Here is a 144,179-nt window from a genome sequence, read left to right as displayed (position 1 = left end):
TTTCCTATTTGGAACACCTACAAGGGAATGCTTTAGTTGTGCATTCAGAGTGCAAATGATTATATAGGATATTGTTGTTATCAGCATACAAAGAAGATTTAAAAGACTTTCCTACTCAGTTTAACTTTAATGACTAGGTAAAACCTATTTCTGTCCTTGTGAATTCTGTGCTTATTGATATACTTTTCAGGAAATAATCAGGAGAAAATGTCGCCTTCCCTCCTTCTAATTGCAGCATTATTGCTAATTCCATTATAGAAGGATTGCTGTAGTTAGTATCCAGAGTGGCCCCCCAGTGGACCACGCCTCTGATAGTCACACTGCTGCGTGTCCCTCCCCACCCCGGCACCGGGGTTGTATTTGGGCTGGCCCTGCGTAACAGATGAAATACAGTGAAACTGACTTCTGAGGCAAAGGCATAAGAAGTCCTAGTTTCTGCCTGGGTGTCTTGGAAAGTTTATTGGGTAAAGCTGGTGGGTTTCTATGAAGTTTGGCTGTTCTGAACTGTCATTCTGTGAGGAAGCCCAAACTAGTCATGTGGAGAGGCAGTATGGAAAGAAAAAGATGCCAGCCAGTCTCCAGCTTTTCCACACATTCCTGCTTAAGTGCCAGGCATGTGAGTAAAGAGCCATCCGGACTCATGGGCCAATTGTACATTCAGATGACTCCAGCAGAAGCTTGTGGTTTCTGACTAAAACCACGTGTGAACCCTGAATGAGAACTAGCCAGGTAGGTCCAGGCAACTCACAGAACAGTAAGAAGTAGTAATGTATATTTTTAAGCCGGTGTTTTCTCAGGTAGTCTGTTATATAGCAATACAAATAGGAATCATTTTCTATGCTTAATTTGAAAAAAATGGAAAAGAATATACCCTTTATTGGATATAGCATGTAGTTATAACTTATATACACTTTGGCCTGAATTGTCCGAAAACGTTTAAGAATGTGACAAAATCTGACACAAGCCAAAATAATAATAATAATAATAAATCCATACATAGATCAAAAATCCTACCCAGGACTTTGGGTCTTATGATAGATAGTATCATGCTCTGAATGCATCCTCCCTGCCTCCCCAGCCTCCCACCAATTTGTATGTTGAAACTCTCATTACCCCAGAATGTAAGGACTTTTAAAGAGGTGATTAAGTTGAAATGAAGAAGTTAGGGTGGGTCCCAATTCAATCTGACTAGTGTCCTTTTAAGAGGAAATCTGGACAAACTGAAAGACACTAGAGGTGCCCACACACAAAAGAGAGACCATGTGAGGACATGGTGAGAAGGTAGCCCTCTATAGGCCAAGAAGTGAGAGACCTCGAAAGAAACCAGTCCTGCCAACACCTTGATCTTGAACTTCCAGCCTCCAGAACTATGAGAAAATGAATTTCTGTTATTCAAGCCACCTAGTCTGTGGCATTGTGTTATGGCAGCCCCAGCTGACTAACACAAACACGAAGTAAGAGCTAAGAGTCAGAGTGTTTCCACTGCTGATTAGAGGGGTGCACTGGCTGACGTCTCCAGGGTTGGCTGGCGTCCTGCTCCTGACCTGTATCAACCTGCATATCTCAGACCTATAGTGGAACCGGGTTATGCCTAGTGATTCTGGCTTGAGATGTTCCATCAGTTCTTTAGACTCTTTGAAATACTCTGAATGAATCCCTTTTTCTGTTTTAGTTAATCTGATTTGGTTTCTGTCATTTGTAAGCAAAAACACTAACTATAAAAGATCTCTCCTTCAATACTGATGTTTAGATGAGTCACAATAAACCATACAATGTAAGGAATTCTCCACAAAATGCCTGCAGGTGCTCTTACCGTGGGAGGTACACACATTTACAAAAAAATCACTGGTGGAAGAAGAAAAGTGTTATTACATTTAGTAATAATATAGGAGGATGCAAAGTTTGCTTAGTGAGATATTTAGATAGTGCTACAAAATAATGACAATAATCATACTAATAATAACTTGTTACTATTATGTTAAACAAGAAGGGGTTGTCAAGTGCTTATGAACGGCTGTTTTAATAATGGACTGTATGAAAGAGCTCAACAATGTCATTGCTTTAGAATTAAACTGGTAAGTTGTGACATTTCTAAGGGCTGCTTTTAGAGAAAGACAAATCTGTGCTTGAATTCTGACTGTGTTATCTAATAGACGTGGCCTTCAGTAAGTTATTTTCATCATCTCCAAAATAAGGATAATGTCTCACGTAGAATTATTCTAAATATTTAAAGAGAAAATGTATGCCAGATATTAACATTAGGATACAACAAAGCCCATATTTTCTTATTTTAAAGTCCACATCTCTTTCAGAAGTAGAAGGAGGATATGGTTAACTTGCCAAGAAAACTAACTTTAGTCTCTTCTTAAAGTAAACAGTCTACCTCAATGTAACACAATCTCTTTGGGGCAAATATTCAGTTAATTGGAAGTTAACTACTTAACAAGGGTAATTCTGTCCTCTCAAGTGATGACCTTTCTTCTACCCACTTACCTGAGAAGATTCCTTGATGTTAGCAAACACATAGGTGACTTTGTGGCAGCAAGAATAAGGCAATTTGTTCTCGTGCTGGCACTTAAGTTCTGCAGTTCTCAAATCTTGATTCCCCAAGAAATGTATCGTCTCCTAAGTCATTGTGCACATTCATTGCAGCTGATCTTTGCTGAGAGTTTCCCCTTGGTGGAACTTCAGACAACAGTTCTCTGTTAATTATAAGGGCCTATTGTCTGCCCTTCACATCACTGATTGTGGTCTCCACAGAGCTGGCACTCTACTGTGTCCTCTATCCCACTCCTGGCTAAACTGTCATCTCCATGGTGTCACCTTCCCCTCATCACAACAATCCTACAGCAAGCAGGCTGCTGCCAGCCTACTTGTCTGGTTCCTCTCCTAAGAGCATGAGAGGAAACTCCATACCTTGCATGCAATAAGGAGCCAAGAGGAAGCAGTGGAGGCCAAGAGATGGTGGAGTACTAATGTGGAGACTCTCTGTGATTGGACACAGCATGCTTCCTTTTCATGCTCATCATGCCCATGGCGGAGCGAACACACCCTCAGAAGTGGTCTACACACTCTGAGTTCCAAATAGGCAAAGTCAAAAAAAGTAAACACATTTTCTGCTTTCATCTCTCTTCCACTCTCAACTCATCTGTGTTCTTTCTATCGTTTCTCTGGAAGTTCAACTCCAAAGTGGAGAGAAGGGGAGGAATCAAGGACTCTGTCATCTGACTGCTTGCCCGCTCCTGTCTATCTCGTCTTCTTCGCTCAGTGTCACAAAGTGCTCTTTCTTTTCTCCTTCAGTGGGTATGAATTCTCTTCTGTCTCATCTTCAGTCCTCTCTTCACTGAGGCTTATATAGTCCTAGAGACCTGACTTTTGATATAAAAATGAAAATGCCTTTGCAACTTGAAAATCCTTTGTTTCTCTAAACAAAACCTGTCGTTCAAGGTTATTATCTTTCTCTACACACACACACACACACACACACGCACTTTATTTCTTACAAGCTAACAGCCTTTCACTGTTTTCCTCCTCTCCTGTGCATTTCTACTAAGAAAATTCTAGTTGTCCTTCAGTCACTGGGGGCCTCTGGTGAAACAGAAGCAAGATCTTCATGTGGAAAATAGAAAAGGAAAAGCATATTAACATAATTTTAAAGATGGCATTCTATTTATGAATAGAGGAAATACTTGTAATTGAAGCTATAACTTCAATTCATACTTCCATTCAGTCAGTAAAACAGTATCTCTTGAGCTCCTATGCTGCACAATCAGTATGTTAAAAGTTAGAGAATGCAACAGGGAGCAAAATGAAAGTAGTCCCTGGCCTCGTGAGCAAGACAGTCTCAGAACAGGAGTTACAAGTGTGAGGAGGAGGAATTTAGGGTTCTGTGGAACATTTCACAGAGGGTTGCTCAAAAATTCTCCTAAGTGACTTTTTTTAAGACTCAGGTAAAACTACCTAAAAAGTAAATTTATGAGTATAAATTAATTTTGAAATAGAACAGTTCTTTTAGGATTCTGTTGAAATCTAGACATTTTATTTATTATATTAGCAAAGTCAATTATAAGAATGATACCACATAAACATTTATCTCCCAAACTAGCAAGTTTTTCTGTTAATGAAAAATATTTCATTACCTGAAGAAAACTCTGAAATAAAATATACTTTTCTTAATTTAGTTGAACAGAAATAAAGGACAAAACTATTTAAGCAATGATTTTGCTGAATCAAACAAGTCACATTCATATGGATTGAACAAGTTTGTTATGGAGAATGTCTATATTTGCATTTTTATTAAGATTGCCATTTAGAGTGGTGATAATTACTCTCTACCCATTAAGAAATAGCTGTTTTACAGATTTATAGCCCATTAACTATGTGACTTCTGATGTTTAGACAAAAAAATCTGGTTGCATGGCAAAAGTGTTCTCCAAGGACAAAAAGAGACAGAAAAATGAGAGGGCAAACTAATCTTTCATCTTTCTGAACATGAAAGCACTGTGTTCTAAGCTGTCCTTTGCCTAAACCATGAAAATGGATCAAACATGCAAGGATGAGATAGGTTATAAGACCACAGTCTGGCACATTTCATCACCTCTACTTGACTGAGAATGAAACAGTAGGATAAATAATATCAAAGGACAGAAATAATTTTATGCATCATTGGTCTGATTATAGGATTCTGAGTCCCAAATGTGCCCTAGCTCTTCAACACACAGAGGATTTCTGGTTTAACTTTGAAGTAATATTTAAAATACATGGGTCTTAGTGATATTAAAAGATCATTTCTATCAAGTTGGAATACATATATGTGTGTATATATATGTACACATTTCTCCAGAAGAATAATAATCCCAGCTACCATTTCCTGAGTGCTCGCACCATGCCAGGCTTTATGCTAAACATATTACATCTATTATTTCATGGCAACATCACAAAACGCTACCAGGAATGATCATTGCCACTTTTCTAATGAAGGAAGTGAGTTTTGAACGGTTAAAGAAATTGCTGAATATCACAAATAATTTAAGAAGTAGTAGAGTCTGTCTGATTTCCAAGTACACACACTCAACTACTGAGTTTCCTACATTTGGTTATCAAGGCCATACTTCATTTGAAATGTACTTTGTTTTCTCAGATACCTTTTGTGTTCACCATCATATTAAACTGTCATAAAACTAAGTAAGTTTGGGACAGCAGGTATTTTATTATTATTTATGTATACGTGAGAAACTTCAGAATCAAAATTTATATATGTATAAATTGTATACACACACACAAAATCCAAAACTATGCAATTTATTAAGTAGTAGCTAGCTAGACAAACCTTAGTCTCCTAGTTCAAAATTTAGTGTTCCTTTTTTTTTTTTTTTTTTGACTTTGCCTCACACAAGCCCTCTTTGGTAAAAGGAGAAAACTTCCTCAGTCTTAAGGCAGTCCCTGAGGCAGACTTTCAGGTTTTGAGCCAGGAGACTTGGGTATTCATGCTCTTTGAACAAATTCGAAGAGTAATAAGCACACCACATGCAAATGAGAGAAAAATCATTTTTAACATCCATGCTCCCTATCTGAACATCTCTGACACTACTTTCCCCAGAACTGTAATCCAATTTCCTGGTGCATCATCCAGATTTTCTCAAACACCTGCAATGTCAGTATTACCAAGACCTAAATCTTTGATGTTTTTATAGGTGAGAATACCACAGTTTTCCCTCTTTTATTCTTTTTGGTATGATGGTCCTACTAATTACTGTAAACATTTTAGGCTGTTACAAATACACTAGAAATAAGAAAGCATTTAAAAGAAATTATAAAGGCAAAACATCACCTTAGAGATGTCTCTAAAGAAAAGCTTTTTCCTCAGACTGTAGGAGCCTTTGTTGGGACTTTATCTCTCTTTGTAGGGTCAGGGTGATCTGGTCACCTTAGTCTAAATGAAAAGGGTCTTTGAATGGGTAGCAACACTGACAGAGCTCTCGGCAAGTACCTGAGACTTTCTGATTCAGCACTGCACACCCAGTTCTACCACAGTTCCTGGCACAAAGTAGGATCTTGACTGAGTGACAAATAGCAAAATAGGTAACAGGGCTGCCACTAGGCTGAAGAGCAAACTTGAATGAGTTCAATGCATTGGAAGATGACCGGACACAGAAGCTTCATATTCATGGTGATCACCCAAGAGGTTTTATTTACCCAGTAGGGTTCACCGAGTGTAACCCTACCCACCAACCCCATCACCCCAGCTGGTGATTTCCTTCTTGGCCACATCTCAGGGAGAAACTTTTAGGAAAAATAACTGAAATAGGAAAACAAATAGAGGAAGATGCTCCTGACTCAGGGAACACAGTCTTCTTATTTTTTTTTTTTTAACCTGGAGTTGTTTATTGGAATAGCTAGTTGTGAGGAGGCACATGATTCAAGATCTTTCCCCACTTAAGGTGACTTCATCTGGCTTAGAACTCACCTTTTCAGGAAGGAGTAGTAAGAGTGAGCAGCCTCAAAATCTGGACAATAGAGAGCCTATACTGAATAGATACTAGGATGAGCAGACAGGCAGACACTGCACACAAGTCAGAAGAGTTAATGAAGAACTGAAGGGATCTTTAGTGGCAGCTGATACATCACTGAGAGGTAAAGGAGGTTTCACGGGTACAGTAAATATCCATTACTTTCACTCCACAAGGAGTAAAACTGGCCATTCTCTTTAGCAAATTGATGCTGACGGTGGTGATAAAAGAAAGACACTTAAAACCGTCTTACTATTAGTATTTTTATTAATATTTGTTCCTGCAATTCTAGATATGAATATGAGAATTGCAACTGCCTGTGAATAATCAATGCTATAAGCAGTCACAGTGCCATATTGTGGTTTTGCCCTGGTTACATGCACAACTTTATTTTAGTGGCTGAACATAAAAATGTGTCTTCATTGAGTTTTCATTCTTAACTGTTTAGATTTGTAATAGAAGTAAATGAGTGAAATATTAAAAATTATTAAATTGGCTTTTGATCTTATTTATGAAGTATTGATAGTCTCTTTTGGTGAATTTTTAAACTATAAATATATATTTTATTTAAAAATTAAAACCAAAAAGAAAGTAAAAGGTGAAATAGTCTGGCTAAAAGAATTTTCATTTACATTGGAGTGGTTCTGTATTCATGAGGCACCCTGAAAAATTAAACTGAAATTTTGTAGTTTGCTTAAAAAAAAACTTGACTAAAATATTTTACTTGATTTTGACTAAATATAACTTTGTCAAACTATATTAGTATTAAAATGTTCTTGATTAATTTAATTTTAAATTATATAGTTCTTGATTAATCATATGTTCTTGATTAATTTAATTTTAAATTATATAGTAAATCTACTGATTCTATTTATGTTACTCAAGTCACCAAGATGCCCTAGCCTTTAATGTAGCTAATAAAACTTTTTATTATTTTTTTTAACCTGCAGATGTTTGTTGGAATAGTTAGTTGTGAGGAGGCAGATGATTCAAGATCTTTTCCCACTTAATGGTGACTTAATAACTTATTAGAAATTAAAGTTCTCTTCCTTCTGTAAATGGGCTTAGGTAATATTTTTAAAATTCTTGTTACTGTTCTGGTTGTGGTTATACACATACACATACAATAAAACCTTTAGGTCTTTGAAACAGATACATTTAATTGAGAAAAAACACTCTTAATGAATTTAATACAATTTTGCTGTATAACGTAGAAGTTTTGATGTCCCAACAGTATTACTCTGTTGATGTTATGATCCAGAGGCCATCAAGAGGCAGACTTTTATTTCTGAATATACAATGAATAGATATTTTAAATAAACATTCCCCTTTTCTGTAGTAGGAGGACTGTAGGCTAATACGAATGTTGGAAACGTATAAGAATTAGATGTAAATATATGTAAACAGAATCATCCACTTCTAAAGAGGAAAGAAGTGTCCTTTACTGTCTTAACTGCAAATCAGTGCTTTTAAGAAAATATCTGAGCCAGACCTGAGTTTCAATCCTGGCTTTTCTATTGATTTTTTTTTTTATTTAAAAATATACTTAATCTTTCTATGACAATTTTCTTAAGTGTAAAACAGCAATACTTAACTCCTACAATTGTTATGAGAGCTACATAAATTGATAATTAAAAAAGTCCTAGATCAGTGAATAGCATATGCTAGGTTAGGTTAAACCATGAGAAACTGCCATTTTTATAACTGAAAAATCATTGCATAATAACAATTTTATTCTTCTCAACATAATGTTACTATTATCTCCCTAGCTAACTACTGCTCATTAGGGAAGATTCAGAGCAATGATCACTTCCTCCCAGAGCCTCTCCTATCCCCTTACCTTCTCCTTTTTGTGACTAAATTCAGTTTCACATCTCTCTTTCCTGCTACAGTGTATATATCTCTATTAAGCCTTAATCATGTGTATTCGCTGTTTATTTCCAGTCTTTGAAACACCTTTTTCAAGCTCATGCTCTTTATTTCTGTAATTCTAGCATTTATCACTTATTTCATTATGCTAACATATCAAAATTATATTAAAAGTGTCAGTAGCAATAGCAACACAGAAATTTTCTTCTCCCATTGCCATCTGTTTCACATCCACCCTGGGAGTCTACCCATTAACAATCTCCAGCTCAGTTTGTAGGCTTCTCACTCTGCACTGAGGGACTGCCTGTCGAGCCACTTGGGATGCAGGGACATGGCAAGGAGCAGCCCAGGCACCTGCACTAAATGAAGAGAAAGGGACAATGAAAAGAATATTGACCCTGCCCTTAGAGCTGTCTGCACGGCAATCCTCCAGAATGGATTTGCTATTTTCAAAAAGTAATTTTCCAGAAGTAATGCAAGCAGAGGGAGCTCAACATTTCTCATATAGTAGTGCCGTACTGCCGTATGGCGTGAGGCAAACCCCGCAACCCTGCATGGATTTCATTCTTAAAAGAAGAAAACGTGAAAGAAAGAACTCAAGAACACAAGAAAAGAAGGGAAAGAAGGAAGAAGGAAGGAAAGAAGGAAGAAAGAAAAAAGTAGGGGGGAGGGAGAAAGAATAAAGAAAGCAAGAGAAAGAGAGAAAAATACATTTCAAATTAACAGAATAAAAAAGGACTTTTTAAATCATGTGTGCATTTATCTCACCACCAACACAAATGTAGTATCATGGCCAGAGACTAGGCTCTTGAATCATTAAATCTTGGTTTGAATCTCAGACATTTGTTGTCTATGTGACTTTTAGCAAGTTACCTTCCTCGCTATACCTCAGTTTCTTCACCATAAAATTGAGATTTAAGTATAGTGTCTATTTTATAGAATTGTGAAGAGTTAAAGTAATGCACATAATTATTTGACATATGTTAATCGTAGAATGTAGTAAATGAAGGTACATTACTAAATGAAAGGGACAATGTTAAGTTCAGAATTAGGTGTGTTATGTATATTTATTTAAAAAAATAAGCATCTTGGATGAGAATCTCTTCAGAGATCATTACTCAAAGGAGATTTCAAAATAATGATTTTTAACAGTCCTAACAATTATTATTTTAACTTATTATGTACAATTGTAATTCTTATTTTAGAAAATGTAAACATCAAAGCATTTAAATTCAAATTTGGTAAATGACTCTTTGGCTACTGTGGAACATCATATATAAGGCCATAAGTTTAGAAGTTTAAATGGGAAAGGTGTTTCTTTCTCTCTTAACTAACTCTGTTAGGGTTCCAAAAGTGATGTGAAAACATCACAGTGCTGGAGATCCAGGTTCTCTCAACTTTGTGTTCTGTCTTTCATAGGATATTGCCTCTATTCAGTCATTAGTCAGGAGACAAGCTATTATATATTAACAAACTGTCCCTTAACTCCCAGGGGCTAAATGTAAGAAAAGGTTATTTTCTACTTGCTCTGTAGCATATCATCAGCAGGAAGCTCTGCTCCACAAAGTCACTCGGGGACATGGGATGATGAAGACTCAAGGATCTTATAGCATCAACAAAGGGAGTATGGAGCTTTGCTGGTCACCATTGCAGAGGAAGAGAGACTGCAGATTAGCACCTGGTCTTTTCCCTGCCTGAGCCAGGAAGTGTTAGAGGTCACTTCCACTCACAATTCTCTGAACAGAAGTAGTCATTTGGCCTTACCTAGGTACATGGGTTGGGGATATGTTGAAAATATGTAGGACGTCTGGTGAGCATTACTATCTCTGTTGCAGCCTACATTTTCTACACTTACCACCAGAGCTTCTTTCAGCCAGAAGAAGGAGATAAAGAGGCAAGTGAAGGGTATTCTCCTTTCCACCAAAGACAGGATCTGAGAAGTGTGCACTCACTTCTATTCTCAAGCTGTGGGCCAAACTTAGTGAGGTGGCTCTACCTTCCAGCAAGGAAGCCTAGGGATTATGGTCTTTATTATGACAATCATGTACCTTGCTAATATTTAGGGGTTCTATTACTAAATAGGGAGTAAACAAATATTGAGAGAAGAACTACAGCCTCAGCCACATTTGTGGACAAAATTAATAATATAAGGATCATTTCATATTTAGGGAAAATGTTTGAATTCTGGATTCTGATATAAATGAAGATTCAGAATTCAAAGGAATCTTGAAGCACTTACTCTGTGTCACCAAAATATACTTTTTAAATTAATAAGCAGTCTACCAATCTATTGAAATCTCATTGATCCTTCTACACACAAGGAATTTTTTTCTGAATTACCTAGGCAGCTTGCAGGCTTCTAATGACAAGAAAACTTATAGGATATTGGTGAACTAAGGTTGAATACAAATTAAAGAAAGGTGAAATACAGATTTTATGATTCATGGTTTATCTTTCTGTGCAGTTACATGAGGAGAAACAAGTCATCCATTAACATTGTTCAGCAGAGTTTTCATGGCTTCTTTTCTCTTTCAAGAAAGGCTCAGTTCTTTGAAAGACAGACTTTTGACATTTCCAAGAACTAATTTTCCAGTCTTGTAATCATATAAAAATCAAGTTAAGAGATACAGTTGCTAGTTATTATTTTTCCTTTTTGATGTTTTTTTTTTAAAAACACAAAACAACCATTGCCAATCTTATGCCCAGTTGAAACTCATCCTTAGATGTCATTTAAAAATAATCTTTACCATTGGCCACCTAAGGGTTGCATAAAAGCTAATTGGTGGAAATTATAGTATCATGCTGACCTTTACAACCTGAAATAATACTTCAGGCAATGAATGTTTTCTTCAGTAAATCCACCTGACTATCAAACAGCTATTTTTTTCCAGTTATAAATGACTTCCTTGCAGATTGATTTTCAGTATACTGGCTTTCTTCAGAATATCACCTATCTTCAGATCATGAATACATTAGAAATGTGTGCTGATTAACAAAAGTATTATTATATAATAATTATAAGGCAAAGTACAGAAATAGGGAATTATTGCATCCAGGTGTTGGACCCAGTTTATGTAATTCTGCAGGTTTGCTCACATGTCAGTTTCTGCTCTATGTTTGTGATGAATCTCCAAGAAGATCATCTAGAATTATCTTCATTCTAGTAGGTTTAGTCTTATTAAAAGGAAGTCTTTTTGAGCCCTGATGCCACGTCGTGGTGCTCAGAGTAATCTCCCTCCTTGAGTAGCAGACTCTCAGGCTGGGGCTCCTGATCTGCCATCTTGTTCATTGACATGAGTAGGCAGTGCTTCACCTCATACCTTTACCTACACCAGTTGCCTTCTACCATGGGTTCTTCTATTGTCACTGAGTCACAAGGTGCCACGGGATCTTTTGGAGGCTGCCTCTGAACTTTGAGACCAGCTTCCCTTGAAGATGTCCCATTAGAATGAACTGAAAATCCTGGAACTCCAGCTGTAAGAGCCCCATGGAGAAATCTGGCCAGTGGGAGATTAAAAAAACAAAGAAACTTTCTACAACACGATGGGTCTTTCAGATACCACTCACACTAAGCAGCTGGCTGTGCTTGTTACTTGGCTTTAGCCAGCTCAGAAATGTACCCTTTTATATGGGGGTCTTCTTCCATCCTTAGCTCACTTTCCATTATTCCTTGTTTTTTTCTGAGATCTCAATTTCACTCACCCTTAAAATGTTCTAAGGTTTTGCTTGTACAGTCCTGATTTTTAGAGAATCTGGGCTAAGACATCTGTAAGTTAAATATTCTGAAGGGGTCAAGAGCAATTATATTTATCTTCCATTCTTCTTACATCGCTTCCTCTTTCCTTTTAATTCTTCCTTTTTTTTTCTTGTTAAGATTTTGTAAGTAATTTTTAGGCCATTCTATGGAATTATCAAGAGCCAAAACAAGTTGACATACATTTGGAAGAAATGTAAATTATGCTATGTTTCCTCTAAATAGAGGTAATATCTTTAATGACCTTCAAAGTAATATATTTTATTACCCTCAATAGAGAAAAGCATATAAAGATCACTTAGGAAAGTTCAGACATATTTTAGAGTATTACTCATGGGGCAACACTGGTTACATGGTCTTGGCAGACATAAGAAGTTATAATTAATATATTTAACACACTAATCTGCATTGGGACTTTTAAAATTTGATTTTAGCTATAGGAATTTGGCTGCAAAAGTATGAAATGTAATTTTAAAGACTGAACAAGCATCAGCATTTACCTAATTCTAACTTTAATTATTATATAAGGCACGTAGGTCTCAGAAAGATGAAGGGAGTTTTGAAGACACCTTGTCTCTTAAGTTCAGAGACTTGACTAAGACAAAGACCAAAGACTTTAAGTCACTTATAGCTGGTTTGCTATGTGCCTCAGATTAATATTCTTTCTAACTTGAGGTTTTCTGAACCAGAACTAGAAGGGGGAAATTTAGAAATAAACAATAAAAAATCTAAGGAACTGAACACTAGACTTTGACAAATCACTTTAAAATGACAGATTTTATTTATTTCTCTTTTTACAGAAAAGGCCCACACACTGTTTTTTAACTATGTACTACAGAAGAGAAGGTTGTGGATTCTAAATTATTTACATTCATGTCTTTCTAGAGGGAATAGTTTTAACTTTTAGAGAATGAGGTTAGTGGCAGTACTTGAGATTTTCTGACTTATGCTACTCTGGGATATTTTGGGAAAGTACGATTTTTAACCCATACTTGTACTCTGAGTGAGAGATGGTTTTCAGCAAATATGCCATGTGTAGATACTAAATCAAGCAATTAGAAACAACAGATTTCTGTTTGTGTTTGTGTGTTCTCTAGCTGTGATGAATATGTGCAACATTAGCAATATTTTAATTTAATTTTGCTCATTTTTCTTTATAACACTAATGTTTTATTTGAAAAGCAGATCATAGAAATAAATGAAAAACAGACAACATAATTAAGTAAAAAGGTAGAAATAATACTAGTTTCTCACAACCCAGAATTAAACAATATTAAAATTTTGGAGTTTTATCTTTCCAGACATTTTTATTCATTTTTACAAATAAGAGGTCTTTCCATAAACACAATTGTTATCTTGATTATATTCTTTACAATATCTAGAGTACATATCTCCAAGTCTGAATATTCTTCCATAAACTCATTCTAAATGTTTCAGAAATATTTCATTATATACACTATACTAAAATAAGAGTAGAAACAGAAAAATAAAATATAAATAATTTTAAAAATTAGAAATTTATCACAAGGCTCAGAAAATTCCTGTTAAACTGGCAGATTTTATTTATTTCCACTGTATATACAAAAAAAAATTAACTGATTTGCTTTTTTGATAAGTCAATAAAAGGATGTATACATATGCAAGACTTGTAATATATCAATCTCTATAAAATTGATAGTGACAATAAAAGACATTAATATTGATTTCATGCTTATCAAGGGCCACTTATAACACCCATCAAAGATAGATGTTTTCATTTCACTTTACAGAAAAAGAATAGAGAATCTTCCATTGAAGAAACTAGCTATCTAGTACAAAGGTGGTTTATTGTGCCTTAAAATTTTTATGTAAAGTCAGGTTTAATTACATACACTTCTGTATGTAATATATATATATCCCCAAAATCCACTTGTTTTAAGTATATAATTTGAGAAGATTTTATAAATGTATACAAGTTGTATAAACACCACCATATCAGTATATAGAGCATTTCCATCACCCCTAAATGTTCCACTGTCCCACTTTAAAGTGAATCCCATCTCCAGCAACAACTGATAGGCAGAGTCCACACATAGTTTTACACTTTCAGAATGCCATGTAAATAGAATTGCACGGTGTGCAGTTTTTTGTGTGTTTGGACTCTTTACTTAGCATAATGCAATCAAACCCTCCATGTTGTTACACATATCAGTAGTTCATTACTTTACATTACATGAGACTCAATTTACTTATCCGTTTAACATTTGATTATTTGATGGAGTTTGTTTACAGCTTTTGATGATTATTAACAAAGTTGACATTTTTGTAGTCTACCTTAAAGTAGTAGTATACTATTTTCTGTATAGAATAGAAAGCTTGCAGCAGTATATTTACACTTACTCCTTCCCATCCTTTATACTATTATTCTTGTACATTTTATTTGTAAAATGCTATAAACCTCATGATACTGTGTTAATATGTTTCTACAACTATAAATTACATTTAAAGAAATTAAGAAAAATAAAAAATCTTTATATTTACACTTACTTTCAGTATTTTCAGTGCTCTTTAGTTTTTGTGTAGATCCAAATTTCCATCCAGCCTCCTTTTCTTCTGCCTGAAGTACTTCCTTTAATATTTCCTTGAGTAAAGGTATGCAGGCAATAGATTCTCTTAGTATTTATTCTGTCTTGATTTTTGAACTTAATCTCACTCATTATTGACTTCTGTGTGGAGAGTGTACTTTTATCCTACTATTTTAAATACCTTTCACCATTATCTTCTGGCTTTCATAGTTTCTGAAGTCTCCTGTAACTCATTATTTCTCTCTCTCTAATGTTTCTTCCTTTTTCTGGCCTTATTCAACATTTTCTCTTTATCTTTGGTGTTAAGTACTTGGATTATGACATGTCTAAGTGTCTTTTTGTGTTTTTCTGTCTTGGATTTCTCTGAGGTCTAATAATTGTGGTTTCTTTCTTCTTATTAATTTAAAAAATGGTCATTGTCTTTTCAAGTAGTTATTCTGACTGGCGGTTTTCACGCTCCTCAGACTCCGATGACTGTTTTATGTTAAAACATTGGTTCTGACAGACCTCTTTTCAAGCTCGCTTATTTTACCGCTTCTGCTGTGTCCAGTCTCTCATATGCCCATTGAAGAAATTCTTACTCTGATAACAACACAAATTAACGGGCTCCATAATACTCTTAGAAAAGATTTGTTCATAAGATGAAATCAAGCAAAATATTAACACCTTTAAACATGAAGAAAATATAGCTTTTGTCGTGTTTAAGCTTGTCCCAGCGTTTTTGGTAGATTTGTTTTTATGAATGATAAAATTCTCTATGTCAGTTTCATTTTTTAAAGCCCCTTTAGAGGAAGTATACTATATTGAGAAAGCAAGTCTTCTAAACTCTCTTTTTAGACCAAACCAAAAGCCTTATAAATTATATTCTATTGGAATACAAATTCTAAAATAGTAATAGATATACAAGGTATTTGAAAATTTATAAATTTTTGAAAAAATATATAATATGAAGCAAGGTAGCAAAGTATACTTACTTCGTGTTATATTTTCGAAAGAAAGTAACTATTTATTGGACAATCATGTGGTTATAGAGATTATAGCAGGTATAACCAAAAATAGCCTCGTAAGAAATAGACGATCAAGCTGAGATGATCTTTAAATAGGAATATATATTGACCCAAATCTACATCTAGTAATTCTGTAAAGCACAATATACAAGCACATATTTCATTAATCATCAGCGATGATGTCACTACATTACATATTTGTAGAAAAACTCCACTCGAGGACCAGAGTAGGACTTAAAAAAGTAAAGTATGCTTTAGTATTATTATAATTTTTATTAACATGACAGAGCCCACAAAACAGTCTTGGTGATCCCCAGGGGTCTATGGACCACACTTTGAACACCACTGCCTTAGTGTTCCGTTTTTGCTATTTTACAATATTATCACTTTTAAAAACCAATTCCTAGTTGCAATAATCCATATTACATTTTCTCAGCTAAAATAACTGATAGGATTCTTCCTGATTTACACAAGTCCATGAGAGCGCTCTGAAGGGCAGATGCTGTTTTACTTGTTTCCTCAGAATAAAGCCATTGTCTACGGCTGTAGCCTCAACATCCTAGATATCAAATTTGGTTGGATTTAGATCATACAGAAATCTCCTGCACAGGCTTGTCAAGAGCTTAATCTGCAAATTTTCCTTCACTCAGTTTCTATCATAGACCCCATGAGTGAGTATTTCAAAGTAGTAACATTTGTTCAGAGAAAGTGGAGTTAAGCAGCAGACTAAGTATCTGACTACAACTTAATGTATTTTATTTCTATCAGCCTCAGTGTACTAATTTGTGATGTGGGAATAGTACTGTCACATCTTGACCATAAATATTTTGAGTTAAATGTGCTAATATATTGAAACAGTTTCATAATTTTCAGAACTTCACAATGCTACAGTGGTTAGTTATGATTTTTGCCCATTTTTTACTACTAATAATTGCACCAATGTAATTAATGTAATTCATGAATGTAAAAGAAATGGAATATTCATTAAAAGTTAAATATTTATTCAAATATGTCATACAGATAAATCAAATAGTTGATTGGTTAAAAATAAATGTTCACGCCTTTTTGATGTCACATTAGCCCACCTTCACAGTGAAGCAGCATCCATTAACTCAGTGATTAACTTCCCATGCACCTCCTAAAAGTCTACCACACATCTGAATTTGATCACTGTGCTTACAGCACTGAGAACCTCTCCAGAGATATGGGATAATGTCAAATATTTTATTTTTGGCTATCTAGGCTTTTTACTTATTGAGTTTAAGAGATATTTTTGAGAAAAAACAGTGTATGTAACAAATGTGAATAAATGATTTCCCCCTTGAAAGTAATAGAAATTGCTAATTTTAAACTTTTACTATATGGCCAACATTGTGCTAAGAATTTGAAATGAATTATCTCACTTATTCCTCAGATGAGGTAATTATATAAATACATAATTCTCATTTTATAGATAAGGCTATTCAGTCTCAGAAAAGCTATTTTTTTTTCCAAAAATCAAACAAGTAGCTAGAATCTGTCAGAATTTGTATACATTTCCAGAACCTGTATCACTCTATAATTCAAACTCTTAGTTATACACTGCTTTTAATTAATAATAATAATGGTAATAATAACATTATCTCTTTTCAGTGAGGGTGTTCTAACTTCAGAATTAATTATACTACCCCTTCCTCTCTCAACATTTATAAATAGTAATTGATAGTATAATACTTAAAGTATTGTATATACAGTATATAAATCCTTGGGTTATTTTAGGGCAAAATTAACTAAGATCATTTGTACTGCACTATTGTATTAACTTTACAACCTGGTTTTACTGCCAAAGACAAAATTTTTATCAGCAGAAAAATGGTATTTCAGAGAAAGCCTTTTATCTTTGGATAGAAAAATTTATAAAAACAGCTAAAAATGGCAATGTCCTCTTCTCTACTTTTAAATACATAATCCTAAAATTTGAGTATACTGAATGGTTTCAAGTAGTTTTCCATTGTTGAGAAAAAATGGACTCAATACTCCTTACATTATATCAATTGAAAAATGTATTTCAATTTCCTCTACTAATAAGGAAATAGTTCATTATTCTTTGGAGAATGTGAACCAATCTGGCATAAGCAAAAAGAGGAATTGTCTGGCTCAGGTATCTAAGTCCAGAGGCAGGGCTGCCTTCAGGCACAGCTTGATACACTGGCGTAAATGAAAGCCTTAGCATCTGTTTTCTCCCTCCACTTGGCTCAACTTGACTCAATGTTTTGGCTTTACTCTCCACCAGGCTCAGAAAAACTAGCTGTAGGAGATCAAAACTTTATATTCTCTCAGCTTCAGTTTCCTTAAGACGAGGCAGTGATTGCTCCCACAGGATTCCCAGGGAAATCTTATTCTACCTTGTTGGTTTAAATTGAATATCAACTCTAAGCACAAATCCATGGCAGGAGAATGTGAGTCACCAGCTGGCATAAGGTCATGTCGCAGGATGCACCTCTGTCTTAGGCCAGGTTCCCCAGGTTCCCTTGTAGGTGAGTAACGCAGTATTCCTAGGAGAAAGCAGAAAGGAAGACAGGAAAGGGAAGGAAACCAAGCAAGGATGTGATTTCAGGCAGAGTCCAGAAAAGGGGGTATGTTTCAAGATCTGTCCAAAAAGAGATGTCTTCAACCTTTTCCTACTTTTCAACTTTACTCCTACGCTTTTCCATTACTGGTCTTGGATAAACATAAACTCTAGACCTCCTGTGCATGAGGGATCCAGAGTGGGTCCAGGGTCCTGAGGGCAGTCTTCTGAAGAGAAGTCTAAATACAGGCCACTGGAAGCAAAGGCACATGGAAACCGGGCAGGGGCACACAGGAATTCAGAAGGATTGGAGCGACAGTGTTCCCTGCAATCCCTAAGGTCAGTGACAGCTAGGGCTCTAACCGTCGTGAAAACCAGGGTGCAGCTACCAGAGTACAGATGAAACAAATGCTGTGCAGCACACAAAAAAGAGATGTCCACGACATTCTCCAGATTAGATTTTTGAAATGAATCAAAATGCTTTTTAGTAAAATACTGGTTCATTGTTTAATATTAAAAATCTTGGTTTTATGTTTTAAAGGCAGTTTTAGTAAATTAAGCAGCTGGAGTGGAATGAGCATAAGATTTAGGGAGAAGTTCTGGTTTCAGCCTCTCATTTAGAGTGTAAATTTGGACAAATTGATTAACCTTTTTGAGCCCCAATTTACTTACCTGCAATGTGAGAATTAAAATGAGACATCCGTCACTTGCTGCAATGAAGACCAAATGAGGTAATAGATGAAAAAGAGGTTTTGTAACTCTACCAGTTCTTGGAATGGTAATGAGTCCACCTTCCTCATTAGTTTGTAAATTTCTGAAGGCCAGAACCTTGTCCTCTTCAACTATTCTGAGTGTTTAGCCTAAATCCTACACTTAATTTTCACTCCTTGGAGATTTAATAAGAAAACATATATTTGGCAGGCAAGATTTTTCCTTTGGTAGCTGTATACTCATAGGCACTGTTGTCTTATACAAATAGACCTTGCTTTAAAAGAAATATAATAAGCTATTTCAGATTTTAAAAGGCCATGCTGTATACTTTATAATGAGAAGAAACAATGACTATGAGGCAAGCTGTTTTTTGTCTTTTGTCTCCCCTGTCTTAATGCTCTGTAAATTTTTGTTTTATTAAGCAGAAATTAACTAGGCACAAATTCTAAACATCTGAAATAAATATCTGCCTTTTGCTGTCAGAGTAGTCTGGTTCCTTCAGAAAATTTTTCTCATGTATCTGGAAAGAAACTATTAGTGCTTTTCAGAATTAAATGTGTCATCAAAATTTTCTTAAGAAGAGGTGGTAGATATGAGAAGGTTGGGGCAGAGAAAGAGAAAATTTTAGGTAAAAGGGATTCCAGGATACAAGCGTGGCTAATTGCCTAGACTTCAGAACCAGACTACTTTGAGTTATTATTTCAGTTCTGTGCCTCAGTTGCCTCATCTGTAAAAGGGGACAATAATAGTATTGCACTCATAGGTTGTGGTGAGTACTAATTGTTTCAATACATATAAATGTTTTATCAACACACATGCCTTGTTTTACCCTATTAGATTTATCGTTTCCCTACGATTGCCAATGGATAAAAGACAATCCGGACACTGTAGAGTATACAGGAGTATAAACTGCAGAATTAGGGCAATTAATAATTAAAAATAGGAGTTTTAATTTTCCACATTGAAAATAAAAGAAAAGAATTCCCTCCACTCCCTTTTCTTAGACCATTTGGTTTAGAAAGTTTGGAAATTCTTTCTCTGTCTCTTTGAAACTCATGTAAAACTTCTAAAAAGCTAAAGAAGTCTTTTGTTGGCTGTATAAATACCCAAAAATGGCTTTCTCAAGGACGTGGAAACCATCTCATTGGAATGTAAGCATCCAAGGAAGATAGGGCCCTATCTCCCAGTTTCCATGGGAGGATAGGAGCCTAATTTGCTAGCTTCAAGTTGCAAAACTATCTTCTGTCATAAAGATATGAAAAGTTTATCTTTCCTTGGAATAAAGCTACTTAACTAACACAGATGGTCACCTCAATTGCCAGGTGATCACAGGTGACACTCTACATGTGATCAATAATGTCATGTCCTCCTACTTGAGGACTAGTTATTGTTTATCCTGTGAACATATATGCAATGGGTTGTATTTACTTGGCTATAAAAAAAGTTGACATTTCTTTCTGCCTTTGAAACCTCTTAGCAGATTGCCTGTGATACACATCCCATTCTGATAATTCTTACACAGAAATAAACTATTTTCTTTCTCTACTTCATTTATGAGGTTTGCTGGATTGATAGAAGATTTTTGTTTTCAGTTATATTTTGCTAAAACACCTTTCTCTTTATATGTGGACTGAGAGATACTTGGGCATTTTTATCTATAGAGAAAAGAAGGGTGACACGGCCAGAGAAGTTCTTGATTCCCTCCTTACTCATGCTTTGATAATTTTTTCTTCCCTGCACATAGAGCAGTTGTCATAAAGTCTGACAAATGTAGGGTTTAGATAGACAGTCTTTCTTAAGTGCTGACAAAGAACTAAATCCATCAGAATCACTTGTTCTGCTGGTAAAAATGAAGATTTGGAACCCACTATATCATACTTTACCCCAAGTACCATTGCCCTTCACTTATCAATCGTATGGATAGGTAACTTAACTGTCGTGAGTTCCAGTTTAATCGTCATTAAAACAGGGATGACAATACTTACTTCAGTGAGTTGCTATGCTTAGTAAACCTTCTGATGTAGTGTTAGTTTTTTTTCACTAGCATTCCATGTGAATTTGCTGTCCTTGTCATTATTCTTTTTGTTTCAGTCTCCGTAATCTGTGAGTATCACCCAATTTCTTGGTTCTGTTAAAGATATGTGTTTGCAATTTCTGATTGTGACTACTCTAGGTAACACCAAAACTATCAATTAAAAAAAAAGAATTTTAAAATTAAAAAATATATTTCTATATGAATATAAAAATATCTAAGAAACTACTTAAAAATCAACAAGAAAACAAACCCATTAAGAATAGACAAAGATTATGAACAACTAATTTACAAAAAAAAAAAAGAAACCCCAATGGCTAACTATATGAAAAGACAATTAACTCCTCTAGTCCTAGAAATGGCAAATTACAACCACAGTGATATGCCTTCGATCAGACTGGGAAACATGGATAAATATCAGGGGTTGTGTATTATGTGATAAAATAGTAACCTGCATGCATTTTGCTTGGAATGAGAACTGGTACAACAATTTTGGAGAGTACTTTATTTAACATGATGTAATAAAATGTAATGTGCGTGTATAGCATGACCCAAAAATTCCACTCCACATCCAAACACAAATGGGCTCAAAAGGGAATTTTACAGAATGCTTACTGCAACAGGAACAATTCAAAGCAATGAATAATATTTTTACACTAATATTGACTGATCTTTAAAATACAGCATCTTAATTTTTCATTAAGATATAGAAAAAGGATTTACAACACAATGCAACATATATAGAGGCAGCATACATAGAGATGGATTAAAACTTCTCGTTTCTGAAGCCAAATAATCTGAGTATGACTTCTTGTTAGCTGTGTAACCTAGGGCAAATCACATAACCTCTCTGTGCTTCAGTTACCTAAAAATGGAAAAAATAATAGTACGTACCCTATGTAATTATCTTAAGGATTAAATGAGTCAATATATGAAAAACACTTTGAAGTGTGCTCCGCACATATTAAGACCTGAATAATTCTTAAAACTGTTTATTACTTACCTTAAAATATAATCAAAACATACACACACACTCATCAGTATTACATATATTTGAAAAGATCTATCCATCTATTTCCCTGATAAATATAGGACAGTGAGAATCTAGTTAAATGCAGGATGGGAGTAAAATAAAATAAAACGTAGGAAATAACTGAGATAAAATATAAAATATGAGAGAGGACTTATAAAGATTGATGATGATAAAGTGCCATGAATGGAGAAGCATGTTGGGCTGAGCTATCCTCAGTTGAAATCTGAACAAAACTAATCTGCTATTCAACTATATTCAAGCTTTTCCAGGACAACTTGTCACACTTAGTAGGAATAAAATTTCTGCAAAAATCCTTACAAGCAAAATCCACATTTGATTTTGTATCTAGGGAATAATATCCTAAAACCTTTTAGGAAATAATATAAAGACACTTCATCAAAATTCAATGTTCCTCAGTCTCACTACAACAATCTATACACAGGAAACTTCCGACTGTAAAATAAATTGTTTCCTGATTTGTAGAAAGGAAAAGAGAAATTGAGTTTGCCCTGCTAGAGTGGAAGCATCTACTACTTTTTAATAGCTTCAACCGTAGCAACGATAAACAGATCTCAATTATGATCTGTTGAGTTAGTGAAAAGATATTATAAGCAGAGATATTCACCCCTCTCTCACTGGTGGATTTTACTTGCATATTTAAGACCTTATTCTCTCCTAGAGATCTCATGGTCATTATTTCACTAATAAGAAACTGAATCATAATGCTTTATGGTCTCTGTCTCTCCACGCCTGTGCTGAGTTGCCCAATTAATGAGGCCTGACAGATGCAGATGCAGTCCCTTTCTGTCCCCAGGCCAGTGACAATGACCCTGGTAGCATATTAGAAGCCCTTGGATACAGTGGATAGAGTCAGCACTTTGTTTTCTGTTTTAAGCCCATTATCTGAAATGGATAAAGTGAAGCCCCAGGCCTGAATGGAATTGCTCCACATTTTCTCCTCTATGCCAAGTGTAAAAAGACAGAGTGACAAGATTTCTGCAATAGCATTTAGATTATACCCTCATTTCATCCTGAACTTGTTGGAAGCTGTAACAACTTGTTAAATCCTCAGAAGTATCTTCTCCACGTTTGACAAGACCCTACTCACTGTGACCTCAATGGAACTTAATCTTGTGCCCTCCCTCTTTGTGCATAAAGTCTGCTGTGGTGGGTACCACCTCCCAGACCAGTGCCCTTAGATACTTTGTGGGTATGAATCAGACCAAAGCTTCTTTATTCTAGATCTGTGGGTGCAGTGTTCTGGGTCTAGGTCCTCTCAATTCCTCATATTTTGATCATATCAATTCCCAAGCTACTCCCCTCCCTCTTTCTTCCTGCATGAGTCCCATACGGACTTGTGATTGGAAGTCTGCATGTTAATGTAATAAATTATCTGCTAAATGTGTTTACTGAAGTTTTCTTTTCAATTATCAAAGATTAACAACCCCAACGGAAATCTGATTGTTCATTAAAACAGAACATATGCCAATTAATACGTTTGTCTTGATTTGTAACTATATTAAGCAGCACTTTTTTCCCTAGTGGGAATAATTATTGTCCCCAGTATTTGAAGGAGATAAAACTTAAAAGTCTTTCCATTAAAAATTAGTTCAGTAATACATAATAATAAAATGTTTTGTACTGTATAGAATATGTCAACATTACAATATTTTTATCTCATCTTACTCTTCCTATGCATTCATTAAAACTTCTAAAAAGTGATTTTGAAATTTCCTCACTGCATAAATCTGACTCAGTAATTAAATCTACCACAGTGCCTTCAGTATGTATATCAGTTACTAGTTATGGAATGATAGCAAGGATGAGTGTACAGTAATAAGTTTTGATGTTGAAATATTGTATCTTAGGATCAAAAGAAGCATTAAAGACATATTTTCCTTTCTTTCACAATAGATAGTAGCACCACCTACCACCAAGGATTGCTAGGAGAGTTAAATTTGACATGTGGTAAGTGCTTAAAACATGTTACATATGATTATCAATATATACTATGGTGCTATATAATATGTAAGATAAAATATTCAGCACTGTTTTATATTAAAATATGACAGCAAAGGGAGTGCAATGTGATGTTAACTCATCATTCAGGAATTACGTATTTGCTGTTTGATAATGGTAGGGGAGAAGCTGGCCAACCTAAACATTCTATCTGTGAATACACTGTTCAGGGCTTTAGAGTTGACATTTCAGAATAAGATCGCCTTCTGGTATCTCCTGTGGTGGACATTACCACTGGTCATAAAACACAATGCCCATCACATCACGCTATGGAGGAAAATAGCATGACATTGTTTCCCATGTTGGAGTGTTTAATGCAGTTTGCCCTTTATTTCAAAATCAAGGTCAGCATTTTCAGTAATTGGGATGGATTTTGCTTTGGTGTTTTTTTTTTTTTCCCCCCTTGCTTTTTTATTAGAGAGCTGTAAGTAGTATCTTTTGTATTGATGCTAGTTAAATAGGCTTTGTCTTGTGTACAAAAATTCAAGCTGGAAGGTTTATTTTATGCACTGGCTTGTTTAATGTACATTGTAAATTATTCTGTCACCACATTATCTAATAAATCATATTGTTTGATGTTCAAGTGGTACTTGCTATCTTAAAATTGCAAACAGATAACTCATGAGAAGTCAGAGAATCCTATAAAATAGTACACCCAATGTTTATGAATGATGACATTTCAAAATAATATATAACTGATATTTTTGAATTTCATTCCAGAGAGCATAAAAGTCAAATGAGAGTTCAACAGGTTATTTTGAACAAGTATAGCTTCACTTTATCAAAGCCAGATCTATTAAGTTGGAGTGCATGGTGAATTTAGAAGAGATTCTTTTGTTCATATTTCCAATCTGCTAAAAGATTCTTGATTTTTTACAGTAATTTAAAATATTGCAGACATCTGAATTCTTAGAAATTGCATACAGCATCTGGGACAAATCTAAAGAACTCAAAATTGGGAACTTAAATATACTAATGTACAACAATCTAAATTGGTGGAACCATGTAGTTTATTACTTAAAAAAAGAGCTGTTTTCTGGATCACATCAAGAGTAGTAAAAAAATGTAAAATAAAGTAAATTGTTTTTCAAATAATCACATTTTATGAATAATTTAGATCTTGAGACAGTATGATGTACAGCCAGAGAGCATAGGCCACATCATCTTGATCATCTTGGTGATAATTCTTACTTGCCAGTGCAAGTTATTTAACTTCACTGTATATTATATCTAAAGTAAGAATGATAACAGTACCCAGTGGATGGGCTGTTGTGAGGATTAAGTGTGTTAATACAGGTAAACCACATGGAAGAGTGATAATATGCAGTGACCACTCAAAATAATTCTTAATATCAAAAGTCAATATGAAGAGTAAAGTAGGATGAATATTTGCAACAAACATGAGACTATTTGATTATACTAATTTTTCTCATAAATCTACTAGAAATACGAATGTACACTCCCACCAGCATTATGCAAAACGTTACACATTTAAGTTTCAAATATTCTTATATTTTCCCATATGTACACTACTTTACTTTACTACACAGATAAAAATTTTTTTAAATTTTTACAGTATATATTTCTTTGCTTACCAATGAGGTTTTTCACCTAAACAATATACGTCCTCCTTTTTCAATTTGTGTCATTTCTCCATTTACTTTGTAAATATTTCATATTTTATATATTGAGTATATATGATTTATAAAATGAAAAACTTTATTTTAGAAAAAGATATTTCATAAACATTTAAGTTACTTTTAATTAAATAATCATAATTCTTTAAAATATAAAAAACAATTGAAATAAATTTATGCTACAGGAAAAATTTTGATCTCATTTTTAATCTGTATATTTCTAATAATCAAAAAGAATATTATGTCACTGATTAAAAAACACTTTGGATTCATTCTCGTGAGAGTCACAATGGATTTCATGTAAACATCTTAATTTTAAACTTAATTTTTTAATTATTTTATTTATGTTCAATTCATTTTATTGATCAAAAAGTTGAAGTTCAGAATGTAAAGTGAGTGGCCTCAGGTAACTCAGCTCATAAACAGTAAAAGTGGAACCCTGGGGCATTCTGACATGAAATGTATGTGCCTTAATTTATGCTATGTGAGTGCCTCTCTTCTCTTATTTGCAGAAATTAAAGGGACAAAGAACAGGTACAAATATCATACCAGTTTTGTTATTTATTTAAGAAGCACTTATTAAGCTTAATTTGCATCAGATTATGTGATAATACTGATATTGACAGAAATTGTAACTGACTTTAATTCAATTTTTTAAAAAAGAAGAGTAAATCATAATCCCTAAATCTATGAATCTTGAAGGTACTAGAGTAACAAACATACAAACAAAAATGTAAAATAACACCTTGGAAGTAAGTGACAAATATGTGTAGGAGAAGTCCTCTTAGACTTGGAAATGTGTGCTAAGTACAGAGAAAATACAGTGGAGACACAAAAGTGTCAATCTGGGAAGGCTTTATAGAGGTGGTGATCTGTGAATAGGATTTCATCAGATTGAGGGGGAAGTAGAGGAACAAAGTCACAAATCAAGTGGCGCTTGAGAGGAGCAGTAGGTAATTCTTTAAACTGGAACCACAGTGTGCTTAAGGGTAGTAAAAAGGGCTAGGAATATGAATAAACTCAGACTGTCATTGTGGGATTGTAAGTGATTCAAGTGAAATTAAAATATATGGAATAGAGAAAAGAGTATCAGACTGAAAGGGGGGGAATTTGTTTCCAGTTTGTTTTATAAGCAGATATCTTAAGTCCTTTGTATGCTGGACACTGTGCTAATTACATAACTTACAGCAATTAGCAAGAACAAATAAAAACCCTGCTCTGATGGAGCTCATAGTCTGCTGGATAAACATACAGTTTAAAAAAAATCACAATGCATGTTATAGTTGCTAAGCAGTATTTGGGAGGAGAGTGGGAGGTGTGGGCAGGGAACTAAGGCAGTACACATTAGATATTAGTGACATTTGAGTTCTGATCTGTAACCTCTAGGTGTTAAGACTTCAGTGGAAGGTGGAAGTTTCTGTAGAGTGAGAGATCAGCATTTACAAGCCCCAAGGCCATGCAAGAACAAACATGCTGTGGTCAAAAAGGCGAGAGGACAGCCCTTGAGAAAGAGAGGTGAGAAGAGTTCAAGCTGGAAATCAGAAGTGGCCAGTCCTGGGTTCAATCCCCAGTACCTCTTCTAAAAATAAATAAACCTAATTACCTCCCCTCCACTAAAATGAAATAATTAAATAATACAATAAGAAGTGGACAGATCTGTCACAGACTTGGGATGGAAATTAAGGGGTTAAAACAATGGGATGACTTAGAGATTTCATGGCACGAAGAGTGCATTTTTTAAAAATAAATTCTCATAATCAATGTGGAGAGTGGATTGCAAAAGGCAGATCTAAAGACAGTGAGACACTTAGGTAAGTGTGTAGCAAACAGAGGAAGAGAGAACATCATACTTGAGTCACTAAGGTCATAGGAGTAGGGAGACCAATTTCACTTAACCTCTCTGAGCCTCAGGTTCATCTGTAGCAAATAAAGATGTTGGGCTAGATGGACTCAGTGAGCTTTCTGATGGAAAAATGTGCCCAGAGTGTTTAGTTCATGTACTACAGTGAAAGGAGCATCCCGTCCCCGCATGGGCCCTCAGAGAGTAGTGCAGTAACGCTTTGACCTAACACGTAGCTCTGAGGAGCTAGGCTGCAAGAGTTTGAAAGAGAAAGATAAAAAGCAGCCACAGGAGAAAGAAAGGAAAGCTAATAAAGTGAAATATCTGCTGGGAACTGCTTCACACAGGCTTATTTGTGAGGGTTCCTGGGGGAAACAAACAAACCAGAACGATGTGAAACTTTCATCAGAAAGCCCCAAGCCACATGAAAACTGCCTCCTTCCAGGTTTATGCACAAATTTCATACCGAAGGGATTTCATTCAGATTTGTGGAATATTTTCCCCTGAGCCCAGGAACCTTTCATCAAAGCAAAAACGGAAACCTGTTACCCCGTCTAGAGACAGACGGTGCTTCCTCCAGGTTGAATGTTCAGCTCCTTGCTCTGTGTGCTGGCACTTCAACAAAGAGTAGAGATTTAAGTGTAGGTGTTTGGCTTTCCTGTGCAACCACATGGAAATCAGAGTAAGGATTTTCAAAAATAAATATCTGAAGTAATATCCAGGTTCCTGCCATTTTTAGCGATAATGCAGGAAGGACTGGGTAGGAGCCCTCACCTGGCCTGCTCATTCTCACACACCTCTCTGATTGTCAGAATTTATTCAGTCCCGGGATCTACTGGGGGCCCCCTCCTGCTCCTTCTTGCTTCTTTCGCATTCTGTCTTGTTCTTACTTAATGGAATTAGGATTACATGTATAAACTATTAAGCTTCAAAGGCCCTTTAATAATCATATAATCCAACATCTTCATCTTACCTCTAAAGCAGCTAAGTAGTTAAGTCTATGGCATTCTCTGCCTTCTCCACACTGTCCAGGGTTAGGACTGAATAAATAGGAAGAAGAGGCTACTTTTCACATCCCTTAATAATGAAAAAGTCTCTATCCAGTGCATCGGTCTTTCTGTTACCATGGAGGCATTATCTTTGCCACAATTCTGAATTTAGTGTAAGGAAATACAATGGTATTTCTGTTTGTGAAATTTTCTAATTCACGTATTAAGTGTTTTTCCTAAATTTTAAAATACGGTGTGCCTCGGTCTTCACAGAATTTTAGCTAGTGGTTAAGATGCAACGTTGAAGGTTAAATGCAACTGTTGAAAAGCATCAGGTTTTACAAACATTATAGGTAGTATCAAACTCTTCATTCTCTATGCTCTACAATGCTTCACTTTATTATCTTTCTATGGCTTCTCTGACACTGTTCACTCATATGTTTCATACATGCCTGCCTTCTTTTTATACTATAAGCATCTTGATGACAGAGACTGTGTATTCTTCATTTTTTTTTTATTCTAAACCTCTAAGATTATACCTAGCAAAAAGAAAGGGCTGAGTGAATAGTTGCAGACTGGATACTTTTTTAAAAAAATTGGAGATATTGTGTCACCTATGTTAAATAAGCAGTATAAAATAATGCAAAAGTACATATGTCAACGAATTTATGTCAAGGTAACTTAACTTTAAAGCTTTTGTACATATTGAGAGCTGAGAGAAATTTGAAAAAAATGACTTAAGCAATTTTTAACATGTTCCCAATTTATTTACATAAAATCAGAAAAGAAACAAAATTCTAAAAGAAGCAGGATCACTAATATGTATAGTTTCTCATTTATTAAAGTTATATAGTTTTAAGAAATATTGGCTTGAACTGGTTTATCATCTCTAACTAAAGAAATTTTGTGACTAGTCAGGATATGCAAAGGATTTCTGTACGTTTTTATTTGTATAAGCAAATAGTGAGCATCATCTTTAGCAATAATTGTATTACATGTGCCAACTTTAAAGTCTGCATTTCCAAGTACTCTGTTCATCCAAGGTTGAACTAAACTTCTCAACAAGAGGTAGACGTACAGTGAACACAGCTCTTAGACATATAGTAATGTTTGTCATATTGTAATTTCAAGTCTTCTTACACTGAAATCATTGCTGTTACATAAGGAAAAGCACATTTTTCAGGACTTCAGAGGCAGCAATTTATTTGTCTCCCAGATTTGGTGTTAAAACAGGGCTTGTATAGGTGATTATTAATCCACTGGCTATTACTGCCTAACTAACACATATTGAATCATCACCTACAAGCTGTAAACTGGGGGCAGCAAAGAGCCCCATCAGCCAACTTTGGCTGAAGTTTCCTTTGGATCTTGCCAGAAAAATTTATCCTTGGATTTCTTCTTTTTCAAGGCAGCAAAGAAACTTTGTGTACAGTTTGGACATGTGAAAATATGTTCCATCTAGCTTTGCCCCTTCCTAAGGGCCACATTGATAAATTCAAGAACATACTTCTGTAGATATACTCTAGAAGAACATTTCTTAAAATGCATTCTATGTAATTCCAGTTTGATTAGATTTCCCCTTTTCAAAATAGTAAAAGGATTTTGTGATCAAATAGTTTAAGGAAACTGCTTAGACAGGCTTCTTCATTGCTGGACTTCTCAGGAGCTTCAAAATTGTGCATCATCTGTCTCATGAAAGGAGATAGAAAATACAGTATTTTCCAAACTTAATGACTACCAAATCTTTATTCAGCCTTAAAGCATCTTGTGAGAAGAGTGTTCTGTTAAAAACACTTGTAAAAATCACATTCACGTTAATGGGAAGAGAAGTGAAAAGTATATTGAGTTCGAAAGTTAAGGGTTTCTTTAGAGAAAAAATAAATTCAAATGACAAAAAAATATATTTTATTCTTCTCTATATCAAACCATGAAAGAAGGAAAACAATACACACTACACACACACATACACACACACGCACACCATATTTAGTCAGGCTAATCTAAGTTCAAGTCTTAACTCTGCCATTTACCAACAACATGACCTGAACAGATAACTCTAGTACCAAAACTTTCAGTATCTCATTAAAAATAACTACCTCACAGGAGACTGCAGGAATTGAATGAAATAATGTCTCAAGCATTGCCACTATTTAAGCACATGTTGACGATGGATTTTCTTTCCTGACAGGGCTCCATTTTCTACCTTCATTCCCTTCCCTAGCCAGGAATTTTTCAAATAGTGGAATCAAGGCATCCATGAAATCATTTATTATGCTTTCAAGATGCCTCTGAATAAAATGTGCTCAGTGAAATTTTCTCGTGGTAGAGAAAAATTAAAGAAGGAAGATTATATAAGCTTAGACTATTCAACTTTGTAATTAATTTATATAAGTTCAAAAATACTATTTTTGATAACCCCTTAGTACATACATATTCCTTCAGTACTTAACTTGGTTTGAAATTTCTTCAATAATGGTAAAAATTGCCTAAAAGAAATAATGTATAAATTCTTTTCTCCAACTGTTATTTTCCTTGAAATATTAAAAGCATATTTGTATATGTGCACATTTATTACTATAAATATTGAGCTAACAATATTGTTGTAAATTGTCATATGAAAGTCATAACAGATAGCCTGTGGCAATGGAAATTTAGCTTTGGGAAAATCCTCTGTGAAGCAACATCTTTGTGATCTTTGTTAACATTTACTTTATGTAATTACGTGCTCCTCTGTAAGATGTATAGATATTGAGGTATTGCTGATCACAACTCTCTTGGGTTATCATTTTAGAAGGTCTTGGCCATATGGCCCAAGAATATTCACAGTCAGTCATAGAACCGTGGCACTACGATTATTGAATTATATGTGCTAGAATTTTATATAAAATGTATTACTTATAATTATGCAACAAGTCTATAGTTTTCTTTTTTTTTCTTTTCAGATTTTAAAATATATTTTCTGGAAAATTCAAATTGAGAGGTTTTTAAACCTTATTTCTAGTGTGTTCCTTGAAATATAAAATAATTTCTTGTTAACTGTCTCTGACTCCAGTGCCATTTCCCCTTGAGTCACGTGTTGTAATACCTAGTACTTTCATGTTAATCCTGCCTGCTTTGTGTTGTCTTGTTACTATTGTGTAATTGCACAGAGAATTCTAAAATGTCTCAATTCTTTCTCTAGTTGATGGTTTATCTTCTTTACACTTTCAACTTTGGTTACATGAGTTATCTTTTTTCTTCTCTCTTGTTTCACAAGTGAGTTTTCTTTTTTTACTTTTTAATTGTTTGCCTGTGTTTATCAATTCATGTTACGTTTATCAATTTATAATTTTTTTCTTTACTATGTTTCTTTTCTGGTTTTCCTGCATTTGTTGTATTGTTTTGTTGACTTTTCAATCTATTTTTTTATTGATACTGATAGCATTAAATACTGCTCATTTACTGGATTAAATATATACTGCATCCCATACTTCTTTAAAAATAAATTTTGTACATTCATTGTATTGTAATCAAGGTATAATTATGACTCTTTTTCTTTTTTGAATTATTATTTCAAAGATTTTTTTCAAACAATGGTTATTAGCTTCCTTTTATGTGGTAACTGTTTTGGCCCCTGACTATCTAAGGTTTACAAAGTAGAGGACAATCAATCAATGAATAAACATGTGTGTATATACTTTTTAAAGTTCCTGCTTGTAGTAAGTGCTACAGAGTGAATAAATAAGACTCAGATCAATTAGATATAGAGAACAGAGAATGCCTCTTTTTTCATTAAAATTAAGCTTAGAGCTACAATATAAGCAGGAGCCAACAAAGCAATTTAAAAGGGAAAGAATAGTCTAAGCAGAAATAATAAGTTATTCCAAGGTTCTGAGCTGTGAACACTTCAGGGTCTTTGAAATGGCACTGGACAAACTTGTAGAAGTTGGTAAGGCCAGAAACTGCAGGACTTTCTAGGAAATAAGTAACTGAATTAAGTCCTACCTTTTAATTGGTGGAAGGTAAAAAATCATATTGTTAAAAAAAAAATGTATGTTGGGAAATGTTGTTGCAACCACTTCTGGAAAATGCAATCTGTTATGCAACTGGTTCAGGAAATAATGGAACTCTGGAAATAAGATTTGATTCATATGCTTTCAAAGAGCCAGTCACATCTTTACTTCATTGAATGTATCATTTTAGTTTAGCTTAAATTTTATTTTAATTTTCATCTTGATAGTTTAAGGAAAGCAGGTCATGGTTGAAAACTACACCATTTAAAGACCATTAGGAAACATACATTTTCCATAAGAGTAGAAAAAGCATTTCAGCTTATTAGCTTTCTCTATGATGAATCACACAGTGAATCAGCTTTACACTAGGAAGTCAGCACAGCTCAATAAACTAATCAATGAACTAAAACTTGAGCATATGGTATACACACTGTACTCCCCCCAAGATATTTTAAGCTCATCAAAATAATCCAAAACCAGATGCAGATTCAATTTTTTTTACTGCAGCAGTGAAATTTATCCCAGAAATGATTTTTTACAAACACTTTGGAATTTTTATAATACAGTCTCATTCTTGAATGTCTACTTTCCTCACGTTCAATCCATCAATTAGAATATAATGGAAAGTAGCTTTGTAAAAACTGAGGAAAACTGTAATACAGTTGGCCCTTCATTATTATGTATTTATTGTCAAAGGTTAAGAAAGTGATAAAAACATCCGATCATGGCTTACACGCAGATTGATACCAATGCAGTCTTCCAGCATATGCTCAGCATCATAGAAAATGAAATAGGAGGATTGTGAGGTCCACATGCAGCTGGGCATACATGTCTGTCAGTAATTTGCTACAGGCAAGTCACTGTGCTAACTGTTTTCTTACTTTTGCTTCCTTTAATGCTTGCAATAAGCCTGTACAGTGTCCTAAAGAATAGAGGGTTGTTTTATTTTTTTAAATTCATAACAAGAAATCTTGGAATAAGCAGTCCAGCAAAGGTATAACAATCACTCTTTTTTTCTGTACATCAACTTCTGCATGTCCTAGTCTTCTGTCTGAATTCCAAGAGGAAGAAGGGGAAGGCCAAAAGCTGAAAAATCTAAGGACTGAGTGCAGACAGCAGCCTAGTATATTTCTTAAGAAGAAAAAGAAAAGCTCACTGGAGAGAACACCCAAATATTCCAATATTGTACTTATTTTTCGGTACTCACTTCACAGTGTCTGCTGCACATTCTGTAGAGTCAGTACATTTATTGTCATCCATGGTTTACAGTTGGGATGAGTGTGGCTTGAAAGGGTTAAGTAATTTTCCTGGTGCCCTGTGGTCTGTAACTAGTGGAGCTGGGCTGCAAACTGGGTGTCTGAATTCAGTCACATTTTCAACAGCTATATAAAGCTGCTTCCTATTACAGTCCTGGATCAAAAACTAATTATTTCAAGAAATCTCCCTTTCATAAGTCTTTCCCCTCTCATAAACATCAGGGGCAGATATTAACAATTTTGGAGCATCTGCAAGGTGCCAAACGTTTCCGTAAATATTATCTTTATTAAATCCTTTGTAGTATATGTTAGCCCTACTATTTAGATTAAAAAAAAAAATAACAAGGCCTATAAAGTTAGTTTGTCCATAACCACCCAGAAGTAAGGAAGTGCTGGGATTTGATTCTAATTCTGCGTAATTTCAATGCTGTTTCTATTTTTGCTACAGAAGTTTTGTGATTTTCCTAAATATAATGACTGTTGCTGATACTACACATTTATATCCAGTCTGCAAAGAAGATTGTAGAAGTAATTTTTCTTCTGTATATCTATGTTCTATAGATAGATATGTAGACATATGCTTAATTATGGTAAAAAAGAAACATGAAAATTTTATCATCCTAACCTGTACAGTTGGGTTAACTATATTTACAGTATCATGCAACAGCTCTGCAGATTTTTTTCGTCTTGCAAAACTGAAACTCTATATCCATTGTACAACTTCCCATTCCCCCTTCCCCAAGCCCTTGGCAATTACCATACTACTTTCTGTTTCTATGAATTTCACTGTTTTAGATACTTCATAAAGGGGAATCTACAGTGCAGGTATCCCTTGCTTTTCAAAAGTCCACTTAATGCCACTGCACTTTTCTGGGAAGACCTACGTGGGTACCTGATTTTGCTAACCAGAATAAATCCTAAGGGAATTTTTGCTTTACAAAAATAAGGCAAAAAATGAAAATAGTGTTCAGCATCAGTTTTGCAGCAAGCTTTTATAGAGGCAGGGCTCACAGTGAATAGCCAGAATAGCACCACCAAGACCCTCTTCCAGGAACCACACTCCTCATCTCAGCATTAAGCCACCATAACTTTCAACTTTGTGAGCATCTGTACTTTGTCTCCATTTATTTTATGTCTCTGTTAGCAAGATGTGTCTTAAGGTAATTGCTTCTTTGCTTTACACTCTTTTATCTTAGGAAAGTTTTTTGCAGGAATGCTTTACTTTTGGATAGCAGAAGAAATCTTTATTTTTCTTTCTGTGGTTGGTTTATTTCTCTTAGTATGTTGTCCTCAAGTTTTATCCATGTTGTAGCATGTGACAAAATTTTCTTCTTTTTAAAAGCTGAATAATACTCTATTGTATATATATATACTAAATTTTCTTTATCTGTTTATAGCCATTGGTTGCCTCCACTTTTTGGCCATTGTGAATAATGCTGCAAAGAACATGGGTGTGCAAATATCCCTTTGAGATCCTGATTTCAATTCTTCTGGAGACATATATATATATATCTCCAGAAAGTAATTATGTGGGCATATATATATGATTGCTGGATCATTATAGAAGTAATTTTAATTAATTAATTAAGAATTTAAAACATGAAATATGTAGATTCCATTTGGAGGTTGCCATTTTTTATTTCTTCCTGCATCTCTGCAGTCTCATGTTAGGATAATTAACTTTTGGCCTTTGACTTTCCAGTTATATAGGTTAATATAATCTTGTCTCTCCGATCTGTCAGCCCCTTAATGAAATCTGTTTTGAATCCCATCCTGGACATGTATCTTTGGCTGACTTATTCTCCAATGCCAGTGATTATAAATATATATAATATCTTACATATATATATTTATAGTAATACTTTAGGACTTAGGCTGAGTATGTGGGGCCTGGATGCATAGAGAGGCAGCTTGTAGAGTGATGTAGAGAACAGGCTGTCAGGCTGGCATGTCAGGGTTTAATCCCAGGGGTACTATTCACTTTCTCTGTGTCCTTGGACAAGTATCTCAACCACTCTGTGCCTCAGGTTCCTTTCACATAAATTGCAGATTAAAATAGTAACTATTTAAGGATGTTGTTATTATGAATAAACTCAGGATAATGTCAAGTATACATTGTGTACTAGCTAAAATTACTCTTTCTTATTGTCACATTATATTTCATTACCCACTCTTACGTATTGTCAGAAGCCATTCCCTCACAATTCCTTATAGAAGAACATGGCTTTATTCTCACTATACTTAGTTCAGTGTGTCACCTGCAGTTTCCTGTATTACAGTTATTTGCCCAAGGTGGTTAAATCAGAATTGAAATATGCTATGCTTGTGTATCACAGATATTTAATTGCAGACCAGTCAGTACCATCTACATTTTCAAGTTTCACCCTCATGCATGATTGAATTTTTGTGTATAGTTCTGGGCACATTGTAAAACTCAGTATGTACTATTTCACTCCAGTTTACAGTAATTATTGAAGTCAGAAACTATATCATATTCATTGTTGTAACCTTACCTAGAAAGGAAGAGCTAGAAGGACCTGGATCTTGTCTTTCTTGGTCCTGCTTCAATTCTTCCATTCAAATTGTCAAGAAAAAGAAATGTACAATAGAGTCAAAGAAAAAAAAACACTTATACTAACCGGAATTTTGGCAACAAGTGTCAATTTGAAAAAAATCTAGTAAATTAGCCCTTTGCTCTTAGAACAAACACACCTAGATTTACTGCACCAATGTGCAAAAATAATACCTGCCTGTATCAGAGAAAATGGAGCTGGAGAGACAGAGAAGCTTATTTGATTCACAGGTCAAGTTTGCCGAGGCATCCTGGTCCAGTCATGGCTAGTGACTGTGCAGGGAGAGGCACAGAGCTCAGAGTTGCCCGGGGCTGCCTCTAGCTCTTGTTTTCCAGGTAGAGAGAAAGTAATTATTTGACCATGAAGTTTATTAACTATAATCAGTTCTGAATCCCTCAATGTGTCCTCAAACATTGTTATGGGTGTTTTTCACTTTCCTTTCCAAACGCCTCCAGCCTATACCCTCTGCTCCATATTCTAGAAAACCAACCTGTATGGATTGGATCAAATGCTCTCTTGTTCTATGGCTTCTAGTTAGGTTTGCCAATGAGGAGACTAGCAGAAGATCGGAGGGAAAAAGGGAAATTATGTCACCAAGGTATTTATTCCACAGGTTCCCTCCAAAAGGATTGCCACAAGTTGCCAGTGTCCTTCAGCTGAAGGTCACAGTGCCTGTCATAGGCCCTTCTGCCCACAGCTATTTCTTTTTTGCTCCCTGCAACTACTGCCTCCCCTCTGGTCCTTTGGACCCAGCTCCTGCTTCTGGAATTTCTTTCAGGATTCTGGAAGATGCTTGGAGGCTTTTCTAGCTTTTCCCATGCTTTTATAAAGTGTCCTTTTATTAAACCCTACCCAAATCACACAATTAAACTATCCTGTTATTCTCCTTGTGGAAGCATGACTGAAAAACACATAAAAAGTACTGAGTTAAGACACATTTTATTGTCTTCCTTCCTCACCCTTGAGAAGACAAAGTAAGGGAAGGTAGGAGGGATTATGCATGCAGTACAAATGGTTCAATTCTTTTATAACATGCCTTAAACTCATTGTAAATACAGAATTTACAAACAAAAGACTTGAGCTTGATGTGTGTCATGTGCCTGGGCCATCCGAACTCTGGCCCACAGTTTCTCCTTTGCCAAATAGAATGCTTAGTATTGGCCTCTCATGTGGCATAGGCTTTGCTGCTGGTCACCTTCGATCATTAATTTAAAATTTTGCGTAGGAAAACAATATGCTAATATTAATTATTAAGATTAATGCAAAGTAAGTTTTTCACCGTTTCAAAAATTTTATGGGAGTAAACTTTTAAAAAGACAAGTCATAATGAATTGAAATTTTAGCTCAACAATTTAAAGGTTAAAGGCTAAAAAAATTAAAAATCTGAATCTTAGTATGAATATAAACAGTTTTTAGTAGCATACTTGAATCAATATTCAGAGATCTTATTTATGGTAAATGTTGAGTGCGTCATTACTATGGTTACCTATTGTAGTACCATCATAAAAAAGCTTTCCTCTTTTATTCAGATTATAAAATTTTAACAAATTTCTGTGACTATTTGAAATGTAAATTTTAATAATTGAAATGCACATCCTGAAATCCAGAGAAAAGCACGTGAGTAATGTGCAAAGTGAATTAAATATTTATTCCAATGAAATTATTCAGAAAAAGCTGCTTGGATTTTAATACTGTGAAAAATGTTAAAAGCAAGATTTTTATATTGACACAACAACTTTAATGAGGAAACACACCTTATGCTGTCTCAAGACGGAAAATATTAACATTACTTTAACATTTGCATTTATCACTTTTCTTTTACTTAAAAGCATCTTGTGTCAATCTTTTCTCTAGATTAATCTACTTTATCTACTTCAGACAACATTGACATAATTATGAAGCATGTATTTTCATCAATAAAACAGATTTACAATAAGATTTTTACAGATTCAAAAAAGAGAACATATCTTTGATTAATGTCTCTTCAAGAGGATTTGAGATGATAAAGTACAGTGCAGAGCATTATTTTTTAAAAATTAAGAAAATGTATTTTAAAAAAAAGTACTGTCTTTTTTAAATGGCGCAATAAAGTTATTCCAGAACAGGAGTTGGCGAACCTTTTTTGTAAAGTGCCAGATAAGTACGTAATGTGGCTTTATGGGCTGTTTGATTTCCCTTTCACCTACTCTTCCCTGCCAGTATAGTACAAAGGCAATCATATTCAGTATGTAAACAAAGCGGTTTGACTATGTGCCAGTAATCATTGCTGTGGCCACGGTGTGCCACCCCTTTTTCTAAAAAGTCAGCACAGGCATAGCTCATTTTACTGTGCTTCGCTTTACTGTGCTTGGCAGATACTGTGTTTTTTACAAATTGACGGTTTGGGGCAACTTATGTCAAATAAGTTTATTGTCACCATTTTTCCAACAGCACTTGCTCACTTCTTGTTTCTGTATCACATGTTGGTCATTTTCATAATATTTCAAACCTTTTCATTATTCTTACATTTGTTATGGTGATCTGGGATTCGTGATCTTTGATGTTACTATTGTAATTATTTTCGGGCACCACAAACCATGCGCATGTAAGACAGCAAACTTTGTTGTTGAAATGACAACAAAGGATTAAGAATATTCTATGAGCTTAGTTTATAAAGCAGAGGCAGGGTTTGAGAGGATTAGCTTCAAGTTTGAAAGAAGTTCTACTGTGGGTAAAATGCTACCAAACAGCATTCCGTGCAAGGGAGAAATTGTTCTTGTAAAGAAGAGTCAATTGAAGTGGCAAACTTTGTGGTTGTCTTACTTTAAGAAATGCCACAGCCACACAAGCCTTCAGCAGTCACCACCCTGATCAGTCAGCACCATCAATGTGGAGGCATGACTCTCCACGAGCCAAAAGATTATGACTTGCTGCAGGCCCAGATGTTTAGCATTTTTTCAGTCATAATGTAGGTTTTTAATTAAGGTGCGTACTTCTAAAAGAAATAACACTATTGTGTACTTAACAGACTACAGCATCTGTAAACATAACTTTTACATGTACTGGGAAACCAAAAATCTTGTGTGATTTGCTGTATTGTGATATTCACTGTATTCTGGTGCTCTAGAATTGAACCTGCGATATTTCTGAGGCATGCCTGGTAATCTGTGTTATATTTGATTGTTTATCAGGAGTAATTTTTCAGAACACTTGTAGTACTTGTTTAAAATGTTTCAGCTGAAATTAAGTCCACATTGTAAATAACAAGTAAGGAGATAACAAAGATTATGTTCTGACAGGATAATGTAGGGTTTCCGTGCTTTAAACAGAAATGAGTAGGTTGCTTTTTGGGTCTAATCATCTCTTATGAGAAGAAAATTTGTTCTTGTGTTGGAATATGAACAATCACATTGTCATCAGAGTAGTTCTGTGTAATTGAAAGAGAAGTGTCTGTACAGCTAGAGGTACCTATCTTTAATTTCAGGTATGTGAACTTGGAGAACGTATTTAATAGACTGAACCTCAGTTTTTCCATTTGTTAGTTAGAGCTCTTTACTTTGAAGAATATGTTATTAATATATGACACATTTAAAGTTCCAGACACATGACAGGTGCTCAAGAAACAATAAATCCCCCTTCATCTTCTTCAGTTATTTATAAAAGCAGCACTGGGCCTGAAGGAAGAACCATAATTTTTTTTCAAAGTACTGTATTTTAGTGGCAGAGAAGGGAAAAGTAGGAGGGTGAGGCAGAAGATAACCTCTTTCCTGATTTTCTGGCATTTTTTTCCTTCACTGTTTCCTCAAATGAAATAATACATTTTCATAACACAGGGTGTTTGGAAAGACCCAGGTATTAATCCTAGCTGATATATTCTGTGCTCATGGATTCACCTGTGGAATACTATCTGGCAGTTCCAACTAGGATGAAATCACAGGTTATTAGAACAATCCAGAAATTCATAGTCTTTGCAGTGAAAATCATGCATAAACATTAATTATCTTTGCCTATCCTTTTATAATTTAACTCATTTTCAGGACTCTCTACCAAAGAGAAACTCTTAAATTTATTTTCTTAAATGAAAAAAAATGTGAGATAACACTGATCAGAAATTAACTTCAATGCTAAAATCGTGATTACATACTCAAACAATAAAGGGACATATCTGTATGAAAACTAAAAAAAAGACACATTTTAAGAAAATGTAACTCTTTATTTCATAACAAGTTACTGCATTTATTTTGCACTTAGAATCATTAATGTACAGAAGACTGATAAATTAAAATACCTTTGCCACACTCACAAAATACTCCCCGAAATGGTGAGGCAGAAGCAAATGACAGAAGCCATTACAATCACAAGCCATAAGACTTTACTATATGAAGTGACTACATACACTTAATGGACACAAATAACTTATTACAGTGGTTTATCAAGATCCAAACAACTTCCATTTAGGTCAACCATATCTTAAAAGTCCTTTGTTTAGCCCTTTTTGGCTTAACTGAATCACAGTTATCACAGACTCAACCATTCAGAGGCTCAAAGATTCCAAGTACATTTCACTGTCCAACAATAAAATTAGTCTGTTCTGAGACACATATTTCAGAAATTGTTTGAGAATCAGACATCAACTTCCTGGATTTGTCTGGTCACATAGCAGCCTAATTCTATTCACAGTTCTCCCCCTTTTCTCTCTTTGTTCAAATATATTTTTTTTCTTAGTTTGAAAGAAAAAAGAAAATTATTTGAAGAGAAAGCCCTTTTAGTGGGGAACAGATTTTTACAAAAATAATAACAATCTGGACAGACCTGCCTTATGGTTCTGCTTCAGGAGATTACTCTTTTTCGTCATCCCTAATGTGGGAAACACATAGATCAGTAGGAAAAATAAAATCTGGTTAAAATGTTAAAAGTAACAGCAAACAAGACTATAATATATTCAGAATTTCCTTGTGGTGTTATAGTGTCTATTTACACACAAATACCTACTATTCAATACAGGACCCCTTCTCTTGTCATACACAGCACATTACTCAGCTTCATGCTGCCACTTTTCCTTTCTAGTTCAGGATCTGTCTTCCCCCTTCTCCACTGAACTTCAATCACCAGAATCCTGACCTTCATTCTCTCTCACCTCCTGTACTATGGTAGCTTCCTAACTGGCTTATCTTACTCTAACATAAAACACCAATAAGGTGAAACGTCTGCTGTTTTAATGATGGTTCATCTTTACTCAGGTACCTTAGTGAACTCTTCACAAGTCTGTATCACCCAGCCTCCTGAAGTTCCTATTCTTGCCTCTCTGCCATAGGGTTCGACAAGTCTTTCTAGCCTCATCTTTGCTTGTCTTTAGATGAATCTTAACCTTCAATTAAAATGGAACTTTTATTTGTGCTCATGCTGCTTTATTCAAGCTGTTTACTTAACTGGAAAATGTAGTCTCTGTTAATCTCACCTATTGACATACTGAATTCTCAAGCTCCCATCTCTAAACACACATTCTCCAAGAAGCTTTCCCAGGGTTATCCTCCCTCCCTTAAATTGTATCACTAATCTTCTGATTACATTATACTCTCCTCCTGGAGAGTTCATTTTTATATTCCCGATTGTATCTAAATCAGTTCTTTATACATAGAAAGTGCTGCATAAATATTTGGATTAGGTTATGTCATTCCCAAAATGCAAGCACAATGACCTTACATTTACTAGAGCAATGTGGTTAACAGTGTCTGGAAACTCCATTTGGAATGTTTTGATAGAGACTTGGTGATGGTTTCTGTGACTTTGCAGTGGCCTGTCAAGGACTTCCTAGCAGTAAAAAAACAATGATGACCAAGAGAAACGTAATACCAAGTATGCCTGGACTTCATTTGGTGTGACACCGAGGAGTTAAATACATTTGGTAATATAAAGAAAAATAGCTTGGTCGGAAATTATTTTCAAAATATTTGTGGTGAGACAAATTCTTAATCATTAAATATCTATGTCTGAACTTCAGTGCTAAGACCGAAATAATTGTGAATTTTGTATCTTGCGACAGGAAATTGTGCAGCAATGAGAATAGGCATGCATATAAAACTCTGATAATTTTACACATGTGCTTATTCACTTATTACGTGTTTATTCAATTATTGGTTATTAGTTTAAATTTTACTCAAATCATCCTATCTGAATCTCCTGAATAATCAAAGTACTAGATTACATTTCTTCACAACTTGACTTGAAATATAATTTCACATCTTACAATCACAGGTCCTTGATGTGAGAGTACCATCAACCATTCTTGTTGATACTGAATCATTGGCAAGAATGCAGCCCTCATTTTGGGTCTTCTTCTTCTTATGCTGAAATATGGTATATTTTGTGATTAAATACTGATATCAGAATATGAGACACGCCAATGGGGAGGCTCCTGGGGATTGTCTATATATTTATCCACATTGATTGTACTTTAACCTTCAGCTAATCAGTTTTGAAAACTCTTTAATGAAAACTTTACCTTTAAAATATAATGCATCCAATGAATTGCCTAATTTCTCCTTACACTAACACTTTTATATTTAGTTAGATTTACTCTTGAAATTTGCCCTATTCTTACCGAATTCTCAGTTAACCTAAGTTCTTTTATTTATTTTTTTCTCAGAAACTACTCGACATTTTAGGAATTGATTTCAACTGAGTCTATCTATGCAATTCAAGAATAGATAAAATATTATCATGCAATTGTAAATCCAAGACAGTACAATCATGCCAGTCACAACTTCCCTTCTCCATACTTCTAGAACCTGATCGCATATTTAGAGGATGACTGTATGTGAATTAGCACTTTTACAAATTGTTCTACTCCGATTATCCTTCCCTTCATCCATATCCACTCTTATTGGTCTATATTTGCGTTCAAAGCATTTAAAGCTGCCAGGAAACACAAGTGCCCATGATCCAATAAAATTAAGATACAATGCATCTAGAGAAAGAGGATTTAAAAAAAAATATTTCTCAGGATGAAAAAACTAATACTTGCAAAAAGAGAGAAACAGAGATTAGACTGCATTCCCCTTGAAAGTAAGCCCTACTTGATTTCTTGTAAAAATAATCTAACTATATTTTCACTTTTACAATCTCATTTTTAGAAATAATAAGATTTGTACACTTCCCTTTTTGATCTGCATATTCAAATAGGACTGCTCAGAACACCACTGGCTTTGAAAACAAAGCACTTGTTTTAATGGTATATACAATGGTTGTATAGAGAAAAGCATCTGTCATACTTTTATCAATTTTATTTCCACTTATAAATACTGTCAACATTTAAAGCCCAGTTAATGGAACACTAGTGAGACAATCAAAGCTATTTATATTAAGCATTTTTAAGTATTTTTAAATATGGTCATGCTTAGATAGACTTGAAAGAATCCCAGAATTAAAATTGCCCCCATGATAATGAGCAGGCTATAGATTAGAGCATGTAAATAGCCATGATATTTTAGTGAAATGATTTATTCTTCACTGGTACTTCATTTACCATTTACCTTTAGATTGATGTTTATTTTTAACATTTTTTTATTGAGTTATAGTCATTTTACAACGTTGTGTCAAATTCCAGTGTAGAGCACAATTTTTCAGTTATACATGAACATACATATATTCATTGAGATTGATGTTTACTTTAAGAATATCCATCAATACTCAGTGTTATAGAAATGAATGCATGAGCAATTTGTAAGTGAATATATACATGGCCAAAGTTTAATTTGGCTCTCCATTCAAAAAAAGCAGTGTCGGTGGATATTTGGGCATTATCATTTATCATGCTTACTTTTTTTCTGAGGTTTTTAGCAAAGTGAAAAAATTCAGATGCAGGTGGTGGACAGACAGTAAAATGTATTTAGATTTAAAAGAACATTATGTATTCTAAAAATGTAAGTATAACCATGCCAGAGCCTAGTCAGGTATTCACTGACCACGTGGGGAAGTGTACTAAAAACGAGTGACAGGTGCACAGGTGATAGCTTCCTCCACATGCCATGAGCTAGGCCTTGATCATAAAACGCTTCATCCTGATAGTTGCTCTTGGCAAATGGAAATAATTTCTAAAGGCTATCTCCAAGATCATTCTGGTAACTTTTCAGATAATTAGGTGATGGTGACTGACTAGAGAGTTCTTACCAATAGTTGATAAGCCAAACTAGTTACAGGAATAGAATAATTAAAGCCTAAGTTTAACTTTCCTGACAACAAAACAGACATTTGGGAAACATTAACCAATAGGCTTTAAATGGCAGTAGGACTAAGAATCGAGAGCTCTCTCACACGTGGGTTTGTTCGAGGTGCCTCCAGCAGAACTCCACCTTTAACATGATTTTTGTGCCTGCTCCCATTTTCTAAAGAAGAGACGATCGTAATGACCATGATTTTTGGGCCTGCTCTTATTTTCTAGAGAAGAGAATATCATTACAATTTATGAAAAAGTAGCAACACTGAACAGGTCCAAATTTAGGAGCTAGGAAAGGTGATGTACAACACAGGTCTAAAACTGTGTTCCAGAACATTTCTGGTCTCAAAAAATGTTACTAGTATGCATGTAAGACCATATCCTCAACATGAATTTCAACTCAGTTTGCTAGATACAAATTCTTTAGCCACAATGAGTAAATACAAACTCTGTTCCTCAATGTTTTTTTGTCAATTTAAGGAATGTAACACTTTTGTAGAGGATTTAAAAAAACAATTATTTCTGCATTTACTTTCAGTGTTGGTAGATCTAAACATTTCAGTTTTCATCTCTTCATTCTTCATAAATACTATGAGGCAGAGAATAAAATGGTTAAATGTTAACATCCTTTCTTATTTTTTTATCTTGTATTTAAAATAAACGAGTTTGATGATCTCCATTCAAGTTTGAGAATCACCAAATCTGTAACTGGAGTTCTATTTAATATTTTATCAGAAAATGAACTGGATTAAAGATGAGGTAAAAACTGACCTTTTCTTCTTTAATTAATAAACAATTTAGAAATAAATTAATTTCTTCTTGGGAGTAAGACATCTTAGAAATCAGTAAAAGGAAATTGTGGCTTTATATTTTCAACTAGCTCTATTCCAAACAGAGCATACGAATAAAAAGGGAAAAAAAATCAAATTAGCAATATTTTCTAGGCAAAAAATTATTACATAAATATTACACATTAGAGTAGGCTACCATTACAAATGAAAGATTATATTTAAATAATAAAATATGTATTAAAATTAATTCATCTTTGAAATATGAATCACAGAACTTATAAATTCAAAACCCTAATATATGCAAAAATAAAGAAAATTAAAGTACAAATATATAATACTATTTTAATATACTAGATTTTCCAACTAATCCATCTTACATAAATTTAAGTAAATTAATCTGAAAGCTGTTACTTTATTTACATATGAAAGCCTTACAATAGTTAAAATAACTTCATATTTTAACCACTGGTTTCTCTGCATTTTGAATTTAAATTTCATGTTATTGAAGGCCAGCAGAGTACATGGCTTTAGTCAGACTTATGATTGTTGCCTAGTGAGTAGAATTTATAAGTAAAGATAGCCAACCCAGTAAACCAGATTAAACAGGGCAAAAGCCGTTGGGAAAAATATTCGAGAATAGGAATCAATTTTGGCAATGCGAATGTGTATCCTTCCTTCCCTCCATGAGCCTGTTCTGCAGTCTTCAAAGCAACAGAAGAAACTGGCACAATCTTTGCCCTCCAGACACTGATACCCATAATCATCCTCCCCTTGGGGCAGAGCAATGCTATTCATTGGAATCAGAGTAGATCCAGGATGGAGTCCAGATGACATCTGAGTAAAACAATGAATGAGTTTTGAGGAAAAAACAAACCCAGCATTAAAAAAGATCAACTTGTCCCCTCAAGGCAAACTCTAAAAGACTGATAAGAAATAAAAATAATCTTATTTTCTCCAAACAAATATTCAAAACAAATATTCAAACAAATATTCAGTCCTAACATGGTTTTAAACCATGATTTACTTTGTATCACATAACATTATTTTACATTACAAAGATTTTGCAGGAAAAAAACACTCAGAAAGGAAACATATTTTATACATTTAGAAAGTTGATCTATTAAAATATAGTTAACCATGAATCCTATTTTAAAATGAGAATAAACTATATATTTCTATGATATTTTACAGTATAACATTTACAGTGTTCTAAATATCTGTTGGTTTGCTATAGTTACATTCTGCACTTTATTTTAGTAATAGCAAGGATAAATAGTAAAGATGATATTTTGATAAAGCTGAACACTTTGAGAAGCTGTGTATGAATCAAAATGATATGAGGTTTGCAGTTGTGGATAAGGGCAAGGCCATGTATTTGGGAGAAAGAATGTGCAGGAGTTAAAAACTCAAGTTTGGGAACAACTGGTGTTCACAATTCTGCTCATTCTACCAATGTAGTTGTCTTCATAGCTGAAATGATTTTAGCACCGAATTTTTGTGATGGTTGTGATGAGTAAGTTTCATAACATGTAAAATGATCAGTGCTATGTCTTGCCCAGTAATAATAGCTGTTGTTACTATCAGGATTATTTGGGACTCATGTCAAATTAAGTTTTTATGGTACTAGGTTTTAAGTAAAACTTTAATAAGAAGAATAATTTTTTTTAAATATAAAAATTGAAGCATGGCGAGGATATTGTGGACTATTAAAGCCATCATTTTGGAGTCTGGATATGGTGGACTATTAAAGCCATCACTTAGGCTGTAATTCCAGCTCTGCCCAGTAGAGTCCTGCAACTTTGAACAGGGAGTCACTGCTCTTTTGCTGTACCAGATACACAGATCTGTTTGATGATTAAATGAGATGATATACATAAAGCACCAAGCAAAATATTTGAAACATAGCACATATTTAGCTGCCAATAAATAACATTTATTGTTGTTGTAATTGCCGCTGCTACTATTGATTCCTGAAGAGGATATATCAAAATTGGCTATAAAATATGTGCTAAAGCAAACAATAATAACAACAACAGAAACTTGGACCTTATGAAAATGTTACTGGAAAGAAATACATTAATGAACACATGAATAAAATGGCAAGTAAAATATGAATGAAGATTGCCATTTTAGTAACTCTTCATCTCTTAGAACTTCCAGATATTTCAGGGGTTACTTTAAGATGTGAATCTCACAATCTATAAATAAGTCAGTGGTTTTATGATCTAAACACTGAATACAATGCTGAAATTAAATAGTTTTAACCTGACCTTAAATTTCTAATGAAAATGTTTATGAAATTTTTTTATGTTAAATTTTGAAATAAATACATCTCAAAGCCATGAAAATTAAACATTGTATGAGAAAGATTTAGGAAGTTAAACACACAAAAATTAGAATTTCTCAAAATTTGGACCTATATTTAAACCCATTTTATTTGTAAGAAATACAAAATCTAAACCACTAAATATTAAACCTTAAGTAGATAGAAAAAGAAGCAAAAAAATCACAGTGATATTTTAAAAAGATAAATGCATCACACAAGTTGTAATATCCATATTAGAAACAAAATGTGCAGCCTGAAGATAAGAAGCAATGCCTTAAACACAAATAAATTCATGACTCCCCTTGCCTGGATGCAGCATTAAAAAAAAAAAACAGGCAGTATATTATTAAATGTTAATAACATCTTTTGAGGTTGATACTTGGGGATACTTGACTAGACTCCTAAATTTTAGTGGAGCACTAAAATTATGTACAGAAATGAGACAAATTGGTATTCATTTTCTTGTCACTATGTTTATAGCCTATGTTTCAATGTTAATCAGAGTGAAAGTGGTTAAAATACCAGTTTGTTAGTTGGTAATTTCAAGATGATAAGGCATAAAATCCATTCCATATATCACTCAGAACTGCCTTATATAAGTGGAAAGATGGTGTATTTGATGGAAGAGAGCAATTGTGCATAAGAGAGGTAACTAAAGATTAAAGTGCACAAAAATGGAAAAAACCTGCAAGTGGACATTTAAAAAATGGACTAATCTCTGGTGCTTAAAATCGTGGAGAGTGTCTACTGCAGTGGCCCTTTAGATTGATACTTTTCTAGTTTCCTGCTGCCTCCCCCAAAACACCACAAATTCATAAATTCAAAGAACCCACGCTTCATTGAATGATGAATATGACTAGAAATCAATTTTACGTGCTGAGAAAAATAGCCAAAGAGCTGACACATTACCAGTAAAATAGTTTTGATACATAGATTTGTGACCTGGAAACCACTGACAAATTGATTGGAAGACTGTACACATTACAAACCTCACTTTTCTGAAGTACAACTATATAACCCACCTTATAATTTCTCAGATAAAGATCCTGCTGCCCCCAAAATAGCAAACATTGTATAAATAAAGTAAATCTGTTTAAATGATAAAAAAGAAACAGCACAATGGAATAGAATTTTCTTTTACTTCAAATGATGTAGTTCTGAGAATAGTTCTGAGAATATGCCATTTTTTTTTTGTTATTTCAAAAAGTCACTAAGAATATAGCTGAACTTAACATTTTGAGACATCAATCCCATTTCCACTATTAAAGGTATGTATGTGTCTGGTTATAGCTTAAATATTCTACTACTTATAGATTAATCATATAGTTAAGCACATAAAATATATTCTAAATGCCAAGACATACTAATATCAAATAAATAGTAAATAAAACATTTATGTACAAAGTATATTTATGTATGCATTTATAGAATACTGTAATTACTATTTAGATTATATACTGATGCCATTAATAATATATTAAGTATTAGCAATATGATTAGCAAACATTAGGCCATGTTATTGATACTATGAAATACTAACATTATTATTTTAAATTTATAATTTAAAACGTTGCACATGAGAATGCCACAGTAAGCATAGATGTTCTCCACTTCACTTTCACAAAATCCTAGTCAAGTATCAGTCAGGATTTCAAAAATTACAAAATCCACATCAGTGTTAAAAACAGACATGAGGTGGATTTGGGTGATGCTGAGTTCTCAGTTTTTGTATTTCAGAAATTAGAAGTTAATGGAAATAGTTATCAGAGGAAAGTAAAAAAAAAAAAAAAAGTAAAAGAAAAAGAAAAGAAAAAAGAAGGAAAGAAAAGAAATACAACTAATTCTGAGGGTTGGGACCAAAGTTGTGGAGCAGAGAATTTTATTCTTCACTTGTACATTTATATATTGTGTAATTTAATTTGTTTCAACAATGCACAAGTAACTTTCTTGATGTATTTCACATTTCACCAATATCAAATAATCCTTCCTGGGAGCTTTGCCAAATACCATTACAGGAAAGAAAGTTTATAATTTGTGAAATTTTGTACTGATGCAGCTTTTCATTATTTTTGTGCTCTGAAAGGTAGAAGAATGTTTATTCATATACATATGCACTGACTGAAAATAAGATCTTTCCTTTGTGGAGAAAGGGCTATGGGTTGGGGATTGTGGGCAAAAACAAAAAACAAACAAAAACAATAACAAAAAACCTTCTATACATTATCTCCATTCTGATACCTTAGTTCTACTCTCAGTAATATATTGCTTCTTGAGCTACTGCAATAGTCTTTAAGTTTATCTCACTGATTATTTTGCCATTCAGGTATGTACTCTATACTACCAATAATTGTCTTTCACCAACAGATACAAATATGCCATCTTGCTTAAAAACATGCATGACTTATCAGTGCTGATAGGGCCAAATCTAAATTTCTTGACATGACTCAGGAGACTCTCCATATCTTGGCCATAAACCACTTTTCTACCCTCAACCTGGATTATTTTCTTTCCTAATATTTCTATTTGCTTAACCAGCACTATCCAATAGAAGTTTCTGCAATGATAGAAATATTCTGTATCAGCATTGCCCACTAGTTACAGGTAGCACTTGAAATGTGACTAATGCTACTAAAGTACTGAATTCTAAATTTTGGTTTATTTTAATTAATTTAAATCAGCCTAGCCATGTGGCTAGTGGCTAGCTGTTGTATTAGACCAGCAGCTTGTGAAAAATACCAATCTACTTTTTATTCTCATACGTGAAGTCGCCTCGACTTGGCTCACCTGGTTTCTTCTGTCTTACTCTTTCTAATCTGTTCTCCTGAAAACTGCAACTTATTCTCCAAAGAACTAGTGCAACATTGTCACACTTTCTCTGTAATTTTCTCTATCACATTACTTTTGGAAGAATTAGTTTACATACATTTTGAATATGTTATTTACACTTGAAATGGAAGAAGGCTACCTGCTCCACAGTGGCTTATGTTGACAGAGCCTCTTCTCAATGTGATGTGCTTGCTAATAAGTCAGTGTATCGCAGGCCATGTTACATGATGTCTCCAAATTTCCTCAGTGCAAGGGATAGGCCACTTAGGTCAGCCTTTGTGGTACCTGTCTCTCATTCCATAAGAACGTCTTTTAAAATATCTTTAACTTATATCATAGAAAATATTCTGTGACTGAAGAAGTATTTGAAACCAGTTACCTAATTGCTAATATCCTTATAGTGTCTTTGTTTACTTTTGATTTTTATATTGAACTGTTATTTGTCTTATACTTTATTATCTTATGTTTACATTTCTAACGTGTTTTTCTACAACTAGATTTAAAGATCCCTGAATGCAGAGAACACATTCTGTAGTTACTCTCTTCAAAGTGTCTTATCCAAGGTTAGTGAAATAAACTTCTGTTACTTAATATTCTAACCAATTGAGAGATCACAAATAAGCAAATTCTATCCTCAAATGGGTATATCAGGTCCCTCATATAGATATAACATGGTTTTCTGAGATTTCTCATCTATGGGCTGAATATTTGAGTTTCAACGTGAAATACTATTTTTAGTCGGCTGGTTTCCTGCTACTGCTTTTCTGTGATCTTTACCTGTTTTATAAAGGATCTTGATTCTATACTTCAACATAGTTAACTTACTAGATTTTCTTGAAAATAAGTTATTGACACAAAAACATCTGAATCAGATTCTCAGTGAGTAGAAATAAAAACAAAACAAAATGTTTTGGATGGTAATATGGGCCAAGTCAAAATGTTACTGACATTCACAATAATAAAAATAAAGAAGAAAGAAAGAAATACGGACATAAGAGAAGAAGGGCAGAAGGAAGAAAGGAAGAATGAAAGGAAGGAGGAAGGAGGGAAGGGGGAAGAAGGAAAGTAGGAGGGAAGGGAAGGGGAGAAAAAAGGAGAGTGAGAGGGAGAAAGAGCAAGAAAGGGAAAGAGAGAGGAAAGGCCAAATATATCATGTGGAAAGTAAAGTAGAAAGCATCTGTATTAAGTTCTGTTTTTCTTAGAGGGGTCATGGAAGCTAAAAATCTATTGTGTTCAAATATCATCTCTTCCTAAGTAAAATAAATTGGGATTTTCTGGGACTCTCAGCTAAGCTGTCAAAGAGATGTCAAGATGCGGATTTTAGTTTCATTTAATAACAGATATTCTGACCTTTCAGTGACTTTGAAAGCAAGTTCTTTGGTCCTGGCCTATTGTCATAAATAATTTGGTGAAGCAAAGGGAAATGTTGGATTTCAAATCATTCAGAATTTTAAGCCTGAAAAATAAAGTGGGGAGATGGAAGGAGAAAGAGAGCGAGAGAAAGAGAAAGGAAGATAAACTCACAAACGATTGAAACAGGTATAAAGGCAAGATGCTGCAAGATTTCTGGGTCTAGACTTGCATTTGATTCTCCTGGGCAGAGTGGAAGAAAAAGACAGATCCTGCGAAGCCCTTAAATAGAACATTTTGGAACATCAGCAAGCAGAGTTGTCTATTCTTCATAAAAGTGTGTTCTGATTTACCTGATTAAGCAAGACCATATGGCTGCACACTGAACTAGGCAGGGAGTCAGATTTGATTACTGATCTAGTTTTTCACTCCAAGTGTCATTTAGTACTGAAGGAGCTCATGAAGCATATAACTGAACAGAAAGAACAGACTACAGATTTTATTTTGGATGGCTCTAAATAAAATATATATTTTTTTGTACCCAGGTAGTCAATTACATGTCAGTTTAACTTTTTTGATATTTTGCAGTTTAGTTCTTCAAAGCTCTTATTTAATTTTTTATTCCTTAATTTTTCATCTTTAGTATTTTGCTTCCTGGGCTTGATGCTAAAATTTAAATACTCAATATATAGATGTTTTTCTTGGATAACTATTCTAGGACAATATCTAGAACATGAGTATCTTTAACTAGTATTTGATAAACAAATGATTAAATGAACATCATAATTTTAAAGTGTGCACTCCAATGTTTCTGCTTCCTGAGTAAATGAGATGTCTGGTAAGGTGGTTGAGAGACAGATCTGGAGTCAAAATGATTATCTGCAGTCCTACAGTAGCCACTTATTGGTTGAATGGACTTAGATAATATTAGTACCCCTATTACATATTCTTAGAATGAAATTCGAGAATCCATGTGAGATTGTACATTGCCTGGCTTATAATGTTAATTAGTATTATTCTAAATACTTTCAGTCACAGTTTCCCAAAATAAAAAGTCAAGGTAGCAATTGAACAGAGCTGTGGATGAGGAAATGATGAAATGGAAAATCCAGAGAGGATGCCTGGCTTTGATTAACAGAAGACAGTATAGCAAATGTGTGTTTTTCTTTAACTAAAAATTAAGCAAATGGATATTAAGGTTGAAATTGTTGCCCCCTGATGCTTTGTTCATTCAGAGGCCATAGCATGTCCTATAGATAAGCTAAAATCATGTGATGTTGAGGGAGTCACAGGCTAATTCTACAATGTATGTTCTCAAATGCCTACCACCAACAATGTGATCTTTCTTAGTATATTGTGGGACTCTGAAAGCAAATTGCAAGTCCTTGGAATATAACATAAAAAGTAAAATATAATTTTAAAATATGGCAAAGTTTTATAAATAAACTAATGAGAAATGGGAAAAGGTAGAAAAAACATTGATTCCTAGAACTTACAAAGTTAGAACATGGAAAACTCCAAGCTTCATTATATACACACCATGGTAGGCTTACAAGCTTGCACCCATGCATAACTGCTTTATACAGTTTTCATGTTTAAAGACATTTTGGAACAAATTTTCTTTGAAAACATTTACTGGAATCAGCAATGAAGTGTCTTTTTTGTCAATACTGGAGAAACAGATGTTTACCTTTCTGAGTCTTATGAGAACAGGCAACTTAAGGAAGGATTACAAACTTGAACTCTGGCACTAAAAAAGATCTGAGTTTGAGTCCTGGGTCCTTCACTTCCTAATGCTGTCCTTGTGCAAATTACTGAAATTGTATCTACAAGCATAAATTAAATCATGCATGTAAATGCTTAGAGGAGTTTCTGGCATGCTCAGTAAGTGTTATATATTACTTTAAGTTTCTTATAATTGCCATTATAAAAAGAATTATGGTTAATTATCCAATATTAAAGTATTTTAGAACCAGTAGAATTAATTCTAATTTATCAGCTTGATGTGATAAATGTTAAGGTAGATATATGCTTGGGAAAGGGGAGTAAGAGAATAGAAATATACAAAAGCCAAAAAGGTGTCTTTTCTATGACACAGAAAGCTATGTCTCTCAAACACAGCTGAACACTAACACTAAAGAGGGATCTTTATTTCTAAAAATTTAGCTAAATTTGTGGGGCACCCATGTTAGAAATCCAAATCCTAACACAAAAATAGATTCAAGGGGAGATTTAAAATAATTTTAAATTATTCTTTAAAAGATACAAAGAATTTACCACTTATGGAAAATTTCATAGTGTGAGAAACCACTCTTCATAAAGGTGATCCAAGAGTCTTTTCTAGGGAAAAATGTAAGTATACTTTTGTAGGTGGGCAATGTTCAGTACCCCAGTTTGATCTTAATATGATTTATGTTTTGTCAGGGTGCCTCAAGCATCCATATCAGTCTAAGAAAGTATAACAAGAGAACTCAAAATTGAGTATCTCTTACAGTAATAAAAGAGAGGATTTTTTTTTTTTTAACATACCGTGGCCTTGTTTTTTAGCTTTCTTTCTCTAGTAGTTTTTCCTTTTTTGTTGCTGGTAAAATAATGCAAGGTGCCATATTCCATCAAAGCTGCAAAAACAAAAATGAAACAAACAGAAACAAAGAGATCCATCGCAGTCACATATGAAACCTTGGGTAAGGACTTCCTGGCAATTGTGCTCAGCGTGGTCATAGTCAGCACTGTAGTGATACCTGTGGAAGAAGGGGAAGGAAAACAGATGATGAAAAATAACTTAGACTGTTTTTACCCTTCCAGCTGGTTTGGCAATATTCTGAGTGGAAATAAACAATGGAAACAAAAGAATGTGATTACCTGTGATTTACAGAAAAAAAATTCTGGTAACCATAGCGACATTGTGTTCAACGTGTTCTTTGCATCTGTGAGTTTTAATCATCTAAATTCTCTGGCCTGCAAGTAGTTGACACCCCATACCCACCCTTCCCTTCCTCCATAATAATACACCATCCAATTTTCAGCTGGTCTGTGCCTGCCTGGAAGAACAACCATAATTGCCAGCTGCTTTCAGCTATATGTGGCCACAGACTGAGATCTCACCAAGAAGAATAGGCAAAGGGTATTAATGACCAAAAGATGCCATTAAAGAGACAGGCAATACCTTTCTTTCCTTCTTCATTGTTTCTGCTGGAATACAATGGCCAGAGCATCAGAAGCCATCTTAGACCTCTACCTAGTTTAATCTACAGTGATTTTAGGTTTCCTGCCACACAGTTAAAATTAATCCAAACTAGTATAGTATGTTTTATAACTTGAAGTAAATCTATTTTCTAGTCTTGAAGTTTCAGTAAAGAAAACAGGCAAAATGGTATCAAGGGAATACTTTTGAAGCACAGATTAAAAGTTTGTATTTTGAAGGATTGAGTGTATAGAATTGGGATAGCCTCCTGGACCCCAGGTGTGTTGTGTAGATTTTTGGGGGTGTCTGTTTCTCTTTATCCATGACCTTCTTGATGGCTCTTACCTAAGGGAGGTGGAGGCTAAATTTTAGGCCCCCTAACTCACACCTGTCCAGACTATATCTCTTCCTATCTAAACTGCCTTCATTCTCATTCTTTGTCTCATGAAATAAGACACCATGAGTGGAATTGTTTACTCTCATAATGCCAAATGATTCTTAATTTGGCTGAATATTTATAGAGCCAAATATTCGGGTTGAGAAAAAAATAGAAAGGATGTCTTTGGTATGGTGAAGGCAATGGCCATCTCTTTCCCTCATGTCTACATTGAAACATGCCTTAATAATAATTCCTTTCACATTTCCATCTTTTTATTTTCATCATCACTCAGGATTGAAAAAAAGATGATACAGGTATGATGATTTGTAAGTCATGTAGGCAAATTTAGATTCAAATTTTGATGTCCAATCTATTAGCTCCATAACCTCAAAGGGGTTTCTCAACTCTTCTGTGCCTCTCATCTAAAAACATGTGGCACAGTAACTTAATAAATTGTATAATAAATTTATACAAAAGGTATTTGCTTTACTTATTTTTCTTAAAGTGGATGCTTAGATTAAAAAGAAAGATTAAAAATCTTCTTTCTAACATTAGCATTTTGAATCTATAATTTCCCCTCTTAGGAATACTTTAGCTGCCTCTCACAAGCATTTAATGTTAAATTCTTATTAAAATTCAGTTTGAAATATTTTATGATTTCCCTTTTGATTCTTATTTGACCGAAGGGTTATCTAAAAGGTCATTAAACAAATTTCAAATAAGGGAAGCCATTATTAATCTATATTATTTTATTAATTTTTAATTTACTACCATTTTGGTCAGAAAATATACTTGGGAAACATTTTAGTCTTTTCAGTTTTATTAAGATCTTGGTTAATGTTCTGTATGCACTTGAACTTACTGTGTATTCTGTAGTTAGGTGTATTGTTTTATAAATACCAATCAGGTCAAGTAGTTGTAATTTCATTCAGATTTTCAATATCTTTTTTTTATCTTCTATTACTTCATTTTTTTAAAATTTATTTTATTGAATTATAGTCAGTTTACAATGTTGTGTCAATTTCCAGTGTAGAACATGCACTATTTTTTTTTTTTTTGGTAACTTATTAAATCATAACATTCCCATAGTCAGACAAAGGCAGATTTCCCAAGGTGGCTTCTCAAGTAAACAAAACAAAACATCCAAAAACCTTCAGGCCAATGTGTTCTTTGATATCATTATCAATGATCAAATTAAATTTCAATTAACTAAAATGTTATTACATTCCTATTTCAGAAATTAAGGTAAACTATAGCAGAACTTAGCTCCCAGACATTTATTTCTTTAATTTAGTAGTTGTTATCACAGAATTTAGCTTAAAATAATGTGGTGGATTTTCTGTTAAAATATCTCTGAGTCCATGAAAGTAAAAACACATTTGAATATTAAGAAGATTCATTGATATTTCCTCCATGGCTTCTCCTGCTCAAAACCTTATAATAACCTTCCATTACCTTTGGAATAAAATCCAAAGTCCTTAAAATGACCTACTAAAGACATCTGATCTAACATCTGGCCATCTCTCCAATCTCATTTTCTACCACTACTTGGCTACCTCTAGACACAGTTGTCTTCTTTCTGAACCTCAAGCATGGTTAGCAAAGAAGATCCCTCTTCAGAACCTTGTGGTTCTTTCTAGCCGATATCCACAGGCTACCTCCCACACTTCGCTAGGCCTCTGCCCACTCCTCAGAGAGGTCTAGTCTGACTCCATGAGATGAACGAGCGAACAGTATATCCACCAACATCCCCTGGCGTTCTCTAGCCATTTATTTTGCTTTCCCTCCTAGCCTTTATTACTCACTGACATTTTATTATATGCTTTTTATACTTGCACATTACCTGCACACCCTGCTCAAATGTTTTATATTTTAAAATGAACATGAGCACTTTACAGTATTTGTTCACTGTTCACACTGTGGCACCTAGAACACTGCCTATTTCACAGAAAGCATTTGATAAATGTTTGTGAGAATGCAATAATAATAATTGAATAAATGAGCTCAGAAAACTGCCCTTCAGAGACGTATGTATGCATGTATACTTAAAAAAAAACAAACAAAGCCTGATCCTCCAGCTACTTAGGACCCACAATTGTAAGAGATATTCCTTAAGTTAGATCTGGCTATGGCTTATCTTTACAGTTGCTATAGTAATGTTAAAAAACATGGATTCATGTAAAGCCATAATTCCACAATTGGCTATTCTCTGTCATGACACTGGCATAGAATTTTGGCTTTGTGTAATCCTAACGGCAGAAATAGTCCTTTCAAGTTCTCTTTGAGGAAAAATATGAGAATAATGTTTGAAAACAAAATACAATATTTAAATTATTGTATATACTCAGAGTAGCATACAAAAAATCTAAAGTAATTTATTTACCTTGAAACATAAAATAGTTTGAAATAACGTGGGGAACAAAACTCTGATATGAGTGCATTTTGTCCCCTAGCAATGTCTGCATAGACTCCCAAGGAACTGCATTTCCAAGATAGAACTAGGTGCCTCAGATTTTATCTTGCCACTTTTATGTGATTTGCATTTTATTATATTTATTACATGGAGTTCTTTACCAGCTATCATAGAAAACACATGAGAATTTCTTTATTGTTGAAAACAGAAACTGTCCCAACTTTACGTTTTTTAAGACACAGTTACTAGTAGTGTGATTCGTATCTTGCACTTTTGTTGGGAATGAATCAATTAATCATTAAGTTGTCTTTATATATCAATACATGGTTTTAGGTTATCATTTTCTTTTAAAAATATATAGTAATTAGACATGTTTTCTTACATGATTTTGATTATCACAATAGATTGCTAAAGAAAGAAAGGACAAGTCTGCTTTATCATGTATGAATTACAAATTACTCTTTTAATCAATGTTACTGTACAGGCAACTCTCAAAAATATTTGTAGACTAATCACACATTTTATAGATTACAGAAGCCTGGAAACTTCTTGTTCCTTTCAGCGACCTGCCCTTTGGAACAGCTGACTGTTCATTAACACCATTGTAAGAGCAGGGAACTTCTAAGCACACACCAGTCAACAAATACTGGCTATTAGTGATTCAGCTAAAAAATAAAATCAAATCTTGCTGAAAAGTGATTGAAAATATTGACCAAATTTAACATCCTAGGATTATGTGTGCCTTTCATATATTAATTCTTGGTGATTATTTATGCTTTCCTTGGCCTATTTTAAAAACATTTCTGAAATTTCAAGCTCTTTACAATTCTATTTCCTACTTGTTTTTCATATATTTATTTCAACATCATGTTGCAGTAGAGTATCTGTCAATTTTTGCCTGACTGTAGCTGGAGGAATATTTCTAATATATTAAACTGTAAACTTTTATCATGTTAAAATGTTACTAAAAGTCTTATGATACTGAAGCATAATATTACATGTCATACCCAGTGATGTTCTTGCAGGAACTGCATCCTTATTGATCCAAAAAGAGACCCAAGAAAGAACAACTGTCAGAATACATGGAATGTAGGTCTGAATAGTGAAATATCCCATTCGTCTGCTCAAGTCAAAAAAAATTGTCATGATTATATAATCTCCTGGAAGAAAAAAAATGTTTTATTTTTAGCTGTAAAATACTTATAAGTATAGATTCCAAATCATAGATTTAAATACAAGTGCCATTTAATGCTAGCATTAGTCACTGACTTATGTTTTCTTCTTACCAGAGATCGTGTGAGAGATTTCAGTTGTGTTCCGTAACCCTACAAACGCGAACTGATATAATCTCCAGTATTTAGGATCAGCCACTTCTACAGAAGGCTTTTTCCACTTATACTCAATTTCATTTTTAGGGTATCCATCTAGGTACGAAATTAAAATTAAAATTAAAACATATACATTAGCAGATCCAAATCTGTTACTGTTTTAATATCAACATCATCTAAATTCTCTGAAATGCTTCTTCATTTTTTATTATACGTCAAATATAGAAAAATTCTGCATAAAATTTACATGTGTAGCTTAAAGAATAATCATATAGTGATTAATGATAATTAATGTAACTACTCAAATCAAGAAATAAAACCTTGTTAGCAACCAGGAAAAAACGTGTGTTTTGTTACAGATATTCTAAACAGCACATCTGAAAAATATGACTTGGTTTAGGTTCTTTTGAACTCTACTTGATTATTGCTATACTGGATGCATTATTTTATAACTTACTTCTTTTAATATCATATTTGTAATAGTCACCCATGCTCTTGTATGTAGCTGTATTAAATTTAGTCTATTGTTTTACTATGTAGACACTTGTAACATTTCCTGTTGGCTATTATTAATATTGCTGCAAATAACATTATTGTATATGCCTCACAAAGCATGTATATGCAGAAGTTCCTCTAGGATACATATCTAAGCATGGAATAGCTGGGTAATAGATTATTTATAATGTCCATTTTACGAGACAATGTCAATCTTTTTTCCATAGAGAGTATACTAACCTCATCTCACAACAGCCAGAGTATGAAAGTACATGCAGATTGATATACACATTAAAGTTTATGTTGGCAGCCTTCTTTACTTTTACTAGTCTGTAGAGTGAATTTTATTTCACTTTTTCCTGATTATAAATAAAACCTAGACATCTTTTCATGTGTTTATTAGATTGTTGGATTTCTTCCCTAGAGAACTATTTGTTCAATTGCCCATTATTTTATTGGGTTTTCTTTTTTTTCTTTCTTTTTTGTTTGAATTCTATATACATTCTGGATAGTAGACATTTGTTAGTCATTTGTGTTTAAATTGTCTTTGCCTTCTCTGTCACTGTCTAGAATGGAAATGAATTCTTTCAAAAAGGATATGCTTTTGTTTCTGCTACATGTCAGAAATCCACAAGGCCTTTGGGTCCAGTCGAGCAAAGGAAATTTGGGCAATCCATGTTGGGGTGGGCTTGTGATTAAATCCTCTCGAGGAGTTATTTCACCCTGGTATGCTGACTGCAGAGGTAAATTTCCTTTTAGACCTTAGTGGTTGTATGTACACGTGTGTGAGTATGTATGGGGGACACTCTTTCATGTTACCCTAAGCTGTATGTAGAGATCACGTTTTATTACATTTTTATTCCACAAGGCTATAAACATCAAAGCTCAAATTTATCTTGCTTGACAAATGTCCTCAGGTCAAAATTGGCTCCAAACTTCATATTTCTGGCATCAATTTTTAATGTGGATTTTGTGGCTGAAAATTCCTTACTAGTGATCACTTCCTCATTTTTGAGAAGTTTTTAATAATAAACTATTTTAAACTGTTTTCCACAAAAGAGTTGGTTTACCGTATTACAGAAATGGAGTTCACTATCACCTTGAGAAAGTTCCAAAACTGTATATCAATTCCCTTATCAGCCATGTGATGAAATAGCTGTTGTCTTTGCTGGCCTGTTTAAGGATCTTTTTCTTTCTTTCTCCATCTTCTCTCCCTTGTTCTCAAGGTTTAGACACCTTGTTTTTCCATATTTCCCGTTCTTTTTAAATATAATTATAGACACAACAGAGTACAGTCATAGCATATAGGAGTGTAGGCACAAATTAAAAATAGTGAGCTCACTACGTAACCACTCTAAATCTCATGATATCTACTTTTAAAATGGGTGCCTTATTGAAACATTCCCAATATATTTGTTGTTAAACATTAGCTGGAGAAGGCTTAATTCTCTGCTGGACCCATACAGAGTGCCTGAAAAAACTTAGCTATGATTATTATGTTTATGTCCGTGACACCCAATTACACTGACAGGGATAGAATATTAATTCCCAATAACGACAATCAAAGCTAAAGAGATGTCACACAAAGAATTTAGGCATGGTATCTAGAGGTGAGTACAATAATTGCTAAATCTTCAAATATTTGCATGTCAGTTATTCCTTGAATGTTCCTATTAATCAAGTCTTTGTTGAGATTTGGCTGTTTTATTCACTGAGAAGTCAATGTTAGAAAATCAAAGCAGTGAGATGTTAGATTATGAATTTAAAAGGACTTTTTAGTGAGATAAAATTATTAAGAAAAGACAAAATTGTTAATAAGGGATAACAGGAGATATTTGGGAATGTATTAAGTGAAGATGCAGGATAATACTTATGAGTACTTATAATCTACTGTGAATAAATTCTAGAATGTGATATCTAAAAAAATGAATTTTAAAAAAGGAAACTAGCATTACATAATTCTGGACATAGGCAATACCGTTTTTTAAAGTCGTTTTACATGTTGTCAAGACTTGCTCAATTATATACTATCTAGAAAAAATATTTTTATAAAAACACATGTAAAGCTAAATATGTTAGTAAATACAAAATAAAACTGATATTGATATAGAAAGATTGTAACTATTTCCTTAGAACAAAATACTAAATTTTATATCCAAATTATTTTGCTCTAATCATTTCTCTGGCTTTCATTCCTTCTTTTGGATAAAATAAACTTATTTCTACCTTGGTTTTTCAACCTCATTAAAGTCTTCTCAGATATTTGCTATTCATGTAGTAAATATTCTTCACCAATAATAAAGTTAAATCTGGCCTCCAGGAATACGAATAAAATTTGAATCAGCTTTTAATTCATGGCAGTGTAAAAATATTTGAACATAAACTTATCTTCAATAGTCCTTTATTTAATCAAAATAGCAAAAGGATACTTGGATAAAACTGATTTGTAAAGAATGATATAATATAGTATATACATTCACTATGCATTTATTGTCACTTTTTAATTTAAAAGCAAGAAACAAATATGTCATTTGTAATTTTATCTAAAAGTTGGACATAATCCACATTTCTGAAAATTGTAAAAATTGTAGCTCATCTCATTTCATTTTACATTTTTAAATAATCAAGATCAGAAACTATAATGTTCTATGAAAATACCAAGTATTTTATCACTTACAGCTTGAAAATTCCAATGGGCATGAATGTTCATCCATAGGAAAGTTATGAAGCTGAAGGTAACATTCTGCATTAATTGTCAATCTATTCAGATGAAAAAATAAATATTAAATAACAAGAAATAATTCCAAGCATTAAAAATCTTTTGTCTAATTTTAAAACATGATTTTGGCTGACAATGATAGAATGTGATGTACTTGGAAAGAATAATTTTGAGTTCTCAAAATCTTAAATAGTAACATAATAACATTCATAAATAAATAAGAAGCTTCTCACATTTTTCTTTTCAACCAACTAAGATGCCTCCCAATTAATCTAAGTATGATCTGTGTTTACCGTTAAAAATTTACACTTCAGGATCTCAACAAACACGTATGTGTGTACATACACATGAAGATTGACATAGTGTACATGGTTAAGTATGGTGATTTTTTCACTCTTTATCATAAATATCTTTCCATTAAGGATATGCTTCTTAATAAGTAGATATATTCAAGACAGTGAATTAAATAAACTTGAATCTTACATCAACCTTTAATCCTTTCTTAGGGATGTTTTACTACAGCATTGAAAAATCAGAGTATTTTAAAATGTTATGGCAGAATGGACTCATTAGATAAAATCTCCATCAGTCATTTGCATTATAGGTTAAAAAACAGGAGGTTATGCCACAACCTCTTCACCTTCAAAGAAGGGAAATCAAGGAGTTTTTCTTCTTTGCTTTTAGTCCTTTTCACATACCAGTAACTCTGAGTTTAAACAGTTGTTTCCAAAATATTTCACTATTTTAGATTTTAGCATATAAAAGAAGTTCTTCCTTTGCAATTTTGAAAAAAGGTATATTTAAGAGTTGATCACATATTAGCATGGAAAATAAATTAGAGCAACTGTATATTTTTTTAACAGTCATACCTTAGAGTATAAAGAACCCGTCCATCATTCCAAATGCGAAGAAGACGATTAGGAGTTGTTATCCAATGAGCATCAGATTTTCTTGAGTTTCTGAAGAAAGTGTCCGGAATCCAAATTTTTCCAACCATATTACTGTTAAGCATAAGCACTTTCATGGTACTATTGAATTTTAATCGACTATCAAACCAGGTTTGGGCAAAAATTATATCTATTGTGTATTCCTAAGAGATAAAAAGAAGAGTAATGACAGAATAGTAAAGCCATTATTTTAGACATTTTCTTCAGAAATTTAGATTTTTATATTTTAAAGTTTTAAGTAAACAGCACTTAAGCTCAGTCTTTTTGGAGAAAAAAATGTACACCATTATTTTTACCTTCCTTTTTTATTGTTTACATGAGTCATGTAAATTAAAATCCAAGATTTCTGGTAATTACCACTACCCAGTGTGGTTTATATATAGTAAATTGTTTTCCAGATTTTTATAATATGTAGGATATAGTTATTAAATATAAAAGCCAATTATTTTAAGATTAACAATTATATTTACTTTCATGACTTAAGTCACATAAAAAATTCAGAAACTACAAAATCAAGATACAAACACTCACCATATTATCTAAAAGCCCTTACCTTGTCCTTTGTCCAAAAAATTAATTACAATTATTTAGATCCACTGTTTTCAAATGTGTTAAAGCAACCACACTCACACACACACATACATAAAGCCCTATTGAGGACTTATAATATGCCAAGTACTATGTTGCATTTTGTAAGTATCATGTCATTAAATCCTTACTATAACCTGTGAAGTAAGTACTACGATAATCTTTATTCTCAATGAACACTTATTAATAGAGACATGAAATAATTCTCCCTATATCATGGAGCAGATGATATAAAAACTGAGGCACTGCAGATTGAATACCAAATTTACATGTATAACAACCATACATAATGGTGGTCAAAGTAAGGCATGCTAAGGGTCATAATCAGAGCAAAGGCTCTGCCCTAATTCAGCAAGTGACTGTCAGCAGGAAATTGCACGGTCACGAGAGAGTTCTTAGGAGCAGGCGATCAGGTATAACCCATCTTGATATACTAACAGAACGCCTGCCATATTATAAGCATCAAAATTTATCTGATGAAATTAATAAGAATGCATAATCAATGCTACTGAGAAAAGAAAATGATTATATATATATGTGTGTGTGAGTGCACAACTTTGATACTAAAAGGGAAAGAAAAGAGTAAGTTGAAAAACACAAGGTTTTATATGAGTCACTTGTGGTGGGGAGTTTGGTTGCTCACTCTTGATATAATGCTAGCTCTTGTCCAATTTACCTGGTGGGAAATATTTAATATAATAAGTGGATGTATAATTGGGAGTTTGACTGATGAATGAAATCGTTTTTAAAAAATGGCAGAGAGAATAATAAGGAAACAAATTAGAAGTCAACTTTTTTATAGGGAAGGTGGATCAAATCCCAGTTTCCAGGAAGGATATTTATAATTTTAGCTTACCTAACTGGAATACAGAAAGTAAATTGAGAGGAAAACCTCATTTTATCTATTTGTGAGTTTTTTAATTGAGTAAATTTAACATGTAACATTGTATAAGTTTAAGTTGTATAGTGTGTTACTTTGGTATATTTATATATTGTGATATGATTAGTGTTGTAGAAATATTTATCACATTACCTAATTATAGTATTATATTATTGTCTATATTCATTATGCTGTACATTAGATCTTTATGGCTTAGTTAATACTCCTTACAAGTTAATACCCTTAAACACTATCATTTTATCTCTTTTGGATGAACAATGTTGTAATTTGCCAAAGCCATATAGTTATTAGTAATTATTTAAAATCCAACAAAGGCCTAGACATTATGTACTTGAGCATGAGAAGTACACTGTATAAAGGGATTAAAATCTATTAAATTTTTATGGATAATTTGTCCATATGATAATGTAATTAGTGATCATTCAATAATCCACCTACATGTTTAACATCTATTGTGTGTCGTTCATTGTTTTGCATGGATGTGAAGACATGAAGTCCTTGAGCTAAAAAACACTGCATCATGACCCCCTCTTCATGTAGTCTTGGTCGCCATGGGTTGCCAGAGTAACTTCAAGAGGGAGACGATTAAAACTTAGTGTGGGATGGCATAGAATCAAATTGTGCTCTAGAAGTTGGGCTGAAAGTACCATTGCAACTACGTAAGCCTTATACATTCCAGAGCCACAACCTTGATGATGTACTAATCGTTTGTAACTCAAACTGAGTCATAATGCAAAACATCTCATAATATATAATAATGAAGAATATTTATTTTATAAGTGCTTAATCATCTTTCTGAGTAATATTAATGGAGTGGTACGTAATATGGGCATGCATTTAGGAGGGCCAGTGGACTCCCATTTATAATATCACTGGTTTACCTCCTCCCTGAACCTTGGGGAAAATTCTTAGACATCTTCACAACAGTTATCTGCAATCCCCATTCTGAACTCCTGCTTCTCAGGCTAGATGTCTTTTCTTTGGAATAAATTATGGTTTGCCCAAGCAGCTTCTTCAACTGACACAAATAATTAACTATTGAGAGTCTAAAAGTGCACCCTGTGTTAATGATATGGTATCTGGTTTTAATAGTAAATACAAATAGAAAGGAGGGTCACCTTCATTCTATGGTAGATCCTAGAAGGAGTATTTAATCTACATTGTATACCAGAATTACATTGTACTTTTGTAAGGAATCAAACAGCAGACACTGCTTAAGATAAAGGAAGAAGTTTACATACCCACCAGGATTATGGCTTTGCAAAGATGCAACAGTGGTTGATAGAGGAAATCTAAAGCTACTTCATAGGTATACTGAGTATTCCTAACAGGGCATTAAAGATGGCATTTGAGAACTAACTTGTCTAAGGATGGGATAGAGCAAGCAGATGTAAATCATCTTAGCAGCGATCTTCTTTAGCATGCCTGTTTATAAAAGTGCTAATCACTGTTGCATGAGTCACGGTTTCTAAAGTCCCAAACTCTCCCAAGCAGAGATTTTGGGGAAACTGTGAAATTTTTTTCTGCTCACAATTCCCTAAACCTGAATTCAAGAAGGGAAAGATACAGAGTGTACATCTTGATAATCTATCCTTCCCAAACTTTTTGCAGAGGTTAATATTTCCAAGTGCTTTTAAATTGCTAATCCTTAATAAATGCCTCGTTGAGATAAGAAGGTTATTAAAGTTTGTGCCATTTTATATGTAATGGAAAAATCCAATTTTGTTTGCTCATTTGTATTAATGTAATTTTCAGTAAGTGATCAAACTGTGTCCTTGTACTTCATGTTCCTATTGAGAGGTTATAATTACCTGCATAATAACTGAGCAAAAGAAACGTGAAAAGGAACTTCCATTCACTCAGAACAACAAGAACAATAGCTTCTAGGATAAACATTTCAAGATGAGGAGCAGTGCATTTAATGCTGAAGATCCAATGTATATTATGAAACTAACTTTGTCTCCTTGAAAGTTAGTCCAGAAAAGAGCATTAGTGAATAAAGGTGAAGAAGTGAGCCATTCTGATTTCTAACTCAATTAATCAAAGCATAATTGATAAAAGTGTGTGTAGTGTAGTCTTCCTGATTCACTGTCAGCTGTGCAGTTATGTATTTTGTCTAACATTTAAAAGCACTGTATAATTCAGTATTTTTGTCTTAATAATGGAAGAAACTTCATGCAAAATGCAGACCCAAGTAATTAATGTAAGTACATAATTTTGTCATGAAGTTTGGTTGATCCTGAGCTGGTCTTTCCACCTTGGCATTAATCTCTCCCTAAACTATCTATTCACATGGCCAAAATAGTATGGTGGGTCAATGGTTAGCAGTAAATTGGATTCTAAGGCTGTAAATATGTGGAGAAAATGTTCAAGTGTAGCTAATTCCCAGCCCGAGTAGCTTTAGTGGTAAGAGTTCATAAGATTCTGCCCTTCTTTGCTCAATTATTGTAAAAGCACTAACTTCTTGATACTATCACAACAAGATAAGTAAAAATCTTGGTGTTACTCTATTTTTCAAATGGAAAAAGAAATAAGGAACGAATAGGTTATGTGAGGCACTTAAATCATTGAAGTCACCAGCAATTCACTGAGAGATAATAAAAAAGTAGACATAAATCCTAGGTTCAATTATCAACCCCATGGGTTCTATTTTTATGCCTCTAAATGTAGATTGCCAAGGGTACATAACCCCATGTGCACTCATTAATTAACTTTTTAACAAATATTTTCAGTGCTTGAATTACTTCTATATTGTTCTTGATTTACAAAGATGAAAATGAAGACTTCTTGTTATGAATATATACATGATCAAAATTGGAAATTAATAAAACTTACAGGAGGTGGAGTTAAAGAGAAATAGAAACAGTTGAGATTATTTTCAGCTATGGGAGGTTAAAAAAGACTTTATGATGGAAGTTGTATTTAAACTGAATTTTAAAGAATATACGAACACTCAGATAATATTGGGGTCAGTCAATAAATGCTGAGACGGGGAGAAGTACAGAGGTAGTAAATCATAGGGCATGATGAGGAAGAAAAAGAACTCAAGCCACATATAATGAAAAATGCTGTGAATTTTCTGTCTGTCAGGGAATGTACGTTCCTCAAATACACAGGATATTCCATATCTGGGAGAGTTTTTGACAGCTGTTATTTAAAACTGACCAATCAATTGTAATATATCAACTTGTATGTAAGGTAGATATAGGACTGGGAAGAGGGAATAAAAGAATATAAATATACAAAACCCCCAAAGAACTTTATAGCTATACCTTTCAAACACAGCTGAATACTAACATTAAAGAGAGAACTTTATCTCTAAAAAGTAAGTTAATTTTGTGGTCCACTCATTGTTACAAGTCCAAATCTTAACACAAAAATGCAATCAGAATTTTCTGACATTATCCATATACTACTAGAATAGCATTCTTTGCACTTTATTGAAGTACTGGCTTCTGATGTTTACCTCGTAGGTTGGATCACATTGTACATATCACAGAGCTGAATGCTTTTACCAGAAAGTCCAAAACCTATCACACAGTTTGCACAGTTTCCATTATAGACATTTGTCATGATTTCCATTACAGCAAAATATCAAAAGTGGAGGCATTTAACAAGTTTTCTCTCCTTTACATTTTAATTATACTGCAGAGTAATTTACGTTAGTCCAAATTCATTGGCATTCTAAAATCTGAACTTTTAATACATTATTTAAAGCCTTTGAACTGAAAAAAGAAACATAAAAGTAACATACTGAATAAGGGATGGGGCATTGTCTTTAATTGTATATGTAATTTTAAGCAGTTTTCAGACAGTCAACAAAACAAATACTAACACATCAAAAGTGTGTGTTGTAGCGAGAAGTTATGATGTAATCTAAAGAACACTGGTTGGACGGAGTCAGGAAATCATGTCATAGTTCCAGTTCTGTGACCAGCACAATGCTGAGCAGGTTCTTTACTTTCTCTCAATGGAAAAATGAGGGTACTACACAAGATAATCATTCGGATCTTTCCCTGCTCTAAGACGCGGTGATCATGAGACTATTATTGATCGTGAGGCTGTTACAAAATAATAGAAATGAACTTTTTAAGAAACGCTCTGAGCATAAACAGAAATGAAGGCTAAGATGGGCATGGTGTTGTCCCATGACCCATCCTCATAAAAATACTTCCAATCTATTGGTGTCTTTGTTATTTTCATTTAATCCCACCTAATTCCTGCTAAATTTGTATTTGAAAATGGCTTCAGCCAGTGGCTGCCAAATTGGTTGATGAGACTCTGAAGAGCATTTTCAAAATTCTGATTCTAGCTCCCCATCCCAGATTACTGAATCAGAGCAATAGGGGAGAAAATTGTACTTTTCTTAAATACAGTTTGCATTTATAGGATTTTGGAAAATTTTGACCTAAGATCCTATCCCTTTCTTAAGGCATTTATATCTAATGTTTTCTAGGCGTCTGACTTTAAAAAAATAAAGGTAAGAGAAAAAGAGAGAAGAGAAAGATGCATAGATGAAGAGTTGTACAGAATTCTTCAAACTGAAAAATATAGGCTGTCCTCTCTCTAAATACAAGCTCTCTATATAAACACTATAGGAGAACATGTGTTGATGAGTGTGTATCTTTAAGAGAAGTTTGGTTTTTAACATTCAACTAATAAATATACCTCTACAGAATTTTAGAATGTAATCTTCTAAAACGGTAAAAATATTACCCCTCTGAACTTATCTTAGGCCCTGTTAAATTATCACCATATGTGCTGAACTGTTTTTTCTTAGGTACCCATTGTTTTTCTGTATTTTTATATTAGGAAAGCAATAACATTTGTTACTCTCCTTGCATAAATAAATTTTATATTAAGACGAAACAGCCAAAGCTGTTGCCTAATAACTTTGAGTTCATTATTGAAAAACCTTGGGAGGTACTATATAACTTAAATAATTTGATTTTAAAGAGGTAAAGATGTAGAATCATAAGGTATGTTTGAACCAACTGTAACATTTAACTTCCTATATATGGGGCAAAGGAGCATTCTGGATCAAAGAAGCATAGAGATGAAAATATCACTCATTCATTTATAATTTTGTTCTCTGCTGGTGTTGAATCAAAAAATACCTAAATTCTGTATTATTTTAAGATAAAGCTTGTAAATGAAGTAGACTTTAGGGTACCCACTCTAAAAATAAATGTTAACATAATATGCAAAAGAAAAGAAATTAAAATTATGGTAGCAAGCTTTAAAATATTGTACAGACCAAACAAATAAACTTAATGCATTTGCTGTTTCATAATTCCTGGCAAGGAGTGACTGTTTCCTATTAATACAGTAAAATGAAAAGAACAAAGGTTACTATGATATATAGAAGCTGTGCTTAGGGCTTTATTTCCTTAAATCTGGAAGCAGGAGGAACAAAAATGAGAGGGTAGGATGGAGAGGAGTGGCGGGGTGGGGGGGAGAAGGAGAGAGAGACAGAGAGAAAGGCAGAGAGATGCAGAGACAGAGAGCAATGGAAAGATGAACGTATTGAACATTAGCTTTGATTGTATGAACCATGTTGAAGAAATGTGCTCCTTGCAAGAAATTCGTGGAGAAAAACATTTTCTCTGATCATCAGCTTTCTCAATATATTGAGAATATTTAAACACAAGTTATTTGTCTAGGGAGTTTATTATAGAAAATGAGTTTGATAAACAAGACAAAGTAAAAAAAAAGTCTTAAAAGTCAGTTCTCATCATTCTCAGATAGATGATTTAACTCTACGCCCTCTCCATACGCACACTGGATATTTGACCATTCCCCTTAAATGATGGAAGAAAATGTGGTTATTGGGAAAAATCTCTTATTCCCCTCATTGTATTTCCTTAAATCCTTTATTATATTTCCATATAGTAATGAATAGTGTTTATAATGTTTGTAGTTCCACCCACATTTTTAAGGATTTTTTTTTCTTCTTTAGGGACTAGTTGGGTTTTCCTTTTCTGTTAAAAGGAGTCTAAAACGGAGCATTATGGTGAAATATTTCTATACTAGCCTGAGAGAAAACAACTTGTCTTTTGCTAAATTCACTTAATCCAACTTGTGTCCTGCTCCCCCCTTGCATCCTCTCCAGCAGGCACTCGGTTCCTTTCTAAGCTGTCCTTCTCATAGCTGGTGCCTTCATTCTTCAGTCCCGTCTGCATTGCCAAGACCAGTCACAGTTCCACACTAGAAGAATCTAACCCGCTTCGGAACCATGTTCTAGGACATGTGACCTATGCCTCTGGCAGTTAGAATAATAAAAAGTTAAGTTCTGCAGACATGAATTGGAATCTCATTCTTGAGCAGTTTTTTTATAGCTGTTTCTCTCTCTGGTCTGACACTTTCAAAGTGCCTATATTGATAATCTCTTAATACTGAACTACAGAAGTGTGCACCAGTTCCTATGAGTAAACCCATGTCCAAATTATGCCTGGAATTTTCAATTATAACTGTTTTGTACTTACTCCCCCGTGTTAGATACTCGTAGTATCACTTGGATTCCTAGAGCTTTCATTGATTCTGACTTCATTCAGAGAATTGCTGTAACCCTTGAAGGTCGTACTTGCTACCGGAGGATAACTGCAGTTGTTTAATTATCCTGAGACATTTACTCAAAAGAGTGACATGCATAATTTCCTCAAAACCTAAACAACTAAGAAGTTAAAAAACACTTTAATTCCAGTGTAATAACTTATATTACCATTTCTGCCTTTAGTTTTGATTGTATATTTTTATTCTGTTTACATTTAAATAGTTTAGTGCATGCATAGTTGGACAGCCTCTCCTCAAGTTAGCTATTTTTTTAAATCTTCTATATATTATTCATTTTTCATTTAAATTCTCAAAATAGAAATTATAGGAACAATCTATTCACTGACTAATTTATGCATTCTTTCAACATGCAATTGTTGAATATCCAATTTTTTGATAGTGATACCAGGATTGAAGCTATTAATCTAAATTTGGGTTAAAAAAAAAAAGAAAAACATATCCTATTGGAGAATGATACTGTTTTAGGTCTTATCGGTAATATACAGAGATACTATTTTATGTAGCCAAGCTTAAAAATAAACAGCTATTTTGCACCAAACCAAATTTTGTCTCATTTAAAAAAATAAAACCATTAAACCTATATATTAATTTTGTTCCTTACCAGTAACTTAAGTGTATGCGCAGTTAAGAGGGAAAATAACTTTCTTGCTTAATTACACTAAAGTCTGCTTTCTTGATTACACTCACAGTCAAAACAACTGTGTTCATTTTATAATAACTGAATTCTAATTTTCCTGCATTGTTGTTAAAGTAGTCTTCTATGTAAATGGTTCCTTAATCCCTAATATGACAGTGCTTGTTTTAATAAACACTATCAAATATTCCATAGTTTTTTTTTCTTGTATTTGCTTTAGTATCACCAGTTTTAATCATAATTCACTTAATTAGTTTTCCAAAAAGCTATCACTGTCCAAGGTTACAAGTGTGTAATTGCCCCACTGGGAAAACTCAATCTTTTATACCATGAAACTTTTATGCAGGAAGATCATCTTTAAAGCCTCCTGATAGCCATTCTTGTCAAAGTATTTCTGGAATGCTAATTCAGTCTTTAATCCTACTTCTCTTTATTTTAATGACCACATTTTTGTTTAATAAATTCATTTCAATTGAAAACAAATCCCCAAATAAAAAATATACAATCCAGGAAAATTTAGACTTTTATATGCCCAGAGAGGCTTATCTAAGCATTCGTTATGAACATTAAAATGAACATTTTAAGATTCTTTTAAAGAGAAAATTAACAATTTAGTAAGGCATTACTTTATGAAATCTCATATTTGCATAATGTTAAATTAATGCACACAGCTATATAGAATGTTTTATCATTACAAAAACCAAGTGGCTGTATAGAACTTTTGTTTGGGGTAGATATAATACTAAAACACTCTTGGAAACTTTCTGTTCCCTTGATTTATCTTCATTTTCTTGCCAACTTTGCTGTTTAATTGACTAGCTAAGCTTCATCTTTCAGGTCCTTAAGTGTATGTGTTCCTCAAGGTCTGATATTTGTTTCTTTTTCCTTCTCCCTTTACTTTAAGACTTTTGCTGATTCCTCAGGGATTTAGCTACTTCCTGACAAATGTTTGCTCCAGGCCTTTCTCCTGAGAGTTAGCTTCTATTTTAAGACTCTCAGGTTCAATTTATCCACAGCCAGTTTATATTCATTTGTATAAAGGCAACAAAGATGTCCATTAATGGGGTGGCCAAAATGCTGTCAGTACGGTAATCAATATAGGCAGCTGTGAAAGTTAATGACAATCACGTGAACTTCATATTGAGTAAGAGGAAAACTGAATATGACTGTAACACTATAGGAATAAGCAGACACAGATAATTGTTAGGTATGTAATGATGGTTATTTAAGTATAAAGTGGTTAAAACCTGTAATAAAGAGATAGTTTGACTGTTGTAATAATCAATAAATGAAATGAGGGAGAAAATCATCAATGTGTTAGAGAATCATCTTTGGATGGTGTTATGTTATGAATCGTGTCTTCCCAAAATTTATATGTTGAAGCTCTAATCTCCAATACCTCAGAATGTGAATGTATTTGGAGATAGAGCCTTTAAAGAGACAATTATGTTAAAATGAGGTCCTTAGGGTGTACCCAGATCCAATCTGACTACTGATTTTATAAGAAAGGACAAGATTTGGATACACAAAGAGCACGAGGGATGCACTAGAGAGAGCCCACGTGACAACATAGTGAGAAGGTGCCATCTGCCTACCATAGAGGAAGGACTAAGAAGAAGGCAAAGTTGCTAACTTCTTGATTTGGACTTCTGTCCTTCAGAGCTAGTGACATAAATGTCTGTTCTTTGTTATGGCACCTGGGAGACAGGTGACAAAATGAAAAGAGACGACCATAACACGTGATTGAATCCTTTGAATGGGACCCAGTAGTATGACTCACAGAAATGGGATAAGGGTTTGGAACAGTGCATTTCAAACTACTTTAAATAATGACTGTGGGTTATACTGGAGGTGTTAATTCTATCTTTTAAATAGTAATAAAAACTATTTATGTGTAAGAGATAGAGTATAGATACATACTTTGTCATTTTCCATCCTAAAATACTTTCCCTTGACTTTTTCTCATAGTCTCTCTCTTGCTCATATTTCTCTTATACCCTCTCTCTTCCCTCTCTACCATCATACTCCTCTCATTCTCCTCTAGGTCAGGTTTCTCAAGCTAGGAGTTCATAAAATTAACCTGCATTTTAAAATTAACTGGTAAGAATAATCACTTACTCTCCATCATCTTGAAATCAGCACATGATTGCATATCTATCCCTACACAATGCATATTTCAGGGCTGTGTGACAAGAAGTTGGATATAAGACCAATTCTGAGGATGGAGGAGAGGCATAACGTTTCACAATTCCATTTCATTTCATCTAACAGAGTTATCTAGTACCATGCAACCAACACCAGTGGGCCCAATTTAATCACTTTATCATTGGAATCTCATGTACATCGACAATTTATTTTTAGTTCCTTCTTCTTCATCCTCTTATACTCCTGAGATTTTATAATATCATCTTGTCTTTTCCCACGTCTCTGATTCTTCTGTGTCTCCTTTCTGCACTTCTCTTTCTTCCAGCTGTATTATGTAGGCATTGACCTCATTATACCATCTGATCCTTAGATCTGTGCTCCTCTTAATCTGCATCTCCCTTGGATCTTTTCTTGAGGATTTAAGCTATAATTTAGGTTGCTTGTCTCTCTTCCCTTCCCAATTTAGTTCTATTTCCCATCCTAACTTCTTTCCTGAACTTAAAATCCAAATCATTGCTGGACAGTTCCTGAATGTGCCATTAGCATTTGAGGGCACATATGGCTACGTTCCCTAGCTCAGAAAATGCCTCCACCATCTGTAAAGTCATCTCCATACCTTGGAGTCAGCCTGTGCACAAATAATGAACTAATTGAACCTATTGCCCTGAATTCATTCAGAATCAGTTACCAAAATTTTTCACATATTCATTTTACTATTATGATATATACTTCAGAACTCTATGCCTGATAGCTATTTTTAATATTCATTACTCACCATATTTATGGGGTCAACTGGTCCAATGCTGTTTACATAGACATCAGTTTCAATTACCGTAGGCCTCACTGCAAAATATCCATACAAAAAGAGTCAAAGATATAATTAGATGTTGTGTTAAATAAATATTAATTAAATAATTCTTAATAATTTTAATATTTTACCATTTCATTTTTAAAACATTTCTCATTATGACATGAAGAAACACAGCCTATTATATAAACACAATAACCTTTTCTGTTTAAAAATCAATTATGTAACTAAAAATTACCATTTTTGACTAAAAACATTGCAATGTACAGCCTAAAAATGCTTAAACTGTCTAAATTATCCATTAAAATTAAGAAAGTTAATGCAATTAAAAATTGCTAGATAATTTGCTCTGCAGTAGTCATAGAATTTTAGGATTTGATGGATTTTAGAGCCTAAATATGTTATATAATCTTACTTAGTGCAAATCAGTGGTGCGCCAGTAAATGCTAACAACCTTGCTCTTGGAGACGGAGAAAATAAAGCCTTGATTTGTAGCTTTTGCTGATTTCAGTGTTGTAAATACTCCCACAGTGACTGATTTAAAGATACCAATGTGAAGTCACTGAATGCAGAGTCGGACAATATATAATAAATGGCTATTGTGAGCCATTATAAGCCAGTTCCCGCACACACTAGAACTTGAAGCATGGCTATGATTAAAAGATGAAATGTATGTAAAGCATATACCTCCAGGTCTGATTCTTATGAGGGGCTTAATAAAATTTGTTCACATCTCATTCCTCCCTTGTTAACTATTCCTTTGGGTTGTTGATGGTTGATTCTAGTGAAAGGTGTATTTTTATCTAATACTCAATAGTATGTTGTGCAGCCATCACTATGGACTTCATCTGTTTTGCTTTGTACATAATTATTTGTGTTTTCTCAGTCTTCAAATGATAGATACAATATTTTTATATTCTATCAAAATGTGTAACACAGGTCAGCCTTTTAAATGTTCATCAAATGATATGATTAATATACACAGTAGTACATATTTGATTGTGGTTTGGGCTTTCAACCTTTTTCAGGTATTTTTGGCTTCCTATAATGAGATTACCATAACAATCACAATTTTGACTCAAGATTTTTTGTTTGCTATGAAAAACATTTTCACATAGTTTCTTTTATTCCCTACTTTCCCACCAAATAAGATAAGTTTGTTTATCCATTCAGCAAATAATTGTTGAGGAATGCATGTAGAAGGTTCCAAAAAAAAATTGTGAGAAGAAAATCTACCTTATGTATCGTGGAGATTTATATAGAGATAATGCATATAAGATGAAGCAGAAAAACCATCTTGTACATTGAAAGTTTCTCTACTAAAGTATGTTTCTAGTAATATTTACTCAATAATCCTTTCTAAACTATGTGATTTCCCTTTCTGACCTAGTGTTTACCACTCTTACAATTCAGACACTATGTTAGACCTGGCAGGACAAACCTTCTCCTCTTATGCATAGCTGAGTCTGCCTGTCTGATTCCCGATCCAGTCCCAAGGGATGGGACAAGGCGGTCTTGGTAACTTCTAGTCTGGCAAAGCCTCCAACTGGCAAGCTTCGATGAAAACTTGAGGCATTTTGAAAAATAGTGTCTATATTACTTTAAAACAATGTTTATTTTTAATCTTTGAAATTAAAAAACCCTACACATGGAAAAGCATACGACATTTATATAGTTTGTTTACCCTCCAGAAATTATTTTATTAAATGGCATACATATTTTCTTAGCTAGAAAAATAAATGAGATTTGTTAGAAATAGTTTTAGTATGCAAAACTCTGGACCTATATGATACATGAAAATGTAACTCCATCTACTAGCCAACTGCTAGGTTTCTTAAATAAAAACGGATTCTATGACTTACAGGTTTCACAATTTAACTTAAGCTGAGGACTTCTGAGATCAGTCCCTTTAATCATTTGCCATTTAGTTTGACTAGCTATGAATTGTAGCCAATAAATATCACATAATTAAGCTATTACTAGATTTACAGAGTGGCTTTTATGAAAGCCAATTAATAACAAGACAATAGGTTTATTAGTTTCATTAGCAAGTATATTTATTATCAGTTATAAGCAGTTAAGTGCAATATACCACTCTTATTTGATTAGATTTTTCTTCAGTTCATCTGATAAATCAACAAATACTGAGTGCCTGCTCTTTATTGCATGATTCTGGGGGCTGAACACTTGTCTACACCAAGAACTAAATGATTCCTGAGGTCATTTTTATTTGTAGGTCATAGTTCTCACATTTTACAGTATAGAAAGTTTTAGATATGAGTAACCTACCCTGGTTTCTTGATATTAACATTTCACTAGCTAATAATAAGACAAATATACATGTTACAAAAATATTAACTCTGGCATTAGGGCTTGAACCACATTGAGGTAATTCATGATGAACATAAATCAAGTTCTTCTGGGATAGGACAAAAGGAGGATAACATCAGTGAATCCAACGTAGAACTTTGCTATTTACAGATACAATATCCGATAAGTAATTCAGTATATATATATACTTGCAAACTATGAGTATTTTTAGTTACTTTGTATCTCATTTTATAACTTTGAGATGCTTGTATTTGAGTAGAATAAATCTGAAAGTAAGTTAAATTTTTCAGATTAATTCTGAAACTATAGCTAGTTCTTATATGCTTCAAAATATACAGTAAAGAGAAAAACAACAGAAATCTCTAATTGTTTCTTAATGATGACTTAGTACTACATTTATTAATTTGTACTATGAACAGTACTTATGGATGAAATCACTTAAATATAGTTTTCTTAGTAATTGAGTCAGTACATTCTGGGCTCCATGATTTTCTCAGTCCAAAGTTTGTTCAATTATAGGATTTCAGTGATATTTTAAAAAGGAAAACATCATACTTCAACCCAAAACTAAAAAAAAAAAAATTAAACTTAGAGTAATTTGCTATTCCAAACTCATTAAATGATGGTTAGAGAATGGGTACAGACTATGTTTAATTCATCAACACACAGAGAGATCAAAGATCTCTTTTTTGCGATAGTGTAACAATGACTAAGAAAACCATGTACTGCCACAGCAAATTACATTTTTGATAGACAGAGGGAAGAAATGTAAAGATGAATTATTTTTGCCAGGCTTCTTTCTGTGCTGTAATTTCTAACTACTTTGCTTTAAGTATCTCACTAGAATATAAGTAGATAAACTCCTAGTGGAAATAGAAATAGACATTCCAGGCAACTCAGTAATCCAGAAAATAGGATGTGGAAGGAAAAAGAAAAAAAAATCAGCTTCCAGGTAGCTAAGGCAAAACTGAAGACAGCCAGTTCTAGAGGTGGGTAATCGGTTATCAATTAGAAGCTATAAACTAAAATGAATTTAAAAAATATTTTCTTCATAATAGTTTTTATCTGTACCTCCTTGGATGCTCTGTTCCAATTAATCTAAGATATCTTTAGCATTTTATGTAGCCTTTTGGTCACTTTGGATATTAAAATTAATTTAGGTCAGTCAAAAACTTGAATCCTAGAAAATAAGTTTAATGGTCTTTTCCTATGGCCCCAGAATGGCATAAAAAAGAAATAGCCCCACTGATCTGGGTATGGCAGTTATAACATACAGACTTTGAAAGAACTATGAACGTCTTACTGCCCTAGAATAGACAGTAGAGGATCTCAACCAAAAGGTGTCATGTCTGAGTCCAGAGACTTCTTCCCAGGCCTTACTAACAACAAAGGAATGCCAACTAACACTGGCCATCCCCCTCCCCAGCTGACATAGGACAGACAGACACTTGGATACGTATGAATGTAAAGGGACATGTGGCTAAATAGAAGCGGAAGGCTGTGCTAATACTTCAGCCAGTAGGTACTAACACAGACAGCTAGAAAAGATTCTCACACCAATTCTGGGTAGAAAAGAATGCCTACAAAGATCACTTCAACAATTAAGTTATTTATTTGTTTATGTGTTCATTTGTTTGTTGTAAAATTTCTTTTTTATTGAAGTATAATTGATTTACAATATTATGTTAGTTTCAGGTGTGTAGCATAGTGATCCAGTTATTTTTTTCTGATTATATTCCATTATAGGCTATTATAAGACATCAAATATAATTCCCTATGGCATACAGCAACTCCTTGTTCTTATCTACTTTATGTACGCTAGTTTGTATCTGTTAATTGCAAACTCCTAATTTATCCCTCCCCACCCCTTCTTCTCTTTGGTAACTATAAGTTTTTTTTTTTTTAATTTTGTATATAGAGTCATTTGTATTACTTTTTACATTCTACATATAACCGATATCATACAGTATCTGTCTTGCTCTTTCTGACTTATGTCACTAAGTGTAATATTCTCTTCATTCATGTTAATGCAAATAGCAATGTTTTGTTCTTTTTTATGCCAGAGTAATAGTCCATTATATGTATTATCTGTTGATAGGCATTTGGGTGGTTTCCATGTCTTGGGTACTGTAAATAGTGCTATTATGAACATTGCGGCACATGTATCTTTTCAAATGAGAATTTTTGTTTTTTCCAGATATATGCCAGGGAGTTAAATTGCTGGATCATATGGTAGCTCAATTTTTAGTTTTTTAAGGAATCTTCATACTCTTTTCCATAATGGCTGCACCAGTTTATATTTCCAACAACAGTGTGGGAGGGTTCCCTTTTCTCCACACCCGCTTCAGCATTTATTATTTGTAGACTTTTTGATGACAGCCGTACTGACAACTGTAAGGTGATACCTCATTGTGGTTTTTATTTGCATTTCTCTAGCACTGTGAGCAACTTTTCATGTGCTTATTGGCCATCTACATAGGGCTTCTGCCCATTTTTTGATTGAATTGTTTTGGGTTTTTTTTTTTTTTTTTTGATATTGAGTTGTATGAGCTGTTTGTATATTTTGGATAGTAGCCTCTTGTTGCTTGTATCATTTGCAAATATTTTCTCCCATTCCATAGGTTGTCTTTTTATTTTGTTGGTAGTTTTCTTTGTTGTGCAAAAGCTTTTAAGTTTTATTAGGTCTCATTTATCTAGTTTTGCTTTTTTTTCTTTTGCCTTGGGAGACTGATCTAAGAAAATATTGCTATGACTTATGTCTGAGAATGTTTTGCCTATTTCTCTTCTAGGAGTTTTATGGTGCTATGTCTTATATTTAGGTCTTTAAATCATTTTGAGTTTATTTTTGTATATGGTGCAAGAGAGTGTTCTAATTTCACTGATTTACATGTAGCTGTCCAGCTTTCCCAACACCATTTGTTGAAGAAACTTGTCATTTATTATGTATACTCTGAAGTGAACAGATTAAATGCTACTCTGCATAGTGTATATTACTACTTACATTTAAATAGAAATTAACTAAATTAAATTAAAATATATTTGCTTAGTCATACTAACCAAGTGTTCAATAGCCAATAACCAATTTTAAGTATTCAATACTCATAAATACATGACTTATTAATATCTATATATAACATTATATATTGAATATATATATATATATAAATTTTTTGGAATGTCTTCTTAGGAGAATAAAAAACTGGTCTCATTCTGTAGTTAAACATCTGTTTAGGCAGCAACTTAGCAGCCTGCTGCTGGTCCTTTATCTGATAAGGGGAAAAGCAAGTTAAAGAGGAATGGTGGGATTTAAACAAAAAGCAGCAGTGGAGTATTTGCACATCGACTTTTTAGAATGTCTAGGATATTTTATTTTCTTGTGGGTATAATTTACACCAAAAGAACATAATTGAGCCAGAGGCATCTTACCAGTTTTTTGACCACCAACAGCACATATCTCCAGATTAGACTGTTAATGAAAGGAACTAAGGCAGGTGGAAAATATAGAGAAACATCCAGGTCTCCCATATCAAAGAAGAGAGCAGTATAAAATGCCTATGAACAACAACAACAACAAAATGTTCCTACCCTCCTACCTATAAAAGAGTCATCATTTATATATCTGTCTCTCAATGGACACCAAGGGCCAGCTGGTGTTAGCCCCAAAAGAAGTAAAAACTATCAAGACTCAAGTTTCAACTGCACCCAGTTAAATGGGCCCAGAAAGCATTTCTCATTTCCATTGCATGTTCTCATCACCAAGAACCCAGAAGAATCAAACAGATGTAATAAAAAAAGCAGATCATACCTCCTCCCTTCTTTACCCCAAATCCCTTTCTAGTGGCATTTGTCTACCATGTGTCCTGGGAGAGGGGTAGCTTTGATTCTGTTTGGATATTAAATTTTAGATTTTATCAAACTATTTAAATTATTGAAAGTGTTTGGAAATCTATAAACTCTACCTGAAAAGTTTCTTAAATAATAAAAAAGAAGTTTGGACATAAAGTAATTGAAGCTTTACTAGAATTGCAAAAGCTCTTGATGTTTTTCCCCATTAAGTTTGAAAGTCCTCAGTAGGTTGATTGAATCTGTTTTCATACCATCAATGAAGAGGAAAGATGCTAAGACAAGTTTTGGACAGAAGGAATGCTGACAAATCACCTCAACAATTGTCATTCATTATGTATGAGATGCACAGATAAAAGCTACTATGCCTGGTATAATTATCAAGGGACTTAGGACATATTGTATCTAATCTGTTAAACAAAGTGATGTAATAGATGTATGTAGCATTTGAAAGAACAAATCTTGATCTGAAATAATGCAGTTAAGATGCTAAATTCATGAAGAAGAGCAACTGTCAAAATACCTACCCATGAAATAAAAAAGATTTTACACACTGGGTTCTATTCAGAAAATATTCATTCAGTTAATATTAAGTGAACAGAGTTTATGTTTCAGGCATCGTATTAGCAACTAGGAGTAGAGTGATTTCTGCTTTCTGGGAACTAACATTAATTGAAGGAAAAGAGAGTGTCAAGTAATAATAGTAAAATATGATGAGTGAAATGGAAGTATATGGATTTATACTTCTTCATGTGATAAGTAACTGGTATCAAATTAACCATCTCAATAAAAACAACTATAAGTTTATTTAAATAAAACTATAAATTAATTTAATGTAAAAATGGAGACCATTGAAGGAATCACATTGCAGCTAAGACAGTCAGGATTTGATGCAACAATTTCCTGGGAAAAATAAAAATGGCAGTGATGTGAGTTCTACACTATTCTTTGGCCACTTCTTCCCCTTGGTGCATTTGTTGTTTCACTGCACAGAAATAGTGTCTAAACAAAGCAAAGTGGCTTAGAGCTTGTACCTTTCTCATTGGACTGAAGGGACAAAAATTGGAGTGAATGTCTATCAAGACAACTAGGACTTCCCTGGGACAAAGGAAAACACAGGAAATTAAACCAGACACTCTACAGGCAGCTTGCCCTTAAGGCATTTACTAATTCTTAAATTGTGTATTTACATCGTGCAATACTGAGAAAACAAATATAAATCAGCTACTGAACTCTAAAGTAATATGTGAGGATTTCAGCTATTTCAGGGATGTCTGGGGCCAGCAGGGAGGGGAATTCCTGGTTCAAATCTTAGGTTATCAGTTGAGACATTTCAAATGGCTATGCCCCAGGAGAAAGGAAAGTTTTACGAAAGGAAATACACCAATTTTGGCCAAATGAAGTTTGTATTCCTTAACTCATCCTGACTCCTCAAACAAAATTAAATCCTCTCTGGAGGAAAATAACATCGTCTGGAATCTCCATTATTTTTAATATGTTCAATAAAAAATTAAGTCAATTCCATGAAACAGAAGCAAATCACCTTTAACCAAGAGATAAAATGAAAAATAAAAAGTTTTGAAAGTCACACATGTGATCAAGATATTGTGGTTATCAAAGACTTTAAAATAACTGTGATTAATACATATGAGAAAATAGATGAAAAGACAGCAAATTTGATAAAATACCTGAAATTTCTCTAAAAATCAGATATAAACACTACAAGTGAGAATTATTAAATCAGAAAAAGTCAATAATAAAGAACAGACTGAAACACAAAGTAGGAAATAATGAAAATAAAATAAAAGTGTTTGAGGCAATGGAGATCGAGAAAATGTCAAACATATCTGCAATGGAGTCACAAAGAAATTGAGAGATTCAAGAAGCCCTGTGAATCCTCATCAAACGTACATCAAAAACAAAACACAAAAGTCTAGGGATATTATATAAAACTGCAGAAAACTAAAGACAAAAAAAAAAAAAAAAAACTAAAAATAGCCAGAGATAAAAGATATTTTACCTTTAGAAGAGCAACGTTAATGTTTAAAAGTGATTTTCAACAGAAATAATAGAAGCAAGAAGATGGTATGATGCTTATTTATAGTTTAGAAAGGCAGTAACAGCCATCTTGGGTTTCTGTATCCATTGAAAATATCATTCAAAAATGAGGGCAGCACGAAGAATATTTTCATTTAAGGACTGGAATAACTTACTGCCAGGAGACTTTCACCAAAAGAAAACTCCAGGACATATGTTTCTAAATGGAAACACAACATTGAAAAAAGGAAAGAATATCAGATAGGGTAATTTTTTGGTAAAAGTGAATTGTTGAGTATTCTAAAATCATAATAATAGTGTCTTTTGGAATTTCAAAATATATAATGAAAATATGTGACTATAATTGCAAAAAAGATGACTAGAGTTTATGTAGTAAATGGCTTATAAGGTCCTCAAATTGGAATAAATTTATTCCTGTATGATTAAATCTAATAAAGAATGCATATTTTAATCACTAAAAGTGATAAATGATTATATATATATGTATAAGATAATGTAAAGAGCAAATGAAATCATAACTAATTGATGAATCCAAAAGAGGGAAAGAATAGAGGAAAAATAAAATTTGTATAAAATGGATTAAGCAGATTAGAGAAACGGAAAACAAATATAAAAGCAATAGATTTAAAATATATATACAATAACTATCTAAAGTATGTCTGTACTAACCACTCCACTGAAAGTAAAAAGACTGTCAGACTTAATTATATGAAACAGAAACCAAATATGAAACTTCTCTTCAACAGAAAGGTATAACAGTCCTATATTTGTATGTACCTGAAACAGTCTCAATTTGTACAAACCAAAAACTGACTGGACTTTTAAAAAATAGACAAATTGATAGTCATAAGATTTTTAACATAGCTCTTTCAACAAATATGTAGATTATTTAAGTTCCAAGAATAATACACTTGATTGTCTTTGAAGGATAACTGATCTACAAGACTATGTTAGTTCTTGTTACAGCACATAGTAATTTGATATTTCTATATATTTCAAAATGATCACTATGATAAGTCTAGTTACAATATGTCACCATGCAAAGATATTACATAGTTATTGACTGTATTCCCTACCCTGTACATTTCCTACCCTGATGTTTATTTTGCAACTGAAGTTTGTACCTCTTAATCTTCCTCACCTGTTTCTTTCCTCTTTCTACTTCCCTCCCATCTGGCAACTGCCTGTTTGTCCTCTGTATCTACAACTCTGTGTCTGTTTTGTTATGCTTGTTCATTTGTTTTGTTGTTTAGATTTTATACATAAGTGAAATCATACAGTACTTTCTTTCTCTGTCTTATTTCACTTAGCACAATACCCTGTAAGTCCATCCATGTTTTCGCAAATGGCAAGATTACATTCTTTTTTATGGCTGTATTTCTCTATATATCTACATCACATCTTCTTTATCCATTCAACTATTGATGAACACTTGGGTTGTTTCTCTAGCTTAGCTATTGTAAATAAATGCTGCAATGAACACAGAAGCATATACCTTTTCAAATTAGTGTTTTTGTTTTTTCTGGATAAAATACCCAGGACAGGGCTGCTGGATCATTGGTAGTTTGATTTTTAATTTTTTGAGTAATCTCCATACTGTTTTCCATAATGGCCACATCAATTTACATTACCATCAACAGTGCACGAGTGTTCCCTTTTCTACACGTTCTCATTAACACTTGTTATTTTGTTGCCTTTTGATAATAGCCATTATTAACAGGTGTGGGGTGATATTGCATTGTGGTTTTGATTTGCATTTCCCTGATGATTAGTGATATCGAGTACCTTTTCATGTTCCTGTTGATCTTCTATAGGACTTTTTTGGAAAATGGCTATTCAGATCCTGTGCCCATTTTTTAATCAGTTGTTTGCTTTTCTGATGTTGAGTTGTATAAGTTCTTTGTATATTTTGGATATTAAGCCCTTATCAGATATATCACTTTCAAATACTTCAAAACAAGTAGAACAAACAAATTAATGCAAAAGGGATTGGATTTGTGATTACCAGAAGTGAAGGTGTTGGGGAGAAGGGAATTGGATGAAGGCAGCTGGAAGGTACAAACTCCCAATTATAAGATAAAAAAGTATTGATATTACAAAACTCAACATAATAAATGTAATTAACACTGCTGGATATTATATATGAAAGTCATTAAGATAGTAAATTCTAAGAGTTCTCATCATAAGAAAATAACTTTTTTTTGCATTTCTTCAATATTGTATCTATCTGAGCTGATGGATATTCACTAAACTTATTGAGATAATCAGTTCATGATGTAGTGAATCAAATCATCCTGCTATACACTTGCTCTGTGTGTCAATTATATCTCAATAAAACTGGAAGAAAAAATATTAATACATTAACATGAATTAAATTCCACACTTTACTCAGAAAAAAATAGTGTATATATATTTTTAATCCTAAGAGGGTACTTTGAAGACTTCTTTGCAAATAAACTTGAAAACCTAGATAAAAATGATCTTTTTTCCTATGGAAATACAGATTACCAAAATTCACCCTGTTAGAACAGAAAGCACTAACAAACCAATTTCCATAAGAAAAGAAAGTGATTAACTATTTCCAAAAAGCATGAGACCTGTATGAATTTCTAATGGAATTCTACCAAACTTTCGAAAGTCAGCTGATGCTAACACCTGGATAAAGTGCTAGGCCTCTGAGAATGAAGGAAAACTCCCTTTCATGAAACAAATATAAAGAAGAATAGCTTAAAAAGATAAAGACAGGACTCAAAACTAAAATGGAAGACAGATATTTATAAATACCAATGCAAAATACTAAATAATATATTAGCAAGTAGAATCCAACGCCTCATTAAGTATATAATAGATCATGTCAAGAGGGCTTTAGTCCAGGATGCAAATTGTTTCAATTAATATTATATACCACATTAATAGATTTAAGGAGGATAAAACTCATAATTACTTCCAGAAATGTTGAAAAAGCCTTTGATAAATTTCAGCACTAAATCCTAAGTTAAAAACAAAATCACGCAAATTGATGGATAATTTCTTAATGTGAATATGCATATGAAGAAACACTAGAGTCATTTCCATAAGAACTTGAACAAGGCAAAGTTACCCATTATCTTCACTATTATTCATTATTATCATAGACATACTAGATACTATGATCCAATGCTTTTAGACTAGAGACATCAATTAGTTGCATATGAATTGGTAAAGAAAAAATAAAATACATTTTTGTGTGTGGTATGATAGCGTATTCTGTAAACAATGCTTAAACTAATATAAAATCAGTAAAGTAACAGGAAGATAGTAAGATATAAAATGAGCATTCATAAATCAGTAGTATCCATATATGAAAACAATAATCAGAGAACTTGATGGTTAAGAAAACACAATTTACAGCAGAAAAAAATAAATACTTAGGATTCAGTTTAAAAACTGTAAAAAAATAAATCTTTGAGTAAGTCTTTAAGATATTCCTGAGAGACACAAAATAAACATGAAGAATTGGAAAGACAACCCATGTTCCCATGTTGGATGACTCAATGTTATACAGACGTTAGTTTTCCCAAAGTTAATTTACAAATTTTACACAATACAAATAAAAATACCAACAAGTCTTTTTTAGTGGTAATTAAATTTGTTGATAATAAAGCTCATCATGTTTTTTTAAATTTTTAAATTTATTTTTAACTTTTTCATTTTTCATTGTCTTTTTCTTTTTTTTCTTCTTTGTCTCTCTCTCTCTTTTTTTTTAAGACATACAATAGCCAGAAAAACTGAAAAGGGAAAACAAAACAAAATGAAAATATGAGGTTGGACTAGTTTTATAATGCATTAATACTAAATGTTTTAGTTTCAATATACTGTTGAATCTCTACTATTAATATAGTGTGGTGGCAAGATAAGCGAATGGAATAGAAAGGTCATAAATAACCAAAGTATATAAGGAAATGTAATGTATGATAAAGTCAACATCTAAAATAATGGAAGCAAAGATTGACTTTTTAATAAATCATGCTGAGTCAACAGAAAAGCCATTTGAAAAAGATAAAAATTAGACTCATACTTTATACCATATGTAGGAAGAAAGTTTCAGTGCATTAGGGAATTAAATATACAAAATAAAACCATACAAATACTAAAAGTAAGTGTGAATGAATTCTACTCAAAGTGGAATATAACCAGTAACACTCGAACCAATGTTCAAAAAATGGGTAACATAATCACACTGAATGGGGAAAGGGAAGAAAAAAACCTAACCTGAGTAACTTTAGGAAATAGTATTTTGCTTACTATTCTAAAGATAAAGACAAAAATAATTGTACATGAATACTTTATTCCAGTTAATTTTTCATAGATAATGTGTTAAAATTGAGAACTACTTTATGTATTTACTGGAATTTAACAAATAAGAAAATATACTATGGGTAAATGAGCCAGGTGTCTCACTGGTGGAAAAAGAAGTTACAAATAAGGAAAAGGGAAAGTTAGAATGAACCCCATTGTCTTTGGATTGGAATCAGGGCTACTGGTATATAAATATGGACTTGTGATTTATAATACATGTACAAAAGGATAGACACAGAAATATAGGTGCCAGTATAGGTAGAACATATATTTTCTCCTTCTGCCCACTGAGAGGGTCAAGAAGCAATGACACCCAATATTAATGAACACACCTAGTGCCCAGAGCTTGATTTCTGAATACAAATCTACAAAAAAAGAGGAACCAGGGTTCCTTGGGGAAATGGTGAATTCCATTGCTGGATCAAGATGAGCCTGAAATATCTTTCATGCTGGAAATTTAGGACACACTCAGAAAATGATGAAAACATGTGAAGGGACAGAGAAGTCAAATCATAGGATGTACCAGTGGCCAAATTTATTCTGAGCAATAAAATAAATAATGATAGTAAAGGATTGTAAACTATAAAATAAAACATGTATCTAGAGGTCTACGCAAAATAGACAAAGTGAATAGATAAATACTTGGACAAGTCATAGCTCCTCCTGATAGTAGTATTACAGTTAATTTATGTAGAGGGAATGATGACAATATTGAGTTACCATGTGGCAAACAGCACACAGTAATACTCTTTCAGGTAAGAATCATTGATGGAGACTAGTTGAATGGGCAAAAGTGTGCTGAGAAATACTTGCATAGCTTCTACCAGGACAGTATCTCCTCATTGCCTATTTATTAATCAAAAAAGGAAAGATAATAACTTCACAGTGGACAAACCTGGAAGAAAATCACACTAAACCAAAGTTAACATCACCAGCAATAAAATATATAAACATCACATACCTCCTCATACATTACACTGAAAGCACAAAGTGTCACTTTTGTGGTATTCTTGGTAAATGTATGTGAATGCAGCCCAGTAAGGAAAATATGAAACAAACTAAGGGTTGTTCCACCGGACAGTGCATTTTAAAAGTACCATATTCAATAAACAAACAGATAAAGCTGAGAACTACACCAAATTGGAGGAGAGTATGGAGACATGAGGACAAAATGCAATGCGTGATCTTGGTTAGAGTTCTTAACCAGAAGAAAAGGACATTAGTGATGTATCTGCCATAATTTGAATAAGGTCTATATATTAGTTAATAGTATTGTATCAATATTAATGTATTGATTTACCTAACAGTTCTATTATTATGTAAAATGTCAACATTATGGTTGAAAGTTTTATGAAAATTCCATGTATAGACATAATTTTACTAAATCTAAATTTTATTTTGAAATTAAATAATTAAGCAGTATAGGAAAATGATATTAAATGCAAGAAAAATAGATTAACATAATGAATGAAATAGTGTAAAATAATAAAATTTAGGAAAACTTTCAATAAAAAATTTGACAAAGTCAAAATTTGATTTTATGACAAACTAAGAAAAATGTTAAAGTCCTTTAAGTTTTATTCATAAATGAAAGAATAGATTACTAATAGCAGGAATGGCAAAGGGGAAAAAACCCTCAGATCCTAAGGGTGATTAAAAAAATCACAAAAGGTACTATGAAATAATTTAGCACTAATAAATTTGAAAATTTCAATTCTTTCATAATAACCCAAAACTGACTATTAAAGTAATTGTAATGTTAAAAAAATTTTCCCCAAACGCAAACTCTAGGCCAAAGTGACTTCACCAAATAATTCTTCCAAATATTTAAGGAAGAAATAGTATCCATTTTAGATAACACTTTCAGAGATGAGAAGAAAGGGAAAACATAATTCATTTGTATATGCTAGCATTATCTTGATTCCAAAACTGAAAAAGACATTACAGAAAGTTAAGTAACTGGCTAATGCCCATTACAAATATAGATGTAAAATTCCAAAACAAAATATTATCAAATTAAATCTAGTGATACTTTAAAAATATTACCATGTCACAACCAAGTTACATTTAGTACAGAAATGCAAACTTGGTTTAAGTTTTAAAAAATCAGTCAAAGTTAGTTATAGAACAAACAATAAGTAGACTAAAGGGCAAGATATAATCAATATAATTGTTTCAATAGATGCACAGAAATCATCTGAAACATTGGGGAGCTAAAAAGAACCCTAGCAAAATAAGAAGAGAAAGAAACTACAAAGAGAATCTTAAAAAAAAAAAAGAGAGAGAGAGAATGCCTACAACAAACATCATAATTAACAGTGAAATATAGATTGCTTTCCCCAGTATCAGAAACAAACCAGGACTATCAACATTGATCTCTGTCTTAGTGCAACATGTCATTAAAAAGACATGTAATTTTGAAAATGGATAAAATATCATTATTTGCAAAGTAACATCAGTAAATGTGGCTTTCATAGTCACCAAAATGCCAGAAGGGTTCCTCAGACTTACCTCCTATATCTGGGCGAAGTTTATTGTCATAGCCTTGAAGCAATGAGTTGAGAATTTGTGTTATATCTCCTTCATGAATCTTTGGTGCCAAGACCCAAGTTTTGTTGACTGTTAAATCCTCATCATCTTCATCATCTGCTTTATCAACACTAAAGAATTCAAAGAAAAATTTGTTTGATAGAAAGTTCAACCAAAGAATGTATCTAAAAAATAGTTTAAGATTATTATAATTGTATAAGGGAGTAATAAGAGGGAAAAAGTATTAGAAATATTTCAGGTTCAGTAAGATGAACACATTCATCATATGAGCTGTTATGATATAATAATATTCAAAAATGAAGAATTTGTTGAAAGGAAAAGTAATATAATATTAATATGATAAAATAAATGTTAGCCACCCCTACAATAGTCATTAAAGGCCAGAGAGATTATGCACTGATAATGTTAGTGGCACTAGGTTTGAGCAGTACACAACCTGCACAACATGTGTAATGACTCTAAACCATCACACTCAAAAGTAAAAATTAAAAGATAAATAAATACAAGAAATGTTGCAATAATCAGTCTGGTAAAATGTATTTTAAAATGCATGTGTAGAAAAGAAGACTTAAGGAAAGATAAGTGAAGCAGGATTTGAAGAAAAGAGGAAGAGTTGTTGAACACATCTATGTTTCTTCCTTTTAAGTCAGAAGAACTCAGACATCTATTCCAAGAACTTTGTCAAAGAGTATCTTATTATCAAATCATGAGTGGATGGACAACTCAATCTCTGTGCTCTCAAGAGAATAATTATCACATTTTAGGACTAGAAATTAGACTCAAATAACCCACTGCCTTTATTTTGTAAATGAGAAAACTGAAGTCAATAAGGAACTAACCAAAGCACAAACTTACTTATGTGCAAAACTAAGAATCAGATTCTGATCCTCCAGCTAACTCTTCCTGCTACACCTGTGTGTTTAACAAGCTTAACTTATGAAGTGTGGTAGAAACATGCAGTAATATAGATATTCATCTACAATTCATCAAAAGTAGCAAACTACTCCTCTCTTTACTACCCATAAGCAACCCCATCTTTATTTGAATGACATCATCCTAGACTTCACACAGCCAGCTTTACTAAATCTTAGTCCTTCAGTGGAAAAATATATATAAATTTTTGTGTTGGTAAAATCGGGTAAATCTATGTATATTATTTATTTACATATATTTCAGAGATGGGCTTCCCTCCAACAGAAGATATCCAAGTTTATCTCATTAACCTTAACTGATATTTCTACACTATTCACTCAGATCTCTTTTACTTTGGACCTAAGTGTCTTACCTAATGCAGCCTTCCCCTCCTTTATTCTTTTAAATTCTTTTCCAGTTTGATTGAGATTTAATTGGCATATAACATTGTATATATGTTCAAGGTGTGCAACACAATGATTTGATACATGTATACATAGCAAAATGATTATCACAGTAAGCTTAGTTAACGTCCACCTTCTTTATCCTTTTGAAGAGTATAAATTAAAATTGTAAATTAAAGCTTAACTTTTAAAGTATTTTTACCTCATTTCATCTTCACAATAATTGTATTGATAGTTATTATTAAAGCATAATTGAGTGCATTAGTCTTCTCAGTATTTCTCCTCTTCCTCCTGTTAGAGAATTATACTTTTCACCCCACGGACTTCTCACTTGGTCATGTGACCTGAAATACTCCTTTCTGCAAGAGGATTATACATCCCTCCTAAACTCTGGTTTGGCGTGCATTTGCTTTGGCTAATGGAATATATGTAACATGCATCACTACGAAACAGAAGATTTATTGTCAGTGAGTGAGTCACCATATCCCACTTCTCCTGCCAGAAGACCAGCCATACTCAGAGGCTACCACTCCACTACTTCACTTCCAGAGCGAAGGCAACATGAACAGAGACACCACTGACCTACAATGGACACATAGCCTAAGCAAAAACACTCGGTGTTGTAAGCCACTGAGACTTGGGGGTAGTTTGTTACCACAGTGTGCACATTTTATCCCTATATGAATTCCTGGGGTACATTCAGTTAACAGATTTTTAATGAAGTACTTACTCATTTATATTAATTGTTTTACTGTATTTAACTTCAAAACGAATATACTATTGAAATATAGTAATATAATTTCCTTCAAATAACTCCTTCTTTTCTCTCAATAAAATGTATACATAAGTACATACATACATTCATTTATAAACTAAAGCATTTAAAGTATTGAAGTACTAAGAATCCCTGCTGGTGTGTCCTTCAGGAATATTTTACTTAATTAGAATTGCTGAGATATTGTCAACAACCAAAATTTTAGGTCATCTATTTAGCTTTAAATCCCAGTTTTATAGAATAAAACATCTGATGGATAGAGGCAGAATACTGCACATATAAGAACTTGGTTTTTCTTTGAAATATGATTGTAGTCAAATAGAAGTTCCCAGAAAAAATAAAAGCTTTTCTTATTTTTTAATGTAGCAACAACTTGGTAATCCAAAAAGCCCATGCTCATAGTGATTTATATTACCCTTTTCCCAGCTGGCTCAGAGCTAATATGAAAATTGACCTCAGTGATATTACAAAGCTTACGTTCCTCCTTCTGGGTAATAACAGAAAGGAAATTTTATTATAGGTAACATTTCTACATTTTTCTCCACACTTTCTAAATTACCTTCAGTAGTTATCATATTGGTATTATATATCGCTTGTCATGATTTAAAAATTTAGTATGTCATATAGCGTATGATGTCTCACTGTGTTTCACAGGCTAGAAGATTTGGTAACATTTATATATGCTGAGTGAACACTCATTTCGGGAAAAAATGTATCATTTTCTTTTTCTTTTTTAATTGAAATATAGTCAGTTTACAATGTGTCAATTTCTGATGTACAGCACATTGCTTCAGTCATACATGAATATACATATATTAATTTCCATATTCTTTTTCACCATAAGCTACTACAAGATATCAAATATGGTTCCCTGTGCTATACAGTATAAACTTGTGTATCTATCATATATACCATATTTTCTTAGATAATGCTCTGGAAATTTCTGGACTCATTCTCAAGCACTTCTTTCAAATAATCTGAATAAGTATAATTTTATCATTACTGGAAATACATAGACTCCTCAGTGTATAATTTCACTAATTGTTTATTTTACTGATGTATGCTTTTTATTGTTGTTATCAGCTGTTGAGTGCCTAGAATGCACCATTAAGTTCCTGCCATGTTTCAGGAACGGTGTGACAGCTTTTTTCTGTATTGTCATGTCATTTGATCCACAGTAATCTGATGAAATAAATATGACTATTCCTATCTTACAGAAGAGAAAAAATAGATTTATAGGGTCTCTAGGATCCACACTATTAAGTAATAGAGCCAGGATTTAAAATAAGGTTGACTTAGTTTAGAGACTCATTTTCTTTTTTTTGAGGTTTCCATAGTATCATTTTATCTTTATTAAACAATCCAGAGTGGTTGGATTTTGAGTTTTCTAATTTATAAGAATACAGCAACACTTCTGATAAGTAAGTAGTAGGGGCATAGGTTGGAAGCTTAGTCTCTGCTTTTGAGTTTTAAGTTAGAACAATAATCTTAAGGAATCACACACACGCTCTCTCTGATGAAAAAGATTTTCTAATGTCTGTGCTCAAACTTCAGTCCAATGCTTTAATTCATTTATAGAAGAAATACCGTGTACGACAAATGTGCTAATTGCTGAAAACAAAGAGACAAAGAAAATTGCATTCCTGATCTGGATGATTTTATTTTCTAATAAAAGAGAAAACTATTCGTGTGATACAGAAAACCATCATGTGCAAAGATGCTTATCACAGTGTTATCTATAATAGCACAAATTTTAAACAATAAGAGTATTTTAAGCAAATTGTGCTGCATCCATATGACATAATGGATGCATCCATCCAGTTGGTGATTGTGAAGAGTCTATAAAATATGAAATTATTTTCATAATGTAATGTTATATAAAAAAACCACACATAACAATTGGCTTTTATAAAAACCTAGGTATAAAACGACTAAAGATTTAACAGGAAAGCAGCATAATGAATATAATAAGTATTCTATGCTAGTAGAGCTATAAAAAGTTTAATTTTTTTCTGTATATTAATTGTATACTATAACTTCTGCATAATTTTGTAATGTAAGTACATGAAAAGGAGTTAATCTGACAATAATTTCTATCTAGAAATGAACTACTTCTTCCTACACACCAGATAGTGCCCTGAAATAAATTTCTAATTATACAAAATAAGTAATTCAGTAGAGCCTTTTATAGAGAAAGGCAGGGCTTTCTACTCTGCCAAGAAAACAAAAGTGGCAGCCCTAAAAAGTTGCCACTCTGTTCTCCCAGGGAGGGAACGTGGTTGACTGACAGCCCAGCTGCTGGCCCTCGGGACCAGCCCTGTGTCTGCACCAGATCCAAGCTCCCCCAGGCTGCTTTCAGGCAGTAACTGAATATTGTTGCAATGCTAGTGCTGATCCACTCCTGCAGGGCTAGGGCCTCCTCTAAAGGTCAGCTTGTGTTGGATGACTCCCACTTGCCTGGCCAAAATCTGTTTTGAACTCTATAGCCTGAGACTCTTTTGACCCAAATTTCTTCTTTCCCCTGTACTTTCACAGGGGGTCAGACCTCCATCATTATCTGAAGGCTCTCTCTGTTTGCTTCCATCTCCACTCCTGTCCCTTGCACAGGCATTTTTCTCAAATATCTCTTAAATGTCTAATCCCATCTTGGCATCCGCCTCTCTGAGGCCTTTGCTCTCACAGTCTTTAATTGACACTTGCAAATTTTTACTAAAGAAGGTTTTCGAGTCATCCATGTCAGTGTTGGTTTTTTGCCTTACTAAGCTATTTATACTTTTACAAATCTATCTGATTACATAATAAATTATTATAAGCAAAAAAGTACTTTAATGAGTGTATTGCTCTTCTTAATATAGTAAGCAAAAGTTTTAAACTGATGATAACTAAGAGACAGGTCAAGTAAAGACAAGGCATGCTAAGTCATAGAATTATGGAAAAGAATTCATCTTTACAGCTAGAAAAAAATAATCTATGTCTATATCAAGTCAGTCAATATAAACTATTTTTCGTATGTAAGGTAAACATTCATCCAGATTGTCCCAGAACGATCTTGATTTATGCCTGTTGTCTTGGAATAACTCACCCCCTCTTTCACTCACAAATAACTTAATTTGGGTGATAAATTGTATAGCTGTACCCTGTATATAGTTCATTTAAAGTATCATATAAAGACTGCAAATGTTAATGTCCAGGTTTTGACCCTTGGGGAAGATGCCCACTAAACTGTTAGGACAGTGCAGATGGAACTTCAAAGCCAGGCCTCAGCAATGATCTGTTGCTCATGACAAATCAGTGTTTATAAGTAAAACATCAGATACATTTCTATAAGTTAAGTGACAAGTTTCAGGAAAGAAACATATCTGTTCTAATATTTCTGAGTAGACTTAATGTCAATGACTGTAGGAGCTAACTTTTTAAAAATATGTGTTGGCACTGATTTTAGAGCTGGAAGTCAAAGAAAATAAAAGTAAAATTAAAAAAAAAATTAAAGTCTTATTTTCTTTTGGCCATTATAGTCTAGCTGCTTAATTCTTTTGTACAAAGCTCTTTTTAGGGTTGTAGCACTGAATTAGTTTTATTGCACATAAAAGTTAGTAGAGAAGCAAAATAAGTAGAAGAGTAATAAATAACAAAGTTATAGATTTGAACTTCTAGAGCTTTAGAGAGGTGAAATGATAGTCAACTCAACTCTGTGATTCTCTTATTAGCACAAAGGAATGGGGGACCCATCTCTTAACACACATGGAGAAGAATGCTTTGGACATTTGAGGAGGGGGAAGGGAAGCAGGCCTAGAATACTATGTATGTTTTACTATATGCTTGAATTTAACTCTACTATAAAGTTAATCACATTTCATCTTAATCACTACCTTATTTTTCACAACCCTCTATTTGCTCATAGAAAGCAGGGGTTAAGGTTTTCAATGTGATACAATTGGCACCTAGCCTGACACATAGTGTGTATCCAATTTAAAAATTTACTAAATAAATGAATAAATGGAAAGAATATTAGAACTCATCCTGCTGTTTATAGGTAAAATTATAGTGAATCAAGAAAATAAACAACTAAAAATGTTGGACTTAATCAGAGAATTGATTAGTGTAGTTAAACTAATATAAAATTAATTTTACAAAACACAGTAGCTTTCTGATCCTAGTACTAATCCATCATGAAAAAAACGATTTAATTCACAATGACAACACAATCTATAAAATAATTAAGAAAAATATATAACAGGGAAGGTATAAGGTTTATGTGAAGAAACAAAAAAAACTAATTGGAGAACATAAGAACAAAAAAAATAAAGCCAAAGTAAACATTCTTGCTATAAAATAATATTATTAATATATAATTCTCAAATTAGTTTATAAATTTAATAAAGTTTCAATCAACATCCATAGTTCCTATGTAACAGGTTAAAATCATTATACTGTAATTAAGTGGAAGAATCAATGTGAGGGTGTACAAGAAATTATTGGTAAATAGAATTGTTAGATGAAATTTGCCCTGCCAGAATAAAAGAAAACAAAATAAAGTTACTATAATGAAAATCATATTGTGGTAATACATAAAGAAATCAATGAGAACAAAATCAAACATTCAAATTCAGATCCCAAGAGTACAAAAATTTAATGTATAATAAACGTGACTAGTCAGTTTAGAAATGAAAGGATGAATTATTCAGTAAATTGGATTGAAATACTTATTTAGCCATTTACAAAAAATATATTAGACTCCTACTTACATAATAAATTACAGATATATTAAAGATCAAAATATATTAAATAAAATATATGACTATTAAATAAGATACTGAATTTTTTTAACTTTTGGAGTGAGGAGGCTTTTTCTAAGCAACATGTAACCAAATCAGGAAAAGAAAAAAAATAAAAATCTGACCAAAAAAAATAAATAGATGATGTAAAACAATTTAGACAAAGAATAGAGACAAAGGATAAACTGAGACAAAGATATTTACAACATAATTGGTATACATGAATTCAGAGGAGGACAAAAGCTAATAAATACATAAAATTATGCCAACATTTACTGGTAGCAAGGGAAAATAGATTTAAAATCTGACAAATTTTAGCCATCATAATGACAAAATATTAAAAGATTCATTACATTCTGTACTGGTGTTGATATAGATAAATTGCATTTTTATAACCATTAGTAGAATAAATTCCTCTCTAGCAAGTAATTTGGCAACACTGATGAAATATTGAAATTAAAAGCATGTACATATGTATATAGGTACATAGTAACAATGTTCATAATAAAATGAAAGAGACTGTTATGGAATAATTTAATAAATTATGATACTTCCACAATATAGAATACCACTTCAACATTAAAAATGAGGTACAACTAAGTGTACTAATCTAGAAAAATATCTTTGATATTGGTTGTATGACAAAAACAAGTATTAGATTTCATTTGTATAAAATATATACACACAAATGTGTATATATATTATCTGAACTTCTGGAAAAATTTGGAAGTATAGGCTTCAAATTGCTTAGTAATTTTGACAATAAGTATTATTCCATTATTATTAACAGTATATGATAAAAAACATGACATTAGGGGAAAAAAGTTTTGGTTTTTCCTATATATTTTAACCATATATGTATATACATATATATATCACTTAGAGATTATTTAAATTATTTAGTTAAAAAAACAAATGAAAATAAGGTCTAAAGTATTTATGGTAAAAAGCTTTAAATTTAAAGACATTTTATGTCCACAGAATAGAACAGAAATTGGACTGTATATTAATGGTTCCACAATTTGAGATGTGAAATATTAATCTAGGAGAAAAAATAAAATGTGACATTTTCATCCACTGTGAATTTTCTGTAGTTTCCTTGGTAAGGTAGAATACATAGCATCCTTCAAATTATATCAGTGTTAGGAAATTAGCAACAATAGACATTGATTTGGGCACAGAGTACTACACTGTTAGATTCAGAAAGGGGTCTGGACAATTCCTAAATCTATTAGAACACAGTTTGATCTGGTTAGACTAGATATAAGAATGTACAATTGTAACAGCTAATGAGAAAAGGTATAGATAGATACCAAATAAATTTTTAAAATGTCAGTTAGTATAGTGGCATATTTTTAGAAAGAGAACAAAATTGGAAAAATTATAAAATAAAGCAGAGATTATTTTTTCTTAACACCTCTGCTTATAATTATGAAATTTATATAGTTTAGTGATTTATCATTAAAATAAAAACAAATATTAATGATAAAACAATATATTCTGACAAATTTGGGATTTTTTTATTTGCTTTTTGGCTGGCCAACTCTGTTTTGTTAAAACGGAGTTTAGAAAATTGGGAACCATGCCTCCAAAGAATAGTATTCAGGGGGATGGAGAATACCCAGAAATTATAAATATTCTTTGGGGACTGCTTCCATGTGAATATTTTTTGGAGGAAGGAAAGAAACAGACTTTTCATTACAGTCTATTAAAAAAATTACCATTGGATTGAAAGTATATTAAAACCAACACCACTTTATATCCATAGAGCTTAACTGACATAAATTAAACTTATGAACAACATAAATCTTCGTGACATTGACATTCTCTAAGCCTTTGATGTTCTTATGCATCAGATAAATTCTGTAAGGCTGCTAAAATTTTTGCAAAGTGGAAGCATAATATTTAGGCTTATTAAATTATAAAACATAGTAAAGGATCTTAAAATTAAATAGAAGGAAGAAATGGGAATTTACTCTTCTGAATGCAGAAAGATATACCTTTCTCCTAAGTCTTGGCATCATAAAAGGAGAGATGAAATATTTTCATTGGCATAAGTATTCTCTCAGACCTTCCCCTTCAGAAAAGAGAGACTACAAATGAGTAGAACTGAAACAACAAAACGCTCTTTCTAGTCAACTCCAGTTATGACAATATGAAGGTTTTTCAAAAAGAATTGTTACCAAAGAAGTGACAGAAACAAATATACACTCATAAGCCACTTGCACGGAGTAACAAGTTAGTTTGTAAAACACAAATGTCTGAGTAACACTTAAGTGTAATCCAACCAATAGGGCTGCTTTGTTCTAGTCATATAGCTATTTAGTTGAAAAGGTAATCCTTACCCCAAACACTCTTCTTCATGAGTTGGAAAATTATTCTGATAGCTCTACACATCTAGGATGACTGATAGGTAAACGATGTCCCTACATTGAAGCAGTTCAAAGATTCTGCAACCACAAGTCATAGTCCTGGAAATCTACCCAAAGATTAACTTGCTTTCTAGAGCACTTGATTCTAGCGGACTTACAGCTGCGTGGAGAACCAAATCATACGCTAATCATACCAATATTAAGACATTAACTTAAACCCACTATGTTCTCATCGTGGACTTTCTGATATGCCTATCCAACTACAGGTTGGAGTGCAGGGTCTATGTTAACTCTCCTTCTATATCCCTCCTAGCACCGTCTCTACTATTGTTACTTGGTACTAGTTGGTACTCAGTGTGTTTGTCTAAAAATAAAGAGAAATGTTAAATCTCCAGATGAATTGTATTTGGAAGGGAAGGATTCCTACAGTTCAGAAGTTCACTATTAAACTATATTATATAGGTTTTAATAGAATGCTGTTATTTTAATCCACATATTAGATGACCAAAGTAAAAGGTACCTTAGGAATATAGTTTTCAAAAGGCCTGCCACACTATGAGACCATACCTCTGGCCACAGAATAGTAATGTTATATCTCTATGTATATTTTTCACCACCACTTAACCTGAACTTTTGCCCATCACAGGTGAGAACATTCAGTCTTTTCCCAGAGTTGTGATTGAAGACGGCCTTCTTGATGTCCCCACTATAGCTCATCTAGAATTCTGAGTAGCAGTTATGGCATTTTATTGTCTGTACTTGTTTATATCAATAGACCATCCCAACATTAACTACTAAGTTCAGTGGGGGCAGGAACTCTGCCTTCTTTGTCCAGCATGCATACTACCATTCATATGTATATGTTGTATATGTGTGTGTGTATATATATATATATATATATATATACACACTATCATATATATGTGTGTGTATATATATACTATCATATGTGTGTGTGTGTGTGTGTGTCCTATATACATTATGAAAACACTATTAGGGCAAAGATTATGTCTTGCTTGCCACTTTATCTCCAGTTCCCAGACCTGTGTTTAGCACATAGTAGGCACTGAGTATAACAGTTGTTGAATGAATGCTAATGCTCAATAAATGTTTACTAAATGATTTAATAGCTAGGGTTATTTCCTGATACATGAGACTTCAGTTGGTTAAACTATTTTAGTACAGACAGAATTAGATTCTGAGATATTTAAAAATAGAAAAAAATATAAATTTCATCTGCCTCCCAAAGAATACAAGATCTCTAACAAGCTTCTGCTTGAAGTCTAAGATATCCATTATTTTGTTAGAGGGCTTTTGTATTGATGAAAATCTGCCTTGCTGTAGCTTTCCCTACTTGGTTATGATTTGTCTGTTACATCTATACATAATAAATTCAATTATGATTTCATATAGCATCTTTAAAAAATATCTGATTCTTCAACAAAATTTATCTAAATTCTGAATTCTTGCTTTTAACTCTTTATCCCTTGGTGTTTTTTCTAGAACAAGTACTCCAGTTTGTTGATATTTCCCCTAAAATGATTAATACAACATTGTGTGTAATATTCCAGATTATATGATAGAAACACAGTGGATTGTATACTTACTGTGCTTCTGTCAATTGCATTAACCTTTCCTTTCTTTCCTTTCCTTTCTTTTCCTTTTCCCTTCTTTCCCTCCTTCACTTACTTTTTCTGCCCCTTCATCCACAGTTATGATGAATGTTTTGATTTACATGGCATTTGTAATTTTAGAGAAAAGGTGATTAAGATGCAGGCGCTGGGCAAAGAGCACATGATTCTGAGTTTTGGATTCAGCATTAACAGCAAGATGATCTTTAGTGAGTCCCCAAAAATGGCTGTGCCCTGGTTTTTTCCATCTGTAAAATGGGGAGAATAGCAGTATCTGGGCTTTATTTCCGTTTCATGCTTGATTGGTGGTTTGGCTAAGTATAACCTTCTCAGTTGGACATTTGTCTTTAGAATTTTAGAGACATTTATTTCCCTCATGGTTTTTTGGTGTTGCTGATGAGTAATTTCATAGCTTTCTAAATCTCCTTCCTTGATTGTAATCTTTTCTATCAGTACCCTCTAACCTTAAAAATGTAGATGCCTTTGTTCATCTTTGGGGTTCTGAAGGTATATTTCCCTTTTTTGACTAGAAGATGTTTTCCTTTGATTAATACCATAAATCTAGGTCTTAGCAGTGAGTAGAATGGCCATATGCATATAGAGTACTAGACACAAGTACTATCCACATGGTTAGTATTTAAGACTAGTTTATTCACCACTGTAAACCCAGCAAATTGCACTGTGTAGAGCACATAGCAGGCATTCAATAATACTTGTTGAATGAAAGACTGAATGATCTCTTCCATAAACCAAAACATATTTAATAATGCACAAAGGATTCAAAGCATTTACTTGACTTAAACAACTTAAACTAGAATAAATAATACTAGGATTACTGTGATTCCAAGAATATCTATTTTTATGTCATTTAAATTAAAATTTTAAATGCCATATACTTTGCACAAATTTTCTCTTTTGGTCTTGAAACAGCTGAAAAAGTAGATGTAATTTCTACCATTCACAAATGAGGATTCTCTTCCTCACAGATTTGCCTGAAATCACCCTAGAGGGAAGTGATGGAGCAGAAACTAAAATTTACACCTAATGTTCAAGTCCAGGATTGGTAGCATGTATATATGTGAATTATTCTCCTAAGGCCCATACGTTCAATTTATGCTCACTCCTCCTCCTTCCCCCATGGCAGTAATTCATCATATTTTGATACTATCTCAAGAGACACTTTTTCAGTTTTCCACCCTGTCTTGTCTCCTTTCCTTTCAAACCCCCTTCGTTATTATTTTCTTAGACAAATTTTAATCACCTTTGTATAAATATAAAATATTAGATTTGTCTGTTTTATTTTTAAATGAAAAATCAAAACATTTCCTTTGGTTGCTTAACCAAAAGTGTGTCCCACAGTATATATAACAGGATAAAATGTTAGAAGAGCATACCTAGTGGACTCAATCCACAGGGGATTTATTAATTGTAGAATTTTACATTTTAGCTTCAAAATCATTTTGTCTCTCAGTTCTTCTTTGAATATTTAATATCATAGAGCATCACTAGTCATTTTGTCCTCAAGTTTGCTTCCATATCTTATTAGAAAATGAGGCCAAAAATCCAAATGCTTAAAGAAAAATCATGCACTACCAGCCACAAAATATATAACTGAAATTTTTTGAAAATAATATATTTTATAAAGCAATTAGATTTGAAAATTGTCATTTGGGCAGTTGATTGCTAAATTGTATGATTGTTGACTCATGAAATTGTTTTAAAAAACAGAAATGAGTTATTTTCCTTGAGCTATCTCAAAATATAACTTCTTAGTCAAAGCGTATCATAAATTACATTTTAGAAGAGCTAAAATCTCAAAGCACTTTTTCAATTCTTTTCAAAAGTCTGATTATAATTATATTTTTCAACATTACAAATAAGTCAAATCAAACTTAAGAGATTTTAAACACTTGCCAAGATGCCATACAGCCTCACAGAGAATGAAACGTAGGAACCATGACTACAGCTTTTAGTTACAACAGGATTGGTTTTCATAGCTCAGCAATATAAAAATCAATAAAGTGTCCCTCCTTTATGCTCCTGATGAAAACTAATGAGGAAATAAGCTACTGTCTCTGATTAGATACAAGAAATACTAGCTTCCAATCTGGTAAATCCCAAAATGGGTGACTTTGAAGATTTAATTTAGACTCCAGCAGAAGATATCAATAGTCTTATGTAAACAGAACCATCTGTGGTTAGTTTTAGAAAGGTTCCCTCAAAAGGAGAAAGGAAGAAGAAAATACGAATGTAAATGCTTATGCATGTTAACATCCGTTATCTTCAACTAAATATTAAAAGGATGAAAAGTTCACCACAACTGTAGCTAGCTACTTTGAAAAGTGAAGACATACACTGTCATAACTGAGGCCCTAAGAGCTAATTTACAACAGCAACATATAGCTTTATTTTTAATATGTATTTAATCACTGGCCAGAATAATCCAGATTCTCTATAGTACTATGATAAAATGATTTATTTTAACTGTATAACACATCTCTCCCTCTCACTCACTCATATATATGGCAAGAAAATAGTACAGAGCATTCCCGATTAGAATTTCCCTCTTGAAAACTACTAAGAAAAGCCAGTGATGCCAGCACTGAGTTATTTTCTGTTTCAGTTCAAATCTTAGACATACTGAACATGAAAACTTGAAGAAATCATAAACACTGTGCTACTACCCTCCAATTCCTAGAAGAAGGAACTGTGCTCAGAGAGGTTAAGGGCTCTTGACACATAGAATCACGTCTCCAGTCTGCCAGAGCCCACCTCTGTCCACGGCACCACACCACTCTAATTCTGAGCAGCTTGAAGACAGTTCTGAAACTAGTTACGATGCTCATAATGTAAATCTCCTCAGGAACAAAATGTATTATTTAAACCCAAACATCTTTTTTAGATAGACAGTGTGCCCTTTAGTAAGCAGCTTATCTATGAGGTTGCCAGAGAAACTTGCACTTACAAAGATAAAGGAGCATACTGGTTGATATTTCGAAACACCACTAAGTAAGTCTGTTTTTACTTTTGAGAACACAGATTCATTTGTGATATTATCAAGATACATGAGAGCACTGAAACATGGTCTACTGAAATATCTTCCATAATTGTATAATATATTCAAAGAAATAGACCATTATGACACAAGTTATACATAAGAAATAATTAATCAAGTAGTATTTTTGTGCCCATGCAGAACATTTAAGTTTCTAAGGGAAAGGGGTAAATTCACTAAAACTGTAATATTGAGTGTCAAACATATTCTGGCAAATCTAATATTACTTACCCTGTTTTAATCCATTCTCTATTTTGGGGGAGAAAAATCTGCTAGTAATGGCAAAAAATTCACTCTAGCTATAAGCTAAAAATAATCATCATAATAATTAACTTTAGCAATGATGCAAGTAGTTATAAAGATATGTTTCCATCTCTGTAGTGACTGCACTTTACTGGAGTTCTAAGCAGGATCACATATATACCTTAACATAATTTTAAATGTGCATTTGTACAAAACACAGTTACATGATATGAGTAGTTTGTCCAAGACCTTTATAGTATCTATGTCGCAATCAATATATTTTAATTTTGTTCACCCACTACTTCTATATCCAGGTGTGATATCTGAGTATTTTATTTTTCTAGCAGAATGATTTCAAAGTTTTATTGAAAGGTATTACAGCCCAAGCAAATCAAGAACTGTTCCTGTTGAATTGGAGGCTTGGGGGTTGGTAATCGCTCTCCCTCTCTCACTTTCTCTCTCCCTCTCTGTGTGTCACACACACACACACACACACACACACACACACAGCCAGAGCTTTCATATCACCATACAATTCTTATTTACTTGTACACAGCCAAGTAAAATAAAAATCATTCAAAACTCAATATGCATGATTATTTCTAAGTTAAATATGACACACTTTCAACCCTGATGGATTTTTAGCCATATTTATGATCTTTCTTGATGTAAAACTTTGCTTTTTTAGAATAGCAAAAAAAAAAAAAAAAAGAGAGAGAAAGAAAGCAATATTAGTGAATAAAAACGCATCATACATACCATGCTGTGTAACAAGTTTCTAAAATAACTTTTTATTTAAAATGCAGAATCATCCAGAAAGTTCATCAATGGCATTCAATCACCAAAGGCAGTAGCAAAATCATTTCTACTTCCTGTCCCCACTCCCAGTAACTGAACCTTTACTAGTTTCTACGTGCTTCAAGTCAAAAACAACTGAGCTAATCTCTATGCTTCATACATAGGCTAATTTTGTTCTATCTGCAAAAGAGTAGATCTAATCAAAAATAAAATGATGGTAAAATATTGCACATATGCTCACTGAAATGAAATTTATTTAACCTAGAATGATTTTTGAAAGAAAGAGAAGTGAGGGGGAAAGGGGCGGGGGGGGGGATACCAAAGAATAGTTTTTAACTCACCAGTTTCCCAGATGCAGAGTCAGTAAGAGGAATATCAGCCTCACCCCTCTCCTTTGACTCCACAGAAGAAAAGGGGAGAAGAGAAGAGCTTTCCGAGAACCCATCAGGATCGCTTTTTCCGCTCAATTCTCCAAACCAGGACTTTTTCTCCCACCGCAGCTGCAGCCCGGTGAGTACGAGAGGACGGAGTGTGAGAAGGCAGTACACCTCCCAACCAGGTAGGATGCGACTCCCAGCGGAATCGAGCGAAGGAGCCAATCAGACCGAGAGGATGCTGGCATAAATTATCTGAAAAAGAGTAGGGCCAATCAAAGGCCCAAAGAGGCGGGGCTTCCCCTACGAGAAATCGAGCCCAGTAGGGAAAAGGGCTCCGTCTTTCTAAAAGAAAAACAAACCTCTTCTCCCTCGCATCCTCAGAGAAACAGTTGCGTGGCCCTGACAGACTTCCCTCCCTAGGGGAACTTGGCTTCCCCCCTCCCCCAGCCTTCCCTCCTGTCCAGCTCTATTTCCGGGGTCTCCTTTCCCTTTGCGTGTTTGGATTCTGAATCTGTCTTCCAAGAGGGACCCGTGGAGAGCTGGCAGTGCCTAACTGGTTTTCCCCAGGCTTGCGAAGGTTATGCTAATTTTTGTTAATTATTGTTAATTTGTGTGTGTTGAGGTGGGGGTCGGTGCCTCACTTCTCTTTGCAGACCCAGCACCTGGCACAATGCCTGACGCAAATACGCTCTCAGGATATGTTGAAATATAGAACTGAATGAATGAAAGAGCGGGCTCGGTGCATTCCTGGTAATCACGTTTCCTACCCACACCCCCTCCGCTGCCGTTGTAAGTGAGAGGATTTGAGTCTCCTCTCTCCTTGCACCAGAAGATGACACTAATGAACAATGCCAGGCAAGACTTAACTCATTCTACAAAAACGTGAACAAAACTCCGATTTTAAAAAGGTCATTTTAGCCATAGGAGTTGTAGATCTATTACGGGTGATCCTTGTTCTCCCCTTTGCGTTTGTTGAGCTCCAGTGTTTGATACCTAACTTCAGAGGCTCTGCTTTGAGTTTGCAGCAGAGCCCAACAGTTGCCGTGGCAACCAGAAAGCCTCTGGCAGCTTCAACCACTGTACAGGCGAAGACAGTGGTGGTGGTGGAAGCAGGCTTGCTCTGCCCAGCCATCTTCTGCCTTTATGCCTTCCTAAATCACTGCTTCTCACCAAAGCCCTGGGGTTGGGCTCTTTTGGCTGTGTCATCCATCATCTCACAACGACCTGGAATTGACCAGATTCATGGGTGAACTACAGTATACCAATGAGTTACCTTAGAGTATTTGTCCCCCAGAAAATAGTTCAAGGTAGAAGTAACAATGTTTGTGCATGACCTTAAGGTAACCTTTTTTATCCTACCTTCTGAAAGCACTTAAAGGAGCTGAATGGGGATAACAAGGTTACAGATATTTTCTTGCCGGAAAAACAGATGATGCAGTGCTGGGCTCTTCTCCCCCTCTTTGGTTCTCCATCTCTTTTGTCTTCTCTGAAAATAGGTATTGACTTCCTTGTTTATCATCTACTACTTATTAATTAGGAAGCATTATTCTCTTCCACAAAGAGTGTTAGTAAAGGTAGCTCATACCAAATAATTTGTGTAACAGTAAAGTTTCATTATAATAGATTTTGAGGTGAATACATTTAGTTAAGTTGATGTCAATATAAATCTGGGTAGTTTTGTTTGTTTGTTTCTGGTCAATTAAAATTTGTGCTTTGGTTAGCTGTCCGTTTCATTGGGTGCACACACTGATTCACTGCTCTGATTAGCCAGTGAACTGGGAATTATTTCACTAGAAGTGTGCAGTAACAAATACTTGGCTAGGTACTCTTTGCATTTTGCTAAGATTAGGTGAGATTTCTGCCTGTATCAATGGTAATATGATGTTGCATGTTGTTATACAACAATAGTTGACAGTTTCCCATCAAAAATTCTTAACAAAATTTTACTCTTATTGTTCTCATACATAACTGAAAGATGCTGAAAACTGTGAAGAGAAATTAATGGAGAGGAAAGGTGAAGGATATATCCTTAAGTAATTACACATTGCCTGCTTATTCTTGTAAAAGATAAAGGACTTGGGTAATTTCCAGACTTGGAAATTTTCTGTATTTTCTGAAATCTAGGTTTTTGACAATTTAGGGCTGAAACATTTCAAACTTACTGCAGTCCCTTTTTTCAAGCAATTTTATCTATTTTTTTTTATTTCTGTGTCTCTTCCTTTGATTTTTTTTTTTTGCCCTTTTTTTAAATATATATCTTCTGGGAAACTGATCTTATTTTGCTGTCATAGTTAATTATAATTCCCTATAAACTCTGTTAAAGAGATCTGTGCCCTCCGGAACCTGAAGAAGGAATGATGATTTTGTATATCAGCCATGTCTTGACCCTGACAGTCTGTCTCATTTGATTTATTAAACCAGCTCTGTGTGTGTGTGTGTGTGTGTGTGTGTGTGTGTGTGTTTGTGTGTGGTGGGAGTGGAGGATGACACTGTGAGTTCCAAACAAAGCCAAGAGTGTACACTGTGCTCATCAAACAAACCATACTGTCTCTTGGAGGAACACTTATGGAGAAACAGATTTTATAGATCTTAGAGAACTGAAGTGTCTTATACAACTCTAGATTAGAAGGCCAGAAGTTGCTATCAGGAAGTCTGGAGAAAGCTTTCTGGCTTCCACTATGGCAGCAGTTTTCCAATTCCAGGCAATTTGACCACGTGAGACACTTAAAATGTGTGGAGATATTTTTAGTTGTCGCAACTTGAGGGGTTGGGTGAGCTACTGGCACCCAGTGAGTAGAGTCTGGAGTTGCTGCTATACATTCTAAAATTAAAAAAAAAAAAAAAAAAAAAACCCAAAGATCTATCGAGTTCAAACTGCTAAGAGTGCCAAAGATGAGAATCCCTGCAGTTACAGATGAAGTGGGCAGGTAGCCTGATTGCACGGCACCTGATGATTTCCTTATATTGTCATTGAAGTCCTCATACCCCTTCTCCTTCCTTTGACAGCCTAAGCCACAACCATTATCCAAGAATTTTACATCTCGTTGTAATGACTATCAACTCGTATTTCACAGCAGTGTTTTTTTCAAAATGTATCCAGGTATCACCCTAGAATAAAATGCTTGCCGACCTATTAAAAATGCAATTGGCTTTTTTCCAGACCAAAAGAATTATAATTTTTAGTGAGAACCTCTAGAGGTTCTGATGCATCAAAACATTTGAAAACCATTGTCCTATAAATTGTCACACAAAGTGACCAGTGAGACAGCAACCTAATTAAGAATGAGCAGTCCTGGCCCTAGAAAAGCCAGCTTTCCACTTGATTCTCTTGTCCATTAATTTGTCATTCAAAATATTTATTAAGATATTGTGATGTCAGACACTGTACCTAGCAATTAAGAATACATTAGTAACCAAGAACTACTGCTGTTTGCCTTGGTTTCTTCATCTATAGAAAGGTGATCAGACTTTTCAGTTTATTGAGTTGTTTTAAGAATCAAATGGATTAATACATGGGGATTGCTTTAAACAGTACATGGATAATAGAGATTACTCAAAAAATGTTCATCATTGTTTACTTGTTAAGAGTAGGTTTCAAAGCTAATTGATTAACTCCAGCCCGCAGTGACAGAACCTGGCACAGAGGAGTAATTTCTAGAATGTACAGTCTAATAGGGAAGATGGAGATGATTAAGAGACATGTGTTCTCACCCCACTCTCAACATTGTCCTGAAATCTGGCTTTTCCAGAGCAAGAAGCCGTTTTGAATCACGTTCTAGTTCTCCTGATACCCTTTCCTCCAATGGCCACAAATTCTATACTTCAGTCAAAACCACAATTGTAGGTTCCTAAACTTACCATTCAGTATCATACTTTTGTTTGTGTGTTGGTCTTGTCTTGTCATCTGCTATTCCTTCCACTTAGGAAGGCCTTCCCTCTTCTTCATCTGCCTGGTCTCTCTTCAATCTTCCTGACTAAGTTTAGGTGTCATCACCTAGCCACCTCCACAAGGAGCCTTCTCTGATTTTTCACTGCATGCTAGCCTGTAGTACAGTTCTGTCCTATAATAACACTTAATACTTGTTTATTGAGTGCTCACTGTGTGTCACTAGGCATTATTCTTAATGGTTCTACATTATAGGTGCATCTAATATTCTCTCCACTAAAAGCAGCCATTTCATATTTGTATCATAGGAATACACATTTTTGAAAACTATCTATTTCTACCTAAATAATCAGTTCTGTGTTTTTAAATTTTATGTTAAAGATTCATAGTGCTTATCAGATCTGGCACTATATTATGTATATATTTAATGTTATTATAGTAAATCTATATTTAATATTATGTGTACATTTGTCTAGTACTTTCCTCTCCCTAGAAAAGTGGAAATCTGACAATCTCCATGGAGGCAAGGATTTTGTTTTCATCACCCCTTTTGTCCCAAGCAATGGCTAGCAAGTAATAGCTACTTGATAAATATCTGTAGAATAAGTATTCCATGTATAATTGAATGAATAAACACATGGATTGCTTTAATCCTTTTATATATTTCTGGAGCCATTCAAGGCTTTCAACAGCGTAGGTTTCAAGTGCTCATCGCAAAATAGACAAAATCCAAATGTTGTTGCTTGATTTATTCCTTCCCATCAGACCATGGGAATTAATTATTTTTCTTATTTACAGGTTGCCATGATAAAAAAAAAATTAACAAACTCAGGTGCTTTAGTTTATGCAATAAGATTATTATTTAAATCAAACAGAAGAGAGGGCCAGCATGAAGAGATGTCATAAAACTGAAGGGACACACTCTTTCTTTGTCAATCTTTGTCAATCCTTAATCCTGTACCTGGCAGAAACTGATCACTGGTGACAGGCAGCCATGGCTCTGTAACTTCTAACTCTAAGTCCATCCTACTTTTGGTATCTGTATTGTAATTTTTGAATCTGACCTTTTGCCACTGGTTTCCTCCATTCTTTCTTGTATCTTCAGTGTTTTCTTTCCTAGTTGATTTCCTCTCCAACATGCAGATATTCTCATGCATAACATTAAAATGTACACATATACTATATTAACCTCATCACCCCTTCTGTCTTTTATGCCTACTCCTTAGTCCCACTAATAGCCATTCCTCTCTATTTCATCACCACCCGTTCACTCACCAAACTTTGTGGTCCTGTTTCTGTGCCATGGCACTGATGGCCCCACATTGCTAAATCCAGTAGAGATTTCCCACAATCACCTTGTATGATCTTTCATCTGCATTGGACCCAGGTGACCATTCCCTCTCCCTCAACACACTCCTTCATGTCAGGATACCGTACTTTCCTGGTTTTTCTCAGGAACCTTTAGCTAACTCTGTTTGGGCTTCTGTACATGTTTGTTCTATCTGAACTCAACATTTTGGAGTTTCTCAGATATGAGTTCAACACTTTTATTTTTGCACCACACTTTCATATGGGGTAGACTCATCTATTTCCCAAACTGTACATACAATTTTTAAAACTGAAATATATCCCTTCAAATTGCAAGTCTAGGAATTTCTATTGGGCTTTAGATACATGTATCAAACAAGTATTAGCCAGCGAATCAAACCAGAAACTTCATATTTTTTTCTAGATACATGTATCATCTAACGTATCATGAACTCTTCAATATTTGCGAATCTTATCCCCAATCTATCCAACGTAAATAGATTGCAGTGGTCATGGGCTCATAAATAAGGTAGCCTGGGTTTGAACTCAAGATCTACTACTAACTGTGTAAGAATAAGAAGCTTATTTATTTTTCAATGCCTTGATTCCCATATTATCGATGTGAAAATTAAATTAATCAATTTATGTAAGGCTCTTAGAATAGAGCCTGGCCCATAAGAAATGCTCAATCTTAACAATTATTTTTATTGTTTTTAAATCATTATTCAACTACTTTCTAGCTCTTCTGCCAACTAATCCAAGCAGGCATCCTCTCATACCTGGACTACAGCACCTTCCATTTTCAGTCTTGCCTACCTCTAATTTATTCTTTATATAACTACCAGCATGATCTTTTTAAAAGTGGAAATCTGGCAATGCTGTGCTTGCACCATTCAGTGATTGCCTGTTGTACTCAGGGCCAAGCTCCAGCTTCTGGCCCCTGCCTCTCTCCCCTGCTCCATCTTTGCAGCTCTTTCCTTCCCTCAGTGTGTTCCAGCCAGAATGGCCTTACTTGGTTGTTTTGTTTGTTTGTTTGTTAATTGCTATGACTCATTGTTACTTTAGGGATTTACAGATGATTTCCCTATATCTGTATCAGACCACCTTACCCTTCACCCTTCATCTGGCTATTTCTTTGTCTCTTTTCAGTCTCAAACTCACTGGCACGTTCTCAAGGGAGCCCCAGTTCTCAAATTTAAATTAAATCCTCTAGTATGCCATCTAATAGTATTCAGCGCTGTTCCTTCCTGACAGTTGCAGTATTTTATAATTCACTGATTTTTTAAATTCAAGAAATAGTCACTGAGCACCAGGGTTTCAAGCACTCGTCAATGTACTAAACATGTTAGAATAAACAAAACAGAGTTTCATGCTCTCATGGAGCTTGCATTCTATTGAGCTCTTTATAGTATGAATATATATATAATATAATTTAAAAATATATTTTACAAATATTTGCTTATTTTTGTCTCTTATCCAGACTGTCACTCCTTGATGACAAGAGATTTTCTTTTTTCCTTTTCTACATTGTCCCCAGTGTCCGGGAGACTGCCCCATCATAGCCATTTGCTGAATGAATAAAAAAAAATGAAGGAATGAACTACAACATTTCTACATTTACCATCTCTATAACTTTTAGCATCATACTTCATTTCTGTAAACTTGCATTTATTCTCTGCAGAGAAGTGTAAGATATCAATATGAAGTTTGCAGAGTTGACATAATATTATTAGATAACACAAAAATGCCACACATAATAACCCTCAATATATGGCAAAGACTTGGAATCAGGTGGGTAAACTCTTCTAAATGTCGTGAATACTATAATTAAGTTATACTTTGAAAAGGAAGGAATTTGGAGTCAGCTAACATAAATTTAAATCCTGTCTATACTAATTACTTTTGTGAGCTTTGGAAAACCACAACATCTCTCTGAACCTCAGATTTCTCAATTACAAAATGGAAATGACCCCTCTTACCAAAATGGGCACAAAGATCAAATTCAATAACCGTAGTATAACTCTTTGTAAACTATTACATGATGTAGAAATATTAGTTGTTGTTATTATCATTATTACTCTTGGCTGACCAGTACAAAATGATAGTAATTAAAGAAGGTATGGCAAAGAAATACAAAATATCAAGAGCTAACAATTTTATAGTCCTCACAGTTTTTTAAACATTGTGTATCTTAATAGATTTGATTATCTTATTAACATCCTGAAACAATTCTGTGAGGCAGTTACCATTATATTCCTTTATTTTACAGATGAGGAAATTGATATAGTAGATTTAGTAACTTTCCCAGTCCACACAGCAAGCAAGCAGCAAAGCTGGGATTTGAATCTAGGGAGGCAAGTTTCAGAGGCCATGTTTGAAATGTTAGGTGATAGTGTCTTTTGGATGACAGATGAGTCGTGATCTCTGCTTTAGAGAAAATAATTTATATTTCTGTCCAGGACACTTTTACTCGCCTCAGGTTAACCAACACTGTTATTTTAATGACTACATACCAGGGCATCATTGTCATGAAAACCTTTCATATTTTACTTTAAAGGGCCATCCCATAAAAATGTCAAAGGTGGGAAAGAGTTTTTGAAAAATGACCCTTAAGCAGCCATGATTCAAAGGAATACAGTCCTGTTTAGGATATGAGACACTTACAGGAAGAGGTCCAGCACTTGGAGATATATCAAAGCCTGACATTTAATGAAAACCTTAAAGGTCTTGATGGAGCTTTATTATATCAATTACTCATTCCCCTCATATATAGCCTAATATATTTTATTTTAAAAATGTCTTCCTGGCACGACCGGCATTGAAATAGTAGCCCCCAGGGCATCTTTGAATGGGTCCTATCCAGTGCCTAACTCCCTACTCATCCAGTTTATAGCCCACAATATGTCTATTTATGTGGTTTTGACTGGCAGCTAAAGAATAATTTAGTTTCCTATGGCCATTAAGGTCCAGAGGGAGAGAGCCTCCTTCTACTTCCATATTTCCTCCTTCATTTGTCGTGTGGCAGCTCTTGGTCCAACGAAGTATGCAGCAACTACACATTAAATACTGGAAAACCATTTAGAGTCTCCAATTCTCCTTTTAATCCTAAGGGGAGGTACCGTCCACACCAAAAGAACTGTACTTATTGACAGAAACCTAGGGAGCCTTTATGGGAATGAGTTCTAAGTATGTTGGAATAGGATAGAAGGATTATAATGCTAGATTGTCAAAATGTGTTGAAATGGATACATTCACTAAGCAAAGATTCTGGATTCATTATGTTTAATCAAGAGTATTTCCAGTAGTTTGCTTTAATGGTTGACTAATCACATACCTAGAGGTAACAAGTTCTGAAGGTAAAACATCCATGATCCTGAAAAGTAGGTGTCTGAAGTTTTAAGAAGAAATGGGTATTATCATGAATTGCTGCTCCTCACCAGCTCTAATCCATGCCCCTGAACTTGTCCAAGCATACTTCCTTAGCTTTAATGTATTCATCAGGGAATCTCCAGTTCCCTTGAAGAGCTCCTGGGTGGACATTACTTGTAGGCCAGAGATGATAGTGGGACACGCTGCCATAAAACGGGATTCCCAGTTTCAGTGGGGATAGTGGGATCCCAAGAATTCTCTATATCCAATGGGCATAATAAAATCTCAAAATGTAAGGGGCCCCGTGGCAGCACTTAATCACCAGAGGTAAGGTGGGCATAAATACAGAAATGGATACCACAGGCAACCCAGTACTCAGCATGGTTTGATCTGCAGAGATCTTTGGTGTTAGCTAAATGGTAATGGTATTCTCAAAACTGAAGTAAATGAGATGATCAGCCTATATAATTTTATTGATTTTTATAGCCAGAAAAACACTAAGTCTAGTGAAGAAAGTTGTGATTTGAATTATCACAAGCGAGTCCAAGCCCCTCAACCAATTTCTAGTCTTGCGACTAGAGTCCCTTAATGAAAGGGAGGTGGAGTTTGCTTAAGGAAGGTTGTATTTGCACATACAAAATTTATTCTGTAAATTTGTGTTCTAGCCTTCTTTCAAGAAATCCTGCCACCATTTATCACAATGACTGTAATGTTCAGTAACCAGATTCTTTGAGACTACGAAGCCATAGTTATAATTGATAGCAATTCCTGGAGACCCAAAATACAACTGTGGTCCAGTGTAGATGCAGTAGATGTCTACAGAGATGAGATGATCAATGCATTTATGGTTTGGGATAATCCCAACATAAGCCTATATGCACCTGATCCCATCATGTGGTTTTATTCCAGTTATACATTGCATCTTTGTAAGGGACATACTCAGCAACTAGCAGAGTACCAGATTAATTCTTTGACCTGTGGAGAAAAACTCAAGTAAAAGCCACAGATCTATCTTTACCTACTCATAGTATTAACAAAATGCAATACTACATTTCTGCCACATAAAAGAATTAAAAGATGAAGGAGTGGTGCTTCTTGCTAAGTACCCATTTAGATTGCCTATTTGGCTTATACAGAAGGCAGATGGATACAAAAGAATAAGAGTGGATTATCAAAAATTTTACTAGTAATGATTCCAGTTGCAGCTATTATCCCAGATGTGATCTTATTGCTGGAGTCTCACAGTCCCCTGATACCTGATATGTAACAAATATTTCAACGATGAAATTCATTAGATGTTTACTTTCAGAGGAGAGGGTTAGCAATACACTGTTGCTGACTTACCTCCTAGTTAAATCAAACAGCCAGCCCAGTGATATAATCTAGTCTAAAGGGCCTTGATTGACTTTTTATTTTATAAGATATCATGCTTTTCCATTAAGTTGATGACACCATTCTGATTGGAACTATTGAACAGGAAGAAAGAACACCTTGTGGACACCTTGGTAAGACACATGCGTACCAAAAGGTGGAAAAAGAATTCCACTGAAATTCAAGGCCTTACACCTTGATGCAATTACTAGAGGGTCAATGGCTTGGGCATGGAGATATACCTGTGAAGGTGAAGAGAAATTTGCTGCATCAGGTCCTCCGATCATTAAGGAAGGAGCATAATGTCTCTTTGGATTTTGGAAGCAATATATCCCTTATTCAGGTTTATTACTCAAACCCATTTACTGAGTAACCTTAAATTCTGTTTTTTATTAGGGTTTTTGCTTTTATTCAGATTCAGAAAAAGAGAACACTCTGCAATACGTTTAGATTATAGCACAAGCTGCTCTACCATCTGGGCCCGAAGATACTGCTAATCCAATTAGGTCTGAAATGACTGTAGCAGACAGGGATACTGTATGGCCCTTAGGAATAAACCTCTGTTGGTAAATCACAAAGTAGACTTGTAAGATTTTGGAGCAAAACTATTCCATTCTCTTCAGATTATTATTCTCCTTGTAAGAAATAGATTGCGGCTTGCTACAGATCTCTAGTAGAGACCAAACACTTTACATGAGCCACCAAGTTACCATGCAATCTGAGTTTCCCATCCTGAACTGGCATCATCATCATGGACAGAAGTCCATTATCAGATGAAAGCAGCACAGGAAAAATCAGGCTTGAAGGCACAGATTAAGGTACAAAAGCAAGTGACTCGGATGACTATGGCCCTTACTCTAGCTCCTTTGCCCCATCTCTCAAACTTCACCTAGAGTCTCTTTAGGAGTTTTCTGTGACTAGTTAACTGAGGATGAAAACAACAACAACAACAACAACAACAACAACAACAACAACAAAACACTCAGGCCTTATTTACAAATGGTTCTGTAGGATTAGGTAGAACCACCCAAAAGGAGACAACTTCAGTTTAACAGTTTTATTCCAGGACATCCCTGAATAAAGTGAAAAAAACTTCCAATAGGCAGAACTTCGAGTAGTATATAGTTTTTTGGGGTTTTTTTTTTTTTGGTTTTGGTTTTTTTTGAAATTAGAGATTATCAGAGACAGTATCCACATTAATTCGTAGGTTGTGGCTAAAACTCAGAGACTGGAAGGGACACATTTGGAAAATTGGTGACAAGAAAGAATGAGGAAGAGATACTTGGATAGACAGGGAACACAGGATATCTAGATATTTTCCGTTCCTTCTGTGAATTCTGACTAAAGATAGTCTCAGCAAAATAAGACCTTACATTCATGTGAACAAGATGATATGTTGTATGACTGTCAGTTAGCCTCTTTCCCCAGTCACCCATGCCATTACACACTGCACTCTTACACAAAGTGATGAATGTTATGTGCAGACTTAACAACATACATTCACCAAGTATGATGTGACTTGGCAAATTTCCAACCAGGGAATAGCAGATACTAATACTTAGTTCCCAGTATGGTACCATTCCCCAAGGTCATCAACTAGCCACCTGGTAGCAGGCAGATTAAATAGGATGCCATTTTCTTCTGCAAATTACTTGAGTTGTTAAGATTGGAGGTTGTAAGAAATACCACAGTTTCCAGTTTTCCCTTTTTCCCTATTCCTTCACTGCCAGCTTTCTTCTCCAATTGCTATCCCTGCTGACCTATAGCCATTTTGGACTCACCACCACCCACAAAATTTTACAGAAGCCTGACTCATTTTGAGCAAAAGTAAAGGGTGGTCTGAAAGAAATCCAAATTATAAAGTCTCCAAGAATACTAGTGTCTAAATATGTGCGGATAAATAAGGTCTGATGTGTTGACTCTCAATGTGAAAGATATTTTTACATTAAATATTTATGGACAGATCACATATATACGATCATCATCAGATATCCACAACTATTTTTCTGTACTTCTACAGTGTATATGTGTTCCATTTATAGCAGTTGGTATTTTATATTGTGGTGTTTGTCATAACAACATAGGGTACACCCTCTCTATGGCAGGGACCCTCTCTGTTGCCTTTGGGTCCCTAATACCTAGCTGTAGTGGCTACACTGTAATTGTTGAATCAAAAAGAGTTAATTGTGAATTATCTGTCAGTCTGTCTACCTATCTGCAAGCTAACTAGCTATAGAAATGAGAACATTTAAGTCATGAAGACATAATCAATAATTGAAGATTTGTCACAAATTCGGATTTACAGGATGGTATTTAAGGGTGAATATGGTGAGACAGTTCTCATTGGAAACTGAGATGGTACAAGGATTTGGTGCAAATTTAGCCCTTCAAAATTGTGATACATTGCATATTTGTTGGTCAAAACAAGACTTGAAAGTTAATCATGGAAATTATATTATATCTCATGGGTAAAAGTGAGAAATATATTTGTCTGGCTATCCAGGGTAATGACAAAGAATACGAATCTGGACAGTTACTCTCTGAAACAAACTATGAGGCATAGAAGGGAGAAATTAAAAAAAATGAGGTCAAATTCATATTAAAATATTTTACAAGTAGAGTAGAAGGGGAGGAAGCATCTAGAAATTTACACAACATATATGCATAATATTGTAAATATTTCCCCATAATTAAATATTTGATTAATACTGCTGATTCTTAGAAGTCTTTATGACATTAATTTCAGCCATATTTTTTCCATCATAGGAATTACAAACATCTGTATGTTATTCTTTGAAAACTGAATTTGAATTTTATTTTAGTATTACAATATTTTTTCTTTGAAGTCAGTAATTCACTTGATAACAGTCCCTTCATTGCTGCTAAAGACATCCATAAATCATTCTGCCCAGAACAAATGTTTAAATGGTTATAAAGGCATGGAATTATCTGCCATGGTCTTTAGGAATAAATTGGTCATCAATAATTCTTTTTCATTGAGAAGAACTTTAACTTAAAGAACATATTAGATAATTTCATGCTTTTATAAACACTGAAAAGTAGCCTAGGACTTATTAATTTTTGAACCATATTTCCGAATCCAGCTGTTTAAGTGGACACTTTAAAAATAGAAATTCCACCACCTTATACAATCTGATTCAAGGTTTCAGAGGTAAAATGCTGAAATTTGTATTTTTAAGAAGCTTCTCAGGAGATACCTAAGCAAAGGATACAGAGGCCTGCATGGAAACCACCAATACCATATACAATGGCCAAATGCAGTCAATACATATTTGTTCACTATATATATGTGACCAGCTTTGCTAAGTTTATCACATTTATAAGAATATTAAAATATTTCCATGAACTTAACGAGTATTTCTAAACCAACAAAATGATTATCCTTCTCTTAGGGTTTGGTGACCTCTTAATGAAAGGATGGATGGGATTCATAGTCTTTGAACTTCATTTTACACGAATAATATACATGCATTTTTTTTCTGGGAAGAAGTTCCATCAAACTCTCATTGATTCAGCAAATATTGGACTACCTGTAAGGGATTATTTTTCCCCTCCCTTAAAGGTTAAGAACTGTTGCCCTCAATTACTCATATAGCTGTTGACATGCATATATGTTGATCTTTCTTCTAGGCTCACAACCAACATCATTTAAATTTTAAGCACAGTGCAATTACCATGTATTTATATACCTTCAGAATACAAAGGAAATGGTGTGATCAGGAAACAAGGTCAAATAATATCACTTTCCCATATTAATTTATATGTGGATTAGCCTCAGAAGTTTACTTTTTTCATGCTGGAATTCAAGACAGAAATTATTGCTTTCAGAGAACTCCATCAGCCCTCTCTATAGCTCAGTTGACTGCAGGGCAAGAACTTGCTGCTGACAGACATGGTGGAGGGTCATGGCTTTGAAGTCTTTGGAGTACATGTTGTTTTAGTCTGTTTGGTAGCTGTAGTCTGTATGGATTTAAAGTTGGTTAGTCAACCAAACAAGGACAGTATAGATTTAATTGATCAATGTCACCCTGAAAGAAAATTAAAAGGCATTTTTTGAAAGATAGTAAAAAATATGAGGCTAAAAGAGAAAATGTACTTATATACTGGATGACAGAATTTAGTTCTGGGAAGTTTTGACCCAGTTAAAATCTAACAGAAATGACTGTAAATAACTGCTTAGGTTGTTTTAGATCATGATTACTAAGATAATTTCCAAATGGTAAAATTTACCGTTTAGAAGTACAATTCCATAGGTTTTGACAAATATATATAATTGTGTCACTATGAAGACATAGAATATTCCCACTATCCCAAGTTTCACCATACTTCTTTGTAGTCAAGCCATGTCATACCCCGTCCTGGAAATTATAGTTTTGATGTCTATCTCTGTACTTTGCTTTTTCCAGAATGTAATATAAACAGAACACAAAATACGCAGTTTTGTATTTCTGTGTCTTTCATTTACCACAAAAAATTTAAGATTCTGCTCTATTAGATGCTGTCAATATTATGTTCCTTTTATTGGGAATCAAAATTTAATGTATGGATGTACCAAGCTTTGTTTATTCATTGTATGTTTTTTCTTTTTCCAGTTGCTGCTATAATCAGTTTTATAGTCTTTTTTGGTGGAGATATATCTTCATTCTCTTGGTTAGATGCTCGGGGTGAGGATTGCTGGGTTGTATCTTTTACTATATTATATTATATACACAGAAGCATCTTATGTATTATACATGAACTGCTAAACTGTTCTCCAAAGTGACTTCACCATTTGTTTTCCTGGAAGTAGTGTGCAACAGTTGCTGTGCATTCTTGTCAACATTAGGCATTGCCATTTTTCAGCCATGCTGATTAACATGTGTGTAATGAAATCTCATTTTGGTCTTTAACGATGTTGAACCTTTTGGATATGCTTGTTTGCCATCCATCTCTCTCTTAAAGAGTCTATTCAAAATTGTTTTCCATTTCTAATGTATTATTGTTATTATCATTATTACTGTTGTTGAATTATAAGGATTTATATTAGTTTTTTAATGGATATATGGTCTGTAAATATTTTCTCCAAGTCTGTAGTTTGTCTTTTTATTTTCTTTAGTGTCTTTTAAAAAACAAATATTTTTAATTTTGAGAAGTACAAGTATCAATGTGGTTTTCTTTTATGGTCTGTGATTTTATGATCTATCTAAGAGCTCTTTTCTTAATCCAAGCTCAGAAAGATCTTCTCTTATGACTGTTTCTAAAAGTTTAAGTCTACAATCCAATTTGTGTTGATTTTTGAGTATTGAGCAAAGTATGCATTGGTCTCCTATTTTTAATGTAGATATCCAGCTGGTGCATTGCCATTTGTTGAAAAGACTATTCTTTCTCCGTTTTATTACCTTGTCAACTTTTGTTGAAAACTAATTGCTAGTATATATATAAGCCTATTTCTGGACTTTCTATTCAGAGCCAATGATCCTTATGCTAATACCATACTGTCTGGAATATAGTACATTTGTTATAAGTCTTGAAATCAGATATTAGGAGTTCTACTTCATTCTTTGTTTTCAAAATGGTTTTGACTATTTTAGATTCTTTACATGTCCATAAATATTTTAAAATAAACTTATTAATCTATAAAAAAGAAGTACACTGCTAGGATTGTGTTTGAAATTACTTTGGATCCACAAATCTATTTGGGAATCACTGACATTTTAATAATATTGAGTCTTCCAAATAATTTTTCGTTTATTTAGGTCTTCTTTGATTTCTCTCACTGATGTTTTAGTTTTCATTATATTCATTTTATCATACTTTATTAGATTTTTCCCTAAGTGGTTCCCCTTTTTTATCCTATTGTAAATCATATTTTTTAATTTTCAGTTGTTTACTGTAAGTATATAGAAATATAAAATTTGATTTTTATTTCCCATCTATTTAGATTTTATATTTTTAAATCTTGAATATATTATGTTAAATTTTTTCTGTAGATGTCATTTTCATCCTATTTTAAATAGTAATTTTAAATTTTAAATTTAATTTTTTGATGACTGATATAAATTGAAATGGTTTTAGTAAATCAGCTTCTATCCTGCAATTCTACTAAATACATTAATTGATACTAGAGAAATTTTGTAAATTCTTTTGGGTTTTCTATGTAGATAATTATATCAAAGTATGAATTAGTTTTAGTTATTCTTTCCCATTTCTATACCTTTAATTTTTTCTTGCTTCATTTCACTGGTTAGGACATTCATTATGACATTGACTCATAATGGTAAGAGAGGACATCACTGTCTTTCTCTCGATCTTAGCAGAAATGTGTCAACATTATATGTGATGTTAGCTGCACTGGGGAATGGGACGTAGTAAATGCCTTTAACCAGGTTGAGAAAGTTCCTTTTTATTCCTCCTTTGCTGACAATTTTTAGCATAAATGCCAAATTATTTTTGGGAAAGGAAAGGAATGGAGTGTTCCTAAAAGCCTCTGGAACACTCCATTCCTTCCTAAAAGCCTCTGGAGAGAGTGCAGCCTTGCCAACTCCATGATTTACACCCACTTATACTGAGTTCAAACTTTTAGCCTCCAGAAGTGTGAGAGAATAAATTTCTGTTGTTTTAATCCACCAAATTTGTAGTAATTTGTTGTAGCAGCCAGAGGAAACTAATACAGTGTTCTTGAGGGTTATTATTTCGTAGTGTTTTCCTTCCTCATAAAATGAGTTGGAAATTCTCAACCTTGTCCTATAGCCTAGAAGAATATGTGTAACTGGTACCATTTCTTCCTTAAATGTTTGTTAGTAATTTGCCAGTGAAGTTATCTAGGCTGGAGTTCTCTTTGTTGGGAAGTTTTTAACTACAAACTCAATTATTTTAATAAATATGTAGTCAACTCTGTTATTTATTTCTTTTTGAGTGAATATTGTAAGTTTTTATATTTTAAGAAAATTGTACTAATTTACTGGCTTAAAATTGTTCATAATTTTGACTTATTATCCTTTTAATCTAGGTTTTCAAACTGTAGTCTGAGGGCCAGCTCTGGCCCACTGACTGTTTTTCTATGCCCCACAAGGTAAAAAGTGTTTTTTACATTTTTAAATGGTTGCAGAAACAAACAAACAAACAAACAAACAAACAAACAAACAAACAAACAGTACTAGGCTACAGAGGCTGTATTGTGGCATGGAAATTCCAATATTTACTAGTGGTAATTTTAAAGAAAAAAATTGCCAAAATTTAGCCTGTAGAATCTAGAGATGCCACTTCTTTCATTCCTGATTTTGATAATTTGTGTTTTTTTTTCTCTTGATTTTCTGATCACTCAGGCTGAAGATTGTCCGTTGTACTGATATGTTCAAAGAACCACCTTTTTGCTTCATTGGTGTTCTTTGGTGTTTTTCTGTTTTTAATTTAAATTATTCCTGTTTTTATTTTTATTATTTTATTTCTTTTCCTTCTTTTTTTACTTTTAATCTATGTACACCTTTATACATAGTTTCTTTATAGGTCATATGTAGTTCAGTCTTATTTTTTATCCAATATGATAAGCCCTTCATTTTATTTGAGATATTTAGACCATTTTAGTTTAATCAAATCTTGGATTTGATGAGTTTTAAATCTATCATATTGGTAGTTGTCTTCTGTTTGTTCCATCTGTTCTTTTCTCTCTTTTCATCCTTTTTTATGTCTTTTTGTATTAATTGAGTATTTTTATGATTTCATTTATTTTCACTACTACTTATACCTCTTTTTGAAGTTATTTATTTAGTCAATTTTTAGCTTGAAATAATTTCAGACTTACAGAAAAGAATAATTAAAAAAAGAGCACCCTCCTGTGATAGTCCCAAAGGTAAAGATTTTTCCACACCTTTGATCATTTTGTTTCCATATATACATATTCTGCTTCATAATATTGTTATCAATCATCATCATTATTATTAAACCATTTAAGGGTAAGTTTAGACAAGATATCTCTCAGCTCTAAATAATTTTGTGTGTGTTTCCTAGGATCAATGATCCAAATCAGGAATTAAAACTTGTTACAATACTATTATCTAATTTATAGACGTTAATCAAACTTTGACATTTGTTTGAATAATATTGTTTATAGCCCATCTGTCTTTGTGTATTTTACCCTTGATATTTTTTAAGAGAGTAGACAAGTTATTTTGTAGAATGTTTCTCTGGAGTTTTCTGACATTTCCTCACGTTAGATTTCGGTTATACAATTTTAGCAAGAACACAAACAAAAAAATATATCCTTCTCCATGCATCATGCCAGGAGGCACAAGTCATATTTTTTTTCACCCTTTTTTCCCACAAGCCCATTCCCCACCTTTGGCGACCACCAGTGTGTTCCCTGTATCTATGAACTTGGTTTTGCTTTCTGTTTTTTTAGATTCCACATTAAAGTGAGATCATAGAGTATTTATCTTTCTCTGTCTCACTTATTTAACTTAGTATAATACCATCTAGGTCCATCCATGTTGTCAGAAATGGAAAGATTTTATTCTTTTTTTGTTGCTGAGTAATATACTCACAACATACCACAATTTCTTTATTCATTCATCTATCAGTGAATACTTAGGTCATTTTCATATCTTGGCTACTGCAAATAATGCTGCAATGAATATGGGGTGCAGATGTCTTTTTGAGTTACTGTTTGCATTCCTTTGTATAAGTTGAACTGCTGGATAGTTCTGTTTTAAACTTTTTTTAGAAACCTCCGTTCTCTTTTCCAGAGTGGCTTCACCAGTTCATATTCTCATCAAAATTATATGAGGGTTCCCTTTTTGCACATCTTCACTGACACTTGCTATTTGTTTGTTTGTAATAGCCATTCTAACAAGTGTGAGGTGATTTCTCACTGAGATTTTGATTTGCACTTCCTTGAAGATGAATGGTGTAGAGCATCTTTTCATGCATCTGTTGGCCATCTGCATGTCTTCTTTGGAAAAATGTCTGTTTAGATTTTCTGCCTATTTTTTAACCCAATTGTTTGTTTGTTTTTTGTTGTTGTTGCTATTGAGTTATATGTGTTATTTATATATTTAGGATATTAGCTCCTTCTCAGATACATGATCTGCAAATTTCTCTCCTATTCACTGGGTTGCCTTTTCATTTTGTTGATGGTTCTCTTTGCTGTAAAGAAGCTTTTTAGTTTGATGTAGTTCCTCTTGCTTATTTTTGCTCTTGGTGTCAGATTATAAAAATCATTGCCAAGACCTATACAGAGAAGCTTACTGTTTATGTTTTATTCTAGGAGTTTTTATGCTTTCAGGTTTTACATTTAAGTCTTTAATCCAATTTGAATGTATGTTACTTATATTTCTTTTTCTTGTAGTTGCCATAGGGCTTACAATATGCATCTTTAACATCAGATTTTATATCAAATAATATTATACCAATTCACAAAGAGTTTAAGAAAATTATAACAGTATAAATCAATTATGTATTCCCACCCATTGCACTATTATTCTCATAATTTTACTTTCATATATGTTGTAAGTCCTATATTATATTAATACATTTTTGCTTTGGAGAATGAAATATGTTCTAGATATTAAGAATAAGAAAATATGTAGTTTCTAGTTGCGTCTCTTTTTGTGTGTATGTTATTTCCCATATTACTTTTTCTTTGCCTAGATTCAAATTTCTATCTGGTATCATATTTCTTAACATGGTTTGAAAAATTTCTTAAAATAGTCTGCTGGCAATAAAAAATGTTCTTTATTTCATCTTAGTTTTTTGCAAGATATATTCTTTGGGCATACAATTCTGCCTTGAGTGTTTTTACTTTTCTCCATTATTTAAAGATGTAAACCTTTTATATTCTGGCTTGCATAATTTCTGATCAATAAGATTTTTTTTCTTTGTATGTAATGTTCTCTTTTTTTTCCTGATTGTGCTAAAATTTTTTGAAATATTTTTTCACCAACATTTTGACTATGATGTATCTAAGTGGGTAATTTTTGTTAGTTTGTTTCTCTTTGTGTGTGTATATATATATATATATATATATATATGTATATATATACTGATTAAGAGTCTGTGGACATCTTGGCAATTACCTCTTCAAATATTACTTCTGTACCCCGATTTTCTTTTCTCCTTCTGGGACTCCAATTATCCATATACTTGACTGTTCCATATTGTTTCTTTGTTCTTGAATTCCCTCTTTTTTCTTCTTTCTTTCTTCTTTTATGTCCAACCTACTAATAAATCCATCAAAGGAATTCTTTATCTCATGACATTTTTTAAAATTCTAGTATTCTTATTTTGCTTTCTTATGCTGTCCATCTTTTTGCTAAAATTGCCTCACATGTGTATGTTACCTACCTTTTCCAGTAGATCTTGTAACATACTAATTTTATGTAAATGTCTCTATCTCATAATCCAAGACCAGGACCATCCCCAAGTCTGATTTTGTCGATTGCTTTATCTCTTGACAATAATTTTAATTTTTTTGTCTTACATTTTTAGATGTCATAATTTTCTTGAGTAAGTGTCAGGAATAATAAAGACTAAAGTAAATAGTATTTTTGCTGGAAAATGGTCATGCCTCTTTTGCCATGCTGTCAGTGTAGGGGGGTAAGCTAATTTAGTTTGCAGTTGAACTCTATTTGGGTTTTGTTATTGTTATTATTACCTTCAGAGATATTATGATTGTTAATTTTCTCTGTCAGTTTGCCTGGGCTAAGGGATACCAAGACAGCTTGTAAAACATTTTTTCTGGGTGTGTCCATGAGAATATTTTCAGAAGATATTAGCATGTGAATAGGGAGACTGAGTAAAGAAGATTGCCCTCACAAATGCATCATTCAATCTGTTAAAGCTCTTATTAGAACAAAGAGACAGAGGAAGGGAGAATCTGCTTGTTGTGCTTAAGCAGGGATATCTAACTTATCCTGCCCTAGAACATCGATGCTTCTGGTTCTTGGGCTTTTGGACTCAGACTGGAACTCATACCACTGGCCTCATGGTTCTCAGTTGTTTCCTGGGCCTCCAGCTTAGTGATGGCTGATCATGGGACTTTTTAGCCCCCATAATAATGTGAGAAAATCCCTTACAGTAAATCCTTTTCTATGCATCTGTTTGTATACACCCTTTTAGTTCTATTTCTCTAAAGAACCCTGACTGATACAGATGCATATTCTTCAAATTATTTTAGTAATGGGCTGTCCTTACCTTGTGTGTAAAGTGGGGAATAGAGTACCAGCTTTTTTTAGTGGCCTTGCTTCTCTTTCAATGTTAGTAATTTCTGCATACCTGCACCACAGATAAGATCTTTCTACATGCCCTTGCCCTTCCTTAAGTGCCAGACAATTGCTGCTTCTTACTTGGTGCTTGAATCTTGTGAAATGCAGGGATAATAGTTGCTATTGCCGTGGTCCATCTTCAGTCATAGACTAATCTTGTGTTACCAGACTTTCTCTGCATTTATTCTGTTCCTCCTCATGTCAGCCAAGCCTTTCCTTATGTCTTTGGTTGGTCTTGGGTAAAAGCCTCTAGAATATTCTAAATAAAAAGTAGTTCAAATTAGGTATAATATTATTCTAAGATATTTGTATATGCAAAATAAAAAATAAAATTGAGAAATATTTCAGTATATAACATTAATAATAACTGACATTAAGTGAATAGTTACTTTTTAGTAGGGTCTATGTTAGGTTTTGTTGAATATATTTAGTATTTCATTTAATACCTAGAAGAAATCTTCCACTCTAATATGATTATATTTATTTTATAGATAGAGTAATGAAAACTCAGAGAAGTTAAATAAGTTGCCCAGGGTTACAGAGCTACTAAATGGCAGAGCTGGTGTTTAAATCCCAGATCTTCCTAAGTCCAAAACCCTGCTGCTTTCCACTATACTTCAAAAGAATTTAAGTAGCTGCTTAAAGCTAACTGCATATTTGCTTCATTTAAGTAACATGATGCTAGCAGAACATCAAAGAAGGAAATTGCAAATTGGATACCATTGGTAAAAAAAATTGATTCCTTTAATCATAAAAGAAACTTGGGACTTGAATACCTGAAATAACTAAGATGACTTTTTCTACCTAAATTTAAAGATATCCTCTCCATGTTTTTCTTGTCGTTCTAATTTATTAGACACATGGGTTTATTGACAGTACTTTATGATTATAAACTAAACTCATGGCATCAGAATCTATTAATGAAGAAGTCATTCTCACAAACATCAGCTCAAGTGGCTTTGTTATAGCCTCTCACTAAAGAGATCATAGGCTTCCTCAAAGACAAGACTAAGTAATCATGATGTAATAGAAACACAAATGAGAGAACTTTAACGCTGTTTCATCTTGATATGTGAAACATGTGGATATTTTCTGAATATTAGAATTAAGATTCTGGTACCCTGAATGAGCAAAATCAGGAATAAAGGCCCTTTCTCAAATACCCCTGCCTTAACAGGCCTTAATTCTATTTGGGTGTACCTCATAGTAGTATTTACTTCCATATTCTGAAATCTATGTTTTCTGTTGTCTGTTAAGTACGCTGAGATTTTGGAGGAAAAGCATTCACATATTATCCATCTTCATGGCTCTAGTGCTTAATATATGCATGGGATACAGGAGGGGCATAATGTTTATTGAAATAAACTGAATTAAATAGAACGGATAAAGACTAACATAAAGCGAAGCAATGTGTCACGGCATAAAAAGGACTGGCACATGTATTAGGAAATGGTCTAAAATGGTGACTTAGGCATTAATCAAAGGATATTTTAAGGACTGTGTTCCTTCATCTAACAATGCAGAGCTTGAAGTATATCCAATTGTTTTTAAACATTTGGGTTTTGTTTTGCTTTGGTATTGGTTTGATTTATAGAGTCCTGTTCTCAGATAAAAACTTACCACAAATCCCAATATACAAAAAAGCTAAAAGTAGACCTGAACTGGATAATCATGGACACAGGTCATGGATCCCTGCCTACTTCTTCCACTGTTGTTTATTCTATTTCTATACCATCCAACAAGAGCAATCCTTAATCAGTTCCCTAAATAAGAGTTGCAAAAAGGTCAGTTTGAAAACCAGTATTCTACTATATGATCTTTAAGCAAGGATGTGTGTATATGTAAATAATAAAATATATAAGTATATATAATATATAATTAAAAAATAACATATAATAAACTATATAAATAAATGAATAGAAATATATAAATATAAATAAATAAAAATATAAAAATAAAATAAAATAGATAACAACAATAAAACAGGATACAAGATTAACATACAGAAATCAGTTGCATTTCTCTACACTAACAATGAAATATCAGAAAAGGATAGTAAAAAAAAAAAAATCCCTTCTAAAATCACATCATAAACGTAAAATACCTATCCTTCCCTTTCTAGATATCATCAATATGGCAGACCTGTAAGAATAACAGAAGTAAAAATTAGCCTAAAACTAAAAGGGAGAATCTAAAGCTAAAGATGAGCAAGTCTGAAAGACAAGGAGCGAGAACATGATAATGGTAATGTAGAGACTGGGAGTCACTGGGGTGAGACCCGTGCCTGAGAAAGATCTATGAAAGGTAATAGATAGAAGTTGTGAATGTTTAGGCTGAGAAACAAGAAACATTTGAAAACATATAAAATGTTAATGTTTTTATATTATAAAAGCTAGATACAAATATGTAGTATATTATATACACATTATATATAATATACATTCTATATATAAATTCTCTACATTTTTGTATACATATACATTATATATATATATGACTGAACACTTACCCTGTATTGAAAAAGAGAGAAAGTCTTCCCATTAAGAATCTGTTTTAAAAAGAGAGAGAGAGCAAGAAAGGGAGAGAGAAAGAAATAAAAGCAAGAATGAAAAATTTCAGAGAATAAGATCCAAATATAATACAAATATTTATATCACAAAAGCAACAACTTTGTGGGTCAGGGTTTTGGCAGTCAGTCTTCCCCATACCACGTGGCATTAATTTAGCACACATTGTTAAGTAATGATTCTACCATTTGTATATGTGGGAACGTCAATAAACTTTTCCCAGGTGGTATTTACACCCCTGTAGTGACCAGTAGTCTCTGTGGATCAGATTATTTCTGTGTTTTAAGGGCAAGTGGAAGAATTTAAAGCTACATTTCCTTTGAAAATTTTGCACATTATCAGCATACACTTGTTGCTGAAGCTACCCATATATTTTAATATTTTTTAATCAATGATGAGTTGTGACAATAGCAAACCTGGAGCTCTTTTATAGTAAAATATTGTTCTTTCCATCTTTAAAAGAAGTCAGAGTTGTCATCAAGCTCAGTGAGCAGTGTTTTTTGAGCAATCAGCTTGCTGCCTGTTTCTTTAGTCTTCTATGACAAGACTTGATGCCTGATTGGGCACCTGCCATTGTTTGGTACACAAGTCACCATCTCTAGATTGGAGGTATGGCATGAAAAACCATTTACAGTTGAACAAAAAGATATGGCAGTCTAACCTTAGGAGTTTTGTGGACTGAATGAGACTGAAGGAAGTGTGAGTAGAGGAGGTCTGCTGTACAGTATAGAAATTTAATCTGGTGTGGTGAGGTAAAGCAAGGGGAAAAGTTAGGTTTTCAAATACTAGGAAGAGCAGAGATTCGATCTAGGAACTCTAAAGATGTAACAGCCCCATGACTGAAGACTGTTTCTAGGATGGATGAAATTTGTTTTCTCTGTGTACTGGGCAAGGGAGAATCTGACCCTTTAGCTGATCATCATCAAGATTCACCAGAGGTGAATTGCCTTATCATCTCTCTCTGAAAGCATTTACTATTGTGTTGGATTTAATTGTAAGCTCTTATTTATTTATTTATTTTTTTAGAAATTAATTTGTTTTTGTTATTTCTCTAAAAGTCTCAAAATCAGATATATCTTTCTGGTTCCAAGTATTTTACAAATATTAATCTGGAATTATAACTTCTTAAAGGTGATCTGGAAGAAAAGAGTATGAGCCCATTTGTAGGATTTACCTTTTAATCTCAAGTATTTAAGCAATTGGATAGTTAGTCTTTGTAAACTGACATAACTATCTTCTTTCCACTGGCCTCTGAGATTCTTAGAGAAGTAGATAGAGTGACTATCTGCTCATAAAACATCTGGGATTTTATAATCCTTTACTCTGCTGTTTTTCTGCTCCCAACTGTGTGCCAGAGAATGAGAAAGGCATGATCCCCCTCAGTGTGTGATTTTAACTCCACAACACTGGCAAAAGTTTGGCTTGAAATTCTGTGCATTTTCCTTGAATTTTATGAATTCTCCTTGTCTTTTTCAATATTTGTTTTTGTATCTAATTTTACAACTCATCTCCTATTGTTTCATTAACATATAGGCTCTGCTTACTCACTGACAAACACAATTTTTCACCACTTTATCTTTTGTTTGCTCTGACAGAGCAAACATTCTTCTTTTTTAACCACATTTCTCTTCTAAAAGATACTTTTGATATCTTTTTTATTTCCATCCTTCTTGAGATAATGTTATCATACTAAAATAAAAGTCACCCTGCTTGGATAATGATTTATAAATGCCAAAACCTGAAGGCTAGGCATTGGAAAGGAAAGATGAATTATCTTATTTAAGTAGTTTTCTCAAAAAGGGATCTTGAAGACTGCTAAAAGTTTCTGCAGATTAGGGAATATAATTTTTTTTAATTCTCAGAACATTTGTATTTAGTAAGCTTGTTTCTCATGTTTGAGGGTAATTCTCGTATTCTCATATAAATTCTTGCTAATGTGCCAATTTTCAATGATTTTTTTTCAAAAATTTAGTAAAGTATCAGTTTTTAGAATCACATTGATAAACGTACCCTTTAAATGTCATAGATATTTTGGAAGGAAATACAACATGCTTACTTTCCCTAAGTTTAAAATTTAGTTTCAGAAATAACATGTGGACACAGTACAAAGGAATTCATAATACTATGCAATAAATAATAAGTACCAAATTAGGTTTATGGGATAAAAGTGATTCAGGAGTTTAGTGATGGAACAAATTCTTCAAGATGGAATTTAATCAGTATTTGGAAAGACAAGCCCTTGCTGAAATACTGGTCAACAACTGCCTGCTCTAGTAAGGTAGGGATATGTGGTTCATCTTACTTGGATATAGAAGACGAAAGAGATTTGAAGATAGTCTTAGGATTGCTGACTCTGGTATTACTATGCTTGCTTTGTTTTATTTGTACAAAGTAGAGACAGGAGGTTTACTCTAGTGACTTAATGCGGAATTAATGGAAGGAAGGAGGACTGGATGTAGTTAAGTCAGGGAAAAGTTCCTATGGTCATTTCTGTGAAATGATAAAGATGAAATTTAAAGTGGTGGCAGGAGGAATAGCGGCAGAAATTTGTCAGACTTTGGATATTACCTGGATATAAATGGTCATTTTCATCATGAGAAAGTGTATACTATGGAAATACATTAAACCCAATCAGGTTTAGTTGCTTCTTTCTATCATTTTTATGTCACATACTATTCTGAACATTAAAATATATAAAATTGTTGGCAAAGCCTCTTTTACAAATCCAGAAAGTCAGACCTCAGAGGATAAATGGGCATTTCCAGAAGAGTAACAGCTCTCTCTGATCATAGTGTATGGCACTTTATTAGGCACTCAGTGAATGTGTGTTAAACATCATATGTATAAGCATGTAGATATGAGGAAACATGGCCTATAGGATATATCAGCACTGACAAATCAATCATTTAATGGCACATATAAACATATGATTCAGGATTTATATTAACTTGTAAGTGATCAATACACACAAACCCTTTAGTATGGCTATTTTATACTAGAGAAAGTAATCACTGATAATTTGGGGCTTTAAGCTTTGATTAAAAACTCTGAAAGAAAGAGCTGAGTGAGTTTTTATTAATGCAATAACCTGGGAACTCAGTATTATAAGTTTGCATGACTAATACTGATTTTAGTCAAATTCTAAACTCCTGTTTAAGATAAAGTCGTTAATGGCCTTGCTAGTTAAAAGACAAAGGAAAAAAAAATTGTCTATGGAGTGCCTACTGGGCCCCTATACTGTACTAGACATACAATTATTGTCAGATTTCTTCTCTCACTGACCATGAACGAGATTTTAATTAGCATAGTCATATATCACAATGATTGATTATTTATTCCTAGATACCATAGCACCTGTAGCATATGTGTTTAGTATTTTTGGATAAAACTATTAATTATTTTAATGTGTGACTTTCTCTATACTTTCAAATATGCCTAAATACTATTTGTATATAGAAACAATGTTTTTCCAAATTATAGTGTACCAGTCATAAGAGACTAAATTATATTTCAGAAACAAACAAAAACAGAATTAACAGGTACATTTCTCAGGTGTGTTCCAGGTGCAGTAAAGGTCAGCAGAGGAGCTCTACTCAGTGTAGTCAGAGACCTGGACTGACAAGGACTCCACCTTGTCTCGTCCTGAAGGTTACTGTAGCAGGAGGAACAAAATATGATTAATCATGCAGTGGATTTTAAAGCTTCCAGTCAGAAAAAACACACACCCATTAGTCAAATCAAGTCACACAGCCACCTCAAACTTGCAAGGAGATTTACATTAATTTATCCACATCTATTTACACAAAAACTAAAATTTTTATATTTTCTGGCTAGAAATGTAATAGTACAGAGTCTGTAATCAGGCTAAGCAGCACTCTTTATCTAATGGACTTGTCTCTCTTCTGAACAATTTGTAATATTTTCATTACTGGAAAATAAAATGAATTGGATTCCACTTTTTGGCCCAGTATTTAGCAAAAAAGGACCTGAAGTCTTTTTCAGATGAACACAAATCACAATGAAGTAGTTGAATTATTTATAAAGAATGAGTTCTGAAAATGATATATTAAGATATTTTCAAATGCCTTACTAAATAATCCCCAAATGGTCAATGTCAAGAAGCCTAAGTTTTAGGGGAACATCTTTTATATGACTTGATAAATACTTCCTCCAAGTACACTTGAATTTCAAGTCATCATTTTTATGGATTTTTTTAACTACCATTTATGTACTGACCTCATTTTCTCAACAACCTAAAGCCTCTGAACACTCATTCTTTTCCAAAAGTAATTTTATTCAAAGTCAGTTGGGAAAGGTTAGCACAATCAAAACGAATATATTACTTTAAATTTTGTATCTCCTTAGCTCTCTGATTCACTGTGTCTATCTTTTAAGCTCTTGTCCCTTTGACATCCCTAGACACAAATTCAAATAACTTGGAAAATATATTACGCTGTAATTTGTGTGAAGTCTAAAGAAATGCCAGGGTTTTCATGGAAATGAATAAAAGTTCTGAATTAGTGAAGTAGCTAAAATTTGGAAACACAAATGTCTTTTTCTAAGTCATTGAGAAGAAAGCTAGACAAATCAATTATTATATACAGAAATCCATTATTATATATGAGAGGGAAGGAGAGGGAAAGAGAGAGCAGAGAAAGTTTTGCTTTTTAAATCACCTTATGACCTTGTAGTATTATACAAAGCTAAATATTAATTCATTCCAAGATTTTATTTAATCTGCATGTTAAATATAAGACCCTTAATAAGAGGAAAAGAAGGTGGATCTATGGTGCTTCTATGATCTTTTAGACGTGCTGATAGGCATATGGACAAGTGGGTAAGGGGTAAAATAGGTGATAGATACGTGCATATATACACACATTAGTTTTATAGTATGAATATGTCTATATAAATCCATACATACATACTTTGGGTGAGGTACATTCTAACTTTGCTTTTATTTTCTCATTTATAAAACTAAGATAATAATACCCACCTTCCTGACTTATTCTGAGGGTTAAATAAGGTAATTACTAAAAGCATATAAGTACTCCCCTCCTTCCTTGTCATTAAATGTCTCATTTTACCGTCATTCTTCATTCATTCATTTAACATTGTATTTTATTTTTTATCACATGCCAGTTTCCAGGTACTGTGGAGGCTCAGGGGAGTCCTTGCAGAATAAACCACATACAAGGTAGCTCCTTGTGGAATTTATATTCTACTGACTCCATTATACCTAAAGAGAAAAAAAAATGCTTGGAAGACTTTTGATTTTATGGTTTTCACCTCATCCTTCTGATAACTAATTTTTTGAAGGTAATGTCTGAATAAATGACCCTTTCTCTGTTAGTCAATGAAATAAGTACCATATTTACCCTCTGCCTCTCAGACTTTTATAGGTATAACCCTATTTCAATATTGAGTAATGACCAAAGATCCAATGGAGTTGTGATTTAAAAAAATTTAGACAAGGAAAGTCTCTTTTTTGTCCATGGGTTTGTCTTCATATTGTTCAATGCAACCAGTTTTCTGTTGATTATTATTGCTCTCATGTGGACATGGTTTCCTGCTTACTTTGGTTCTTTACGTCCTAAAAGCCAACGTGATGCATAGAAGTCAAATAGCAGAACACAATTCATTGTTGTATTTACAGGAAGAAATTAAGTTTCCAAATATTCCAGAAAAAGATAATTTATATTTTCAATGCACAATTTGAACTAAGGAACCAGAATAGATGTCTGAGACCAGAAGCTACAATAGGGACCAGTTTGCAGCTCTATTTGTCATTTCTTTCCTCTGCTTTAACTCAATGTCTCGTCATCAATATTGTGAAAATAGTTGTATTTTTTTTTTGGTTTGATTTTTTCCAGTTTTATTGAGAAATAATTGACACTGTACAAGTTTAAAGTCTGTAAGCTAATGATTTGACTTACATACATCATGAAATGATTACTACAGTAAGTTTAGTGAACATTCATCATTTCATATAAAAAAAGAAATAGAAAAAAATCTACTTTTCCTTGTGACAACTATTATGATTTACTCTTTTAACAATTTTCTAATGTAACATATAGCAGTGTTTATTATATTTATCATACTGTACATTACTACATCCCTAGTACTTATTTTCTTTTATCTGGAAATTTTTACCTTTTGACCCACCTTCATCCAATCCCCCCTCCTCCCACCCCTGCCCTTGATAACCATAAATCTGGGTTTGTTTGTTTTTTTTTGAGTTTCTTTGTTTTTGAAGTATAATTGACCCCCAACACTATGTTAGTTCCTGGTGCACCATGTAGCTGTATTTTAAATAGGATAAGGTTGAACACTGTATACAAGGTTTGTAAAAGCCAACAACATGAAGGATTTCTCTAGAGATCTGATGATGTTCTCCTCTTCTTACTGCAATAAAGGTCACTAGTCCAGCTGTTCATATTGAAGATTATCTAGTAAATCCTAATCTTAACCTTCCTTAGGGCAGTAATTTGAGTTTTTTTAATATTCTTTCAAAATATTACTAACAAAATTATTTCAAAGCAGGATGTTCTAATCTTCAGTCATCTTGATAATAACTTAGACATTTATTGTATCCTGGATTTTTTATAGTCACCTATTCAGACAAAGATAATTTTGTACTTCCTCTCTTGTCATCTTCGCAAGAGGCAGAAATCAAGCAGTATAATTTTCAGACAAGAAAACCAATGTTTATAGAACCCAATCATTAAATAACTATGGTTAGTTAAAGGTTAAATTTAAAGAAAATCTCAGGTTAGGGGACCCTCCCTTGGAAGAGTCAGTCAATTAGTATAGATGAAGAGTTTATTCTTCTCATGCACAGTTATCACTTGCTGTCTGGAGCTCTCATTTACAAATGAAAAACAATGATTATTAATCTCCAGGAGGGATATCAGTTGACTCTGGCTCTTGTTAATTTCCTCTCCTACTCGTCCTCGTTGCCGGGAGATCATTATGCTTCTGATTCCTCATGCTCATCTGGCAGTTCCATGCTTTCACGCCTTTGCTCATAGCCTTAGCTATGTCTTCTCAGAGTACTCTCTCTTCGTGGAATTAACAGCATTTCCTCCTTCAACTCTCAGCTCAAATGTCTTTTTTTTCTAGGAAATATTTCCAGAATTCCAAAGGTGCTTCTTCAAAGTACCCATAGCACCTTGTGGATTTCACTATCAGAGTATGAATCTCTTTAAAAGTGAATCGCATGTCAATATTCTTGTTTTAACCACTATGTTATAATTGACTCAGAGGCAGATTCTGTGTCTCATTCATTGTTGCATCAATGAATTTATGCAATAAATTTATTGCTCAGCAAGGCACTAAATAAGTGTTAATATGACTGTCTGTTTTGGTGTAAGGATGTTCTACCCAATACATTTATTCAGATAGTCTGCAATACATAATTGCTGAATACTACTAGTTGCCAGGTACTATGTTGAATAAAAAAGCACACACTTTATAGACAAATAAAATAGTTCAAAAACGCTATGATAGGATAAATTTAAGGCACAATTACAGCACATAAGAGATATTTTGGAATTCAGGAAAGGCTTTCACAAGAGGGTAATACTGAAGCTAAGGTCTAAACTGTAGTACAATTCACGATCCTTTTTCTGAAATCCTGGAGCCAGATGCATTTCTGACTTCAGAATTTTTCACATTTTAGAAAGATAAGATGGTACATATTTAGTATATTATGTAACATCTCTAATGAGATTTGGGGCAGTACTCCAGTATTCAAAACATTTCTATTTCTGTGTAGAAATGTAAATATACACTGTAATTTATAAATAACATAATAGTGTCACTTTAGTTCAAATCAGGTCTTGTATCCAAGTAAGTCCACGTCAGGCTAGGGTTGATTTTCTTGCCAAATAAATTCTAAAATCCTTTTTGTTTCTCAAGCTTTTTGATTTTTGTAATGGGAAAGAGATAATTTTGGACCTAAAGTAAGAGCAAACATTTCCTGGGTTCTAATTTTTTGCCAGGCACCACTGCTTTATATGTTCATTATTAAATCATTGTTACAGCCCTGTAATGGTTGTACTATTTTATGAGGCAGAGAGGTTAAGTTCACAGAGACACTCAAAGTCACACTGATTGAATCAGATTTGAAAGAAGGCAGTCTGGTGCCAGAGTCCATGCCTTTAACCATACACTGAAATGTAAGTTATGTAAATGAAGGGAGTTGACAATGGAGAAGCAGGAAGGGGGACATGAATGCAGAGAGAAACTAGGGCAGAGCACACTCCAAACCAACATGCCCAAGATACAGCACAACAGGCTTTCTTTCTAAGGCAGGTAACAGTATCTTGTAATTTACTTGGCTTTGAATAAGCAAAAAGGCATATAGGGGTGTTAAGGGATAAGGTGCAAAAGTCAATGGACTCTGTTCTGAACATTTTACATTTAGGTGCTTATGCATTGTTATTCCAAGGGAGATGTTCCTCCGCCATTGGATAAGTCTGTAGCTTGGCAAGCAGTATACGGTGGATATGTAGGTATGAAACTTAACAAAGGAGTGGTAATTAAGCTTTGTGGTTGAGTAATACCCAGGTAAAAATATGGTCAGAGAGAGGCAGAGAGAGAGGGAGAGAGAGGGAGAAACAAGAAGAGAAAGAGAAAGAGAGAAAGAGGAAATAGGAAAAATAATAAAGTCTTCAGGAAACAGTTATGTAAAAGGAGACCAGAGGACTTAAGAATAATACAAAAAAGGGAAGATGAGGAACCAGAAGGTTATGATATTCTAGAAGCCTGAGAACTACAACATGGTACAATAAAAATAAGAGTTAATTTAGTAAATATTAAATAAAATCCCAAGTACATAATATGGAGGTGTAGATATATCTTCTTTCTTAATTTAAAAAAAATTGGTCAAAAACACTAAAATTGCAGAATGACTAGAAAGTACTAACAATTAAGACATTAAGAAGTAAAACTATATGATAAGGCTAAAGAATACAGTAAAAATCTGTAGAAAAACATTCCTAGTTTTTATCAAAAAGTAATATTATATTGGGATTGTGAAATATCCTAAAGCTGATTTTATCGTGATGGATGCACAATATGGTAAAATCAATAATTGTTAACTTTTTATACTTGAAATGTGTGAATTTTATAAAGTATAGCTTAATAAAATTATTAAAGATTATTACTATGATGAAGTAATAATACAGTTATTATCAATTAACATTATATGAGTTAAACATCTAACTCAAGAAATTGAAAATTAAATCCCAGTCTATCTCTTCCCACTCCCCACCCACTTGGCAACCACAAGTCTGTATTCTATGTCTATGAGTCTATTTCTGTTCTGTATTTATGCTTTGTTTGTTTGTTTGTTTGTTTTTGATTTTTTTTTAGATTCCATATCTGAGCAATCTCATATGGTATTTTTCTTTCTCTTTCTGGCTTACTTCACTTAGAATGACATTCTCCAGAAGCATCCATGTTGCTGCAAATGGCGTTATGTTGTCAGTTTTTATGGCTGAGTAGTATTCCATTGTATAAATATACCACCTCTTCTTTATCCAGTCACCTGTTGATGGACATTTAGGCTGTTTCCATGTCTTGGCAATTGTAAATAATGCTGCTATGAACATTGAGGTGCAGGTGTCATCCTGAAGTAGGATTCCTTCTGGATATAAGCCCAGGAGCAGGATTCCTGGGTCATATGGTAAGTCTATTCCTAGTCTTTTGAGGAATCTCCATACTGTTTTCCACGGTGGCTGCACCAAACTGCATTCCCACCAGCAGTGTAGGAGGGTTCCCCTTTCTCCACAGCCTCTCCAGCATTTGCCATTTGTGGACTTTTGAATGATGGCCATTCTGACTGGTGTGAGGTGATACCTCATTGTAGTTTTGATCTGCATTTCTCTGATAATTAGTGATATTGAGCATTTTTTCATGTGTCTATTGATCATTTGTATGTCTTCCTGGAATTTCAAAATTGTAGAATAGATAAACAGGATTATACTGTATAGCACAGGGAAATATATACAAGATCTTATGGTAGCTCACAGAGAAAGGAATGTGACAATGAGTGTATATATGTTCATGTATAATTGAAAAGTTGTGCTCTACACTGGAATTTGACACAACATTGTAAAATGATTATAAATCAATATAAAATGTTAAAAAAATTGAAATTAAAAAATAACACAAAACCAGAAAAAAGTTAAATATAAGCATAAGTTAAGCAATTAAATACATAAAATCAGTAAACATAAGTTAATATCAAGAGATATTCCTTTTAAAAGAATAAAATAAATAAATATAAAATAGAATTTAAATTCATAATATTATAAAAGTAAACAAGTCTGTAAGGATGGAGAATCTTTTTTTAGAATTATGAATCTGGTCAGCTTTTTTCTTATAGATTTTAAAACCTGATATGAAAGAAAAAAAATTAGAAAAATGTAACTTCCAAATTTACCCCTATAAATTAAAAAAAAAAAAAACCTGAGAGACCCATTGTCATGAAAGTAACAGAGAAAATTTAACCTTGAAAAAACTCTAGACCTTGCTACTCAGTGTGTCCTCAGGACCAGCATTACTTGGGAGCTCGTTAGAGGTGGAGAATCTTGCATCCAAGTCTACATTTTTTAAATCAGTCTGCATTCCGACAAAATCCTCAATGATTCATATTCACCATGAAGTTCAATACACATTGTTCTAGAGTTGAGAAAAGTTCAGAGGTGAACTTTTTCAAACATTCCAGAAACAGATCGTTCTAGAGTCATTAAAGCGTTTTAAAGTATAAAGAGATAAAGAAAGCTTCTAAATCATGGAGTTCTACGGAAAGTTATTTTAAAAACAGCATAACATTTAGTTGAAAATAGGTAAAAAGTTGACCAAAAGATTCTAATCTCTCTGATATATTCTGATGTAAAAATGCAATATATTATTATTAGGCTATAGCAGCAGTTTAAAATTAATACACCACAAGCAAGAGAAGTTTAATAACATTAGAAAATATTCACTATAATAATATCATGGAATAAACATATAATCAACTTTATGGAATTTTAAAATATAGTTGATAAAGTACAATATCAAATTCCGCTTTAAGTGCTTCTTAAAATAGTTTAGATGGTTATTTATTTGGTATCGTAATATACAAATTTCAATCTAATTTCTAGCTTAATGCTTTATTTCTGACAAATAGCACCCATGGTAAAATAACAAAGAATATTCACTATTATTATCATTATTTACTCTTTTTGGTTGCACTTTTCAATGTCATTTGTCAAAAGCAAAATGTAGGAGGAATAAAACTGAAAAAGAAAGAGGAAAAAATCAACATTTCCACTTGGTTGGTTATATACTTGGAAAATTCAAAATAATTAATTAAAAACTATTAAAATGAAATAAGGTATTTAAATAATGATTCTTGACACCAAGTTATTTTGCAAAAAACAATGAAAGTAAACAACTAAAAAGTATAAGGAAAGAAAGTATACATACCTCTTATAAAATCGCACATGAAAATAAAGTTCAAGACATCTGCTGAACCAAATGTATAAATAGCCCTAAAATCAAAACTACTAAAGGACATAAGAGTTAGCTAAAGCAAATCCATTTTCATCAATAAAATATGTAATATTATTATAGTGTAAAGTATTCCTAATTAATATGTCATATTATGGTCCTATTAAAATTACCAATATTATTTGTATTTAGGAAAGCTGTTTCTGAAATATATATATATGTAATAAACATTTGGAAATATCCAAGAAAAGTTTGAATAAAATAAACAAATTGACAGTATTTCTCCAAGGAGTAGACACATGTAAAAGAACACAGAAATAAAAAGTATTTTGTTTTGGATCAGGAAAAAAAAAATAGATAGATCCATTCAATAGAATGAAAGTTTTAGCAAGAGAATGAACTGTTCACAGTATTTATTATGTGATAAAGGTAGCATTTATAGTCAGTAGGTCAAAAACGGATTACTCCATAAATAGCACTAGGACAGCTAGCAAGATCTCTAAATAACATAAAACAAACAAAAAAAGCAGCAACAAAAATTTAGATGTATCAAAGAATTCATATACAAAATGAAGAAAGAAAAAAATAAAGAAGGAAATAAAACTGTAAAAGCACTTGGAAAAACACACTAACAATAGATGTTGTTCTCATAGTATTAGGATGGGGAAAGCTCTGTTAAACAAGGCACACATCCAAAAGATAGAAAGAAGCAGACTGATAAAATTGAGTTTACTGGACAATACATCTATAGAAAAGCCATCCTAAACAGACTCAAATGTGAATTTTACACTGAGGAATCTGCAGCAAACAGAATTATAGATGGTCCCCAAGATTTCCAGGCTCTGATAACCACACAGTTTTATAATGCCTCCCCCTTAAGTGTGTGTAGAATTTATGACTTGCTTCTAATCAATAGAACGTAGCAAAGGAGAATGAATTTTACTCGTGTAATTAAGATCCTAGATGATTGACTTTGAGTTAATTGAAAGGGAGATAAGCCTGTCCTGATCTAAAAGGTGAACCTCTTTTAAAAAGATACAGACTCTCCCTGGAAAATGAGACACAAAGCAGCAGAAATTCTCATTCTCAACTTGAAGAACTAAACTCTCAGGTTGTGAGAGGACCTGTAAAAGGGCCGTGTGGCAGGGGACAATGGGTTTCCTCCAGGACCTGAGACTGACTGTGAAAACTTTACTTTGGGAAACAGGATGGAGACTCTGGGCTATAATTATAAACTCTTTCAACCTGTTTAAAGTGTTAATCATTATGTACATTACTTTCATAACGGATTCTAAGAAAGCATATTTGAAGAGGGAAGTAACTAGAGTCAGTGCATATGGACAACAGTGTGAGGAGACTATTTGTGAAAACAAGACATTAGATAAGGCAGGAACAAGATAGATATGAGAAGTTGAGGATTTCCTTTGTAATGAGATATGTAAATGCTGTTAGAAAAAATACAGAAGTAAAGAAAGAGAATTTGAAAATAAAAGAAAGTAAGTAATGGTAGAATGAGAGTCCCAAGAATGAAGAAAGTAGTAGATATGATACAGTTGACCCTTCAACAACTTGAGGATGAGGTATGCCAACCCTCCTCACAGTCAAAACTCCACTTATAACTCTTGGCTCTGCCAAAATTTGGCTACTAATAAGCCTACCATTGACCAGAAGCCTTACCAGTAACAAATAGCTGATTAACACGTATTTTGTATGTTATATTATATACTGTATTCTTATAATAAAGTAAACTAGAGAAAATATTATTAAGAAATCATAAGAAAGAGAAAACACATTTACAATCCTGTACTATCTTTATCAACACTGTAAGTTTACATCATCTGTTTACAAGATGAATGATCTGTCACTACCTGTATCAATATTGTCTTATATGATACAAGACACTGTAGATGTTATACATACTGCCAACACCAGACGTCAAAAATGAAAAGATAATGTGAAAAAGAAAATTGTGTTTATTTACAGGTATAACAATTCATGCGTTAATAATGAAGAAGCAGCAATATGATTACTTTGTGGTTGCCTAGTGTAATGAATACGATGGCTTCACAGTAGCCTAGCCCATCCACGAATAGATTTGTGTATGTTTTATGGTAGTAAATAGTAAACTAGACTAGTATCTATGTATATTCTGTGCATTCATAACACAACTAACTTTTTCTTAATTTTTTCAATATTACTAGGCTACTTGGTTCATCTGTAAGGTTTTTCAAATTGTTGCAAATCTCCAAAAAAGTTTCCAATATAGTTATTGAACAAAATCCACGCAGTTCAAAGGTCAACTGTAATTCAATGGTTCATTATTTGACAATCAGTCTTACTAATAAGGAGAAATTCACAAGACCTGGACAGCTTAGACCAATGGCACACTAAACCATCAGAAGACAACATTTTTAAGCTATTTTTCAACATTTTTCTGCATGCCTTTTTCCTCCTAGCAATTTGGAATTAATTTCTTCCCAGAAATCACAGCACGGAGCCAGAAAGTAGCCTGGAGAGTATGCAGTCCCGTGATTTTCTATGCTGTGTTGAGGAAGGAGGCAAAGAGAGCCCCAGCTTAGACACTGATTCTCAAGTGAGAAGAAAGGTCAGAGGGCAGACTAACAGAGTATAGTTGTGGGGAAGTGCTCAGCAAGAGAGAAAATATTTCAGAGCTGTCACATTTTTAATCTAATTTTATCCTTAAACATCCCTGAGGCAAGTAAGCTAGGGCCTATTATATTTATATTTCAAAGAAGACCTGAGATGCCAGAAGGTTAAGTGACCTTGCTGTATGGCATTTTCTGCACATATTTTGGTGATTTCTATTTATAACACCACGTGAAAATGAGGAGGCTTCAATGGTTTTCCTAATGATCAAAACACCTTTTGATTGTTCTTGAGAGCTTAAAGTGTTTTATACTCTCTAAACTTCCTTCTCCCTTACCTTTAGGTACCATTTTGGTTTCTGAGTCAAAGATTTCTTGACAGTAGTTATCTCTAAAGGAAGGGATTATAAATGATTTTTTAAAATTTTTCTCTTCTTAATTTTACTACAATAAGCGTGTATGAGAACTATAACACCCAAATTATAATTGTTGTACATTTTCAAAATTTATCTTAATTCATTTTAAGAGAGTCCCTGACTAGACAACCGTGTTTAATTTATCCTTAAAAATATAAAATGCAGCGTGAAATAACATTTTAAGAGAAAAGTATATTTCTACTGAAGACCAGAGTAACATTTAAAACCAGAGAGGAAGTTGCTTAGAGCACTTGTTACAAACATGGGCTTTGAAACCAGACTGTTTGGGTTTATATTCAAGCTCTGTGAGCCATTAAAAAAAAAAAACTCAATAAACATTTGCTGCTGATAACAATTAGGCAAAATGTTTAAAGTGCACAAATTTTTTTAAACTTTTTTTTATTGAGTTATAGTCATTTTACAATGTTGTGTCAAATTCCAGTGTAGAGCACAATTTTTCGGTTATACATGAACATACATATATTCATTGTCACATT

At 33.5% G+C, this 144,179-nt stretch overlaps 1 protein-coding gene across 1 annotated transcript; it reads right to left on the bottom strand.

The window, feature by feature from the left end:
• Positions 1-40,527: 40,527 nt before the first annotated feature.
• On the bottom strand, positions 40,528-106,180 carry GABRG1 (gamma-aminobutyric acid type A receptor subunit gamma1). Its single transcript, XM_010962606.3, has 9 exons — positions 105,361-106,180; positions 90,016-90,164; positions 74,902-74,969; positions 63,208-63,428; positions 62,297-62,379; positions 59,083-59,220; positions 58,804-58,956; positions 54,350-54,561; positions 40,528-46,152 (listed from the first exon to the last, which is right to left on the bottom strand). The coding sequence occupies exons 1-9, from the start codon at positions 105,462-105,464 to the stop codon at positions 45,883-45,885; spliced, it is 1,398 nt and encodes a 465-aa protein (XP_010960908.1). The 5' UTR covers positions 105,465-106,180; the 3' UTR covers positions 40,528-45,882.
• Between the last annotated feature and the right edge of the window lie 37,999 nt (positions 106,181-144,179).

The sequence above is a fragment of the Camelus bactrianus genome, chromosome 2 (assembly GCF_048773025.1).
Source record: "Camelus bactrianus isolate YW-2024 breed Bactrian camel chromosome 2, ASM4877302v1, whole genome shotgun sequence".
Lineage (NCBI taxonomy): Eukaryota > Metazoa > Chordata > Mammalia > Artiodactyla > Camelidae > Camelus > Camelus bactrianus.
This window is presented reverse-complemented; position numbering and strand designations above follow the sequence as displayed.

Coding starts and splice junctions, on each gene's coding strand:
- GABRG1 (XM_010962606.3), bottom strand. CDS start 105,464: ATGGGTTCTCGGAAAGCTCTTCTCTTCTCCCCTTTTCTTCTGTGGAGT. Junction 74,970..90,015: donor ACTTCGCCCAGATATAGGAG/GTAAGTCTGAGG, acceptor GATATTTTGCAG/TGAGGCCTACGGTAATTGAA. Junction 54,562..58,803: donor TCCTGCAAGAACATCACTGG/GTATGACATGTA, acceptor CTTCTTCCACAG/GTATCACTACAGTGCTGACT.